Below are 121896 nucleotides of genomic sequence, written 5' to 3' on the forward strand. Positions count from 1 at the left end.
GTACAGAGCAGAACTAAACTTAACAGAGATGAAAGAAAAGAAAAGAAGGGAGGGCGCTCTCCATCGTACACCCATTTCCGGTAAAGCGCATACACTTGTCTCGGCAAAGCGCGTAGTTTAAACATGAATATATATATTCTAATTATACATAGCACTACCAACATGAACACTACAATATTAATAATAATAAAATATAAACAAAATATCGAACTCTAACTCAATAATTCCAATTATAATTTTTGTTTTATATTTCCCAGATAGCACAGGACGTCCTCAGGATCATCTTGAATATGTCCCGGGATGTCCTGGGATCTTGTCGGGATATAATAGTTGTATTATTGTAAATATTTTATGTATAAATTTGACTTCTAAAGTAAGTTTAGAATGTTAAATTCTGTAATAGTATTAATATAAATTGAAATTTTACTCATGTCTTGAGGACATCCTTGGGATGTCCTGAGGATATATGTATTCTAGCTGAAAACGTTATTCTTAAAATATTGTATAAAGAGTTTCATTAGCTACAAAATGTCTGAAGATAAACTTAAATATAATGACTGTATAAATACCAGACATTTTAGATAGCACAGAATGTTCTAAGAATGATATCCTGAAAGTCCTCAGGACATCCTAAGACAGTCCTCAGGACATTCTAAAACAATCCTCAGGACATCCCAAGACAGTCCTTAGGACGTCCTAAGAGAGTTCTCAGGACATCCTACGAAAGTCCTCAGGACATCCCAAAATAGTATTCAGGACATCCTGGACGTATAGTAATTTTTGAAAAAAACGTAAATTAATATAGCAAGTGAGAAATCTTTGAATATCGTACGTATTTCTAGAATGTATTGCAAAATCAAATGTGTAAAAATGTTGACTTTAAAGTCAGATTGAATGTCTACACTTATTGAAACAATATGGCATATTAACAATACTAAAAAATTATAAAAGATGACATTAAATAATTTTTTAATTTTATTTTATACAAACGGCGCAAAAACAGTTTTTTAATAAGTTATTCCACATGCTATTTCGTGCGCATATGTAAAAATGACTTTAAAAAACTGTAAAACTTTATATTTATTTATAAAAATATAAGTTAACTATATATGTTTCATCCTTCTGACAACATCTATTGTAATGATCTATAACAAATATGTATGCATAAACAAGAAGTACTCATGGATCATCACGAAGCGTTAGGATGCGTATGGTCTTCGAAGTCAAGCATTATCGGCGATGGTTGATACTTGGATGGGTGACCGTTTTCTCGGGTACAGAGATTAAACATGCTTTAACAAGTACAACTGTCGCTAAAACATGTATAGTCTTCTTCCTTTTACAAAATTATCGTAGAAATAATTAGAACTTTTAATTTTTTGTTAAAGTTTTTTTTCAATTCTCAAAAACTGTTAAAAATACTTAGAAATATTTAAAAAATTTTCTAAATTAATCAAAATTTTTTATTTTTTAAATTTTTCTGAGAAACGTTTCAAAAAATTTCTTATAAGTTTCTTATAAAAAATCGATACATTTATCAAAAATCCTAAAAAAAAAATCTAAAAAATCTGATAAAAAGTGGTCATTGTTTGCTATTCCTGAGGATGTCCTGAGGAAATCCTATGGTATCCTCAGGACGTCCGATGGACTGTCCTCAGGATGTCCTGAGGACTAAAAAGTGGCGCTTGTTTGCTATTCCTCAGGATGTCCTGAGGACGTCCCGGGATAAAATCAGGACGTCCTCAGGATATCCACGAAGTCCGTCCTGGACGTCCTAAGGACGTCCGTGTGCTATCTGGGTTATTTATCAGTTTTTGTTAATTTTATATTTATACAATTCTTAACATTTTACATTGTGTTATCTAGCGTTTTATATAATTTCTTTGTTCAATAATTGTTTTTTATTTTTGTATTATAAGTGACTGAGGATGACTTTGCAAAGTTGAAACGTTTCGCTATTCTAAACATTTTTACGTATTTTAATGAACTTGTTTTTAATGAAACTGCTTATTTTTTTGCTACATTTTTTACAGCTCGTCTTTCTGACGCTTCTTTATATTTTGTTTTTATAACTTAAATATGTATGTAACTGAGCGTTACATACATATTTATTTACTTTTTTATTAATTAACCATGCTTATGGTGCCATGATGCCATGAAGCGGATGAAGTTTATGAATAGTACTTGCGGTTCCGAAATGATTAAAGAACGTTAGAAGATGATCCAAAATCAAGAAGGCCGACAACGGTAGTACCATTGATGCAAATGTGGATCGAGTGATCAAGAATAACAGTGGAGAATATTGTATTAAACTGCAGCTTAACGTGTTAGGTAACTGGTTCATGTTGCACCACAATGCGCCGAACCACACTGCGAGAGTTCTAAGTTTTTTAGTTAAAAATTCTACTAAAATAATCATACATCCGCCAGCTATTTACTTGATTTGACTTCAGCTGATGTTTTTTAAATAACGCCACTTAAACTGAGAAACGCGCTAAAAGGAGACCACTTTGAAGACATTGCAGCAATTCAAAATTGTGTGACAGTGGTTTTAAATGGAATGTTTCCTGTTAATGAGTTTTCTATGACTTTTCAGCGACTATATGAATGCTGTAAAAATGTGTAGAAAAAGGAGCGTACGTTGAAAACTGAATAAAAACATTTTTTTTACATATTTGTTTTATTTTATAGCAGTAATCTGATTTCTTTTTTAATCGACTGTGTAAGAAATATTATATTAAAAAATCAATTTTATTTAGATACAAAAATAACTGTGCTTTTTATATAACCTCGAAAAATTTTTGGTTTTCCGAAAATTTATTTTATTTTACTCTTCCTAGTTATACAATTTTTGTCTGAAATGTATTTCTCTATCTCTTACGTTTTCCGAGAAAGCTTGTTGAAAATGAACGGAGAAAATAAGTCCTGTGTATTACATACACTTACTAATATTATTATTATTAATATTATATTTATTAATAGTTTCAGAATGCAGTGGGTTTCACGCTTAGTATAGCTCAACTATCTCTGTTTGTGATATTTCCGTCTAAAAAGTCACAAGATAAAGTACAGAATAAGCAGAAAAAAAAGATTAATTAAAAATTTTTATGTTAAAAAAATTTAAATATGTATGCATATGCTTTATATTTGAAATTCTGTATATTTACACATTAACAGCGTTTCATTTAAAAGTATTTAAAGTTTTTAAGAACATTCCACACAATATTGTAAAAGATAATATGTAAAGTATTTTTATTGTTATATAGTAAATAAGAAGATGGTAATACAACTACCAATTCTATTTTGTACAATAAAACCATTGTTAAAAATTATTAAGGTGATCCTGAGGTAAGATTTTTGGGTAATTATTCACCTATACGGAGCCACCCCCGATTTCAATGTCCTTCACATATGTTATCAAGGACATGACTTTGAATAACTTTTCCTTATAACTTAATCGTCGGTCATTGTTCGTTAAAGAGTTATTAACAAAAGAAGTTTGAAAAATATCCATGTAAAATAGAACAACATACACACACGGATGGGTGCGGAAGGGGAAGACCGCAAGTCCTGTTATCAAGGTCATTATTCTGAGTAATGTTGTAAAGATTTTAGGCAGCGCTCGGCATTTATTAAAAAGTTATTAACACGGAAAGTTTTCACAATTATATGTAATATTTGACGTTGAAATTTTGATTATAATATTTAGACAAAAAATGAATATAAGAACAATACTGAATTTATTAATTTATATTTATATTTTTATTTTTCCTAACTCTAACCCACCAATTTTATGTCGCTATTTGATTAATGTGAAAGCATTAGGAAAGAACAGCATGGAAAGTTGCAACCCATGTGGTACAGTATAAACGTGGACATAGTTTAATCAAATACAATTGAAAAATTGAATATTCGAGCTCAGCGTTTTTCTTGGTTTTTGCCCTTTTATTAACTTTCTACACGAAGCAAACCCATTCGGCACTTTTATTGCAGTATTAATAAACTTGAACGTAAACGACGTCCACACTGTTCGTTTCCAATGTTTTCACATTAACCAAATAGTGACATAAAATTGGTGGGTTAGAGTTAGAAAAAATTACGAGGAGGGGGTGCAGGGGGAGGGGCGAAATTCCTCCCCCGTCCACGTGTTTTCTGAGAATACATTCTCTTTCTACACCAAATTTTGTGTGGAAAGTTTGTGTGACATAGTTATTTCTCAACGAAGTATCATACTTTTGCGTATTTTTGTATAAGGCACCCTTTCCAACGGAGTAGATGCAAGAGGAGAAGGTCGAAGGTCCCTCACTTGCACTCCCCTTGTGTGTGTGTGTGTGTGCGTGCGTGCGTGCGTGTGTGTGTTTTATTTTACATGGATATTTTTCAAACTTCTTTTGTTAATAACTTTTTAACGAACAATGACCGACGATTAAGTTATAAGGAAAAGTTACTCAGGGTCATGTCTCTGATAACATATGTGAAGGACATTGAAATCGGGGGTGGCTCCGTATAGGTGAATAATTACCGATTTTTGTTGGCATAGTTTTGGTTTTAAGTATAAATTACTATTATCATTAAAAATTTAGTTTCTCCGTCCGGCTATAAATCGGTTATGTTGACGGAACTTGGCTTTGGATCACAATCAGTATTGAATTTTGTTACATCCCAACAAACTCTTCTCCCAGATATTTTCCTTTTGTTCTATAAAAGGGCTTATTCAAAACATTTATCTTAATTGTTCCACTGTCACAGACTACGCAACGTATTCCTACGCGATAAACACAGATGTTTCAAGCCCTTAGGTCGCACCAGGCGACCATTATTAAGATAATAAACGCTGCCTGTGACTTAGTCATTTCGAGCATTCTCGAATAAAGAAAAATCAAATTTCTTTTAACCCTACTGCAGAACTAACTAATACGTATTTATAATAATTAAGCAATAAGACCGAAACCTTTCTAATCGCGAAGTTAAATATTCTTTTAAATAAGTTGAAGACAAATTTTATTAAATTTTTATGTTTTATATTCGTTTATAACTCGAGATCTAATTAAGATGGAACAACGATTCAAAAACGCAACAAATTCGCCTTGCATAAGAATAAACATAGATTAACCAAATTAAGCAAATTTTTATGGCAAAGTATATATTTAAGTATTTTAATTAAGATTTTATAGAGCCGGAAGTAGGGTTTACGCGGAGCCCTGCTGCTTATCTAATCTGATATAAACAAGTACGAGTATTGGTCCTTCAAATTTTAAGAAACATTGGTTGGTCCTGGAGACACTCCCTCACTTACAAGGGAACGGACAGAACTGTCCCTCACCGATTTTAATGAGCTTCGGATATGTTATAGAACATAAGAAAATATTAGACCCATATTTTTTTTATCTGCGTATCTCGACATTTAGGGGTTGAAACCACCCCTCGAAAATAACGCATTTTTTCGTTTTTTGCGAATATCTTTGAAAATATAAGGTTTATGAAAAAATGTTCTATACGAAAGTTTTATGGCATTTTATACTCTTTACAACAGTATATTTATATTTTTTAAAAATTTCAAATTTTTTAATTTAACCCACCCCCCATCCCTTTTTTTCAACATTTTAAAAATTTTGTAAGGACAAAAATTAAAGAGCATTAAAAGCCGAATCCACCCATATATAATAACATATGGGTTCCATCATTCTCAATTATTAGCAAAACGAGATAGTAATCTCGCGCTATAGGTGCTGCGCTAGAAGTAGTGTCGCGTTATTTCTTTAGTCGCGTCACACTCAATAACTGCCTCTTCTGCGTATATTTTTATATTAAAACAAAAATGGATTAATCTTAATTATATAATACGCAACGTATTACACGATATAAAGCATAAATGCATATATATAACAAAAGTAGCATATATATACGTATGTGCCTACGTACATTTTCATTGTTACAAATGCGAATATAAATTAATATGAAGCAAAATATTTTTTAACATTTAAAACTGCAAATACAATATAACAAAATATATAATATCAAGAGAAAAATATAAAACATAAACTGCAATAACTATTTGCATAATTATATTATTTACACTATATGCACGTAGCACGCTCTGAGAATAAAGATAATGTAAGTATATAAGTATATAATTTAATTTAATTTGAAGTTTGAAAATACATTTATACGGATGTATATATACATTTTGCATACGACACGGACAAATAACTTTAATATCAGTATTGATAGAGGGACCGGTTGTTTTCGCGCAAGCACATCACGTGAGGCTTCAATAAAATATCTATTAGTAATAGGAAGGAGATCTTTGATCGTACATCTTGCACACGACGTATAAATATAGTAACAGTGATAGACGGATCGGTTGTTCTCGCGCAGGCGAGAGGCTTCAATAAAGTATCTATTAGTAATAGGAAGGAGATGATGCTTTATTGAAGCCTCACGCCTGCGCGAGAACAACCGATCCGTCTATCACTGTTACTATATTTATACGTTGTCGTGTGCAAGATGTACGATCAAAGATCTCCTTCCTATTACTAATGGATATTTTTTTGAAGCCTCACGTGATGCACTTGCGCGAAAACAACCGGTCCCTCTATCAACACTGATATTAAAGTTATTTGTCCGTGTCGTATGCAAAATGTATATATACATCCGTATAAATGTATTTTCAAACTTCAAATTAAATTAAATTATATACTTATATACTTACATTATCTTTATTATCAAAGCGTGCTACGTGCATATAGTGTAAATAATATAATTATGCAAATAGTTATTGCAGTTTATGTTTTATATTTTTCTCTTGATATTATATATTTTGTTATATTGTATTTGCAGTTTTAAATGTTAAAAAATATTTTGCTTCATATTAATTTATATTCGCATTTGTAACAATGAAAATGTACGTAGGCACATACGTATATATATGCTACTTTTGTTATATATATGCATTTATGCTTTATATCGTGTAATACGTTGCGTATTATATAATTAAGATTAATCCATTTTTATGTTTTAATATAAAAATATACGCAGAAGAGGCAGTTATTGAGTGTGACGCGACTAAAGAAATAACGCGACACTACTTCTAGCGCAGCACCTATAGCGCGAGATTACTATCTCGTTTTGCTAATAATTGAGAATGATGGAACCCATATGTTATTATATATGGGTGGATTCGGCTTTTAATGCTCTTTAATTTTTGTCGTTACAAAATTTTTAAAATGTTGAAAAAAAGAGGTGGGGGGTGGGATAAATTAAAAAATTTGAAATTTTAAAAAAATATAAATATACTGTTGTAAAGAGTATAAAATGCCATAAAACTTTCGTATAGAACATTTTTTCATAAACCTTATAGTTTCAAAGATATTCGCAAAAAACGAAAAAATGCGTTATTTTCGAGGGGTGGTTTCAACCCCTAAATGTCGAGATACGCAGATAAAAAAAAATATGGGTCTAATATTTTCTTATGTTCTACAACATATCCGAAGCTCATTAAAATCGGTGAGGGACAGTTCTCTCCGTTCCCTTGTTAGTAGAGGAATATAAAAAGAGTTGTCAAAGCAGTAGTCAGTTATAGTTCCAGTAATAGTAATGGTCGGTCAGCAGCAATAATATTAGGTGTACAACTTTGCTTCTGCCGTTTTTTTTTCGAAATTCAAGGCTTTATTGTGAAAAACTGGTTATACATTTACGATTCAAAGTATTGTCCATAGCTGGCCACTACTTTCTCCCATCTTTCTGGCAGCATACGAATCCCGCGTCATAAAAACTGGTCATTTTTTGAGACGATCCACGAATCGATCCAATTTTTCACTTCTTTAGAAAAACGGAAGTGCTGGTCAGCCAGGCCGTGTGTCATTGATCGAAACAAGTGATAGTCAGAGGGAGCAATGTCCGAAGAATACGGCAGGTGGGATAGGACTTCCCGTTTCAACGTTTCAAAGTATGTTTTGACGGCTTTGCGACATGGGGTCGAGCATTGTCATGCTGCAAAAATCACTTTATCGTATCTATCGTATTTATCGCGGCCGTTTGTCTTTCAGTGCTCGGCTCAAACGCATTAATTGCTTTCGATACTGATCGCCTGTGATTGATTCAATCGATTTTAGTAGCTTATAATACACTACGCCGATCTGGTCTCACCAAATACAGAACATGATCTTGGAGCCGTGAATATTCGGTTTAACCGTCGACGTGGAAGCATGGCCGGAAAGTCCTTATGATTTTTTGCGCTTAAGGTTATCATAATGAACCCATTTTTTGTCCCCAGTCACAATACGATGCAGAAATCCCTTCCGTTTTTGCCTTGCAAGCAGCTATTCACAAGCAAACAAACGCCGTTTAACATTTCTCGGTTTCAACTCGTACGGCACCCAATTTCCTTGCTTCTGAATTATTCCCATGACTTTTAGGCGTTTTGAAATGGCTTGTTGAGTCACTCCCAACGATCCTGCATATTCTTCTTGCGTTTGACACGAATCTTGATCAAGTAATGCCTCGAATTCTGCATCTTTGAAAACCTCTCTTCCACCGCCATGCTGGTCTTCAACGTCAAAATCACCATTTTTGAAGCGTTGAAACAATTCTCGGCACGTTCTTTCACTAATAGCGGCTTCACCATACGTATTTGAGAGCATGCGATAAGCTTCAACCGCAGATTTCTTAATATTGAAGCAAAAAATTAAAATCTCCCGCAAATAACGAGAATTTGGCTCGTAAGCTGACATTTTCAATCGAGAATAACTTTATGATGCAATCACAAATCGACTAATATTTCGATGGCGTTATGTTTACAAATGTCTAAGCTTATTGCATTATGTCTACGATCTATTTATTTCGACCACTACTTACCGCTACAGCCATTTATTGGAAAACGGCGGAAGCAAAGTTGTACACCTAATAGTAATACTCTTAGTCATAGTAGTAGTCGAGTGTACATTCTTTAATTCCCAAATTAAAGCGGTGTTTCTGCGAACCTAAGGACCATATTCCCACTTCTATTTTTTCTCTCTTTCCCAATTTAAAATTACGTTTTACTTGTAGTTTTTTTCCTTCTTCCTTATGGTTTGAAATATACAAAATATAAAAGAATTACTTTTGTGTTTGAGATTCGACCGTTAACATAATGTTTTCTGATAAACATAAATATTTTCTGTTTCCCGTCGTGAGATGTTGTCGGGAAATCATCATCTCATCTCGTCGAGCCGGAGCGTGGACCCGTGGATTTCACACATACACGCCGTGATTGCGTGAAGTACCGAGCCGATCGGCTGCTTGCTCTTCCCCGATATTCTCCTCCTAACAACGAATATCGGGGGAGAGTAAAGCGCGTTACCAATTTTTGGCGCGAATTTGAGTCAGTCTTGCGCTCGCTCTCGCCCGCCAAGTTCTTCGACACCGATCAAGGCGGGAGTGCTCAGAGTGCCGACTCATTAAACTCTCAATTTCTGAGAAAAGCTCTAATCCGGTCTTCGATTTATGTTAAGTACATCTCGTGTTATATCGAGTCACGAATTCTCCTCCGCGCTGTGCTAATCTTGCGGGAAGCGAAATCGAGCAGCGCGCTCGTGATCGAACGCTTGCCTCGCGAGCCATCGTCCGTTTCACCCGCGTGCAAGATTTCCGCTACGGTGGGGCGTTGGGAAACACGCTCGGCAAGATATCCGTCGCGAAAGTTAAAGGCAGGAAGGAAAACCGTTCGACTCGAAGATTTCCGCTCGTTAGGATTAGCTCGTCGCTCCCGTTCACTTGGTCCTTCGAGCCGGATCGCGAGTGCGTGTGGAGAGTTGTATTGTTACGTGTTAAAAAATAAACGGTGCTTATGAATGTGAAAAAAAATCCTGCCTTCTTTCATTTGTGCTTGTGCATCCTCCAGCGAGTCCGCGGATTCGCGCAACACGTTCTCCGCGCTCAATTCTGAGCGGTTCCGGCCTCTAGCGCACACGGTGGCCGTCGGCAATCGACGTCGCGCGCACACTTTGACTGAAATTTGGATCTCTTCTCTGCTGTATATAACTCTGCAATATAACTTAACGGTTGTATCCGAAGTGTTGCTCGGTTGTCGCTGCCAATAGCGTGGCCTCAATTTCTAAGACTTGCTGACAATGGTGTGGCTTTCGTTTCGACAATTCTTTAGCATACGTTTATAATTTTCTAATGCCACGAAAAGCGGACGACGTTAGCGAGAGAAGAGATTAAAGTTTCGAATTAAATTAGGCTTTTTGTACTTGACACTTAAAGCAATTTTATTATGTAATAATTCTTTATTGTTTTCCCCTCAGGGTTTACAATATCAATACAAATTAAACATTTCATACTAACTTATCACTAACTTACGACTAATTCTAACTACCAGCGTGGGTGCTTCGGCAGTCGCTACTGCCTCCACACCCCGCCTCGCCACACACACACACACGCACGCACCGCCACTGTGGACTTCCGTTTCTTCTGTCTCCTATTCCATTATCGTATCTACTCTCCCACCCTTCCTCGTCCCTCTCTCTCATTCCCTCTCTCCCCTATCCCTCTCTCTTCTAATGCCCTTAACCAACTCTCTCTTTTTGCCCCTAAAATCTTATTTACGACCTCCTGTCAACTATTATTATTCTTCCCCAATCTCTACACTCCTTCTATACATACGCCCAGGTCTCTACCTTCCCCCCCACATCTTACACATTTTTTTCTTCGTTCTCCCAGTATCTATTTCCTCTCATCCCATTACCTTGCAGCCGCCAGCTATATCCGGCGCTCCTTGTCGTTAACATCACTAGAATGGATACGGCACGGCAAGCCGGCCGAGGTGGTAAGCGAGCAGAACGACCAACCGAGAGAAAAGCCATCGCCGACATTCCGAGCCTTGACACTCACAGCATAATCGCCGACGCCGACTACAAGGAATCCGATACTTGCCACGCCAGCGCAGCCGGAGGACGGAAGCATCTTCAAGGTTACAATGCGCGAATTTCCTGTCATCCACGACAACGTCGACGGAGAAACTACCCACCGCATCGCAGCAAGCGATATAATAAAAAAATCAAAGACATTAAGTGTGCACATAAGTGTAAGTGGCAGGATTGCATAAGGCAGATTTATTTTTGTTATGTACTAAGCGGAATACCGCGACGGCAATTTTATTTATTTTATGTCATTTTACTAATAAAAGCATTATCATTTTGTTTTATGAAACGTGAATGGGCGTGCGAAGAATGAGTGAATGCGAGAAAGCGAATCCGATGCGTTGTAAATATATATTATTGTCACTTCGATTAAGTAGAGTAAAGATATTGCATGGTGCGACGCTGAGCGTACTACTATTAAAAGTAATAAGTTATTTTTTATATATGGGGCATTTTCTGTCAACCGGACCCCTTCTTCCATTACAAAAAAAATCTTAAAAATTTCTGCTAGTGATCAAAATGTAGCTTATAACTTTAACTTTCGAAAGCACTGTAGCGTTTTGAAAAATTTAATATGGCGGCTCTAGTACGGCGGCTGGAAGCTGTGTACAAACCAGAAAATTTCACTTATATGTGAATTTATCATTCGAATCATGATGAACTCCTACAGGAAAAGCATTTTCAAGGGTATTCAAGGTTGCTCTTTCGAAATCTGGCGTCAATTTTTCATTTCATAGATCCCTAAGGGTTGGAAATAAGGGTGGAAGGCGTGATTTCACGATTTTTCAAGTTTTCTGTTATTAATCAGTGAAACAAAAAGTTTCTATTACATATTTTAACTAGTTCTCGTCCATACGTACTCTATTTTCTCAGAGTGAGAATTAGGGGTAGGGGGTAGATTTTTTCAAAAATGATGTGGTAATACAGGTACAGAGCGTTTGATATATCATTCTCGACGTTTCTCTGCGTGCTTATATCGAATTTGGATATAAAATGACCATATCTTGTTACCTCCCATTCAGTTTTGTAGATTTAAAAAATGGCGGATCCAAGATGGCGGACAAAAAAGTGAAAGAGGCTTCAATTTTTATAAAACTTAAAATGTGGGGGTTTCCGGAATCGCTGATTACGAATTTGATATTACTTTTCCAAAATTCAAAATGGCGGATTCAAGATAGCAGATAAGAAAGTGATAGCGGAAAACTTGAAAAATCGTAAAATCACGCTTTCCATCCTTATTTCCAATCCTTAGGGACCTATAAAATCAAAAATTGACGCCAGATTCCGAAAAAGCACCCTCGAATACTCTTAAATATACTATTGAAGGGTTGAAAATAGGAGTCAAAATTGCATTAACTAAAATTTTTGTATAGTTTGCGAATATAACTTTCAGTTAAATGCTATTACTATATTTTAGCGGAATCAATGTAGATAAATGTATCACGGAACAAAATTAAAGATTTACATTGGTATAAATCTTTAATTTTGTTCCGTCATACATTGATGTAAATCTTTAATTTTGTTCCGTCATACATTTATCTACATTGATTCCGCTGAAATATAGTAATAGAGGAGAAGGTGGTAATATGGCCAGTGCGGATAATATGGCCACCCATATTATCTCCGTTACTAGCTGACAAATTCTAATAATTATTTATGATATTATTTGTTTAGTAGCCTACTGTTATATAATGATGCTAATATGGCAAAACACAACAGTCAACATTTGTTATAAGGCATTTTTACTTTTAAGAATTTCGAAAATTTTTTAAGGTACATTTTAACATTTAATTGCACATACATCCTCATTCTTTTTAAACTTAACCGCATTATTACCCAAATGTATGTACACTTGAGTACTTTCTTATTATTTAACTCTTTATTCGGCTGTATACATTTCGAGTTATACAAAATTAAACGATGACATAGGATGTTGTCAATATGGCCATCTAAATGTGCTAGTAATATGGTCACTTTTGAGATCTCCATATCGACACAATTCCTCGATAAATCGATTAAAGGCTTAATTTAAGGCTATTATTTTTTTTTAATCCTTTATATGAATAAGGTTGTTTAGATTTAAGGTTATTTTTATTTAACTTCCTTTAAATGTGAATAAAAATTACCTGTTTCGATATAACAACTTATTTTATATAAATATATATGTTTCTAACAAAATACTGTGACCTTTTTAAACAAAACCAATTTTTTTACTTTTATTTTTGTGGTGGCCATATTAACTTTCCTATTTCTCTTTGGCCCGTTATGCAGTATTGTTACATATTTCTAAATAATATATAATATAATAAATATTTCATAACTTTGAATCGAAAATCTAATGAGCAACACTTTGATAAATATAATCATAAAATTTCAACTTAAAACATTGATTATTAACGAAGTTATTAAATAAAATATAAATGGGTGGCCATATTACCACTTTCTCTTCTAGCACTTAACTGAAATGTTATATTCACGAACTATGTAAGGATATTCGTCAGGAAAGGCAGGATGAAAGTCAGGACATAACACGTAATTTGTAATATATTTCAAGTAAACGATGGTCACGGGTGAACAATAGCCGCGGAATGACCCCGCTGGGCCGGGCGGACGCTGCTTATATATGATTTTCCGATCACTTGGTCCGGCCAATCGGCTCAAGACGGCTTTTTCCCAATTCGTTCGGGATTCGCGGGGGCGGGCGTTTCGTCGCATGAGTTTCTCGACCTTTCGCGCCTGACATGACGCGGTCTGACATGTCCTAACACGTCGCAGCGTGCCGGACATCGGTCTACGCAATTCCGACGTTACAATTCGGCCAGCCTGACGACTAATCGTCCCGATTAGTTTCTAACGCATAACAAAATACAAAAACATAAAAGGAAATACACATTTCTTATAATCTAAAGGTAAAAATGAAAAAAAGGAAAATATGTACACTCTATTCGCTAAGGGCTTATTCTAGCCTGGAATCCAGGGTCGCATATTCGCTGCCTCCCATGTGCCTTTATACGGTACTTGCGACAACTGAAATCCTTCAACATCTTTTAATACATAACGATCATTTCGGAGTACGCGATCGACTTGATACGGCCCCTTGAAGCGGAGTATCAATTTCTGCGAAGCGCCTGGTGTGCTGTCGTAATTTCTTATCATAACTTTGTCTCCGGGTTGATATTTTCTCGCCGCTTTATGACGATGATCGTAAATTCGCTTGTTCGCACATTGATTTTTCTGAATTTGTTTAGCGGCCTGCTCCCGTATACGCGGTAATTCACGAGGCGCATTGGTTCGTCCACTAATCTCTAAAGAATCGCGCAACTCGTCTGTTACAGTTCCGCGTTGCCGTACACCAAAGAGCAGCACACTCGGACACTCGCTAGTAGCTTTCGACACAACATTATTAATCGTAAATTCTACAGTCTTAAGTACATTACTCCAATGAGTATTTCGTTCGTCCGCTAATTTGGCAATCATGGGAAGTATCGTGCGATTAAGTCTCTCAACTTGACCATTCGATTGAGGCGAAGCGGTTGCTATCTTAATGTGCTGTATGTTTTGCTCTTTCATAAAATCCTCGAATTCGCGGGAGGTGAAGCAACTACCACGATCTGAAATGATGCGTAACGGGCGGCTATAATATTCAAAGTACGTGCGGAGATTTCTTATAACTTCTAACGTATTTGTGGTTTTAGTTGCATATAATTTTACGTACTTAGTAAACGCGTCAATAACCGCGAAAATGTAACGTTTCGAGGACACGTTCGATCTTGACGCTGGGGCTAAATGATCAACGTGTAAAGTGATAAACGGCGTGTCACCTTTCGGTATGCTGTGCAGTGACCCTTCGGATTTTCCTGAGTCGGGCGTAAACGCGATACATTTCAAGCAGCTTTTAATGTGAGCACTAACCTTTTCTCTCATTTCTGGGAACCAGTAGCTATTTAATATACCGCGCATAGTTTTTTCAGTGCCGACGTGGCTCATATCGTTGTGATATTTATGTATAACGCTGCTTTCTAATGCGCTCGGAACATAAAATAAAAGCTGTCTTTGATGCTTCCTATATATTAATCCATTTCTCATCTCGAATAACTTGTGTTCGGACTGTTCTAATTTTTTACGTATTTCGGCAATCGAGGGATCGTCACTTTGGCATAACGCGAGATTTCGGTCAAAAGTGTTATCCTCGACTACAAATATCTGGCGACTAAGAGCGTCTACGTGTAACATACGGGAACCCGGTCTATGCTCTAGAACATAATCATAATTTTGCATCTCTAAGACCCATCGTGCAATGCGGGGGTTCGTTTCTTTTTTATTTAACGTAAGGCTTAAGGCTTGACAATCGGTTATAATTTTGAATTTTAATCCGAGTAAGTATGTTCGGAAACGGCGGAGAGCGTATATAATTGCCAAAGTCTCGAGTTCATAACTATGATATCGCGATTCAACTTCCGTCGTTCTTTTCGAAAAATAAAAAACGGGATGCAATTTTCGATCGGCCTTCTTTTGTAACAAAATCGCGCCGAAACCCGCCGCGCTCGCGTCGCAGTGTAATTCGGTCTCGTCTTGTGGGGAATATATACTTAATATAGGCGCGTTTATTAGTCGATCTTTCAGCGTCTCAAAAACTCGTTGCTCCTCTTCCCTAAACTTAAATTCTACGTCCTTTTTCGTTAGTTCATAAAGTGGCTTAGCAATGACCGAAAAACTTTCTACAAATTTTCGAAAGTAAGAGCATAGCCCTAAGAAGCTCTGCACGTCTCGAACATTTCGCGGGACCGGAAACGCTTTTATAGCTTCGATACCTTGGGTCGTTGGCCGAATGCCTTCGCCGGTTACTGTATACCCCAGATAGTTTAATTTCGTTTGGAAAAACTGGCACTTGTCTAACCGCAATTCTAAACAGTTCGCCACGAGGAGCTTAAAAGTCTTCTTTAATATGGAAAAATGATGTTCCACCGTTTCAGTCGCGATAAGAAAATCGTCTAAGTATATTGATATCTCACCGGCGTCAATTTGTTCTTTAAAAATCCGAGTAACGTAGCGCTGAAACGTAAGAGGGGCACCTTTCAACCCGAAAGGCATTCTTGTATATTCATACTGCCCGAGGGGCGTGACGAACGACGTATATTTAACTGAGTCCTCGTGCATTCGTATATGAAAAAATCCGTCTTTGAGATCAAGCGTCGTAAAATATTTTTTCCCCGCTAGCAAGCTTAATTGATCTTCGATCAGTGGCAAGGGAAAATTATCGCGGGCCGTAATTTTATTCAATGTCCGGAAATCAACACACATTCTCGTTTCCCCGTTTTTCTTCTTTGTCAAAACAATGGGCGATGCGTATTCCGACATACTTTCCCTAATAATACCTTTCGACGTAAGTTCATCTAAAATAGATCGTAACACTGTTTTTTCATGATAGGAAAGTCTGCGCGGCGTGCAAGAGAACGGTTTCTCGTTCGTAAGAATGAGTTTCAGGGTGTTTTCTGTCGCGGGCGTCGGGGGTCTTTCGGCATAAACATAACATCTGTCGAACATTTCGCGTGCTCGCGCTTTCACCTCAATCGAAAGATCCTCGTTGATACGCATATCTCGCGACGTTAAGCGTAATTCGTCTTCGGCTATTTCAATACTCATAATTTCGTCAACCTCGGTCTTAATCTCGCTTCTTAATAAAAGTTTCGCCATGCTCATAAAATCGCGGCCTAAAACCATAGGACTTTGCATCGTCCTGTTCGGTACTACGCGCAACGTGACATTATATTTCTTGCACTCGAAAACAAGTTCCGCCTCTACACAACCGATTACTTCTAAACCGCTTCCGTTTAGTCCGCAAAATCGATCGCGACTTACTTCGGTCATAACATAATCACGCGGGACATAACACTCTTTTACAAAACAGATCGGGCTACCGGAATCAATAAGCGCGCTTAAATTCATCTTAAAATTATCGCTCCCTTTACTTATCTGTAAGTCTACAGTTCGTCGGAAATCGTCGTCTGCTGGTCGCTCGTGGTCCACGTAATTGACATCCGTCGGAGGGTTGCACTGGGTCGCTCGGTGGCCGAATTTCCCGCACTTGGAGCACGATCCCCGCTCTCTCTTAGGCTTCGGGCAATCTGCTGCAATGTGGCCGCCTTCGTTGCAGTTATAGCACTTCCGCACGTCCGTCTCCTTCGATGCTCGTTGTTTCTTGCTCTGCGACTTATTTTTCTCCGCCGGTTGCTGACGGGACGCTTCCTTCGGTGACGGCACGTTTGCAAACGCAGTGAGCATCGCGTCTATTGTTTCGTATTGCTGCACCTTCGCCTGCGTACGTAACTCTTGACTAGGGATGCCCTCGATAACGTAACTGATAAGCTCGTAGTCCGCAACTGGTATACGGTTGGCGAGCGTCGCCTTATCGTGGAGATAATCCGCGAAGGTTTCACCCGCGTTCCACTTCCTGGCCTCTAATTCGCGTCGTAAGGCTAAGGGATCCGATCTTTGGCCGTACATCCTTCTCACTTCCCGTAAAAGGTCTTCGCAGCTTAACTCGACACAGTCGGCTCTAGAATGATACCACTTTAAGGCCTTGCCCGTTAGCCTGCTGCATACGAGCGCCTTCGCCTGGTGGTCGTCTAGAGTATATGAAGCGAGTAAGTTTCGTATCTGCCTCTCCCATCTATCAAGGTCGAGGCCGTTTCCGTCAAACGTTCCAACCAAATTCTCGAGCTCCTTCCATTTTCTCACGCCGGATCTAAAAGGCGTGTCTCTTTCCGGTTGCGGCGTCATCCTCAGGAGCGCTAGCTCTCTTCGTAGCAGCTCAGCCTCTCGTTCCGCCAGGTCTTTTTCTCTTCGTAAAAACTCGATTTCTCGGTGAGGTGACTCGGCGGTCGTAGCGCTTGTTTCCACGTGCGATCCATCGTTTTGTCTCTCGCATGCTTCGCTTAATTCGTTGGGTCCGGCTATGCATAATTCTTCCGGCAGTACCCTATCATCTAATAATCGTCGAACTAGCTCATTCTTCGCGCCGGCCGTCGATAGATTCCTTCTCTTAAGTTTCTCTTTAAATTCCACCACTGTGAGAGCGCTCATCTTGGCAAGAATTGAATGTTCACCCGCTGCTTAATGGACTCGTCTTCATAAACTCAACGCTTGCCGCACTCCGTACGTAACTCGCGAGACTTAACACGAGATTCTTTCGTAACGTAACAGTTTCGTAATTGCGGAATCTTAAACACGCGTCACCGCGATCACTAACTTGGCACTGAGGATAGATCTTGGGATAGATCTCACTTCTGAGATTGTAAGGATATTCGTCAGGAAAGGCAGGATGAAAGTCAGGACATAACACGTAATTCGTAATATATTTCAAGTAAACGATGGTCACGGGTGAACAATAGCCGCGGAATGACCCCGCTGGCGGACGCTGCTTATATATGATTTTCCGATCACTTGGTCCGGCCAATCGGCTCAAGACGGCTTTTTCCCAATTCGTTCGGAATTCGCGGGGGCGGGCGTTTCGTCGCATGAGTTTCTCGACCTTTCGCGCCTGACATGACGCGGTCTGACATGTCCTAACACGTCGCAGCGTGCCGGACATCGGTCTACGCAATTCCGACGTTACAACTATACAGAAATTTTAGTTAATGCAACTTTGATTCGTATTTTCAACCCTTCAATAGTATTTTTAAAAGTATTCAAGGGTGCTCTTTCGGAATCTGGCGTCAATTTTTGATTTCATAGGTCCTTAAGGATTGGAAATAAGGATGGAAAGCGTGATTTTACGATTTTTCGTTTTCTGCTATCACTTTCTTATCTGCTATCTTGAATCCGTAATTTTAAATTTTGGAAAAGTAATACCAGATTTATAATCAGCGATCCCGGAAACCCCCATATTTTAAGTTTACGAAAATTGAAGCCTCTTTCACTTTTTTGTCTGCTATCTTTGATCCGCCATTTTTTAATTTTACAAAACTAAATGGGAGGTAACAAGATATAGTCATTTTATATCCAAATTCGATATAAGCATGCAGAGAAACGTCGAGAATGATATATCACACGCTCTGTACCTGTATTACCACATCATTTTTGAAAAAATCTACCCCCTACCCCTAATTCTCACTCTGAGAAAATAGAGTACGTATGGACGAGAACTAGTTAAAATATGTAATAGAAACTTTTTGTTTCACTGATTAATAACAGAAAACTTGAAAAATCGTGAAATCACGCCTTCCACCCTTATTTCCAACCCTTAGGGATCTATGAAATAAAAAATTGACGCCAGATTTCGAAAGAGCACCCTTGGACATCTTTAAAAATGCTTTTCCTGTAAGAGTTCATTTTGATTCGAACGATAAATTCACATATAAATGAAATTTTCGGGTGTGTACACAGTTTTCACCTGCCGTACTGGAGCTGCCATATTGGATTTTTCAAAACGCCATAGTGCTTTCGAAAGTTAAAGTTATCTACATTTGGTCACTAGCAGAAATTTTTAAAATTTTTTTTATAATGGAAGAAGAGAGTGGATATAATTTGCCCACGTTCGAAACGGCCATGTCCGAAACAGCCACGTCCGAAATGGCCACGTTCGGAATGGCCATTCGAACGTGGGCAAATTGAACTCCGTGCAATATTTCCCGTGACCATTTTGAACGTGGTCAAATTTACGCGTCGCCATTTCGAACGTGGCCATTTCGGACGCTCCCGGAAGGAGAGGGGGTCAGTTGACAGAATGCCCCATATATATACGATTATGTATTAATGTCATTTCATATATTTTATCCTCTATGTTGTTTATGATAAATCCAAACTATGTATAACCGTAAAACCAGAATATTAATATAAAAATAAAAGTACCCCTTAGCAAAGCGCAGTCGAAAAAACAACCAGAGAGATACGAAAAACAGCCTGGAAGAAAGATAGATCCGACGCTATCGCGATGGCCGAACGATGGTCAAGCGCTCTTGGCCACGATCGCCATCAATATCCTTATTCTGAGCTCACCAGCCGAGGGTAGAGTGTTCTCCGCCTTCGCCGAGGCAGTTTCGACCGCAGCTCACTCCGATCCATCTCACGGCCCGGTCACACGAGATCGAGAGTTTTCTGTCCCATCCGAGCGTTCTCGGGACCGCTGCCGTTCCTCGAAAACCGTCTAGCCGAAAACGTCAAAATCAGCTGCAATACGGGAAGGCCTTGCACCACACTGCGCACGCCGCCGACCACCCTACCGCGTAAACAAGGCTTACCGCCTACCATACCGCGCGCTCCCGCGCCACGGAACCCGAGCGTTTCACAGCGGGATACCGCCCGGCAGCGCACCCCGCCGGCACCATCGAGCACCGCACGCGAGACAGCGAAACAGCTGACTCCCCAGAGTCACGCGCTACCTGTAAATTTCTCTGTAAATACATATCTGTAAATAGTTATCGTTCAAATATAATTGTTATACTTTAATATCAAAAAGCTACACTCCGTTGTCTTTGGACCCTTCCTCTACCCTAGGCCCTGGCGAGCTACGTCCGCGTAGGGAAACGGTCGTTACAAGCTAAGGTTAGGATCCCCAGAGGCACGAGGCGAAACATCATGTATCGTGAACGAAACTACACGAGGCGCATTAATCACCGCGTGACAATTAAAACTCCGAGCGCGATTACTTTTTATTTCAAAATACAATGGGGATATATTACGTATTCATTTATTATAACACTGACTCTAACGGAGCGAATGCTTGGATTCGTGATAGTCGCATCCGAAGTATTCGAGGCAACGATCGAAGCATAGAAACACAGAACGTGAGTTAGTATATATACAGGGTGTTTGGTAAAGATTTATGCAATTTTTATAAGCAGGTAGAGCGCATTAAGCTGAACAGAAAAGTCCTTATCGTTTTTCCATTTTCGCAATAGTTAACGAGTTATAGACTTGTAAAATTTTCTGTATTAGCCCGGCCTACCGCAAATGCAAGCGCGCCGAGCACCCGGCCACGGCGACCACCCCTCTCTAGCGCTTGAACCTTGAGATTGCTAGCCGCGCGGGGGGAGTTGTTACAACAAGCGGCAATGGCTACGCACAATGTGTACGTGTACATACATGTGTACAAAAAATATTAGTTCTAATGCTTAAAGAAGCAATTACTAAATTTTTTTTAAATAAATGATTATTTTTAATAAAAAAATTTTTTTGGTGATAGTTTTAAACGTCGTAAACTGTCAAATTTTAAAAGAACTATTATCATGTGCTCAAAAAAAATTTATACTTTAAACAACATTAGAAAATTTTATCGATTAAAATGGAAATAACCAAATAAAATGTTTGTTTCAACTTTATATTCTTAATTAAAAATTAAATAACAAGGATATTCATATTTTTAATAAAATTAATCCTTGTGATAGACTTATAATACACGGAAAAAACTTTGTGGTAAAAATTACTATGGTAAGTAGTAAACGCGTAACAAGGAGAAATTATGAAAATTTTTATTATGTTTTTCATCAAATTACGATAATATTTACATTATATGATATAATTCTCTGAAATTTTTTCTTACAGTTCGTGGTTACTATCATAAATAATAAATTATACATAATTTTACTATAAAATTTGTTCCGTGTAGATTTATGAATATATAAATTTATTAAATGTTTGAAAACTTATAAACAATATTTATTTAATTCAAGAAAATTTTAGTATGTAATCTGTGTGTGTGTGTGTGCGTGCGTGCGTGTGGGGGGTGTGTACGTACATACGCGAGAAAAGAATAATCACTTTGTGACAGGAAAATGAATAATCATTCCTTAGTTCGCGATTTTATATCACTCTTATTCTAATGTTGTTTAAAAAAGGATAAATTTGTTTTTGAGCACATGATAATAACTTTTTTTAAAATTTATGACAGTTTACGACATTTAAGACTATCATCAAAAAAATACTTTTTATTAAAAATAATCATTATTTATTAAAAAAATAAATTTAGTAATTTCTTCTTTAAACATTAGAACTGATATTTTTTTGTAAACATGTATGTACACGTACACATTATGCGTAGCCATTGCCGCTTGTTGTAACAACTCCCCCCGCGCGCCTAGCAATCTCAAGGTTCAAGCGCTAGGGAGGGGCGACCGCCGCGGCCGGGCGCTCGGCGCGCTTGCATTTGCCGATAGGCCGGGCTAATACAGAAAATTTTACAAGTCTATAACTCGTTAACCATTGCGACAATGGAAAAACGATAAAGACTTTTCTGTTCAGTTTAATACGTTCTACCTGCTTATAAAAATTTGCATAAATCTTTACCAAACAGCTTGTATACACATACATAACGTTATTTAAACTGATATTATTTTGTAACCATTTATAATTTAGCGATGAGTAATAACTGATAATCCTGGAAACATAAATCGCTACGCGAGTAAGCAAGCATAAAATTACAATTAATGATTACATCTGAAGGTTCAGGGGGCAAATTATATTTATATGAACTATTATAGTGACCAATCGGACAATATTTATTTATATTGTTGTGAGCGAAACACTCACAACCAATAAATTTATATTATAGAATAAAGGAAATAAAATATTAAAATTATAAGATAGCTCGCCGAGGAAAACTCGCTATCACAAGGTGTCAGGTGACACATGCCTCGTGCGCTGCCGGCCGGTCATCGCACTGGGCAACGCACCAGCCACCTTAAAGAAGTAGCGAAGCCAGCTTAGCAACAATCATGCCACCGGAAATGCATACCTGCATTTTGGCAATTGTTGCTAAACTCGCAAATATTTCCCGCGCGCCGGATGCACGCGGGAATGATCATATATGGTCATGCGGAGGGCCCGATGCCCCCACTAACAATTAAACCCGCGACATTATTTAAGCCGCTGCCGAACAGCGGCCAGCGGGATCAGTAATTGGAAATCAAGCCGATACGTACGGCCCGTACAAGTGTATTAAGAGTTCGGGACTTAGCCGCTAGCAAGCCTCAAGCGAGCAACGAGACGACGCGTTAACTCCGAGTCGCGCGTCGTATCTAATCTATTGTAACACGACGCGGCACCTTCGCCGACCGCAACCAGTGTACAACAACAGAAATAAATCTTATATCAGTTTAAATTAAAATCAGTGAGTGAGTGATTTGAGGACCCTGCCTACAAAACCGCCTCTTTCCGCGAGTTCTAACTCCTTGGGCAGCAACGAATCCCAAAAAATCTTTTGTCGCACCGCAAGGTACGGCAAAAATATTTTGTTGTACCGCAAGGCGCAACAATATAATTAATACCACAACGTTTCGGCCAGACGATTTATGGCCATTATCAAGTGTATCTAAAATTACATAAAAACCACAAGAGTAACTCGATTGCTGCATGACGCTTGGATCTAGTTTAACATTATTAAATTATTTGTAAAATTGAATACCCTGTTAAATTATACCAAATACATGAGTGTTTCTGGATATTAATCCACGAAAGAAAAGAAACCGTTGAGTGTTGTTATCGGAGACGTGTTAGACAGCACGTCTGTATTCCACAACCTTTGTCAACAGAATGAAGAGATCTCCGAAATTTGTAAGTCAAGTTTAAAAAACATTGAATAAGTTAGTTCGAAAGTAACTAGTCAAAAGAATTAAACTATATTAATAATCCTGTCGTATAATCCATTAAGTAAGGTTGTCCATGTCTTTTTGTAAATTAATATTGTTCTTAGTGTCTTTTTTATAAAAAACATTTTGGCAATTTCTCACTTTTTTCTGTATTTTTCTTTATATAAAATCTTAGGTTTCGACCAATCAAATTCGTGGCGTGATGATATCCGGTGGTCAGAAACCACATTATGGTGTGCGGATGAATTTTTTGTTTTGTTGATGTTCTTTAATTCGCGTTTTCAAATGACGTTTAGTTTGGCTTATATAAGATGCGTCGCAATCGCAACAATTAATCTTGTAGACGAGTTCAGTTGAATTGGCATCACTAATAACATCCTTGCCTCTCTTAATTATGCGGTCTAATTTTTTTGGCACTGTGTACCGTACATTTTCAAATTTTTTCATTATGCGGCTCAAATCATTACTCACATGTTCAACATACGGTATAACAATCGTTTTCGCATTGTTTAGTTTATTGTTAAGGCCACCCACATTCTCACGACTTTCAAACAATTTATGTAACCGTATGCCAATGTGTTTATTAATGAACTTTATTGAGTAACAATTATTTAATAAAAGTTTCTTAAGAATTTCAATGTTAGATTTGTGAAAACGTTCATTGGATAATAAAATGGCCTGGTCTACTGAATTAGTGATTGTAATTATTTTATAACTTTTAGGATGTGAAGAGAAATAATTGATGTATCGGCCGGAAAATGTGGGTTTCCTATACCAGTTACTTATTAATTTGTGTCCATCTCTAATTACCGATACGTTAAGAAAGTTCAACGAGTTGTTTAGTTCAATTTCTTATGTAAATTTTAGTCTCGGATGGTAGCTGTTGAACGTGTCTAACATGTGATCTAATTCATTGATTGGAATTATCGCGAATATATTATCAACGTATTGGTAATATGCGCTAGGTTTAAATTTTAATTTTTGGATACACAGTATTCTTCCAGATCGTCCATAACGATATCCGCCAATATAGGAGAGAGAGGGGAGCCCATTGGACTGTCGAAGATCTGTTCATAAAACTTTCCGTTAAATGAAAAACTAGTGGAGCTCAACACCGTGTTAATCGCTTATAAAAATTGTTCTAAATTAAAGTTTGTATTTTTAAATATGCTGTTCCATCTTTTATTAATGCCAGACATGACAAGCTCTCTAGGGATGTTAGTGAATAACGCACACACATCCAAAGAAATAAGTCTCTCATGTGGTTCGATAGTTTTGCCATTTATTAATTTTACAAAGGACCAACTGTCCTTGACATATGACTTAGGTGTCTCCAAGTCTTCCCTAAGGATATCATGAACAAATCTTGTCACATTGTACATCGGGCTGCCTATTGACGAAACAATGACACGTAGAGAAAAGCCCGGTTTATGGATTTTCGGCAATCCGTAACATCTTGGTAGGTTACCGTTGGTGCAATTCAAGGATCAATATGTGCTGTCATCGATAATGCCATTTGATCGCCACGCTTTAATTAAATTGTGGGCTTTAGAAGTGAGATTATTAATAGGATCTTTTTTTAATTATTTGTACGTGTTTTGGTCGTCCAATATTTCAGTCATTTGATTCTTGTAATGGTTGGCATCCATAATGACCGTTACGTGTCCTTTGTCCGCTTTCGTAATAAACATGCTGTCGTTATGTTTTAAGAACTTTTTACATTTGATAAATACTTTGAGTATACGATTATCAAGGAAGTTAAGATGTGTGCTCGTATCTAGGAATTTATTTAGAGAGTTAACTATCAGTGAGCGTATGTTATCTACAGTTTTCTCAAGAAATTTGTAACAACCAGCCTCAAAATTCTTGATTACACCAACAGTAAACTCCAATCTGTCATTTTTATTATTTTGGTTCATTGGCAACCCGAACTTATCGCCAAGACACAATGTTTTTGTGACAAAATTAGGTATTGTTTTGCCACTAATATTGATGATCCATTTGGTCGTATCATTGTTAAAGAACATCTTATATTTCTTATTTTGGTAGTCAAATAAGTTGTTAAACTTGTTAATGAGTTTGGTCTTAATTTTTGCATTAAACTTGTTGAATTTGTTGATATTGCAAATAAAAAATTTATCCAATAAAGCTTCGGGAAAATTATTGCAAAGGTAGTTTTCTAAATCTTTAATCTGTGTTTTTAAATATTTAACTTGACAATGCGCATCACTAATTTCTAAATTTAATAAGATTTTTTGATAACGTTTCTTTAAATTGATAAATTTGTTGTTTACACGGTAATTTTTTAACGTAATACTAGATCTTTGATAGAAAATGTGTGACGGAAGAATGTCACTACGTCTGCACCTGAGGAGGAACTTCAGTTGTTGAATTGTCGAATGCAGTTTATACTTGCTTTTAATCCAGGTCTTAAGTAATTTTGTATATTTATCTCCGAAAGTCATGGAAAGTTTCTTGAAAAATCCAATGTCTTGGTGGTACACAATTATTCCAGTCAAGGTGAATAAAAATCCAATAGAAATAGTTGAGTTGTCAGCAATTAAAGTAAATTGATAAACTATTATAGTGACCAATCTGACAATATTTATTTATATAATTATTACCACAACCACCGGATATCATTACGCCACGAATTTGATTGGTCGAAACCTAAGATTTTATATAAAGAAAAATACAGAAAAAAGTGAGAAATTGCCAAAATGTTTTTTATAAAAAAGACACTAAGAACAATATTAATTTACAAAAAGACATGGACAACCTTACTTAATGGATTATACGACAGGATTATTAATATAGTTTAATTCTTTTGACTAGTTACTTTCGAACTAACTTATTCAATGTTTTTTAAACTTGACTTACAAATTTCGGAGATCTCTTCATTCTGTTGACAAAGGTTGTGGAATACAGACGTGCTGTCTAACACGTCTCCGATAACAACACTCAACGGTTTCTTTTCTTTCGTGGATTAATATCCAGAAACACTCATGTATTTGGTATAATTTAACAGGGTATTCAATTTTACAAATAATTTAATAATGTTAAACTAGATCTAAGCGTCATGTAGCAATCGAGTTGCTCTTGTGGTTTTTATGTAATTTTAGATACACTTGATAATGGCCAAAAATTTGTCTGACCGAAACGTGGTATTAATTATACAAATAAATATTGTCAGATTGGTCACTATAATAGTTTATCAATTTTTTTGCTAACAACTAAACTATTTCCATTGGATTAATATTTATATCATACAAAAACAATTATCGTTTATTTAATAAATCCTGTTAAAATTACAGGAGCAAGCATGAACACACCAGGATTATCAACTCGAACAGGATATACCTGCTCGAGATCACTGGCGCCATTGGCAACATTGCGAACCGCGCTTGCGATCCAGTGAACTCTAACAAAAATGACTTTAGAGTGAGTGCGAGACAACCACTCGAAATTTGCCGATTGGCCGGAAACATCGCATGAGAATGAATACGCCAATCGGAGGGTGTCGAGTGGAGAGTGAAAGGGAAACGGCTTATCGCCGGCAATCAAAAAAAGTCTGCGTTTGATCCTTGATGAGGATGAACATGTTACCGCCGCGTTTCGCGTATATGAGATCGCCCAATGACCCATCGGAACGAGAAGCAGTATTGGGCACGACGATTAATTCGATATGTAAATATAACCCGCGAGCTCTCGTAAGCAGACATTTCCGGGTTACAATTAATTTCGCGAGCGCGTTAAATAATCGCAAACGCGAGGTTGTGCGAGAGGTGTGTCCGAGCGTAACAATATACGCCATACGTGAAATAATTGCGCCTGCCCAGTCGTGCGTAAGTGCATGAATGTATTGTGACGCTGCAGTTTTGCTGTGGCTTCGCAGCGCCCCTCCGCCGTCACAAGGCCCAAGCTAGCGAGAACGGCCGGGAGGTGCGAGGAGCGTATCGCGATCCTCGGCGGGTTTCATTAGCAATATTTGCGAATTCTAATTATATTTTTTTTTATTTTGCGTATCGGGCGCTTCATTTGGCGAAAACACCGAGAAACACCGCACAGGATTAGAAATTCAACCTTGGCGGAGCAGCGGAAAATAGAGGACAGGTCCGAGGCATAAGACAATTACCGCGGGGACATGGGACCCCAGCGGGAGCCGCGAAGCAAGCGACGCGGCAGAATACGACGAGGCGTCACAGCGGAAAGGCCGACGAAGCCAACAGCGGAGGATCCTTCAGCTATAATCAGCCTCCCGTATCGGCCCCGGGGAGATGAGACTAACCGGAAGGCCGCCTGCAAGGGAGGAGGATCAAGGGCCCCGCGATAGAAGGACGCCTCGCGAAATTGGGTCGCGTAGTCATTGAGAGCGAGCTGTTGCAAAGCGTAACGCATAACCCTTATTGGCTGACGTCACACGCAGCCGAGTAGCGCACCGCCTGCGTGGAAAACACATCGGCTTGCGATCGAGCACCTCGCGTCTCGATCGCTCTCTTCAAAAACCAGCTGTTCCGTACAGCGTATCGGCAACCCGGCCGTCCTCGAATTCTTGTCGTGACGAACGAAGGACGAGCGTCCCGTGTGGAGCAAGGGCCTTGGAGAGGGACAAGGAAGCCGGTGAGATTGCCCGTAACGCGTGTGTAGTTTTGTAAAGCCACTCGCAAGTCGGCGAATCGCGCTAGCGTTCTGGGATCGAGCTCTTTAGTGTAGTAAAGTGCGCGAGGGCGTACTTATTAGTATTAGAACGAGCGATCGATTCCCATGCGCAGCGGGCCGTCAAAGACTCGTGGAGGCTAAGATTCGCTTATCGTAGAGTTACGTGTGAAACGCGCTTGCCGAAGATCGTGGCCCCGGTTAGTAGCGAGAAGAGTAGCCGTTTGCGGGAGAAGTCCGGTAGCGCGACCACCATGCCATTGCACGCGCGAGGCGCGTGCTCGCCAAATCATTGCATGCGTCGAGTATTCGCGCCGCGGTTCATAGAATTCTGTGTGAGGCTCCGGCTCCTCCACTATCTTCACGTTATCGCAAATTCTGTCAATTCCGTTTCGTGAATGTCGCGTCGTCGTCTCATTGTAATTTCGTTTGCGTTGTGATCGCGGTATTCGCGCCCTAGCGTTACGTGCCGCCTCGTCTTCATCTGGCTTACTGTCGGTTTCGCGCCTTTTTCTATTGTATTTTATTTCGTTTGTTCTTTCTAGCTAATTCGGTTATTTTCATGTTAATTTCTGCTTTCAAGCATTTCAATTGTTCTTTCGCGAGTTCCATCACTTGCGCGCTAAGCGAAATTTCTGTTATATTTTAATTTCTTTTCATTATCACTTATTTTTGTTAATTTCTCTCTTTGTAATAAACGTGCTGTTACTTTGTTTTAAAAGAAAACGGAACGTACATTTATTTTGTGTCGTTTCGTGTAATCAAACGTTTACCTGCGGCACACCGCCCCGCCCCTCTACCGAAATCGGAGAGTGGCACCCGTTTGGCCATGTCAATATTGGCCACGTCAATATTGGCCACGTCAATATTGGCCACGGGGTGGATTGGCCACGCGTGATATTGCCCACGTCAATAATGGCCACGTCAATATTGGCCACGCGTCATTATTGCCCACGCGTCATAGCCCACGTTATTATTGCCTACGCGTCATTATTGGCCACGCGTCATTATTGGCCACGCGTGATATTGCCCACGTCAATATTGGCCACGCGTGATATTGCCCACGTCAATATTGACCACGGCATTATTGTCCACGTCACTATTGACCACGTGTCATTATTGCCCACGTCACTATTGACCACGCGTCATTATTGCCCGCGCGTTATTATTGCCCACGCGTCATTATTGCTCACGTCAATATTAATCAATTTTTTTGCTTAGCGTGGGAAGTTGCAAACCCATGTGGTGCAGAAAAATGCTTTGCACACACACACACACAAGCACACACACACACACACCGGGGGGGGGGTGCAAGGGAGGCCTTCGGCCCCCCTCCCGCACCCACCCCGTCCAAGTCGCAAACCCATATATAGTAATGACGTGGGCAATAGTGACGCGTGGGCAATAATGACGTGGTCAATATTGACGCGTGGCCAATATTGACGTGGGCAATATCACGCGTGGCCAATATTGACGTGGCTAATATTGACGTGGTCAATAATGACGTGGCCAATCCACACCGTGGTCAATCGGAATCGTGGTCAATAATGACGTGGCCAATATTGACGTGGTCAATATTAACGTGGCCAATATTGACGTAGCCAATATTGACGTGGGCAAATGAGACGTTCCCAAATCAGAGCGGCCGGCTAACTATTCCGCGTAAAGAAAGATTTTAGTGCTACTCTCGTATTTGGATTTGACGCGACGGAAGTGCGCGTCTGGCGATCAACTTTCGTAATAAATCTTGCAGATTGCTCAGTGACAACTTGAGAAACACCGAAGGGGACATCCATCCCTCCTTCCTCTTTCGTACCGTTTTTGATCCGCGTCGCGATTCCGCACGGCGAAACGTAAAAAAAACGCGTGACAATATGTGCGTTAATAAACAAAAGCAGAGCATTGTGAAAATACAAACTGTGTCGTGATTACGCGAGAAAATCCTATCCCGGGCGAGTCCATTCCAAGGCGGTCATATTGCATCATCTTGCGAACAACGAATGTTTGAGGACATTCCCCGAGGACAAAGGACGCATAGCGACCACCCGTGCGATAACAGAGGACAGCGTGAGGTCACATATTAGCGAGAATTCCGGAAATATTATTCCTGGCCAAGCAGCGACTTAGCTGAGGCCACACCCTAGCGGCGGGGCAAATCACCGACCTGGCGACCGTCTTATAAAGATATTGTAAGTTATTTCCAAATATTTCGGAATTTTATTAATTTTGACATTGAATGCGAGCAAACGCGCCGATGTAAAATGTCTCGACACGCGAAACGCCGGAACCGCCCAGTGTTGAGCGCGGAGCATGCGTAACGTGAATCCGAAGATTCAATGGAAGAACAGGCAGGAAAGAGGAGGCCGAAAAAAATGCATAGCACAAAATTATCACGTCAAATTTATTGTTTAGAACAATGGACAGTCTTGAGGGTGGTGGCGATCACGAGTGAGCGCGAACCGATAACGCGAGCGATCGGAAATCTGTTCTGCACTCTTGATGTCTGCCAGGATGGTCCGCGACAGAAATCTTGCCTCACACCGAAATGCGCGTGATATCGATGTATATCTTGAACCCGCGAACGACGGAGATCTTGTCGCGAAGCAGGAGTGCAGGTGCGATCACGCGAATCGTCGGTAATGCCGAAGAATCACTCACAGGACGCTTTCGCCTCTATCACCCGCGAGAATAGTGCATTAAATTTTACAACACAAAAAAACTTATGCTAGGAAGATCGACTCACTCGAAGAACAAAATTGAACGAGGTCGCGACCCGATTACAGACTGTGATTTACAGACTCTCGTGGTACGAAGAGAGGCACAAGAACAAAGAACGTTCAGTAAGACGCAGCTTTTTGCAAAGCGAGAAATGAGTGCTTGGCGGGCAGTAGTAGCCGCAAGACTGGTGGAGGATCGTTGCTCCGGGAAATCGAGCACCTCATCACCATCCGATCAATCGCGTACAAGGCGTGGCGATCACCCGTCACGCAGCTGATCAGTGGAGGATCACGCAGTCCTCCACTGAGGTGCGTGAAACTCCGAGATCTAGACTCAAGACGGCCGGCGTGATGCTATTGTTTTCCCGTTCGCCCACTGTCAAATCTGTTGACACAACGGAGAGTCAGTAACGGCGATTAATTGATCCGGGAAATTTGGAAGGGAGGTTGAATTCCGAATAGACATCAAGTTCGGTCACAACCTTTTTTTTGGTTTTGCGAGGTGAGAATGCATTTACGCATACCCTTGCTACCGATCACCCGACGGCCCGCGCTGCAACTCGCAGCGGAGAAAAGAAGAGGGGAGGCTTCGGGCCCGTGTTTTTCTCGGTCGAGCCCCCCCCCCCCTCCCGCGGGCGAATATTTACGAGGGAGGGCCCGGAAGGAGGGGGGGCCGCGTTATACGAGCGACCCCAATCGTCCTCCTGGGCTAGGCTCCCCCCTCGCGCTTTCTGGTCGCGTCGTCATCGATGACGACGACGACGACACGCCCGCGCCTCTTCCTCCCCCGTTGCCCGGGGAACGCCCCCGTTTTTCCTCCACCGCCGCCCGCTATCGGCCCGAACGAGACCGCGGCGGCGGCGGCCGGGGGGACGGGGGCATGAGAGCCCGATCGCGGCCCTTGCCCCCCTGATCCGGCGGGCGACCGCAACGCTGGCGAGGGGGTGCACCCCTCGCACCGGCGGCACTTATGTCCGAAAAGGGGACCCGCAGGTGCCCCCCTCACCTCTCCACACTCTCTCGACCTCCTCCTTCCGCGACATAACGGTCTCGCAGAAGGAGAAGGCTACCTCCCAAGTGGACTCGTCCTTCAGCATCGCCTCCACGAGCGTGCCGAAGGACAAGTCCTCACCGAGCCTGAGCTTTGCCCTTAGGACACCGCGCTCATGATCCCACGCCGGGCATATTGCCAGCGTGTGAAACGCTTCTCTCCCGTTTCCACCGAGCAATGGTGGTAGCGAGTCGTATTTTCCTTCCGGATTCGGCACAAGAACTCCCTGAAACATCCGTGTCCGGTGAAGACCTGCGCCATCCGGAAGGACACTCTGCCCCAGCCCCGGTCCAGTCAATTCGCCAGCACCGGGGCCAAAGCCCCGACGGTCCATTGACCCGCGCAGCCCAGACTGCTCAAGCACGCGCGCCACACCTCGATCAATGATCGCCGGGCCTAGAGCCTCAGTAGGCGATGGACCCTGTTTGTTACCGTCCCGCTACCCTCCCGGATTTGCCACGTTCGCTCAAAAACGCGGGCTTGGGCCCGTGCGAGAAGATCCAGGGGGGGGGGGGCATGCCCGACAGGGCCGTCGCCGCCGCGTGGGAGGTCGTACGGTACGCCCTCGACGCAATTATGGCCATGTGCCGCTGCACTCTGTGCACACACTTCGATTCTTTTTGCCCACCAAGGCGCCGGCCAAGACCGGCGCACCGTACAATGCCATGGCTTGCACGACGGGAGAGGTTCAATGGCGCACAGTACAATTGGACACGTTGCAATTACCCACCGTGCTATTAGACACGAAACGTTGCGCACCGTTCAATTGGACACAGTTCGATTGGACACCGTTCGATTGGACACCGTTCGATTGGACACCGTTCGATTGGACACCGTTCGATTGGACACAGTTCGATTGGACACCTTTCGATTGGACACAGTTCGATTGGACACAGTTCGATTGCGCATCGTTCAATTGCGCACCATTAAATGGCACACTGTTCAATTGCACATTGTTCAATTGTACACCGTTCAATTGCGCACAGTTCAATTGCACACCGTTCAATCAAACGCATATTAAATATTCATACATTGACCCCACCCAGGCGCGGACCCTCGGATCGCATGGCGCCGATCCGTGGGATGCCGATGGGGTAGCGTCCCCCCCCCCCTCTCGCTCGCGGTGTCGTACTGGGCGGGGTCCCTCAACAACACACTGCCCGCCCGAGCCTTCGAGCACTTTGGGCCCGGCCTCCGTGGTATCTCTGGGGTGGAGGGAAAACTGTTTCCCTCTTTCCCGTTTCCACCTAACAACGACCTCTAACCCGTTTCCAGGGCCTAACAACGACCCTGGCCAGTGAGATCGTCGGCAGGCTGACCCCACGCGGCTCCCGCTGGGGTTTGCGAACCCCGCGAGCCGAGCGCCACCGTCCACCGGCGCACCGCTCTCCCCGCTTAGGGGGTTTCCCGCCTTGCTCCTCGTGTTGTGGGTTTTATTATTTGTAATATTCATTTTTTGGTTTATCCCACTACTTATTGCGGCTTCGCCGACCGGGCGTACCCTCACCTGCCCCGAAAACATGACCCGGGTGCAAAGTCCGAGTTCCTCCAGGGGGTCGACATATGTCGCTGGCCGGAGGGATGTGACATCTCCGGCACAGGACTCCAGCCCCCTACTCACCCGCAAACTGGAACATCAAGGCCCATGATCCGCGGGTTTTCAAGGTTCCCCAACTTTTGACCTCTGGGGTACCGCGATAGGTGCCGCTACGCGGGGGGCCCCGCGGACGGATGGGGCGAAAAGGAGGTCGCGATCCCTTCATCACCTTGCCCACCGCGGCGACCGGCACGCCCACGCCTGGGGGAGACAATCCCCCCCGAGACGCGGGCAACGCCTACCGCGCGTCCCGGCTTCGGAACGGACGCGGTCGCCGGGAACGCGCGATTAACCGTACCGCGGCGACCGCCGGATTCCGACCTGGAATGTCCGAAAAGCCCCGACGGTCGCACCCGCGGCCCCGACGCCGGAATACGTCCGGGCGGCCTGCGAATTTCCCAGGCCAAAGCTTGGCCCAAGGGGTCACCGAGCCCCGACCTCAGAAACGTTCGAGCGGCTCCGCGACCAGCCCTCTCTCTAAAACAACGCGGACTGGGACCCGGCGCACGACCAAGCGCGGCCGCGCACCGGGGTCCCAATCAGGCGATGTCCTGGTGCCCATCACATGGGTCCGTCGGAGAGGAAAAAGGCGACGCAGGGAGAGACACTGCTCCCGCACAGCGCGCCGTTGGCCGTTTCCCCGATCCTGCCGGAGCACCGGCGTGCAATGCATCGACGAAACCCAACAACCCCGGCGGGAATCGTCTCAACCCGCGCCGGCTGGGACCCTTCTCCGCCATTGGCCTCCAACGTGGGGAAGGTCTCCGGCGAGAGCTCAGGGCCCCCCCAGCACGAGCGGGCTTTAGCCCGCCATATCCCGGACGAGCCGGGCACCCCACCCCCAGGAACCCCAGGTACCAACATTTTCCCCATCTAGTTTTCAGACCAATGTCGTGTAACCAAATAATAAATGAATCTACAATATAATGTCAAATAACCTGCTAATACACAAAAATTAAAATTTAGTGTTTAGGGACTTTCGTTAATACCAACATCACTCCTCCATTTTTTGAGGAAATTTTCTGGTTACCACCGGTGCCCGTGCAGCGAATTAGAGACGATGATAACTTAGACAGATAATATGTCGGAGACAAGTGTGACATGTGCGCGATGCGCGTTATTAACTGTATTTTGTTTGATTATTTATGTATTCGGGAATATCCCGTTTGGACACGTAATGATTGGACACCGCATTATTGGACACCGCACGATTGGACACCGCACGATTGGACACCGCATTATTGGACACCGCATTATTGGACACTGCACGATTGGATACCGCACGATTGGACACCGCATTATTGGACACCGCACGATTGGACACCGCACGATTGGACACCGCATTATTGGACACCGTACAATTGGACACACACACACATTCACGTGTGTGTATGCAGATTTCTAATACAGTTTACATGGGTTAGCGACTTGGACGGGGTGGGTGCGGGAGGGGGGGGGGTCGAAGGCCCTTCTTGCACCGTTTGTGTGTGTGTGTGTGTGTGTGTGTGTGTGTGTGTGTGTGTGTGTGTGTGTGCGTGCGTGCGTGCGTGCGTGCGTGTGTGTGTGCGTCCGAGCATTTTCTGCACTACATAGGTTTGAAACTTTTCACGCAAAACGAAATGCTCTTAAAAATAAGTATATAGACATTTAAAATTTAATTTTTTTTTCTGGCAAATCGAAGCTTTTTTTGCCAGATGTTTCTAAGGTTAGATAATCTGTCATGATATATAAATGTTATTCACTAGAAGACTGCGGTGTCCAATAATGCGGTGTCCAATCGTGCAGTGTCCAATCGTGCAGTGTCCAAAAGAAGGTCACCCTATGTATCCTCATTTATTGTGTTATATACTTGTTCAATATTTGTATTCTTAACTTACTTATAAACATGGTGCTGTTACCAAATCGCAAAGAGACGCTAAAGTGTAACGAGATCTTTATGATGTTCTGTTCACCAATTTCGTTATTATTATTTGTTTGCTATATATTTTAGCATGTAAAGATGCGACGGAGAACGCGGCATAATTAATAGGTCGAGCGTAAAAGAGAATGGCACATCGAATAAATAAAGCCGGGAGAATAATGAGTTAAATAGCATTTGATCTAACCGCGCGCGCATATGCATGTATTAGTTAATAAGAAATTATGTATCTTGATCTAAAACATATATAAGATTATATAACCTCAAACATAACCTCCAATATTATAATCATAAGCATGTAAGTTGTTTTGTAACTTTGCAAATTCCAGAAAGACGACATAACCTACAATAAGTAACATAACCTGTAAAACAAGCCACAGAGAGAGGAATCATATAGGTAGAAACATGTTCCGGATACCTGACATACATCTAATATCTTCACAGCAAATAACGGTATTAATTCCGGATAGCTTGACCATGTTGGTGCGAATACAGCTTGAGGACGGCGTATTAATCGCAATCATAACCTTAAACATTGCGGAAAGACGCGAAAACCTCGTGATAGACTGCGACATTTACGAGCTCAGGTGGCCGCCATAAGCGAGCCCATCCAATCAAAAAACAGCTCGAGCCTGTGATTGGCCGAGAAGCCTTAAGCCGCCAGCGAACGCACCAATGGCGCGACAATTGACACAATCTCTTCCTTTGGCTTGTTCCGCGTGCAGCGTATATTAAATGGCGCTGCCAGAAATTAGTATGTGTGAATGGTCACATGACGCCACCCGTAAACAAGGCGCGCACGCAATAATCGCGAGCGTATGAGTTAGCGTCGTTTGAAGGGCGCATACGCAAGTAATGTGGCACAGAGCATGGCAACCCATCTCCTGATTAGCGGAAGCTAACGACATACCCGAGACAGCCAATCAGGGAATGTCGAGTGGTGAGAAGAACAGGATCGTGCAAGAATAAGCAACGTTTATCGAGGAGTCCTCTTCGAGTTAGCAAGCGGTACGGACATGTCAAGATCATTTCCCGTCGACGCTTCTAGAAGGTTCCATGAGCCTTTCGCGTGTCGCGACGCGAGTCAATGTGCTAGTACCATTCTCGTGCAATACTCGAGGAGAATATTCCTCCCGCGTTATCGTTACGATGCGTTAAACATCGTACGAATTCCGTTCGTCGCGAATGCGGGATACACGGTGAACCAAGACATTAATACGCAATTGATGTAGACCCGACGCAGAGACAACAGCCGAGTAACCGATACCAAGGCAATCAGCCGAGGCACCGATGAACGCGTCACCAACCCCGAAGGACCAGCCGACAGCTGGCCGCAACGAGGAAAGCGACGACGAGTGCGCGATTCCATCCGCGTCGCAGTTCGTGACAGTGTGAACGATAAATCGTCACGATAAACTAAAAGTGTGTGTTAGCGGCATAACCGCATAAGTTTATTATTTAGTGTGATATATATATATAAATTAGGCTATACTATTATATTAATATTCGCGATTAGAGTGCGATAACAAACAGAATATTATTCGTTTTATTTTTGTAAACAATAAAATCGCGTAGTAGCATAAACGTAAACGCGAGAGAGAATATTATGTTAAATACCGTGCTAGCGACAGAATCGCATAAAGCATTATATGTTATATGTTTAATACATTACTTTTGTCAAGTCATATATCGTGCGAAGCGACCTTGTTTATATGTATATTCGCAGTAAAGTTGCGTAAAGTTAATTATTTATGTTTTACGGAAAATTCGCTCAATATCCGAAACGCAAAAGCCAACCCTGCGTGCGAACAGAGCCAGCATGAATGTGAGGATGAATGGCAAAATGTGCGAGCGAGAAAATATTAATTTTGCATGTTTGAAAAAAATGCAGTAACTATGTTATTAATAAAAGCTATATTCAATGTATTGTTGTACCCCTCGTTGTGAGTATGATTTGGGATCGCTGCCAGAGATCTCGCGAGAAAGGTATTTGGTCACTTACACCGTTATTTGTATTGAACACTTTTATTCTTGTATTCGTTTACAGTGAATAGATCGCGACCCCGCAAGGTAGAGTGTCGCGTCTATGAGCTCGTTGTCCACGACCCCGCAAAGCAGAGTGTCGTAGTTGTGTATTTACAATGAGTTATATCGGCGATACACGACCCCGCGAAGCAGAGTGTCGTGTGTTGTTTTAGTTTGTCTACTTCGGATTGACCCGTTCCTCACCTTCTTTCGCCGGTTTATATATCCGATAATTCGGTAGTTGGATCGAAAGAAGGGGAGGATTGCTTGAGGGCGTAAATTAGAGATGGGCGATGTTAAAAAAAATAATCGATTGCTAAATAATCGACTCTTTAAATGATCGATCGTAAACAATCGATTAATTTGCAATAGTATAAAATAACAATCGATTATTTTCCATAAACATCGAGAAAAAATCGATTATTACTAATTAATTTAAAAGTTACTATGTGTAAACATTTAAAGAAATCTAATTTATATAAAATAATTTTAATTTATTACGTTGACTTTATTATTGAAGAATCTTTACTCTGGATATGCATTATTGTTATGCCCGAAATATCTCTGAAATATAAAACCATTTAAATTATATATAAATTAGAAAATCTATATCATAATTATGTAATAAAAATACTTATAATTATATGAATAATGAAAATAGCTCACTGTAAATAAGTATAATTATTGCATATTAGTAACACATGGCAGTAAGGAGAAAAAATAAGAGAGGTATATATTAATGACCAATTTTTAATATATATTTTTTATTATATTTAATATGACAAACGCTATATAAAAGTTTTATTAAAAAACATTTTTTAAACATTATATATAAATAATATATAAACAACAGAAATTGCACAAAATGCGAACACAGGAAAAGATAAGACATAGTTAATATTTTCTTAGTCTAATCCCCAAATCTCTTCACTAAGTGAACCTAGAAAAAGTAGACTATTTAGTCGTTTTCCGCTCAGTCTGCTTCGCAAGTCTGATTTAATAATACCAGCTTTAGAAAACATACGTTCAGAGGGTACCGAAGTCGCAACAATAGATAAGTAACTTATTGCCATTACAAAAAGTGTCGGATACGCAGGTCTAAGAGTTTGCCAAAACTTAAATACATCTTGCTCACGTGGAATTATAGGCTGATTCAAATATTGCCGCAATTCAAGATTCATGCCACCAGGCTCATCAACAGATGATGCACATGACTCTACTAAACTTTGGTGAATATTCCAAACGTTAAATTCATTTAATTTGCTGTTAGTTCGTGGTTCTACATGTTCGATTACATTAGACTCTGTGTTATTATTAGTAGAAATAGTTTTTAATTTGCGATTAATATGTGATATAGCAACGGAAGCTGCTCTTATAGATTTAAAATGCATTTTTTTATATCGCGGGTCTAGAATAGTTAATACTGCGAATATCTGATACGATTCAATTTCTTTGAAACGTCGTTGAATTTCAAATAAAATGCTGTCTTTGAATGCATTGCCTTCAAGAGTTTTAGTAATACAGTTTTTTATGGTGGCTTCCATGCAGTGAATTAACGGAATTACTAAACTGCTTGTTGGATATGAATCACCGCTTATTTCATTTGTAACAAATTCAATCGGGCCTAAAACTTGTACGATATCTTCTAAAATCTTGATTTCATCGCGCGTAAGTGCTGTCGAAGCTGTTGGGCATGTCATGAGTACGGAATAAACATAATTTTTCAATTCTAGAAACCGTTTAATCATATGATACGTTGAATTCCAACGCGTTGGCACATCCTGTTTAAATTTTAATGCCGTATTCTCAGTTTTTCCATCACGTATTTGCAAACGTTTTAATTCGTCAGATGCCACAACGCTCCGCTTTGTTACGGTTACAATAGATTTTACTCTGGTAATAATTTTATCGATTGGAGGGTTCAATTTGATAGCATCTGGAACTAAGTGGGATAAAAGATGGGCGATACAAGGTAGATGTTTTGAAAGACCAAATCCATCTATGATTGCCTTCGTCATATTGGCAGTGCTATCAGTTACAATGGCAGCTATACTTGTTACATCTATATTAAATGACTCTAATATAGATATCATTGTGTCTTTAATATAGTTGGCAGTGTGATTTTGCGTCAGAGGGAAAACACCTATCATTGCGTTTGATAGAACCAATTCGTGTCGTAAATAGTGTATTGTTACACCAATGTAACTTTGGTTACTCACGTCCGTCCAAATGTCGCACGTTAACGTAAATGTAGACCCGAGTTTTAGATGTTTTTTAAAACTTTCTTTTAAAATATCATACTTAGCATCTATGAGGCGAGTTATGGTCCTTCTGCTAGGAATCTTATACATTGGTGCCGCTGTATTTATAAGACGCCTAAAGCTTTTACTATCCACAAGAGATAAGGGTAGATTTTCGGTTGTAATCATGAACAAAATACAATTAGTGAGTTTATTTGCTGAAGAACCTCCCTCTATAAAAACATAAACAAAAAATATAACATGTGTGACTTAAATTTTACTTATTTTATATATAATACCTTACTAACCCATAAAAGAATTTATGCGTGAAAAAGAGTCCGTAATTTTAGTCTCTTTCTGTAAAAAAAATAGCCTTCTGAATCACATACAAGTACTAAGAAATAATATTCTAAATCACAATAGAGTGCTATGAAGTGTTGACTCTACAATTGTGTTATTGTTCAAAAATTCTTTAATTTTTTCTAATTTTTTAAAATTACTTTATAATAAAATTTAAAAAAAACAAGAAATATAATCTATGCTAATAAGAATATGTGTTCGAGACAATATGTATATATGAAATTATTTTACCTGGTTTATACCTGGTGTAAATTTTAAGCTGTTTTCTGAAGACATTTTTGATTGTTTCGGTGACGTTGGCCCTGTTCCTACATGCATTTTGTGTACCTTCTTGTAGTGGTTGTGTAAATTTGTAGTATTACCTCCATGCTTCAATACTTTCATACAAAGTATACACCGAGCAGAGGTTGAGCTTTCTTTTTTGAAGTGTTTCCACACATCGCTCTTCTCCTTTGCATTCTTCATTATTGCAGTAATATTGCTTATCAAACTTACAATTAAAATTTATGTACGTTTATTATTTAAATCCTTAGTTTAATAAAATTTTATAAATTGTAAATATATCCAAAGAAAAACTTACTTTTGGTATCCAACACTTGCTCGATAAAAAATAGATTACGATCTAAATATAAAAGTAACGTTATAAATTTAGACCCGTATTCAAAACGCGCTAACAAAAATGTTATATACGGATAATGTTTTATTTTTTAACAATGGAAGCCGAACTTTGTTGACCGACTGCACAATAATATCACAGTATAACCTTAGTATATTTTCTTTGAGAGAGAAACTTTTCTGGTATAACGTAAAGGTACCTTTTCACTCTGACGCTTGACGCTCATTTACAGCGTCAAAAGATCACACGTGACTAAAAATGACGAATGGGTCCCATTCACCATTTTTAGTCATGTGATGTCTTTTGACGCTGAAAATGAGCGTCAAGCATCAGAGTGAAAAGGTACCTTAAAGGCTATCTAGTTTACATATGGCCTGTTCCTTTTTATGCCCGATTTCTTCACGTCTAGTTATCTTGCAGTTAAAATTATCCAGGAGATAAACTACCAGATCTATGAACGTGATTGGTTAAACATGAGATTTATCAATTACGATTGGTCAATTCTAACGGAATAATCGGCCAGTTAATTTAACCGTAAGTTGTGGAACCGGGCCTTACATTTGCAGTAATTTCTAGTAGTTTTTATATGGTGTCCAACTTGGACCAAGTTCTCGGATCGTGGACACAAGGCTTTTAAAATCGATTATGTGACTCTTGACATCGATAAAACAATTAATCGAAATACATAACATCGATATAACAATTAATCGAAATACATAACATCGATTAAAAAATCGATTAATTGTAAAGAAAAACGTCGATTACCGATTAATCGAAGAAACATCGCCCATCACTAGCGTAAATCAGTCAGTGTTCCAAATTATTGCTTAGACAGCAAGTGCTGTCTAAGGAGCATTGCGCTAATTGTCGAGCGGATTGCGCGAAACCTCACGCGATGCACTCGATGCTGACTGCTGCAGCTGACCGACTTACGTCATCGTGCTACTGACACCTTTTTATTGTTATGAGTGTGTCACAACAATATATATTCATATTCTATAAAGGCATATACCCCGTGGTAACGAAAAATGTAATCCCGATAGAAAGGAAAATACCTGAACGACCAATAGTCGACCGTACGGTACGAACGACCGATAGCCACCACACGGACGGCCCCTGGCATACGGGCAACCCGGCCGACAGCCAATTTGACAGGTAAAGGTTAGGGCGCCCAGGGATGAGAATCCGTGACATAATAATGTATAATAGACGCATTTCTGAGCGGATGGCTATTGAGATACCGAGTTCTGTATCGCTATATTTTCGATTAGAGTGGTTGCACGTGATATATCATGTTTTAATTACAATAACAATTTCGGAATATCCGAGCGGTATCGCAGTAGTCATCTGGGAAGTGTACGAGGCTACAGAGCATAGTGCGGAATAAATAGAGTTAATTTTGCCTAATTTCATTAAATATTTATTGTTTTCGGTCCAAGGGCTAAGCCCATTCATACGGACTCAGGTCTGATGCAAACTTATTATTGTTTCGCGTACTAGCGATAGAAAATTCGTTTTATTACAAGCTAATTGCTTGATTTTGATTTATTATTAATTGATTATCTCTGTCGGAATAATGCAGCGGGGCCCGAGTAATCTTAACGTTATTCGGGTAATATAAAACAGATCTGAGGCTTTATGCGAAAATGCGTATAACGCATAAGACGCGCAACACCATGGACGCAGAATGCGCATGCGACCCCATGGTGTGCGAGCGAGAGACGTAGAGAGTGAGTGAGACAACCTCTCGACGTTCGCCGATTGGCGGAGATACCTAACTTAGTAACAAATTTGCCAATCGGGAAACGCCGTGGAGGGGAGTGAATGAGAAGAGAACGGCTCTGCGTCCGATCGTAAAAAAGTCTGCCAGGGGCTGTAATCTCCCATGCTTTTTTCGTGAACAGAGTTTGTGGCGCCGCCGCTGCAAGCGAACCAGCCGAACCGAAATGCAATATGGCCGCTCTTTCCCTTTTCACCTCACTCCCCTTCCCTATCATTGACCCGCACATACACACATGCACACACGTACACGTCCAAATTAATATTTAATAAAATTTTTGAACTTATTTATTTCACATGTTTTATGGAACCATTACATGATTAGTACAAACAAATAAAATGTTATAATTTGCATATGCAATGACATTTGCAAATAAAAAATATTTTATATACGCTTACAGTATTATAAATATATGCATATACTTTTTTGGGAGAGTGAAAAGAGATAGTCGTTTTCTCGTGCCTACGTATCACAATCAGTTCAAGTAAGAACTTTTGGTTTAATACGTGGAAAATCCAAGTTTAATCGCTATTAATTCATCAGACGAAAGCTGGGACTAAGTAAAATATGCTACAATTTGTCACGATTAAGTAATTCAAATATCGAATGTAAGAATCTAATCTTTGACTAATACTGCATAAACATTTAACATTATTTAAAGAAGAGAAATATATTCTTGTTTCTTTCAGAAATTGTTTTTAAAAATAAATTAAATTTAGAATCTGTTAAGAAAGCTAATTATTACAATCTACACCAATCATCATTTCACAATCTCTTCACTCTTCCAATATAAACAAAGTAAATAGGTAATTGTCATGATTAATGATTCGATATAACTCTCTATCATAGAATGATACCCGAGAGCACTCAGGTGATGTTTCCAAACGCAGCCACAGCAACTTTATTTTATATGGTGTCGAAGGCTGGTGTACAGTCGAAAGCTGGAACAGCTACTGGTGTCTAAAAAAAAAAACAGTCTCTTTATACACCACAAATTAAATCACAGCGAGAAAAAAGCTGTTTCTGTAAGCGGAATTGCGATTACATACCATCAGTTTCAAATTATTCCGTTCGTAAGAAATAACCTCCTTCTTCGCTCGTAAGCTTTGCTTCACTTCACTCTGCTTGTTGAACGGAACTCATTACTACGGCCATGTTGATTTTAGACAGCCATATTGCATTTTAGTTCGGTTCGGCTGGTTCGCTTGCAGCGGCGGCGCTACAAACGCTGATCACGAAAAATACATAAGAGATTATATGCCCTGAAGTCTGCTTGTGAACTTGGTAGCGTGCGGACGTGAGATATCCAAGTTCCCGCGATATCACAAGATACGACTAAGTACGGTAGCAGCAACTGGCGCGTATTTCCAAGTGAATTCGCGATACAACCCGCGAGCTATCGTCGCAGGCATTTTTCCGCGTATATAATCGCGTGCGCGTAAAAGACTCGCGAAAATCCGTGCTCACGCTATACGAGAGGCGTGGCCGGACATAAGTGATAATATTACGCAATAATGAGCGCAGCCGAATACGAGTGTGTGCGAGCGAAAATATAACATGTGAATAAATAAAAAGCAGAGTAAAGTGCATTGTGAAAGCCTTGTAATTAATCGTGCGACCTAAACACATATCCTGGGCAAGTCCATTTTTTGGCTGGAGATTACATCATCCCATACCAGCTAGAAAGGAAGACTTTCCGAAGGATCCTGTGATACCAGAAGTTTCCGCAGAGGCTCTGGATTACTAAACGGGCGAGGGACATCCCGAATTAACAGCTGAATAAGCAGATATTTACTTCCGGCCGAACCACGTACAAGGCCGAGTCCACACCCTGGTGGTGGGGCAAATCACCGACCTGGCGACCGTACAAATAAGAAATTCTAATATATCGTTAAGTATCCTGGGATTTTCTTAATCCCCAAGCTAAGTTTGGTCACAACCTCATAATCCCCTCTTTTATCGAGGGGAATGCTGGGATTTTCTTAATCCCCAAGCTAAGTTCGGTCACAACCTCATAACCTCCTTTTTTTAACGAGGGGAATGCTTTTTACGCATTCCCCCACCCTGGGGATCGGTTGGGGGGTATGTGGGACTCCCCATCCCTTTTCGGGATGGGCCTATCCATTAAACCCCTCGATGCTTGCTTACCACTGGCGTTACGGCGGGTCCCGGGGTCGGACAGGCATGCATCGCGGCCCGTCGCGCCTATTGCCCCCCCCTCCCCCCGAGGAGGGGGCGTCCCTAAGAAGCAGCCAGACAAATCCGGCCATTTCTCTGCCCTACACTATTTGTGGCGTCGAGACGCAACCACGCCGCCGCGACGCCCCTTTTCCAAGGGGTCGGTGTGCTCACGTCTCCACGTAGGGCGGTCCAATCGCCCCTGAGGGACGGGTAAAAAAGAGACCTACGGATTTTTCACGTAAGCCCTTTTCCTCCGCCCGCTCTTTACTCGGCGGGCGAGATCGGCAGCCCTGTCAGACTCCCTCTCCCGCTTCGCTTCCTCCTTCTGCTAGATAACAACCTCGCAGAAGGCAGTATCGCAGGCCACTATCGCAACCCATGCGTCCTCGCTGCCAACCATGGCTTGAACCACGGCCGGCAGCGAGAGGTCCTGCCCTATTGTATTGCTCAGGGCACGGCGTCGTGTCGCCCACGCCGGACACACTTCCAGCGTGTGCTGCGTCGTGTCCCGAGCCACCCCGCAGTGGTGACCCAGTGACGCAGCCGCCACCCAGTTCTTGAGGACCGGGCGGATCGCCACCACGGTCCTCAGGCCAAGCGCTCGCGCCACAGGCCCAGGGACTTTTCTCTGGCCTGGAGCCCCCAAGCCACCGCCATCCGGGGTGTCGGGGTGATTCCCTCCCGTCAAAGAGCCGACTGCCAGCGGAAGCGATCGGCGAATTCCTCCGCCAGGATCTCCCAGGGCAGTTGCTCCGACACCATGCATGCCGCCTCCCACGGGGTGGTACGGTACGCCCGTGCCAACCGCAGGGCCAGCCTGCGCTTCTCTCTTCTAAGAGCGGTGGTGCAAGGCAGGCTGACCGCCAAGTCGCCGCTCCACACGGGCACATCGTAAAGCGCGACCGAGGCCACCACCCCGGCATAGAGGCGGCGCGGCCCATCCCCAGACCCCTCGAGGTTAGACATCAGCCTCCCTAAGGAGGTGGTGACCGCTCTCATCCGAGGAGCCAGTCTCTCAAAGTGGGCCCGGAAGCTCCATCTGCTGTCGAGGACGAGACTCAGGTATTTTAACCTGTTCCCCGACCTCCGGGGTTTGCCCCCCTCCCTTACGATGATGTAGGGCCGAGGAGGGCCCCGCGATCGAAGTCTGGCGAACCAGTTTGCCTCAATTTTGTGCAAGGCCACTCTCAGCTCCGCCGCGCGCCGGCTGGCCTCCCCCCAGTCATCCCCGGGAGCGAATACCAAGGTGTCATCCGCGTAGCAGATGGTCTTGGCGCCCCCGGGGAGAAGGCCGCAGTACCCAGTTGTACCCGAGATTCCACAGGATTTGCCTCAGTATCGACCTTTGTGAAACCTCGCAGCTCGTCCCCCTCATGTGGTGCCGTCGCGCCCGACCCACCCGATGGACCGGCGACAGAGGTAGTTCCCGATCACCCACTCTAGATAGGGAGGCACCTCGTGATACCAAAGCGCCTCCCCAATCCTGTCCCAGGGCAGAGTGTTGAATGCGTTGCTTATGTCCAAAGACACAGCAATTGCCATCCCGCTCCGGGACACTACCCCCTTCGCGAGGGAGGACTGCATCCGCCATGAACCGGCCCACGCGGAAGCCGAATTGGCATTCTGACAGATCGAGGCCCACCTCAGCCAGATGCCGTTGGAGACGGGCAACCAGCACTCGCTCGAAGAGCTTGCCCGTCTCGTCCAATAGGCAGATGGGGCGATACGCTGAGGGGGAGTCAGCAAGGCAGTCCTCCTTAGAGAGGAGAACCAGCCGACCCGCTTTCCACTTGCGGGGAAACCGTCCCTGACGCAGGCAGCCTGTGAAGAGTTGCCTGAACCGGTCCCCGAGGACGCGTAGGGCGAATGCCAGCACCCTGCCAGGAACGCCATCCGGTCCCGGGGTCGTGTTCTTGGCCCGGAGCCGAGTGACTGCTCTAGCAAGCTCCTCCTCCGTGACCTCCCAGTCTTCGGACCACTCGATTCCTCGGTTCGAGGGCCCCACTGGAGGCTCGGCGACCCCATCTCCCCGTTGAGGAAACAGAGTCGATATTATGTCTCCCAGCAGTTGGGGGGGGGGAGGCTCTCGGTGACCGGGAGCGACCCGGTTCTCAGCTTGTTCCTGACAAGTCTGTAGGTTCACCCCCACGGATCACGCTTGAGAGCCTCCAGGAGCTCCTCCCAAGCGCTGGCCTTCGCCCGAGCGGGGTTCTGCAGGGCCCTTTTCGCCTCGCGATAAGGCTTGTACCGACTGGCCGCTTTCTCCTCCGTGTGCCGCTTCCTGCGGCGGCACTGGAGATACCGGCGGCGCAGAGCACTGCACTTGGAGCGAAGCTCCGCAATCCTTGGCGACCATCAATATACAGCCCTCTTGGGAGGGGCGGCCCGGCTCCGGGGCATCGACGCGTCGCATATCTGCGCCATCGCGCCCCGGGACCAGGCCACCTACCCCTCTACCGTCCAAGTTTCGTGGAGCTCCGACGTCTGCCAGAACTTGGTGGCAGCGGCCGCCATCGCTGCGTTTTCACTGAGCCGCTTAAGCGCCCAACGGGGGGTGGCAGCGGCCCCGAGGCGGTGACGACCGGCGCGCTGGCAGCCCATCGCGGAGTCGAAGACCGTCATGCGGATGTAGTTGTGGTCCGATCTGATCTCCGACTCCAGGACCCTCTAGTCCTTGACCGCCCGCACGGCGGCAAGCGATCCCATCGTCACGTTGACGATGAACCCCCCCCCCGTTGACCCACGCACATTGAGAATGCGGAGATCGAGGCTAGCCGCCCACTCGCCGAAGACCTCGCCTCTCGCGTCGGTTGCGGGGGGACCCCACTCGGTAGACTTCGCGTTAAAGTCTCCCGCGACCAATACCCTCCCGGTAACTCTCGAGCGACCGCCGTCCCTATACGGGCCAGCAGATCGCCGAAGAAGATGAGGTCCTTGCTTGGCGGAACGTAGACGCTTACCACCACGATTCCCCCCAGTCCACGGCAATGATGCCCCTTCCTTTCCCCAACAGCGAAAAAGGAAGATGCCTCGAGCCGCACTTTCTACCTACGATCGCTGCCGAACCCAACTCGTTCCCCAGCCAGTCCGGTCTGGCAGGGGGGACGACGTAGGGGTCGGAGACGATTGCCAGCTCTATGGACCACTCCGCCATCGCTCGGGACAGAAGATCCTGGGCTCTGGCGGAGTGGTTCAATTCGCCTAGAAGAGTTGATGGAGTACAAACGTTACTCCGTATCCATTGCCTCCTCCAGGCGGGTCTCACTGGGGGTCAAATTTGTGGCTCCCTCGGGAGGCAGTAGAGGGAGAGCCGGACTCCCCCCCACGCCGCATCTTGGCTTTCCAACGGTCGTCTGCCCCGGCGTCGCCAACAGTCGAGACAGCGGTTGCCGCCGCGCCTTCGGTGCCCCTTCTCTTGGCCTTGGCCTTGACCTTGACGAAAGGCAGGCCCTGCCGCTGTATTGGTGATTGGAGAGCCTCCCCAAGTCCCTGCACAGCGGGCAAGGTTCCGCCATGCAATCCGCGGACTTATGGCTAGCCCCTCCGTAGCGGTAACATAGTCCGCTGCGGTCGGCCCTCGCCGTGCACCGCCTCCCCAGGGGACCGTCCCCAGGCAGAGGAAGCACTGCAACGGCTTCGGGTCTAGCACATCCGACCGGGCCCGGACCCACGCCACTCTGACTGAGTGGCACCCGTTTGTCCACGTCAATATTGGCCACGTAAATATTGACCACGTCAATATTGGCCACGTCAATATTGGCCACGCGTCATTATTGCCCACGCGTCACTATTGGCCACGCGTCATGGCCAAGAGGATATATATACAACAGTATCATCTGCTTACACATCCAGTTGTGGATTATTAGACTTAGGAATGTCATTAATATATATTAAATAGAACTAGACCTAAGATAGAGCCCTGTGGAACACCAGTAGACTGTAAGACGAAGAAGATTATCCTTTTAGATTAACCACAAAAGTTCTGTGCTGCACGTAGTTGTAAATGAGTTTGTTGTGCCCCTTATTTAAGAGACCGGTATTTGGAGATTGCTGCCGTAACTCCTCAGGTCAGGTTGTAACCGAACTCGACATATAAATGGTGATAAATCCGGAATACTTGCAGATTTCTTACTTTTATGATGATTACGGTCGCTAGGTCGATTTATTTCCCCAATCGCCAGGGATGTGGCCTCGCCTTTGCGCGTCTGTTGGCCGGAGATGATTATTTCCATATTCTGTGTAAATATCTGTTTGCCCGTTGTCCTGGCTCGCTGCTGGTGCTTCTTCAGCTTCGCTCGCCCTTGAGGAAGGCCCTCGTCGTCACTCGTGGCGGGATGATGCAATCTAGCCCGCCTTAGAATAATGGACTCGCCCGGGATGGCGTTGTTGAAATGAACACGACACAAGTGAATTTTCACAATGCTCTGCTTTATTATACGCAATCACACGTACACAGGCCTCGCACGATCGGCAGGCGCGTTTTATTCGCGTACGGCGATCGTCTATTTCCGGGTCACGCCCTTGCTGCTACGTGCCCGGGATCTCGCGATGTTTAACGCGCTCGCGAATTTCACACGCAGAAAATATCTGCATTCGAGTGACGTCGAGTGGTAATTCGCGATTCTATTAATTCTCGCGCTCGATATACGCACTCGCCTTATATTAATAGGACGATTCCACTTTTGCGCGGGACGCGGTCTCGCATCCACGTCCGCCCGCTATGGATGCCTCACGCAGACTTTTTTTGGATCTCTACGATCCGTTACGACGCCTGCATGCACCCCCATCCGACGCCCTCCGATTGGCGTTTCCGGTGTAACACGCTTCCTTTCACCAATCGGGGGACCTCGGGTGGTTCCTTCTCATTCACACTCGGTCCGTCCTCTTTGGCGTCAACGGCCCGCATGCGCATACGCAACCTTCGACCCCGAACAAGTGCATAATCTGTTCGAGCTAGTGATTCTGGTACGTTCCCTCTGTCGCCTGTCTGGCGGTAGCCAATAAAACATCAAAAGAACAAAATATAATTAATTCACGCAAATGTGCGTTCATACGCCCCTCTTGGGGTTCGATCTAATATATCGAAATAATTTTATCGGGATTAAGCCGGAATCACAGTATCGTCGCGACTTATTAGTTGCGATATATGTTTTGTTGTGAGCGAAACACTCACAACCAATAAAATCATATTATAAAATAAAGAATATAAAATATTAAAATTATCAGATAGCTCGCCGAGGAAGGCTCGCTATCACAAGGTGTCAGGTGACACATGCCTCGGCCGGTCATCGCACTGCAACGGACCAGCCACCTTAAAGAATTAGCGAAGCCAGCTTAGCAACAATCATGCCACCGCAAATGCATACCTGCATTTTGGCAATTGTTGCTAAACTCGCAAATATTTCCCGCGCGCCGGATACGCGCGGGAATGACCATATATGGTCATGCGGAGGGCCGATGCCCCCACTAATAACCAAATCCGCGACACTATATAAGCTGCTGCCGACCAGCGGCCAGCGGGATCAATGATTAGCAATCAAGCCGATACGTACAGCCCGCACGAGTGAATTACGAGTTCGGGACTTAGCCGCAAGCAAATCTCAAGCGAGACGACGCGTTAACTCCGAGTCACGCGCCGTATCTAATCAAGTGTAACACGACGCGGCACTTTCGCCGATCGCAACCAATGTACAACCACAGTGAAATAAATCTTTTATATCAAATTAACTTAGAATCAGTGAGTGAGTGATTTGAGGACCCTGCCAACAAAAGCCGCCTCTTTCCGCGAGTTCCTACTCCTTGGGCAGTAACGAATCCCGAAAGATCTTTTGTCGCACCGCAAGGTACGGCACAAATCATTTGTTGTACCGCAAGGCGCAACAGTTTAAACATAAAACAATAAATGAAATTATTCACGCGTATTTTCGCGTTGATTCACGCGCGGGTTTGTTAATCGTCGCGTCGTAGATTTTCATATAATACGATCGCGTAGCCCGGCGTATGTTCTTCAATAGTCACCGTAATTAATATATAATAATACATACTTCCCCATTGTATGCATAAGTAAAGAGTTATGCCGCTTGGCGTGCGCATGATAATGCGTTGGCTATCCCTTCGCTGGTATCGCTGTCCGCTATTCATCGCGTTTAACGACTCGCGATACTGGGGAACATAACTCCACCTGTCACTTTGACGAGGGTGAGCTCGCCGGTCAGGTAGGCGTCTCACTCGGCCGGATATCGTCGGGAGACAATTTGTCGGGTGATCCCTTGGTCTCGCACCTGCTGTCGAGTTAACGAACGGACGGGATAAGTTAGCCGGATTTTATCGGGCAAATTACAAACAAATTAATTAAATCCTTTTTTATTATAATAAATGAATCGTTTTCGCGTTTACAGACGCTAAATAACTAAATATATTCTTTCGTACAATACGATGGGTCTTACGCACTTTGACGCTGGTATAACAACATAATATTCCTTGAATATAGTTTTAATGGATTAATACGATATGTGTATATTTCTTATTCTAGGTGTAGTTTCGCGGCTTTCATACACGCATTCACACACACACCTTATTCTATATTGCTCGCGGTTTGACGCGGCTGCGGTTAATGACTAAACGAACTAAAACTTATATAAAATATAATATGCGCGGATCGCGGTCCTGCCGGTCGCGTAACATAACTCTCGCGCTTTTTATTGTCTTTATTGCACTTCCTCGAAGTGCGCGATGTTCTGAGACACCTGTAGCATCTCCTCGTTCTCTCCGTTGCTGTCGGCGATCGGCGGCGGCTCGTATACTGTGATTCGAACGGTTCCTGGGTCCGTCGGCTGCGTCGGCGTCGGAAATGGTGTCTCAGTTGGCGTTGGTGGTCGGCCGATCGGCCTCTGGACGCTCCTTGGTGTTGGCTTCGGTGGATCGATTCTGCCGGTCATCGCGCTGGCGGTCTCGGCCTCTCGCGTTGTCTGTTTGCATTCTTCCATCCTCGCGATGGAGACAGCGAGGCTGCGGATCGGCGCAGCGCCGGATACTGCTGGCGGCTGCAAGGTCCCGTCAGAGATAAGCCGATAGTGGTTTTAACACTATACAGGGTCATTCAGAATAACATTAGGTCCGTAAAATGACGTATTCCTGGCGCAATTCTAAAACAATTTTTCCTTTACCAAAATTTTATTTAAAGCGTAGTTTTTGAGTTATAAGCCAAAATAGTTAACGAATCGCGCGTCGAGTACAGAAGGCAGGCAGGGGCGGCGCGTCACGAGCGTAACGCGGGCGCGGCTGACTATCCGCGTCAACTGACGGGTGATTACCATTGCGTAAGTTGCTAACTATTTTATTTTATAACATAAAATTATGTTTTAAATAAAATTTTGGTAAAGAAAAGATTGTTTTGGAATTATGTTAGGAATACGTGTTTCTTAAAATCATTGTAATAATCCAAAGTTGTTCCGGATCGCCGGCCGTCGGACGCTGCAACCAGCTGATTGCTACACGCGATATGTGTGTATGCCGTGTTTCTATAAGAGAGAACGAGAGAGCTCTCTCTCTCTCTCTCTCTCTCTCTCTCTCTCTCTCTCTCGCTCTCTCTTACAGAAACACGGCGGACACACACATCACGTGTAGCAATCAGCTAGTTGCAGCGTCCGACGGCCGGCGATCCGGAACAACTTTGGATTATTACAATGATTTTAAGAAACACGTATTCTTAACATAATTCCAAGACAATCTTTTCTTTACCAAAATTTTATTTAAAGCATAATTTTATGTTATAAGATAATATAGTTAGCAACTTACGCAATGGTAATCACCCGTCAGCTGACGCGGATAGTCAGCCGCGCCCGCGTTACGCTCGTGACGCGCCGTCCCTGCCTGCCTTCTGTACTCGACGCGTGATTCGTTAACTATTTTGGCTTATAACTCAAAAACTACGTTTCAAATAAAATTTTGGTAAAGGAAAAATTGTTTTAGAATTGCGTCAGGAATACGTCATTTTACGGACCTAATGTTATTCTGAATGACCCTGTATATACATATATATTCTTTCAACTTATTGTTAGTTACAAGACTTGATTAGTCACTTAATAAATCCGTGACAAATATGTAATGTCGAGCGACATACGTTCGTCGCTGTACGCTATTCGATTGAGCCCGCTCATTATCTTTACATCTGTGTTTATATACACCGATTTTGGCGTATAAACGGGGAGGTTACTTCCGCAGTCACTGGCCTTCAGTTAGTGCACTTGCTTAGCCAGCAATTGCTGGCTATGCAGATTCCACCGCAAAATCAGGATATTTTGGGTGTTATTTATTAAGCAACTAGATGCATTTCCCGGTGCGACGCACGGTATGGGGAGCGTCCGAAATGGCCTCGTTCGGATTGGCCACGGGAAATATTACACGTGGTTCAATTTGCCCACGTTTGAAACGGCCACGCCTAAAATGGCAACGTTCGGAATGACCACGCGAATTATTGCACGGAGTTCAATTTGCCCACGTTCGAAACGACTACGTTCGGAATGGCCACGGGAAATATTGCACATGGTTCAATTGAGTGAGTTCCAGATGCGCACAGTAATAAACGGACACACCAGGCTGAATGAAACGGACACAGACAAATGCACACAGACCAAATGCGTACAGACCAAATGCGCACAGACCAGATGCACACGGACCAAATGCGCACAGTCGCAAACCTATGTGGTGCAGAGAATGCTTTGCACGCACACACACCCACACACACGGGGGGTGTAAGAGGGGACTTCGCCCCCCTCCCGCACCCATCCCATCGGTAGAGGTGCCCAAAAAGTCGCAACCTATGTGGTAAGTTTGTTGGTTACTGTGTCCGTTTGGTCTGTGCGCATTTGGTCCGGGAGCGTTACGTTTGCCTACGTCAATATTAGCCACGGTCCCGATTGACCACGGGTTGGATTGGCTACGTCAATATTGGCCACGCGTCAATATTGGCCACGTCAATATTGCCCACGTCAATAATGGCCACGCGTCAATATTGGCCACATCAATAATGGCCACGTCATTATTGGCCATGTCAATATTGGCCACGTCATTATTGGTCACGCGTCAATATTGACCACGTCAATATTGACCACGTCAATATTGGCCACGTCAATATTGGCCACGCGTGATATTGCTTACGTCAATATTGGCCACGCGTCAATATTGACCACGTTATTATTGCCCACGCGTCAATATTGACCACGTTATTATTGCCCACGCGTCAATATTGGCTACGCGTCAATATTGACCACGTCAATAATGGCCACGTCAATATTGGCCACAAGTGGGAGTATCCCGTTTGGACACGTAACGATTGGACACCGCTTGATTGGACACGCACGATTGGACACGCACGATTGGACACCACACGATTGGACACCGCACGATTGGACACCGCATTATTGGACACCGCACGATTGGACACCGCATTATTGGACACTGCACGATTGGACACCGCACGATTAGACACCGCATTATTGGACACCGCATTATTGGACACCGCACGATTGGACACTGCATTATTGGACACCGCATTATTGGACAGCGCATTATTGGACACCGTACAATTGGACACACACACATTTACGTGTGTGTATGCAGATTTCTAATACAGTTTGCATGGGTTAGCGACTTGAACGGGGTGGGTGCGGGAGGGGGGGCCGAAGGCCCCCCTTGCACTCCCCCGTGTGTGTGTGTGTGTGTGTGTGTGTGTGCATGCGAGCATTTTCTGCACCACATAGGTTTGAAACTTTCCACGCAAAACGAGATGCTCCTAAAAATACGTATATAGATATTTAAAATTCAATTTTTTTTCTGGCAAATCGAAGCTTTTTTCTGCCAAATATTTCTAAGGTTAGATAATCTGTCATATGATATATAAATGTTATTCACTAGAAGACTGCGGTGTCCAATAATGCGGTGTCCAATCGTGCGGTGTCCAATCGTGCGGTGTCCAATAATGCGGTGTCCAATCGTGCGGTGTCCAATAATGCGGTGTCCAATCGTGCGGTGTCCAATCGTGCGGTGTCCAATCGTGTGGTGTCCAATCGTGCGGTGTCCAATCGAGCCGTGTCCAATCGTGCGTGTCCAATCGAGCGGTGTCCAATCGTTACGTGTCCAAAAGGAGGTCACCCGCCACACGTCAATATTGACCACGTCATTATTGCCCACGCGTCAAATTGCTTACGCGTCATTATTGTCCACGCGTCATTATTGGCCACACGTCATTATTGCCCACGCGTCACTATTAGCCACGTCATTGCTGTATATGGGTTTGCGACTTTGACGGGGTGGGTGCGGGAGGGAGGCCCGCTAAACAAAAAAAATTTGATTAATAATGACGTGGGCAATAATGACGCGTGGGCAATAATGATGCGTGGGCAATAATGACGCATGGGCAATAATGACGCGTGGCCATTATTGACGTAGGCAATATTGACGTGGCCAATTGGGACCGTGGCCAATATTGACGTGGCCAAACGGGTGCCACTCTGAGCATCTGGTCCGTGCGCATTTGGTTTGTGCGAATTTGGTTTTTATCCGTTTCACTCAGCATGCTGTGTCCGTTTATTACTGTGTGCATCTGGGACGCTTCCGTTCAATTTACCCACGTTCAAAACGGCCACGTCCAAAATGGCCATGTTCGGAATGGCTACGTTTGGAATGGCTATGAAAAATATTGCAAGGAGTTTAATTTACTCACGTTTGGGACGACCACGTTTGGAACGACCACGTTCGAAACGGCCACGTTCGAAATGGCCACATATGTTTTACATAATTTCCAGTACAATGTACATGGGTTAGCGACTTAGACGGCGTGGGTGCAAAAGGGAGGCCGAAGGCCTCTCTTGCACTCCCCCCCCCGTGTGTGTGTGTGTGTGTGCGGGTGCGTGTATGCGCGCGCGTGCGCACGCAAAGCATTTTCTGCACGACATGGGTTTGCATCTTCCCACGCAAAACAAGAAAAAGAAATTCTAAACATGGCCGGTTCGAACGTGGCCATTACGAACGTGATAATTTTAAACGTGGCCATTCCGAACGTGGCTGTTCCGAACGTGGCCATTTCGGACGTGGCCGTTTCAAACGTGGCCATTTCGAACGTGGTCAAATTTACGCGTGGCCATTTTATATCTACTCGCTGAGAGAGTACTACTCACTAAAATCCCAGCAAGTGCTCGACCTTGTCCAAATTTAGAGAGGGTCCCGATAGGCCGGTGGTCATTTCATCAGTAACCCTTTCCCGGCTGGCCTTGAAGGGGCCGCGTCTCTGTTCAAGCATCCTGTAAGGATGGCCATCAAAATGTATGTAGGAGGGAATAACCGCATTACTTATTCCCTTCATTTCATCTCGGAGGGACTTTAAGGGTAGCTGAGAGCCCCCGCTCAGCCACCAAACCCCAGCCTGATGATTGGCTCATACGTACACGCGCGCGCACACCCATACATGCAAACTCACAGGCACACACAAACGACCAATCATCCCTCTACTGTATAATAATGATAAATGAGAAAAGAGAGGACCTGGGCTGGTTTATGGGTCTAACTCTATGACTGCATCTTTAGGTATGCTCGCCTCCAAATTAGTTGATGGCGTCATAACCTTGCCACTTTCCTCTTCTTGCAGAGGGGGAGGTATGACCCTGCTCATGTTTTATGTCTATAGACTTGTCCCTTTTGCCAGTCTGTGAGGGACTAAGACTTTTTGAGGCTTCTTTTTTCTTCTCTGCCCCCCCCCCTCCCGCTAAAGGCTCTGGACCAGCTGAGTCAGTCCTTTTTAGAGGGAGGCAGGGAAATTATCTCGCGGTAATTATAACCTTGGTTTTAGGCACTTGTCACTTGGTGAAGATGGTTTATCTCCTTTGCTCTTGAGGGCGGTTATCGTAACCGTCTCCGTCAATGTTCTCTCTTTTCCTATCACAGGAGAGTGAGACCTTGGTTGTTTCTGTCTTATTTCTTCGATCGCTAGTTCCTTGCGGTTTCTTGCGGTTAACTGCGCCTTACTTTCCGCGAAGGCTCTTCTCATCGCCTCCACTCTTTGAAGCCTTGAAGGAGTCTCATCTACTCCGGTTTCTTATCCACTTTCCTTTGGATTCTTTGCTCCTTTGGCAGACATTGCAGGGGAGTTTCTTCTTTATTCTTCGAAGTGTCCTTTATCGTCTCCTCATTGTTGTTCACTGTTTTCTCCTCCAATCCTTTCTACAGTGATCCCACTAACATGCGAGAAGTGGAGCGGGAGACGACAGGAGACTTAGTGCTTCCTCGTTCTTCAACTGGTTCTCCAGCACTCAAAATAGAGCTTGTCTGGAAAACCTCATGGTGGTCCAAGTCCATGTTGGTCTCGTCCTCAATTGGGATGGGTCTCCTCTGATCCAAACGCCTACTAATACCCATTAGGGCCTTACACACTTGACCGCCAACCCTATGGTTAGCTAGTCTACCAGCACATGCCCGACAGTGTGCCGCCTCGCGGCAATGCTTGGAAATGTGTCCCGGTCTTCTACACTTGTAGCACAAATCCTGCCTAAATTTGCCGTCGCAATAAACCGTTGCGTGTCCAGGTTCGAAACATCTGAAACACGTCCTTCTTCTTTCTGACAGGAGTTCGACTTTAGTTGAGAACCAACCTATCCTCAGCTTGCCCTCTTCTGCTATTTTATTCGCCGCCTCCAACGAGTATCTGGTCCAACACGACCACATGCCATTATGAGCCGGACGAATCGGACATTGTGACATCTTGAAGTTTGCAACCGCCTTTATCTACGATGGCTGAGGTAATCTCCTTCTTATTGGTACCTTCCATCGGGTCGCATATTCTAATATCCTTTTGATTGTTTTTCGCAGGTTGCCACAGTCGCCAGCCTCTTTCTACCCTCCAAGAGACAAGGGATCGCTTTCCAGGATTGTCGCTCTACTCAGGAACGCTGGAACGTTCGTCGAGTTTGCATCCGTCGGAAGGACCGCTACTACAATTCGGATCGTCTCCACTCGGATTCGCACAACACTCAACGGTTCTACTTAAATTAATTGCTAATCGTATGTTTCGTTTTGTTTCAGGTGCCGCCGTCGTCTCAGGATCGTCTCCAGGTTCTTCGTCGTCGTCTCACGGGAACTTCGCCAGGTAAGTATGTTTTTAATAGATGTGTATGCCCGCAGTCTCGTGTTTTGATAGGACTCTTTCTTTTCAGGTCACCCGGATTCCATCGAACTCAAGAACAGTCACCCAGGATACTGTTAAGGTAAGTGAGAAACATAACACTTTAGTTTCGGTTCAACAAATAACAAACAGGTAGGTTTATTCATCAACCTTTTACAAACAGCTCACATAATCCCGTCCGCGACGCTTCTTCACACTCGCGTAAACGTGGTTTGTTATTCGCTTTGCATTTAAACAGGCCTACTCGCGTTCGGCCAGTGCGCTTTAATTTATAACTCGGAAGATGATTATCGTCGCGTATCCGCGGAACTTTCGCTAGATCGCTCGCGCCTACTAGCATTCGGCGGGAATTATACAGTATCGACTGTCCGGGGTGTTCCCCTTGTGAAATCTTACGCGCAAAAGCTCTCGGGCGCTTGTAACGCGACTTTATATAGTCGCTCGCACGGGCTTCCCTTTCTCTTGCGTCTCCGCCAATCGCGGTGTTGACCAGTGGTGCAAGTTTTTGGGCCGCGAGCACCTCGGGTGCTCCGCCGAGCACTCAAGTCGGTCGCGTTTGTACTTCGAGTCTCGGGCCGGCTCGGTCGCTCTCGCTGCGCCTACCTTTACTCGGTTATTAAACAGAGAGAGACGTCCGTCTCTCTTCCTCCAAGGCTGCCACGAAAGCGTGCGTTCAGCGGCCAACGATTGACGCTTGACGAAAGGCACCTATGCTCCCCCCGTCCCCTCGCATGACTCCCGCTCATCTCAGCATCGCGATCGTCGAGCAAATCAATTGATATTAATCATTGATAGCATTGATAATATTATTTATAATTTTTATTAAATTTTTTACCATTAATTAATGTAATTTATTGTCCTATTAAAATTATAATAAATTAATTATAATAAAATAAATTATAATAAAAATGTACATTAAATAATAATAAACATTTTTAATAAATTATTAATTATACAACTAAAAATAGAAAGAGCTGATGAGTTAGCAGCAAAAGATCTTTCTATCCAAATTCTTTATTCTGTAATAGTTAATAGACATTTCGTTATTCGATCATTTTTAATATATAGTTTCCCCAAATGTACCATAAGTATCAAATAAATACGCCAACATGTCAAATAAAAAATAAATTAAAATCTTATTGGTGGTAACGATAACATTAATTATTAAATTTTAATTACATTGCAACTTTTTTAAATATTAATACTCAATAATTATAAATACATACATAAATTCGTGAAATATGTAAAATGAATGTAACGTGATCGTGTCATTCTTAAAATTAATTACAAAGTAAATTAAATAAAGAAATATGATAGTAGTCTGCAATTTAACAAAATAAGAAAATAATAAAAATACATATATAATAACAAGACCCGTGACAAACTCATCTTCGACAAAGTAATTAGTCACTGTTAAAACTCAACTAAGTCATATCCAATCGACATTTCAGGAATAAATGAGAGACAGAAAACTCTTGAATTTATCACGTATTCTATGATTATGTATGTAAACAAAAATAAATTAAAATCTTATCGGTGGTAACGATAGCATTAATTATTAAATAATCTTGATTACATTGCTACTTTTTTAAATATTAATACTCAGTAATTATAAATACATACATAAATTCATGAAATATGTAAAATTAATGTAACGTGATAGAATACGTGATAAATTGTCTCACATTTATTCCTGAAATGTCGATTGGATATGACTTAGTTGAGTTTTAACAGTGACTAATTACTTTGTCGGAGATGAGCTTGTCACGAGTCTTGTTATTATATATGTATTTTTATTATTTTCTTATTTTGTTAAATTGCAGACTACTATCATATTTCTTTATTTAATTTACTTTGTAATTAATTTTAAGAATGACACGATCACGTTACATTCATTTTACATATTTCACGAATTTATGTATGTATTTATAATTATTGAGTATTAATATTTAAAAAAGTTGCAATGTAATTAACATTTAATAATTAATGTTATTGTTACCACCAATAAGATTTTAATTTATTTTTTATTTGGCATGTTGGCGTATTTATTTGATATTTATGGTACATTTGGGGAAACTATATATTAAAAATGATCGAATAACGAAATGTCTATTAACTATTATAGAATAAAGAATTTGGATAGAAAGATCTTTTGCTGCTAACTCATCAGCTCTTTCTATTTTTAGTTGTATAATTAATAATTTATTAAAAATGTTTATTATTATTTAATGTACACTTTTATTATAATTAATTTTATTATAATTAATTTATTATAATTTTAATAAGACAATAAATTAAATCGGAGATGACGCGCTGGGGGCACCCATGGCGGTAGACAATCCTTCGGGTGACCTCGCGAGTCACGGCGGTCGCTGTGGCTTGGCGGAGGGGCACCAGCTCGATCCATTTGCTGAATCGGTCCTGAGCCGTCAGAAGCCAGGTGTGGCCGCGCCCGGACCGGGGCAGCGGACCCACTAGGTCTATTGACACCTGCTGCCACGGTGCGTTTACTGGGGTGGCGTGCAGATGGCCGGCCGGTTTCTGTTGGCGGACTTTGTGTGCCTGGCAGGTGGAGCACTGCCGAACGTAGCGGGCGATGTCGCGGAACATCCCGGGCCAATAATATAGCCGAGCCACCCGGGCGATGGTTTTTGCCACTCCCAAGTGTCCCGCGGTGGGCTCGTCGTGGAGTCGCCTTAATACCTCCTGTCGCCTTTCTCGCGGCAGGCACTCTTTCCACTAGTCTTCGGCCGGTGTTTCGGAGAAGTTTAGGTCGTGCAACAGGTGGCGGTACAGGCGGTCATCGCGGAGCGCGTAGTCGGGAAATTCCTCGGGGTGGTCGGTGACCCGGCGTTTCATCCGCGCGTACCACGGGCAGCCCGGCCGGTGGATGGCCCCCACTTGTGGCGTCCGGGAGAGAGCATCGGCCACGTGATTCTGGCTTCCCCGCCGATATCGGATTTCGAAGTCGTGCTGTTGTAACTCGAAGAGCCATCGCCCCAGTCGGCCGGTGGGAGCTTAAATCTGCTGCAGCCATTTTAGTGCTTGATGGTCGGTAAGCACCGTAAATCGATACCCTTCGAGGTAGTCGCGCATCCGGCGGATCCCCCAGACCACCGCCAGGCATTCCAGCTCCGTAGCGCTGTAATTCGCCTCCGCTTTATTTAGGGTCCGGCTGGCGTAGGCAATAACCCTTTCCCCCTGGCCGTGGTCCTGTGTTAACACGGCGCCCAGCCCGTGGGTGCTGGCGTCGGTCTGCAGGAGGAAAGACCTGGCGAAATCCGGACAGGCCAATACTGGGGCCGACGTGAGAGCGGCCTTCAGGCGCCTAAACGCATCCTCCTCGGCGTCTCCCCAGGACCATCGGGCGTGTTTCCTGGTAAGGGCGGTCAGCGGTGCCGCCCGGGTGGCGAAGTCGGGTATAAACCGCCGATACCAGGACGCCATGCCCAAGAACTGGCGCACCTTCCGGAGGGTGGTGGGTGCGGGCCACTTGGTGATGGCGCTGACCTTTTCCGGGTCGGTGTGAACGCCCTGCCGGTCTACGACGTGCCCCAGGTAGCGTAGGCTGTTGCGGCAGATATGGCACTTGTCCGGGTTCAGTCGGAGTCGAGCCGCTCGAAGGCGTCGGAAGACTTCCGCCAGGTGTCGGAGGTGATCCTCGAAGGTGTTGCTTGCCACTATAATGTCGTCGAGGTAAACTAGCACATGGGGCTCGAGGTCCGGCCCCAGGACAGAGTCGAGCAGTCTCTGAAACGTGGCCGGGGCGGAGTGGAGTCCGAACGGCATAACGGTGAACTGGTAGAGTCCTCGTCCAGGTACCGTAAATGCCGTAGCCGGGCGGCTGACTCGCGCCAACGGGACCTACCAGTACCCGCTCTTCAGGTCCAGCGTAGAGAGATAGGTCGCCCCCCGGAGCTTGTCTAGTGTGGCGGTGATGTGCGGGAGGGGGTATGCGTCCTTCTCCGAGACTTCGTTCAGGCGGCGGAAATCAATGCAGAACCGGTGTGCCCCGTCCTTCTTCTTGACCAGGACCACGGGTGAGCTCCACGGACTGCGCGAGGGTTCGATTACTCCCTCGGCCAGCCTTTTGTCGACCTCTCGGTCGATGACGGCCTGCATAGCCGGATTTCGTGGCCGGTATCGCTGTTTGATGGGCGGTCCGGGCTTGAGGCGGATGCGGTGTTCCGCGTGAGACGTGGTTCCCCGGATCCGCTCGAACTTGGGAAGTTCCGCCGCGAGGAACGCCTGGAGCTGGGCTGCCTCTCGTGGAGTTTGCCGGCTGAGTGCCCCAATAGTTGTGCGCTTGCTGCCGGGACCGAGCGGAGGGGGTCGGAGGGTTAAGCGTAGCTTTCGCCATAGGTCCACCCCGATTAAAACTTGGCTGCCTAGCCGTGGTAGAATGGCAAACCGGTGCCGGTACGTGCGTCCCTGCAGGCGTAGCGACAGGTGGAGTATCCCCAAGATGGCTACTTGGGTTCCATCGGCGAGGTGTGCGTACCCTTCCGTTGGCCCCGTGGCGACACGTTGACGGGGGAACAGCCTGGCCGTCTCGTCGCTGACATAAGACAGCTCGGATCCCGAGTCCACGAGCGCCAACAGAGAGTGGCCGCCAATACGGACAGGTAGGTGTGGCCGCGGATTATAAGTTATTCGGTCGCGGGCTCGGTGACGACCGCCACGTCGCCGGCCCGCTGGGCGTTTTCCGGCGGGTGGCAGTCGCGAGTTAGGACTCCATCCTTCCCGCAGCGAGAACAGAACTTCTTCGGTGGCCGTTTACAATCCTGTCGGGTATGTCCACGCTGTTTGCAGCGCCAGCAGCAGTCCTCTCGACTATAGGTCGTAACGGCGGCAGTGGTCTTTGAGACGGGCCTAGCTTTGGGCGAGCGGGTCTTCCGGCGTTGCTCGATCTCTTCATATCGAGCGGCCTGAGAGCTTAACTCGAACAGGGTGGTCTGTCCGGTTAAAGGGACGAACAGCTGGTAGTCGGGATCCATGTTTTCATAAATCTGCTCGACCCGGTCCCGCTCGGAGTACCCCCCGGCTCGGCGCATCATGGTGGTCAGTGCTGTGGCATAGGCCTGGAACGTCTCACCCCTGCGTTGGTGGCGACCTTGGATCTCTAGCTTCATTCGGCGTTGATAACCTGGAGGCAGGAATGCTTGTCGCACGCTCTCGGAGAACTCCTCCCAGGTGTTCCACTGGCCGGCGTTGTTTCGGTGCCAGAGGAGCGCGTCGCCTCTTAACAATTCCGGTAGTCCGAGGAGGAGGTGTTCTCCCTCCAGGCCGTAGCTCACTCTTAATTCCTCGGTTCGCTCAAGGAAGAAGAGTGGATCTTTCCCGTCGAAGTGATGCCCCCACTTCCGGATCTGATTGATTAGTTTGATTCTTTCCACCGGTCCGGGTGTCGTCCGTCGAGGCTCCTGGAGGGCGTCCCTCTCTGGCTCCATTGTATGGCTCCCTGGTATTGGTTCTGGCTGGTGGGGCATGTTGTCGTCGGCTGGCTCGATGAAAATTGCTGGTATGTCCGGAATCTGGAGAACGCCGGGATATGCGGTGTGAAACTGGCGGAGCCGTCTTCGAAGAGCGTCCAATGGAGCGGCGGCGTCAATTCCGTGCTGCTGGGCAAGCTGTAATGCCTGCTCTTTGGAAAGGGTATTGATCCAAGAACTCATTCGGTTTTTACGCAAGCTGGATTCCCACTAGTCGAGTCCCTGTTCGGGCGCCATGTAACGGTTCACCTTTCCCGATCGCCTCGGACAGGCTCGCCGGATTCCAGGATTCGGGAGAAGGGGGGAAACCAACTTGCGTAGACCGATATCAGATTAACAGTCCTTTATTACAATGCTTATCCTATCTTACATAGTCCTTAGGCTACCTTATGTGCTACTTATTCTATGCGTGTATATACAGTAATGTACAGCTTAACCTAATGTCGTCGGCTCGGACGGGAGCGCGCTAGTGCGCAGCACCTTGAACGCGGTCGCGAACCGTGTTCGCCGGCAAGAACCGGGCGGGCAGGGCGGCCAAGTAACCGGCCCCGTGGAGGATGCTAGGGATGGCCGAATGCCGGCAAGAACCGGGCAGCAGAACGGCCAGGTGGCCTGCTCCGTCGGCGGATACAAGGAGAGCCGAATGCCGGCAAGAACCGGGCGGCAGAACGGCCAGGTGGCCTGCTCCGTCGGCGGATACAAGGATGGCCAAATGCCGGCAAGAACCAGGCGGCAGAACGGCCAGGTGGCCTGTTCTGTTGGCACAACGAGGATAGCCGAATGCCGGCAAGAACCGGGCGGCAGAACGGCCAAGTGGCCTGCTCCGTCGGGGGACACAAGGATAGTCGAATGCCGGCGAGAACCGGGCGTCAGAGTGGTCCGGAGACCTACTCAGTCGACAGGACGGGACTGGTGCTCGATCCCGATCGAGCTCGGCTTTTATACCCGTCGGGGCGATCCCCACTCGCTCCCAGCAGCGTGGTGGGATCGGTTCCCGACGGGGGATACTAGACTTTCGGGAGGGGCGTCCGTAGACGCCGAGTCCCGTGGTGGGGCGGATGGTCGGCCCGGGACTTAGTGACGAATTGTCACAATAGTAAATAATAAAATGATAAAAGAAAACATGTTATACATAAAGTGAACTTAATAAAATTTGACCAAGTCATTGTAGGTGTGAAAAACTTGGGCTAATTACACTCTTGCTCGCGCGCTAACTTTATTTCTTTACTTATGCCGACTTGCGACTTACGCACATTGTGAATGGAGCTTTAAACTAAAATTAAAGATTTAATAAAGAATAAACTCAGATAGTTGCTTATTTAAATGAAATTGCGCGCGCTATTATTCCGCCCGCTGTTAGACAAATTAAAAGTTTTTTTAAATAACCGCGTGGGACTAGGTAATCTTACGTTTTTCGTGCGCTACGTGGGTCGGGTCTCCTCTTGGCCCCGAGCCTCCGTGTCCGGCTGTTCTTGTGCACGCTGCAAGATCACGCTTACCACGCTCTTGCCCCCTCGATTGTCTTTCTCTCGGTTTTTTCGGCTATAAAAATCTTGGTTACGCTCGGTACTTGCCCCTCCGTAGACGTTGTCGCCGTCGTTAGCCTAGGCTGCTGGGCGCTTCAGTAGCATCCGAAACCATGGAGTTCAAATTTTTTTGTCGATCCTCCATTTGTCTTGAATTCGGTTTTTTATCGGAGTTTTCTTTCTCCTATCCCAGTGGGGATAAAACCTGGGGGTCTTTCGGGTCTGGGCAACCAAGACGGGATGAGCTTAGGCGAGGCGGCCCATATTCGCCTCGTTGTGGAAGTCCGTCCTTAGAGAGGCATTTTATAGATCGTCCCCCTACCAACAGGGGACGTTTACCAATCCTCGAGATCCTCTATTTCTTATACATCTTAAGCCAAGATTAAAGCTAATAGCAAGGTTAATAGTTCGATTTGTCTTAAGACGTATTACATGTTCTTGGTCGCCCCATCAGCGATAATCATAAAGATATCGACGATACGACTTAAGCGCAACGCCCATTGCCACTCCGCCCCGCTCCACCGTCTCTCCCGCGAGGGCACGGACGCGCAGAATCGCGTCTATCGTCGATCTGCTTTCGCGAAGGCCAAACTGCTCCCGGTGGAGCTGCGGACCATCCCCGTTGAGATGCTGGTTGACGCGGCCGACAACCACGCACTCAAACAATTTGCCGGCCTCGTCCAGCAGGCATATTGGCCTATACGCGGAGGGCGTCCCGTCTCCTTGCCCTCTTTGGGAAGGAGCACTAGCTTGGCCTCCTTCCAGACTGAGGGGAAACGGCCGACCCGCAGACACGCGGTGTACAGCCGCGCCACCCGACGGCCCCACCCGGACCAAATGGCCAAGGCCAGGGGACCCCGTCCGGGCCAGGCGTCTTACGATCATTTTTCTCACTGCTCGGAAGAGCTCCCCGGCGTCGACGTCTCCAACCTCCCCGCCGTCGTCCTCGGCATCGCTCTCGCGGTCATCGGGGCGCAGCGGAGGGGAGCCGGTCGAGGGGGGCATCCCTTCCCCATCCGGGAAGAGGGAGCCCACTACCCAGTTGACAAATCCCGGCTCCAGGGTCTCCGTCAACGGGGGGGCCCGCGGCCTGAGCTTTCTCATGGCCGCTCTGTATGGGCGCCTCCACGAATCCGCCTCGAGGGAGGCTATCAGCTTCTCCCAGGCCCTGGCTTTCGCCGTCCAAATGGCCACCCCAAGGGCGGCGCGGGCGCGGCGGTATTCCATCTGCGCGGCGGCCTCTCCCAGTATTGCATCGGGTCCGCGACGGCGGCGGACCTGTTGCAACGCGCGGCGACCGCGGCCGGCACCACCAATAGGCCGCTCGGCGGCACCCGCGGCCAGCAGGAGGCTCCAGCGCGCGGAGCATCGCACAGTCGCAAACCCGCTGGAGATCCTCCCGCAGGGATCGCGCCTCCTCATCTACCCATTCGGTCGTATTCCCCGTCCTCGTCCCCGTTGGTCCACTCGGAGGTGATGATCGCGGCCGCTAGGACGTCCGCGTTGAGCCGTGAGAACGCCCACCCCGGAAAGCCCCGGTCTTTCACCGGAGCGGAGGGGGGGCGCAGGGCTGCGTCGCTGTGTGCCGGCAGGGAGATTAAAATCTAATCTAACCTTGAGACCGTCCACAAGGAGCTCCCATTATCCTGAGGCGTCCACACCAGCGGAGAGATCCAGGGAAGTCCCGAGGAAGATCTTCACGTCCACTGAAACAGAAAGAAAGAAAATTAATGGTAAGACCGTTCTTAGCGTCACACTAAAAAGAGCGCAAGTATCATCTGACGCGGAATCTACACCTAAAACGGCATAGAGATAACCAAGTATCGCAGCAATGCGATACAGCACACTGCCAAGCATGTAAATCATCAAAATTTATTTGTTTCGTTTAAACTTTAAAAGTAAACTTTTATTTCTTTATTTATTTTGACGTACATTTGCGTTACATCACCTTTAAAATATTGACTATTATAGACTTTACTTCAAATAATGTTTTCTGTCTGTTTTAGGATTATTAAATTCACTTAGTCATTAATCTTATATATAGTACAAATATTGTATTATCTTTTATAAAATTTACTCGTTTATTAATTATAAGTTTAATCAAGTTAAAACTATGCGAGATTTGGAGCAAAAGCTCGTAGATCATTTCTTTCTTTTAGTTTGTATCATTATTTTACGTTTATTGATTTCTTTTACAGTATCATACGCGTATGTATGTAAGTTATCTAGTTTAAAATGTGCAAAAAGTAAATATAAGTAAGTTTAGAGATTTCGTAAGCCTATTGCACTTTGGGTGTAATGCCATTGCACTTTGAGTGCAAACGCGAAAACCTGTGATATACGACATAAGCATCGAAATTCCAACTCAGTGCACTCTGAACGACCGTACATTACACTCGATTCCGATTGGCCGAGACGACCGTAGAAGGGGAAAAGCAGCTCCCGCACGTAAAGAGACGCGCAATGGCGCGCATTGGCCGACGAGCATGGAGTGGGGGAAGCGCGGCTGCCCGAGGAGCGTCCAACCAATGCCGGACGCGGATTGGCGGAGGAACCGAGAGAGGGGAGACAGGACGGCGTCCCCGTATATAATCAGAGGGAAAGAGCTCTCGCGAGCTTTCCCGCTCGAGTCTTTACGACGCAAACACCGCGATCGATCAAAATACGTTTTTGCGCGTAAAATCTTTGTCACCAAATACGAGTAGGTGTCAGCGAGCGGAAGTTCCGCGATTCGAATGACATTATCATTTCGCGTAAAATTATATTAACAAGGAAACCTTGCGAACTCGAAAATTCAGATTTTAATGAAACTTGGCATAAATGTAGAGGGGGTGAATACATGAATTTAGAAATTTTTAATTGGTGCCCAAAAACGGTTTGAAGGGGTAAAACCACCTTTGAAAGTTGAGACGATTTTTGCGGTTTTTTGATATATCTCGTAAATTAAACAAAATATAAAAAAATGTTTTTTACGAAAGTTTTACAGTATAAATACCTTTATTTAACTATGCTATTTATTTAAAAAAAATGACTAGCGTAGTTAAATGGAGGTATTTATGCTGTAAAACTTTTGCATGAAACATTTTTTAATATTTTGTTAAGTTTACGAGATATATCAAAAAACCGCAAAAATGTCTCAACTTTGAAAAGTGGTTTTACCCCTTCAAACTGTTTTTGGGCACCAACTGAAAATTTCTAAATTCATGTATTCACCCCCTCTACATTTATGCCAAGTTTCATTAAAATCAGAATTTACGAGTTCGCGAGGTTCTCTTGTAAGTTACCTGAATGCGAGTAAGTGTAACAAATTTGTTAATCACACAAAAGGACATAACCGTTCACTCGTTTGTGATAAAGCGTCGCGTACGGGACTCTGTACATTCCGAACACCTGAATACATATCACGTTTACTCGTATGTGAATAAAGCGACGTACGGGAAGTGTCTGTGATAAAAGGAAACGCATCAATATTTTAATAAATTTAATTTTTTTTTTAACAAAAGAAAAGTGAACTGATTACTCACCTTATGTTGTGCGACGATCCAAATCCTGGGCAACGATCCCTGATTAACCTGAAAAAAAAAACTTTTTGAATTAGAGAACGCGGGTAGACATTTATTGTTAGATACTTACCTGAGGCAGTTCCTGGAGACAGCGTTGATCCTGGTCCGTCCTGGGGTGAAGCAGCAGCACCCTGAAAATAAAAAGGAAAATTAGTTCTATAATATTAAGTGCAGATCCCGAGCGTGAGTGACCACGAGTGCTCATGGATTACGACTGAACCAGTATTCAACCGCGACGTCGGGAATCGTACGAGAGATCAAGACCGTAGCAGAGACGGCGAGGTCATCGAGACAACCTTGCTTCTGGGAAGGTGAAAGAAGCTGGCGACCGTGTAGGGGATCTGTAAACAGAGCGACAAAAGGTTCGTGAGTTTCCAAATATCCGAAAGTTTTCAGTTCCGTGTATCGAATCTCCGGTCACAACCTAACCTAATCTACAATTAGAAACCTGTCTAAAAACACTTGCTAAAAAGATGACTTAAGGTGATTAATTTTAGACATCTTTTAGTAGTCTTAAAGATGACTAAAAGATGTCTAAAATTAGTCACCTTAAAGTCATCTTTTAGACAAAGCTTAAAAGTCGACTTAAAGCGGGTCATGAGCCGACTTTTAGTCGTCTTTTCGTTGATTATACGCTCTCACTAAAAGATGTCTTGGCCTAAAATATGACCAGTTTTAATGATCCTTTTAGACTTGGTGCTGTTTGGGATATTACGACTGAAATATTTTTCTGAATTATTGCACAATTTATTTCTAAATTTAATTTTGCAAATGTGCTGTTAAGATGATTCGCCATATCGCTATTGTTATGCCAACATGTAATTTCAAAATTTGATTGCGCAAACATTTATTAATGTTTTATAAAAGGTTAATGTTTCTACATTTATTTACTCAATTATGCCCTCATAATGGATTATAAAATCTTTTATAATATTTTGTCATACAATTTTATAAATCTTTTCCTATCGGGATAGTGGGAAAGCATCTTGGAACTATAAACAAGACTACTGAATCATTAAAAAAAACTCGATCAAGGCAAACCAAAAATAGTTTACTCCAAAAAATTGAGAGAGCACACATAAAATTTTTATCGATGATCCTGGAATAATCTATATATGCAATTGTAAAAAATTTTTCAGTATTTCTAAAATAATAATTATTAAACATATATGATATATTAAATTAACATATATAACGTATTAAAATAATATTATAATAACGTTAAAATAACATATATAATATGTTAATGTAACACGTTATATACGTTACATTAACAATATTATAATGTTAAAGTAACATATATGTTATATGTGTTACAATGACATAATATTCTCATTGTTACATAAAAATTATGTCAAATTATAAAATTTACATTTATTTTTGTGTTAAAATATAAAATAATATTTATGTTGCTATTTAACATATGCTAATATGTTAAATTAACACAAAAATATGAGTGGATGGGTTGGCACATGTGAAATGTGTTAAATTTAACACAAAATTTTTTACTGTGCATCCTGAAAAATTTCATGCTATATGCGCTGTAATGCTATCTTCAACACCACACACACGCACGCACGCACGCACGCACGCACGCACGCACGCACGCACACACACACACAATGCAAAATCTGACCAGCAACCTTCTCATGGTGCGTATCGGGTAATGCTAATGCTGGCGGTAAGAGGCATAAATAGCCTAAAATGTATAGTTAACACTAATGTCATAATTCCGCCAAAAAAATCGTACAAACTTCAATTTTTTTTCAATTGTAGGGAAAAGAATTATATTTTACAATAATTCTTATAAAGTTTACGAGAAAATTGGATTGCACCCCGTAGAGCGCATCACAGTATAAAAATTTTTGAATACAAATCACCATGGTGGAAGTAACAAGGTGTGCTATTGCGCTGGCATTTCTATTGACCAATAAGAGAGCGTGCCAAGATTCCGCCATCTTGTATAATTTGAATGGACATTAAACGAAGATTCGAGCAAGAAAGAGTTATTATTATAATAAAAAATTTTTGTATGTAATTATAATTATAGTAAATATATTAAAGACAAAAATACAAACACATAAATACAAATATAACACTGATAAACACAGAGAAACAATATATAATATAATAACATATATATCTTTTAAACGAAACAGAAAATATTTATCTTCGCCTTTATCTATCACATTTATGTTAATTAAAAAACACACATAAATACAAATATAACACAGATAAACAAAGAAAAACAATATGTAATATAATTAATTATATTTTTAAACGAAACAGAAAATATTTATCTTTGCCTTTTTCTATCGCATTTATGTTATATAATAAAATATAAAATTATTTTTTATTAGTAAATTCTTTCATTTTTCTTTTTTGTTTTATTTTATTATTTTCCGCCGAATTTTTTTTATTTATTATGCGAAGTCTTATATATGTTTGTGTTCTAATTACATGTTTTAAATGAACACGATGGCATTTTAAACGGCAACCTATCAATTTAACGGCAATCTGTGAATCAGTTGCTATGGTAATTATGCAAGATGGCGGAAACTTGGTGCTGCGCAGAACGTGAAAATTCGTTCGAGGTAATAACACCTTATTATTTCCACCATGACAAAACACCCATATAGAAATTGATATCCAATGGACGTCCACTAAACCTCCATAGATCCATGGGACGTCAATGTCCATGATGGAAGTCAGATGGACGTCAATTGGAAATCCAGTCAACTTCCATGGCTTCATTGAATGTTTACTTCCGTGATGGAAGTTAGATAGACGTCCATTAAAAATCCACTAAACTTCCATAGCTCTATGCCATAGAGTCTATGGGATATTTACTTCCATGGTGGCAGTCAGATAAATTGTTCATCCTACCCATAATAATAAATTTCTGTCAAACATCTTAAACGACATCAAGAGGCATGGCAGTGCCTCGCGCCAAGTGTAGCGCGAGGCACCACCGTGCTTCTTTTATGCGAGACGTCGTTTGCGAAAATTCGTAGTTATCGCATTCTCAATAATGACTGAACCGATGAATTTCTCAATAGGCTTAATGGATAACTCGCATCCGATTTATATAATAAAAGTGTTTTTATTTTTCCGCTACGTGACTAACGAGCAGAGATATCACGATTAAAATTTTTCGCTCAAGAACAAATTTGATTAAGAACCGTCGTAGTCATCGTCGTCGCCCGGCCAAGTGATGCGGATTTGTACTTTTACTTTTTTGCCATCAGATGGCTGTATGATCAGATGTTTAAACCTTGTATCATATATATCTTGAGAACGGTTAGAGATAAGATCTTAAGATAAGCATAGGATTATCAGAGGTCTTCGAATTAATTAATTAATTATTTATTTATTTAATTAATTAGTTAATTAAACCTTGTATTATGTATATCTCGAGAATGGTTAGAGATATGAACTTGAGATAAGCACTAGTATTATCAGATGTCTTCGAATTAATTAATTAAATAATTAATTAATTAATTACTTAATTAAATCTGTAACGTGTATATCTCGTGAACGTTTGGAGATACAAACTTGGGATAAGTACTAGTATTATTAGATGTCTTCGAATTAATTAATTAATTGAATAATTATTAATTAAATGTTAATTAAATAATTAATTAATTAATTAACCTTGTATTATGTATATCTCGAGAACGGTTGGAGATACGAACTTGGGATAACCATTAGTATTATTAGATGTCTTTGAATTAATTAATTAATTAAATAATTAATTAAACCTTGTATCATCCCACATAGAAATAAAATCTCCAGTAGACGTCTAATGGACGTCTGCCATGGAAGTATAAACTTCCAGTGGACGTCCATTAGACGTCCAATATAGAGCCATTAGAAATCCACAGTTCCGCATTGTGGACGTCCATTAGACCTTCATTAGAGGTCGTCAAAGAGATCTATTAGACGTTGTGTGGATCATTAATAGAGGCTTCACGGAGCCTCGATGGATGACTGACGGACGTTTCATGGATCATTAGTAGAAGCTTCATGGAGCCTCGATAGATGATTGACAAAATAAAAATTTAAAATAAAAATTTTATTTCTTTTAAATTATTTTTATCAACAGTACATACTAAATTTAGGACAAATTTTTATTAATTAATTAAATTTAAATTATATTATTTTATTTTATCCTTACTTGCCTCTGGTTTTGAACCCGGGACCTTAGGATTACGAACCTTGTACTCTATCTGCTATGCCAATTTGACTCATCGATATGGGTACTTGTTATTGTCTACATATACATATATATATGTTATAAACTGACGCAATTATATTATTTTTTATAAAAGCAATTAAATTTTGCAAAACATATTAAAAATAAATAGCATTAATTTATTTACTTATTAATTTTATTGTTAAATTTATCTTTTTCCATAACCTATAATAATTTGATGGAAATTGCGATCTATTTAGCATTAATACTTTGAAGCGTTCAAATGGTTAATTAGATAATTTTAACTATATAGATCATATATTCTAAGAAAAATTGAATAGTACACTTATTATTCTATTTTTGTATTCAGTACATGATAAATTTAGATTTTGTGCATTTTTTGTGCGCAGTAATTGTAGACAAACCGTTATTTTTGAAAACATCTTTATGATAATTTTTTTTTAATATCAAATGGATTTCTCATTCAGGATGTTATAGTGTTGTCTGATTTCTGAGTCAACTACGACGCGCATGGACGGCTAAAAAATCGGACAGCATTGTGATATCTTTTATGAGATATTAAGCTGATATCATTTAGCTGATATCATAAGGATAACATTTTCAAGAAACTTAAATGAAATTCTTGCATGAGATATCTCAAAGACCTCTCTTAGCAGACGTCTCTGATAAATGTTACCATTTGGACATCATTTCCAAGATATCTAAATGTTTTCTTAAAAAAGTTCTCTTAAAGTTTTCATTCTGACAAGCGTGTTGTCTGGGTTAACTTCTACCATAAAAATAAATGTTCCATACAGCTATGGAAGTTTAATGGATCCTTAATGGACGTCTGTCTAACTTCCATCATGGAAATAATGTTCCATAGAGCTATGGAAGTTTAGTGGATCCTTAATAGACGTCCATCTAACTTCCACCATGGAAGAAAACGTCCAATGGAGCTATGGATGTTTAATAGATCCCTAATGGATGTCTATCTAACTTCCGCCATGGAGGTAAACTTTCAATGGAGCCATGGAAGTTTACTGGATCCCTAATGGACGTCTATCTAACTTCCGCCATAGAGATAAACCTCCAAGGAGCTAAGGAAGTTTACTAGACCTCTAATGGACGTCCATCTGACTTCCACCATGGACATAGACGTCCCATGGATCTATGGAGGTTTAATGGACGTCCATTGGACATCCACTGGATGCCAATTTCTATGTGGGGCAATATTTAATAAAGTATTAATTTTGAGAAATAACCGAATTTGCTCAGCCTACTGCCAAAAACAGACGCGCGGCAAGACAATATTACCGCCAAGCGAGGCAAGCGACTGCTATCGGTAGACACGCGGCGACTTGTTTACGAATGGGAATGTTTACACCCAATTTTCCGCGACGTTTAGAAGACTTTTTTGTTCAATTTAATAATTGTACTGCGTTACGAGAATCGTATCTGTTTTTATTTGTTTTCAATTGTCCATAATTAATGAAAAATTTCTTTTGAATAATCACTCTAGTTTTGTGTTCACCCATTCTCTCCCCCCTCCCCCCTCTCCCTCTCTCTCTCTCTCTCTCTCTCTCTCTCTCTCTCTCTCTCTCTCTCTCTATTTCGCTGTCGCTCTTCTTATTCTTATTAGTATTATCAGATGTTTTCGGATTAGTTAAAATTTAATTAATTAATTAATTAAATTAAAAAAATGCAAATTTCGAGAACGGTTGAGGATACGAACTTGGGATTAGCACTAGTATTATTAGATGTCTTCGGATTAATTAATTAATTAAAATTTAATTTATTAATGCCTTGTTTAAATATGTCGTAATAACCCAGCTAGCAAAATGATGCAAACTTTGCGCGAAGTTTGCCGCAAACTCGAGCAAACTTTTGCAGCAAAATTACGACAAGGTGTGTCCGCATTAAGCTTAGCTTTTGCTGGCAAGGCTTGTTGTAAATAGTATGACGCATATTTTAAGCAAATAACAGGGTAAAATTTCCTAGTAAAGCATAACAACAAATTTGCAGCAAGAACAAGGCAAACCTTGCTGTACACAGTATGATAGCAAATTTGTGGCAAGAATAGAGCAAACCTTGCTGTACACAGCATGATAGCAAATTTGTGGCAAAAACAGGACAAATCTTGTCGAAATTAAGATCAACAAAAATGAAATATTGGACTGATTAGTTCAATATCATATGTGAATGGTATAATCGTACTTGGTTCCCTGTTCTCGACGAACCCCTTTTATTAATTCAGTAGGTAAATCTTTTTCACGAGAAATACGCCATCCCGAGATAGATAGTAAAGTCACTCAGAAATAAAGTTTAAAATTCGATAATGCAACCCTGTTATTTCCATAAAATGTGCGTCATACTATTTGCGACAAGCCTTGCCAGCAAAAACTAAGCTGTTTACAGACACACTTTGTCGCAATTTTGTTGCAAAAGTGTACTCGGTAAGTTTTATTTTGTTCTTACTACTAATTTACCGTTATTCTGTGTTTAACAAGATTTCCTGTTCCTGTCATAAAATTTATTGTCATGTCGTGTGGCAAGGTTTGCTCTATTATTTGCTTAAATTTTGCATTTTATCGTGTCGAAGCAAATCTTGTAATTTCTCTACGTAATATTTATGTACAAGTCTTTCTCTGTTATTTGCAGTATCGTGTGATGAAAATTTTTGCCATAAATTTGTTCGAAACTTTTAGAAGACAAAGCAACAGACAATTACTTGTCATAAAATTGTTGTCAAAATTGAAACAATCCTTGCCGTAAAGCTTTCACGATATGTGATTTTAACAGGCCTGGCTAGTTGGGAAATTAATCATAGTTTCATAGATTTAAGATGCCTAACACCACAAAATATATGATATTTACACAGGATTATCTTTCTTTAAAAGAAGGTAAAAAAAAGACGCCAAATATATGTGCGTGCGTGCGTGCATGTGTGTTTTTAAAGTTTTACTATGCTTAGGTTTGGATACATGAGACAGTACAACCAATATGTCGGGGCAATTTTTATGTGACAGGATATTAGACTTCAATTGCATCGCATTATTTGATGTTTGAAAAAAAATGTTTATTAGGTTATTTATAATAAAAATGTGAGTAAATGTTAGGTCGTATATTCCGCGTGTCGCAACAAAAAAACCAATGATACGCTTACATACAAGCAGACATTTTCAATATGGAAGAGAAAGATAATATACATAATTTTAAATCTGCTTTATATATATATATATATATATATATATATATATATACATATATATATATATATATCATACAAACTACATGTAATATCAAAAATTATAATATATTTTATAACTAATAATACTAACATGTAAATATTGGACTCCACGTTGTCGCAACAAAAAAGCAATGTTATTATGCATATCAAGAGACACGGTAGTGGCTCGCGCCAAGTGAAAGCGCAGCGCGAGCCCGACCGTGCTCTTTACGCGAGTACGCGACTTGCGAGCACTCGAGATTATTGAATCTCAGAAACGGTTAAATCGATCGAGTTTCTAAGTAAGCTCAATCGAAAGCTTGGGGTCGATTTATATTAGAAAACTATTTTTATTTTTTCTCTACATGTCCTATGAATGGAGATATCGCGACGCAAAGTCCAAAAAGCCAAAATTTCATTTAAGATACGTCGTCGTCATCGTCAACCTTGTTGGTATCTCTGCGGGTAGTGCGGGTGCCGAAAATGAGGGACGAAAATCCATTTCGCTCATCTACTACCGTGTGGCGTTCGCATCGTCACTATAGCACCGTATATGGCAATGTATAAGTCACGTGGTCACCAGTGGCTCGCTCGCGCCGTGAATTAGTTGTGTGAAGATGATAGGTTATATATGAGGTTTTATTATTATTAATCATTGACACCAATATAAATTAATTAATCAGAGAGTAACATAGCTCAGTTTATCGATGAGGTAGATGAGATGTTGCGTGATGTAAAATGTGTATTATTGTTGTAATTGTCAATGATAATGTTGTAAGGATAAAGTAAAGAATAAAAATAGTATAATATTGATTGACAATTACAGCAACATTTTTTATCCAATACACAATTCTTCTACATCATACAATATTTAATCTCTCATCGACACTAATATAAAATTACAGAGCTATTTTATTTTAACAGGTCACATAAGTTGCTTCGGCCACAGGTCAGCTCCTGTCAAGTGACATGTGTAGTGGAGGTTAAATTATTTATTTAATGATTTTAATCATTGACACCAATATAAATTAATTAATTTCAGAGAGTAACATAGCTCAGATTTATCGATGAGGTAGATGAGATGTTGCGTGATGTAAAATGTGTAATTATTGTTGTAATTTCAATGATAATGTTGTAAGGATAATAAAGTAAAGAATAAAAATAGTATATTGATTGATTGACAATTACAGCAACATTTATCCAATACACAATTCTTCTACATCATACAATATTTCATCTCTCATCGACACTAATATAAAATTACAGAGCTATTTTATTTTTAATTTTAACCGGTCACATAAGTTGCTCTGGCCACAGGTCAGCTCCTGTTAAGTGACATGTGTAGTGGAGGTTAAATCATTTATTTAATGATTTTTAACATCTCATCTATTTAATCATCGTTCATTAAGATTTTCCACTTGTGTCGATGAAATAAATGAGATTGACACAAATGTAAAATTAAATAATCAGAGAATAACATAGCTCAGATTTTATACTGGTGTTGATGAGGTAGATGAGATGTTGCATGATGTAGAAAATGTGTATTATTGCTGTAATTGTCAATCATGTTATAAGGATAAGAACTATCATCATCACCAAGGTATTACTTTTGTCACCAAGATACAATTATATGTTACTAGTAAAGAATAAAATAGTATTGTTAAAACCATTTATTTGATTTGAAATTTTGTTAGATAATTAATATTGATTGACAATTACAGCAACATTTAACCAATACACAAATCTTCTACATCATACATCTCATTTCTCATCGATACTAATGTAAAATCAGAGAGCTATTTTATTTTAATAATCGGTTACGTAGGTTGCCCGGGCCACGGGTCAGCCCGTGTCAAGTGACATATGTAGTATTGGTTAAATCATTTATTTAATGATTTTTCAGGAAATATATTATTTAAATTAAATTAGTGACCAAACATAATTACCTTTTTAAATAAAAATGTAAAAAGGGCTCCAAGTGTGTGGGCTTCTTTAAGGGAAGACAGAAATTCAAGATAATCGTTTTCATCAAATTCAACTTAGGCATGGTTCCAAAACATGCTCTAAAGAAAAATTTTATTTAAAAATTTATAGTATTATATCCGTTATATAAACTTTAACTTCTTAGTAAAATTTTTCTCAAAGAGAAAGTTTTAGAGTGTAACCTTAAGTGGTCTATAAAACTAAGTAGTTTATAAAAAAATATAAAATGCGTGATATCCAAACAAAATTACCTTTTTAAAAAGGGTAAAAAAAGCGCCAAGTGTGTGATTTTCCTTTAACAAAAAATTTACAAAATTCAAGATATTCAATCTAAGTGATAGATACATTAAATTCAATCTAAGTGGTCTATAAACATTACAAAATGCGTGATATCCCAACAAAATTACCTTTTTAAAAAAGGTAAAAAAAGGCGCCAAGTGTTTGGTTTTTCCCTTAAGCAAAAAAATTATTGGATGTTTTAACCTAAGTAATATAAGAAAGAAATCACAAATTCAAGATAAAATTTTTTATCAAATTCAACCTAAGTGGTATATACTTTTGGATGGTTCAACCTACCCAGAGAACATTATGACGTCTTAAAGACGTCTAAAAGACGTCTTATATTTCTATAAGACGTCTTATAAAACTATCAGAAAGACGTCTTTTAGACGACTTTAAGACGTCTTATGACCCGATTTAAGACGTTCTTGGCGCCTTTTTTTACCTTTTTAAAAAAGGTAAAAAAAGGCGCCAAGTGTTTGGTTTTTCCCTTAAGCAAAAAAATTATTGGATGTTTTAACCTAAGTAATATAAGAAAGAAATCACAAATTCAAGATAAAATTTTTTATCAAATTCAACCTAAGTGGTATATACTTTTGGATGGTTCAACCTACCCAGAGAACATTATGACGTCTTAAAGACGTCTAAAAGACGTCTTATATTTCTATAAGACGTCTTATAAAACTATCAGAAGGACGTCTTTTAGACGACTTTAAGACGTCTTATGACCCGATTTAAGACGTCTAAAAGACGTCTAATTGTTTTTATTTATGACGTTTTTGAGACGTCTTATATAAAAATTATTTTAGACATCCCTGGCAAAAAAATTTCTACAAAATTCTAAAAAACTACAAAAATTTACAAAAGTATTCCAATTCTGGCATTTTTTTGTAGTTTTTTACAGAAAAATGCTAAATTTGAAACACACTTTTGTAAATTTTTATAGTTTTTTAGAATTTTGTAGAAAATTTTTCCACCAAGGATTCCAAAAGCTAGGTTTATTATTTTTTATTTTTTATTATTTTAAACAAAATACTTTATATTTATATTTCATTATTTTTATTTTATTATTAAGATAAGTTTTTTTATAAATAAAAAATTTTATATTATACATTTGAATTTTATTTCATGTTTTCGTGATTGGAAATTACAGAATTTTACAGAGATACTGGATTCAGTCACATATTTTACAGCAACTTAAGCGCAACACTATTATCGTCCGGTTTATTAATTGTCAAAAACTGTTGTCAGAAATGTTGTCAGAATTAAAGGTTAATTATTTCCAATAACAGCCTACACACGCGATACGTACGAGAGTTAAAAAGTTGTGTTGTATTAACGTATCCACACTCGGCTGCGTTACACAGCAAACCGGGACAAAACGTCCCAACACACACGCGATACGTGCAAGAGTTCAAAAATTGATACGGGATAAGCACGTCGATCGACTTGATCGCATCACACGGCAGATTTGGTTATGTGCGTCATTCGACGTCTTAAAAACGTCTTTCTCAGACGTCGTAAAGACGTCTAAATGGCGTCTCAAAGAATATGTCTTAAAAAGACGTATTTTAGACGTCTTAAGAGAGACGTCTAAAATAAGACGATTTTAAGACGTCATAAAGACGTCTTTTAATAAAGTCTCAAAGACGTCTCTTTTAAGACGTCTTAAAGATGTCTTTTAGACATGCATGTTGTCTGGGTAAGTATTATATATCAAGTGTGTCAAATTCAACCTAAGTAATATATACTAAGCGCGTCAAATTTAACTTAAGTAATATATATCAAATTCAACCTATTCCTGAAATTAAAGTTTATACTCACACACACACAAAATAACTTCTCTACAAAAATAGTAATTTCTGAATTTAAATTCAACTTAAGTGATATTTTCTTTTAAGGAAAAAATTACAAATTCAAAATAAAACTTTTAATCAAATTCAACCTAAGTGGTATATACTTTTGGATGGTTCAACCTAAATATTATACTCACACATAAATTAACTTCTCTACAATAATAATGATATCTAAATATTTTGCGCCAATTATAAGAACAAATATTTTTATAAAAACTAAAACATTATTACTATTCTTTAGCCAGTTTTTATAATACAAAATTTTTTAGATTTGACACTATAAAATTAAAGTATTACGTTTTTTTTTTCTACAAAAGTAATGATATATATAGAAAATGCGCCAACTATAAAGTAGATGTTTATACAAGCTAGAACATCTACTTTATTATGCTTTGGCTGACATTATAGTTTAATTTTTTATTAAGCCCGTATCAGACTAGAGATTGATATTGAGATTGAAATGAAATATAACCAATTAGTTAGTCAAATTCTAATTCAATCTCAATCTCAATCTCTAGTCTGATATAGCTTTGATTGTCTTAAGTTTGTCTTTAGATACAATTTCGTTAATTACGAAGTATTTTAACGATAAACTTAAGAAGATTCTTAAATATAAGATTAAACTATAAATATTAGCCTTTTGTATTAAATATTGGCTGCTGTGCGCCGATACGAGGCTGCTGTGCGCCTGCAAAAAACAATTGTCAGGAAGTATATTGGCAAAGAGTAAAGAAAATAATATTGAGCTGGTAAATAAGTTTTAATACAAACAAATTATAAATATTACAAATAAATATTTTAATACAAATAAATATTTTACTACAAAAACTTGGCGCTGCTAAACCGAATAATTTGCTTTAATACAAAATCATTTTCTTACAATCTCACTTACATATTAAAACAATACATATAACATACACGCATGCATGAGAGAGAGAGAAAGAAAAAGAGAGAGACAGGTATTCGAACGTATGCACGCATAAAAGACAGATACTACTTTCTTAAAAGTAAATCGCTTCCTTATAAACTAATAAGTTATATTATACTAAACTTAAGTAAATCGCTTCTCTATAAACAAAGTTATATACTAAACACACACACACACACACACACACACACACACACACACATTCAGATGCACATACAAGAGAAAAAGGAAGAGCTGGCAAATTATTCGGTTTAGCAGCGCCAAGTTTTTGTAGTAAAATATTTATTTGTATTAAAATATTTATTTGTAATATTTATAATTTGTTTGTATTAAAACTTATTTACCAGCTCAATATTATTTTCTTTACTCTTTGCCAATATACTTCCTGACAATTGTTTTTTGCAGGCGCATAGCAGCCTCGTATCGGCGCACAGCAGCCAATATTTAATACAAAAGGCTAATATTTATAGTTTAATCTTATATTTAAGAATCTTCTTAAGTTTATCGTTAAAATACTTCGTAATTAACGAAATTGTATCTAAAGACAAACTTAAGACAATCAAAGCTATATCAGACTAGAGATTGAGATTGAGATTGAATTAGAATTTGACTAACTAATTGGTTATATTTCATTTCAATCTCAATATCAATCTCTAGTCTGATACGGGCTTAATAAAAAATTAAACTATAATGTCAGCCAAAGCATAATAAAGTAGATGTTCTAGCTTGTATAAACATCTACTTTATAGTTGGCGCATTTTCTATATATATCATTACTTTTGTAGAAAAAAAAAACGTAATACTTTAATTTTATAGTGTCAAATCTAAAAAATTTTGTATTATAAAAACTGGCTAAAGAATAGTAATAATGTTTTAGTTTTTATAAAAATATTTGTTCTTATAATTGGCGCAAAATATTTAGATATCATTATTATTGTAGAGAAGTTAATTTATGTGTGAGTATAATATTTAGGTTGAACCATCCAAAAGTATATACCACTTAGGTTGAATTTGATTAAAAGTTTTATTTTGAATTTGTAATTTTTTCCTTAAAAGAAAATATCACTTAGGTTGAATTTAAATTCAGAAATTACTATTTTTGTAGAGAAGTTATTTTGTGTGTGTGTGAGTATAAACTTTAATTTCAGGAATAGGTTGAATTTGATATATATTACTTAAGTTAAATTTGACGCGCTTAGTATATATTACTTAGGTTGAATTTGACACACTTGATATATAATACTTAGGTTGAACCATCCAAAAGTATATACCACTTAGGTTGAATTTGATAAAAAATTTTATCTTGAATTTGTGATTTCTTTCTTATATTACTTAGGTTAAAACATCCAATAATTTTTTTGCTTAAGGGAAAAACCAAACACTTGGCGCCTTTTTTTACCTTTTTTAAAAAGTACATATATACAAGCGGATAGAAATGATACACATATTAACTGTACTAATTCGGATACGTAATTTTTTTCAATGTGGAAGCATGTGAAAAAGGAAAGATCAGTCTGAATTATTGCAGTTAATATATCTAGGCATTTTTATTTGCTTGAGTATGTAAGAAAATATTAGGCTTTTTGTCGCGTAATTTAATTTGTTAAAAACCTAATATTATAAGCAATAAAGTAAACTTGAGAAAATGTTAATTTTTGTATTGTCGCAACAAAAAAAACAAAGTTATATACATACACATAAGCGGATAAAAATATTTAGACATACTAACTATATATATTGCAAAATATCTTTTTCAATATGGAAACATGTGAAAAACAGATATACCCCGAATGATATAGTTAGTAAGCTTATGCTCCGTTTATATATGTGTATTAGACTTTATACGCATCGCATTATTTATAAAAATAATTGATAATCAATGAAACATGTGAATATTATGTCGTAGACTCCGCATTGTCGCAACAAAGAGCAATGTTATTGAGCACATATACATATACACAAGCGGAAAGAAATAATAGACATATGAACTGTATAAATTCGGATACGTTTTTTTCAATGTGAAAGCATGAAAAGGGAAAGATAAGTCTGAATTAATGCAGTTAGTATACCTACGCATTTCTATTCGCTTGTGTATGTGAGAGAATATTAGACTTTCGCATTGCATAATATAGTTTGTTAAAAACCCAATATTATAAGCAATAAAGTAAACTTGAAAAAAATGTTAATTTTCGTATTGTCGCAACAAAAAAAACAAAGTTATATACATACACACATATAATGCTAGCGCCACACTATGCGCGTATTCGTACGATTCGTAATTCGTAATTGGCGATTTATCTGACGTTCATGAATAGTGTGGAGAGAAAATTTCGTTGATTCATCATGCGCGATTCGTCATTCGCACTGATTCGCTGATCGAGTGGTCAGATAAATCGCGATTTATGAATTACGAATCGCGAATTCGCGCATAGTGTAGCGCTAGCATAAGCGGATAAAAATATTTAGACATACTGACTACATACTATTGCAGAATATCTTTTTCAATGTGGAAGCATGTGAAAAACAGATATCTCTGATTGTCTTAAGAATATCTACATATTGCAAAAAGAAATGAGATACCTGTCACTACAAAATAAGTAAAATCCCCACAAAAATTATCTTTTTAAAAAAAGGTAAAAAAAGCGCCAAGTATACGCGCGCAAAAAACCTCCTCAAAAATGTATTTTTATACAAAACGTCCTCAAAAATGTATTCTTGTAAAAGAACAAAAAAAATTTTTTTTCTACAAAAGTAATGACGTGAAGAAAATGCGCCAACTACGAAAATGGATGTTTATACGAATTACCCAGGTAGCAAGGTGTCGTCTAATTAACGTCATTTTTTGGTCATTTTATGACGAAGCAGACGTCACTAATTGACGTCTTAATGACATTAAAATGACGGTTTAATGTCACAGACCGTTGACGTCACAATAAAGACGACATTTTAACGTCATTTTTATGACTATCCCAGGTAGTAAAAGTCGCCGTTATTTTGACGTTTTAGAAAATATTTCGGGTATATGTTCTATATATGCAGTACTTGCATTGTGAAAATATTGAAATAACATAATTAATTCAGTGTTGGGTAAGATACTTTTAAAATGTATCTCGATACAGATACAGATATTTATAAAAAAATGTATCTAGATACAGATACTCAGATACGTATCAGATACTCTTAAATTATTTAAATAAAAAAATCTGAAAAATTTAAATGTTGTGTGCGCAACACGAAAAGCGCATTATAAAATAAATAATTACATTTTTGTGTTGCGCATAAATACCTGTCACTGAACTCTTACTGTCTTTTCCGAATTTTTTATTTGTTTGTTGTTGTTGAGTAAACTTGCGTTTCTCGTCTTTTAAGTTATATTTTATTGTAATAATAATAATAATATTAATAATGTATGTAATATGCACAAAATCTAATGATTCTATAGACTAGATAGCAAAGTTATTTCATACATAAGTACTATTTGCGCAAATCTAAATGACGCTATCGACAGTAATAGCAAATAAAAAATGACCTTAAAAAAACATTTTTTTCCCAATAAAGACAAAAAGTACGTGAAAATGTATTTGAAAATGTATCTGAAAATGTATCTGAAAAGCAGTTCAGATACTGTGTTTTGTATCTAGATACAGATACAAATACTCTAATTCAAATGTATCTCAGATACAGGTTCAGATACACAAAATGTATCTCTATACATGTATCTAGATACATGTATAGAGATACTACCCAACACTGATAATTATAATGTAAAAAAAAAAAATTTACGTTGTTTCTCAACAAGCATCGTTACCCACCACACCATAGCCACATCTGGGATTGCCTAACTTCCGCGGTCACCCATCCAACTCTGAACCGCCGTCGACGTTGCTTGACTTCGAAGATCGTACGCAACCTGGCACCTCGTGATGATCCATGAACACTTGATGCTCATGAATACATATTTGTTATAAATCAGTTCAATAGTCAAAAACATGAAACTTGTAGTTAACTAATATTTTTATAAATAAATATAAATTTAGTTTTTTTTCTGATTTTTACATATGCGAAATAACATGTGGAAAAACTTATAAAAATTTTTGCTCTGTTCTTTTAATAAAGCTAAATTATACTCTAGACAGCACGCAATATTTATAAAATATTTATAAAATATCAATTAACTGACGTTATTAATTAGTCAAGAATATGACTAGATACAGTCGAAAATACGTTGTAGGATGGATAAATGACTGACGTAATTAATAGGTCAAAAAATGACGTTATTATTACGTCTTAATTTGGTAACATGACGTCCGCGACCTTAAATGACGAATTATTGAAAAGTAGATGTTCTAACTCAGGCAGCAAGGTCACGTCCAGTGGACGTGACCTTGCTGCCTGGGTTAGAACATCTACTTTTACAAATACTTATTTGTACAAATATTACAAATAAATATTTTAATACAAATTTTACTACAAAACTTAGCGTCGCTAAACCGAATAAGTTGCCAGCTCTCTTTCTTCTTCCTTTGTGCGTGCATCTGAATGTGTGAGTGTGTGCCTGCGTGCGTGCGTACGTGCGCCCGTGTGCATGTATGTGTATATTTGTGTTAGTACATAATTTTGTTTATAAGGAAGCGATTATTAATATCTCATGGCGAATTCGGTTGGGTGCTCTAGTGCGCACTAAGTGCGCCCTCGTTTAATGTTTCGCATTCTGTTGACTTGCACTTCACTAGTTTAGAATCTACACATGTTCGATTGATGTGCACTAAAAGCGCGTGCTAGGGAAATCATGTTCGGTTGAACTGCACTGCACTAAAGCAGTATAGTTTTACGTTCGTTTGAAGCACACTGCACTTATTCGCACTGAACCACACTGAGATTTTCGTCGGTGCAGTCCAATGCAAACAGACAAAATGGCAGTTCATATTAAATGAATTATTAACTAGTTCCAGTTCCTCAAGTGATAAGGAAGTTATAGAGGTGCTAATAAAGAAAAAACAAATTCCAAAAGTTTCAAATATGTTACATATTATTAATAGATATAGTGATGAAGAAGTAGAGGTATTATACTTAAATAAAAATAAATCTCAAAAAAATAAATCTTAAAAAAAATAAATCTTATTTATAAAAAAATACACGATGCAAGAATATTCAAACTGTTATTTTTAAGTAACGAATTACATAACATATGCGGAGAATATCATTTATTAGGCGATGCGGCTTATCCTTTGACAAATTATTTATTAACACCATATAGAAATTACGGTAATCTTACTGTTGCTCAACAAAATTATTATAATAAATTGTCTATGACAAGAGTAAAGATAGAAAATGCTTTTGCTTTATTAAAACAACGGTTTAGAGTTTAGATAATTAATGCAATTGGAATTTTTGACAGTTCCATGGTGTGCTAATTTTATTATTTCTTGTTGCGTGTTGCATAACATATGTATAATGAATAAAGATTACATTGACGTTAATTATGAATATAATAAGGAAATTATACATAATGAGCAAAATAATAATGAGAGAGAAGGTGAAATAAAAAGAGACATAATTTGTAATCTGTTAGCTGCAAATAATTTGTAATTACAAAAAAATTAATTAAAGTAAATAAAAAGTTAATATTAAAGTTTAGTTTAATGTACATATATGTAAACCCATTACATTAAATTTTTTAATTTTACAAGTGTACTTATAATACTAATTGTAAATAAAGCTATAACTTTATATTTTATGTATCGTTTATTAAACGTAAAAATAAATATTTATGTAAACATAAACATAAACATTCATAAACATTCTTTTTATGTAAATTGACAGTTTTTAAATTCACAATAACAGAAACACTCTACAACTATGAACACAAAATCATGTCAGACTACATCGTTTTATATCACGTTGTATTAATCCTAATCCTAATCACTATGTAAATGAATATTATTTATTTATAAATAACATAAACGTTCTTTTTGTGTAATTATATGATTAAGTTTGTGTAATAATGTAAGTCTTTAAACTCATATACTTAGTATTTAATTACGAATTAAATGATTTCTTATGTAGGTAAGGTTTCTTCCCATACAGCACAATATCTTTCAGAAAGGTTTCTGAAAGATATCTGACAGAAGATATCTTTCCGATATCTTTCAGAAAGCTTTCTGAAAGATGTGTGCTGTGTGGGTTATCACACAGATAGTTTTATCTTAATCGCTATCTACATCGTTATTATTATTGGTAAAAATCTTCAGAAAATTTTGCATTTCTAATTTCTTCTTATGTCTTTTCTCCCGTTTTTCTTCTTTATCCTTCTGAATTTCTAATAATGTCTCACTTATGGATAACGTCTTGTTCTTTTTATTTATTTTGCTTTCTTTTATAACGTTTTCTTTATTGTTCTCAATAATTTTTCCAGCACTTTGTAGCACTTCAGATTCCAAACTGTCATCGATAGCTTTTATCTTATTTACCTCCTTTTCATATTCCACTCTTATTCGTTTTGCATCAGATTGTTGATTATGTCTTGTACATTCATTTTTACGTTTTAGAATAGTTTTAAAACGATTTTCGCATTGTATAGCAGTTCGAGAAATGTTCATTTTTATGGAAATGTCATTCGCAATTTGTTGCCACATACCTTTTATACATTTAAATTGCTTCATAGGTCCTACTAATGGAAGATAATGTTCATATTTGTCCAAAATCAATCGTGTACTTTCGTAACACCAAAAATTTTTTGTTTCTTCCGTGTTTTTAGAATTTATATTTTATTTCTATAATAAAAAATAAGAAATATATTTTAATTTGTAAGTATAAATATAAAATACATTATATAGCAATATGTACAATAAAAAATATAAAATGTTACAAGATATTGTAATAATTTACCTATAAATTACAAATAAAAATATATGTTTCCGCTATGTTTATATATTATGCTGTATAAAATGTCTTGGTTCTTTCAATCGCTTTGGCCAGTTATTTGGTTATAGTATTCGGACAATCGCTGCTGACAATTTTAATCATAACTTCAGATGCTGGAAGAATTTGCAAAAAGAATTTTAAGAAACAAAAATTTGTAGAAAACCGATATTTCTGTTAATTTACAAACTAGGTTGTTTGACTATAAGAAATTGTATTAGTATATTTTTTTTGTAACGCAACACAATGTCGCACGTAGTCGCACGCACTCAATTCAATCAAGTGGGACTCAAGCCCAAATAGCACTGGATGTTTCAAGGACGTTCATTTTAAGTCCGATTCAGGTCCGCATGTCCAGGGACATAAAATGGACATTCATTGGATGTCCATTATTGGAATTTAAACGGATGTTCTATTCAGAACGTCCTGTGCTGGATATTTGATTTATGTCCGCACTTGTATCTTACTTTTATATAATTTATCTTTATTATTTTTATTATATATATACATATATATATATTATTTACAATATTTATAATTAACATTAATTTATAAATAATAATAAATATTATTTTTAATTTTTAAAAGGTTTATTTTAATTGTTCTATTTTTAGATATAATATGAAATAATATGAAATAATACGTATTATTTTTTTATTTATTATTAACATTATTAATTATTGGTATTTTTTTAAATGTTTGTTGTAATATATTATTGTTTCTTTTTCGTTTTTTATCGTTTTGGTTTTTTTTGTTTCTTTTTTTTCTTTTTTTGTTTTTTTTTCGTTTTTTTGTTTCTTTTTCTGACCAAAAAAAGGGACACAGCAATTGGTCCGGGTCAAGAGCTGTCTCTGTCTAACCAGTAGCATAATGGTCGCTAGACAGAGAAAGAAATTGACCCGGACCACATCTCCTCTTTGTCTTTACGCCGGACACTTTTCAAGAGCTTTTTGCAGGAAATGCGCAGTCCATGCTTTATGTCGATGATTTTTACAAAATGTAGATTAATCCACTATTGCAGCAAGCCCTTTTATTGAAAAAGGCCCAAAAGAAATAATCAAACCATAATAGGTCCAAAATTTGGTTTATTTCGAACTTTCTATGAATGTCCGAAATTGTGACAAACGTATATCCCATGGACGTCCATTATAGGACTTTCTATGTATGTACAAAGTTGTGCCAAACGTATATCCTATGGACGTCCATCGAATGTCCGATGGACCTTATTTGAACTCTTAATGGACGTCCGAATGTCCAAAAGCGGATATCCATTGGACATACAATGGATGTCTTTGTGCTATCTGGGAGGGAATCAAGGGAAACTGCACTCGGGCAAATAGCGCTAGCACGGCACTCGAGTGCACTGCGGTCAGTACAAAAATACTGGCTTCAAGTGCGAGCATCCAGTAATAAAAAGTTACTAGAACTGGGACGGAGCGAGTGCATGCCAACCGAATTCGCCATCAGTTTCTTATGCGTGCGTACATTCGAATATGTCTCTCTCTCTCTCTCTCTCTCTCTCTCTCTGTTTTAGCTACTCACTGTTATTCTTTATATTATCTTATTCTTAAATTATCTTTATTTGTATTCTTATTCATATTTCTTCCTTTTTTTCTCCTCGTCTTATTTAGTTTTAAGTATCTGTAAGCCTCTCGAATTACTCACCTCTTGCACTAAGATACTGTACTCCCATATCGGCTATTGTTAACTTTGTACGCTAATCTTATCGTTCTTAGAGGGCTTGCCCTAGAACGAAAATAAAAGCTTTGTCTGTCTGTCTGTCTCTCTCTCTCTCACGCATACGTGTATAATGTTACACGTATATTATGCCATTACAATTTCTATTGTAAAAAATTGTAATCTTAAGTAATTATTATTTTATTATGCAAGTTAAATTATGAGAAAGCAATTTTGTATTAAAGCAAATTATTTGGTTTAGCGGCGCCAAGTTTTTGTAGTATTAAAATATTTATTTGTAATATTTGTACAAATAAGTATTTGTAAAAGTAGATATTCTAATTCGTATGAACATCCATTTTCATAGTTGGCGCATTTTCTTCATATCATATTTTTTGTAAAGAAAAAACATTTTTTGTTTGTTTACAAGAATACATTTTTGAGACCGTTTTGTATAAAAATACACTTTTGAGGGGGTTTTTTGCGCGCGTATACTTAGCACTTCTTTTACCTTTTTTTAAAAAGGTAATTTTTGTGGGGATCCATTATACATTAGGCGGATAATTAATAGAGGTTTTACAGAGTCTCGATGGACGACTGATGAATGTTTCATGAGTCATTGGTAGAGGCTTCACAGAACCTCGATGAACGACTGACAGAAGTTTCGTGGAATCGAGGCTCCTCTACTAATGATCCACAAAACGTCCGTCAATCATCCACCGAGGCTCTGTCAAACCTTTACTACCCACCGCTACGTGACGTGTGTTTCTTTTGAATAAAATGCACTTTTTAGGTGAATAAAAGGGGCTCGTTAAGAGCGCAGAAAGAAGTAAGATTTCGCCATCGACATATAGCATAAGACTGATGAACTATATCAGTCTGTAAAAAAGATTAATAAAAATGAGAAGGATAAAATAAAAACTTTTATTTAAGAACAATGATATATTTAAAAAAATATTTATAAGAAATATAATAATACATTTAATCAAGAAATATTTGTACTTAACGCTATTTTAAGTATAAAACATTCTTCAATAAAGGCACTTTTGCATTTTGTTAAGAATACATTTTTTCATACGTAATGATCCACGAAACATCCGTCAGATGTCCATCGAGGCTCCATGAAGCCCCCATTAACGATCTACACAATGTCCAGTAGACATCCTTGACGACGTCCAATGGAAGTCCAATGAACGTATACAATGCGGAACTATGGATTTCCAATGGCTCTGTATTGGATATCCAATGGACGTCCACTGGAAGTTTCAAACAGACGTCTAATGGACGTCCATTGGAGGTTTCGTTTCTATGTGGGCATGTTCTTACTTTTGAAGAGACACCAAAAAGGGAAAAGGATATGTATATAATTTAAATGTTGAAATTAATATTTACTTTATGTTTTGTACATCATAAACGTTTTTCTCCAAAAAAAAAGAAAAAAAAAGATTTCAATAATTTTTTTACTTTAAAATATGTCTGTTCCCAGACAACACGCTTGTCAGAATGAAAACTTTAAGAGAACTTTTTTAAGAAAACATTTAGATATCTTGGAAATGATGTCAAAATTCTAACATTTACCAGAGACGTCTACTAAGAGAGGTCTTTGAGATATCTCATTAAAGAGTTTCTATCTATATGTTAACAAACTTTGACTATTTAGAGATATCCGATTTAAGAAATCTTTTAGATATCAGTTTCATGTTATCTTTCTGTTCTCAAAAAACGGCGCATTGGTTAACATTCTGACATCATTATATTATCTCTTAGAAGTCTCTTTATGTTATCATTTTCAGAAATAGGATATCTTTTAGAGATCTTTTTGACAACATATTGTTCACTGGGTACTATTCAATTTTTCTTAGAATTAATATATGATCTATATAGTTAACCATTTAATTAACCATTTGAACGCTTCAAAGTATTAGTGCTAAATAGATCGCAATTTCCATCAAATTATTAAGGTTATGGAAAATGATAAATTTAACAATGAAATTAATAAGTAAATAAATTAATGCTACTTATTTTTAATGTTTTGTAAAATTTAATTGCTTTTATAAAAAATAATATAATTGCGTCAGTTTATAACATATAGGTATATGTATGACAATAACAAGTACCTATATCGATGAGTCAAATTGGCGTAGCAAATAGAGTACAAGGTTCGTCATCCTAAGGTGCCAAAACCTACCAGCGACAAGTAAGAATAAAATAAAATAAAACAATTTAAATTTAATTAATCAATAAAAATTTGTCCTATATTTAGTATGTACTGTTGATAAAAATAATTTAAAAAAAAATAAAATTTTTATTTTATTTTTGATCTTTAGTTGCAGTTTAAAGATATCCGATTTAAGAAACCTTTTAGATATCCGATTTAAGAAATCTTTTAGATATCAGTTTCATGATATCTTTCTGTTCTCACAAAACAGCGTATTAGTTAACATTCTGACGTCGTTATGTTATTTTTTAGAAGTCTCTTTATGTTATCATTTTCAGAAACAGGATATCTTTTAGAGATCTTTTTGACAACATATTATTCACTGAGTTGTAACGCATGCGATCCTACAAATAATAAAAGTACTCTAAACCTCAATCTATAAATTATTAAACTTTTTCTATAAAATTAAATTTTTAATAATATTCCCAGATAGCCAAGCGAGATTAAGCATATCGGGCAAATTAATGCACTGCATGTATGTTGTGAATTTGCCCACTATTTGCTGTCATTGTAATTTAACGTGGAACAAAGTTAACATCGGGAGAGCAAATAACCTTCATGAATTTATAAAATTATAAGTGCATGCATTGAGGAATAATAAACTTGTCACATTGACAGCAATTGTGCATGCATGTTGACAACTTGCCGTCAGTTCGTTGAATTCTAATATAGAATTTTATATGATGTCAGAACAACAGACAGTTTGCGGAAACACCTTGGCTTTAGTTTGATAAAATTAATAGGGAATAAGTGACAGCAAAATAACAACACGTTGCCTTTATTTGGCTATCTGGGTTATTAAATAAAATGTATTAAAATTATTTTTAATAAAAATTACAGTTTATCCCATAATTTTTAACCCCAAACCATAAATAATTATATAAAATTAATTATATTTATAAATCTAAGAATAAATTAAATTTAAATTTAAAAAACTAGATATCCTTTAAATTGACTAAAATATATTCTCTAATAAAATATTTATAATAATATTTTTACATTAACTATCATAAATTATTAGCTCCTAAAAGTTGCGCGACGATATACTGTGAATATAACATTAACAAGTTTGAGGTTATGATATATATAAAGTCTTATGCACAAGTCTTGTGCGTTGCGTTATGTACTATGCCTTATGCATTATATGTTATACAAAAGTCTGTACGGCAGTTCTTTGCCATGATCCGTCTCTGGTTATTACCTTATTACTAGTTTGTTGTCATAGCAACACGTATGTCAATATTGAAATCCGTCATCAGTCAGCAACGCTACAAGTTGTAAATAAGGTTTAAACATTCTTTAGAAATCATATTTTATTCTAACAAATTTTAAGTAAACATTTTTGTTAAATTAAAAGTATTTTTAATATATTTTGTGCAAAGTATAATATGTTATTGTATATTATCACGCTCACGAATAAAACATCAAAGTAAGTAATTTTAATGTCTTTCAATGAATTTCTGGATGTAATTTTATTCAAGAAATAAGAATGTACATTGATCGTTTTAAGTTACTACTTGCCTATTTTTTAGTAGTAAAAATTAAAATAAATAGAAAGGAAATCTGTTACTAAATATAATTTACAAAAAAAGATATTCCATTCTGACTAAATTATTATCTTGAAATAGATTTTAAATATTTAAATAATATATAAATAATCTAGTCAAGATTTATTTAAATCTCTTGAACCTTTTTTATGAGACTAATTTTGATTACAGTAAACAGCAGTGTTATAAAAATTAAAAACGATTGTTCATATAAAATTTTATACATAACTTCGATATCCCATACAGCACCGCGCGAAAGATTACAAAAACATTGCAGAAACCTTACATTGAAATACTGTAATATTGCATGAACGTTGCGAAATGTTTCTGCAATGTTACTGCAAACTTGTGGCAATACTGAAATGTCCGCCCTGAGAAATATTACAATGTAAGACTACTGCAATGTTACGGCGTAATGTATTTTATGCACTGAAACGCGTTGCTATAAATATGCATAACGCTTCAAATTTAGCAGATAAACTTTGTTCATATATAAAGACAAGAGAGATAAAAAGAAATTAGTTGTAATTTGTGTAACTTTACCATATAATATTTTACCATATATATTTTTTCATCCAAAATTCAGATAAAAAATTGTGAATTTACGCAATTGCAATAAATTTTTTTCTTATTTCTTTTAAATATTTTTATATATTCTCAAAGTTTATCTATTAAAATCTAAAATATATTAGACGCATAGTAGAAAATTAGAAAATTATTATTACATTTTATATAGGAATAAAAACTTATACAATATTCTATTATCTAAGTAGCATTATTTTACTTATTGGCAAAAGCAATAATATTAATGAATACATACGAATTTCTTAGCATTAATATTTATAGCCGATTAACTGCACTTTTTAAGATTTATAATAGAATAGTAAATTAAACAATTTTTCAAATAAAAAAAATTATATATAATAATTTTATTTTTTTATCTAAAAAATTATTTAATTTACCGTTCTATTATAAATCTCAAAAAGATTATAATCTTTGATATAAATATTGCACACAAATCCTAATATTTAAATCTCACAAAACTATTTAAAAATGTCATAAATGTATTCTTACACGAAGTTGCACATATATTGGAACACTTGATGCATATTTTTTAATATGTATGTTTTCGGAATTTTATAATATCTCTGCAACATTACTGGAACATTTCGGCGTTATATTGATATTGCATGTTTTTGAAGCGTCTCTGCAATATTACATTGCAACTCATAATATTGTAACGTTGCAGCAATGTTGCTGAAAGCTTCTGTGCTCTATGGGATATAACTTGTACAATAACTTTTATTATAACTTTATATATAATTTAATGTATAACTTTAACATTGTAAGAGTATAGATGTTGTATAATCTATAGATGTTGTATAATATATCTTTGTCTTTAAAGTGTCTGACAATGTAATGACTTTTTTAATTTTGAAACAAATGATCATAATAATGGAAACACAGCTAGAAGATTGACTTTGTTGGGACAGAATCATGAACTTATTGTGTTTTCCGGAATTTATATTATTGAATCCGTCCGCCTCACTTGAAAAAGACCTAAAATTGAGATCAAAATGTGTTTTTTATTGTTACCAATAAAAATTGGTTTATTGATTAAATAAAGGAATTTTTATTGTTTTTAATCATTACTGATGACTACAAGACTTCCGTTATTTTGGTTTAAAATTTTATATATTAAAAGTGATAGATATTAGATTAAGAGAGAGAGAGAGAGAGAGAGAGAGAGAGAGAGAGAGAGAGAGAGAGATTTTATTCTTATAATATTTTATTTGACAACATTAGATCACAAAATTTTTTTATGTCTGGATATACATAATGTAATCATTCATATTTTTGCAGAAATTTTCTTTATTCAACAATATTTATATAAAAACAAGTTTATGAAAATAAAAATGTCTGTCCTGTATGTGTCTAAACTAGATCTTAGTGTATATAATATTTTTGTACAAACACTGTAAAAAGTGTTGTATAAATTTATAACAATTTTGGTAATATTGATACTCATTATAAATAAATTTCTACGCGTTTATAATTTTGCAAGATAAAAGTAAAAGTTCATATGTAAACAAATTGCAAAAGTAAATTTATAACAGCCTGAAAAAATGTAGAAACGGTAATATAATAATACTTTTTGTAATAAATAATAATTAATAAACCAAACAAGAATAATAATCGGCACAACTGGCAATTCTTTATTGAATAATTTCACAACGTTTCGGTCATGGTTTTTGACCCTTATCAAGTGTAACAATTAACTCGGTGGACTCGCAAAAACTTCAAATTTAATGTGTCCAAACTATATATAATCTGAAAGTTTGCGCGTCACATAAAAATTATAATGATTGTTAACGTGATGTATGAGTTGATAAATTACGCTAACAATCATGATTTTTTTCTTGTGACGCGAAAATTTCTTTCAAATTATACATAGTCTGGGCACATTATCGTAAATTTGAAGTTTTTGCGAGTCCACTGAGTTAATTATTATACTTGATAAAGGCCAAAAACCATGGTCGAAACGTCGTGAAATTATCCAATAAAGAACTGCCAGTTATGTCGACTATTATACTTGTTTGGTTTATTTATTAATTCACTGGTGAATTTGAAATTCTTTTGGAGTTTAACTAATAAATAAATTTAGAACTTTACCGGCGTAGTTTTGTGACTTAACATTTTATTTTATCTCCTAATTTAACAAATTCGAAGGGATCGACTCGGGATACTGACCATAATTCAATTTAAAGTCTTGAGAATTGAGAAAGACATTAGCTGGCGTCAGAACGTCATTAGTTTCCGAGGAATACATACATAAAGTAAAAATAAGGAACATTTATACCCCAATCTGACATTTGAGTATACATTTTGTTCAAATATCGCCACGAAATACTATTTTTTCGTGTTTACATTTTGTTCAGACGGGCACTCGCTATACAAAAAGGGAAATACTATGGCTGCGAGCTGTAACGTTCCTTTGTGTAAAAACCATAGGACAAGTGTAGCGAGAGTGTCATGAAAATATTTTAATAATTTTTTTCATTTTAATAATGTTTTTTTTATATTTAAAAAATAAACATTCTTTAAAATTTTATAGCAAATTAAAAGATTGATAGTATCTTCATTCATTTTTTCTTTTTTTAAAGCTATTGTTTTTTTCAACTTTTATTTGTCAAAATAATTATACATTATTTTAAACAAATCAAAATCTATTTTGTCTCGATTCTAGATCTATCTTTTACCTTTCTAAAATCATTCGATTTTTTTCAAATTTGTTAAAAATTGACGAAAATATGACACATTTTTTAATAAGAACTCATTTCTGCGATTTTTTCAAACTTTATATTTCAAACTTTATTTTAAATTAATTTTTAACATGTTTAATGTTAATTAATGTTATTGTGGATTACACAATCGTTTTCGTCATAAAGACGAAGAGATTCATAAAGCATAATATTGATTTCAGCCCATTCAATGTAGAACACTTGGAAAAGAACATTTTTGACCCAGTATAATGTTTGAGGGGGGAAAAATAAGCATATTGTTCCAAGAGGTTAAACAATACTTTATATCACCCACTATAATAGATATAAATTTACACAATTTTTTTACGATAGCACGAGAAATACTTGACCATCTGAAGTTGCCCGATCAAATCATCAAAGTGCATCTCAAACGCATGCAATGTTTTAATTATTAAGGTTGTTCTTCGCTTACAATAATGTCCAAAAGTATAGTGCACTTCAGCATGCGTTTTGCGCAAGCCTTTCTCTCTCCTTGCAAAGAAATTTTTGTAATTGTTGACATAACATCAGTATGATATACGAACACTAACATGTCCATCAACGGGTCACGTTGCTCCGCAATATACCTGTTTCTCGCGTTCGCGAGCGCGAGAATTTCATTATATTACAAACTTCACTTTTATCTACTGTAATTCGAAAACGGCACCATTAGGGGGGGAGGAGTCCCTATTTTTTATATAAAGCTCCTATTATAACTTTCTACGTTATATTAGTATTTTTAAAAAATTTGAAGAAGCGTTAAAACATATTGATAAAAATATCAGTCTCGCGGTGGTTTGACATAAGGATTACATGTTAAAAGTCACAATTTTGACGTCAATGGAGAGACTGGAGTCCCTAAAAATTTATGTGTACATGCATCATAGTCTCATTAAGATATAGTTTAATTTTTAGGTAACTTCTAAAAAAATTATTTTTTTCGGAGAACTACCTTAATGTACTATGACTCGACAAATGACGATGCTGGTTAATCGTTTCAACAGTCATATTATAAATAGGTCCACGCGTTTTAAATTTGTTCTAATTATACGTGGCCAACTTAAATGATTACGCATTTCTGTCTCCATATGTTTTACGTATAATGACATATATAATTCTGGATATGCCGCATGATTGGAAAAACAAATATTTATCCTATTTTAAAATAATTCAATTACGTTTTATTAATAAAATTGTAGCATATATATACAGGGTATCCCAAAACATACTGGTCAACGTTCGTAAAAAGGTAGAAGGGTTCGAGATGAACATAAAAGTCCAATATTGTCTTGAGTTAGGTCCACGAATAATCGAGATATTAACGTATGGAATCGGCAAATAATTTAATTAATTTCTACCGTAATTGTGAACAGTAAATTAATGAAAGCTTATCATACATTCACGATAGATTTTTTCTTCCGTGTTATGGCTCGAGCGGATCGAGCTCTTCTCTCGGCGCGCTCTCATTGCGTATAGTTTGAAAAATTAATACCTCGATTATTGGTGGACCTAACCCAAGACCTAACTCAAGACTTAACCCAAGACAATATTGGACTTTTATGTTCATCTCGATCTCTTTTACCTTTTTACGAGCGTTGACTAGTATGTTTTAGAAAAACAATGTTGAAACATGAATACAAATTAGAAACTATTTTCTATCAAGTAGTATAGTAATCTTTATAATATTGATTTGTATTTTTTTAATAATAAATAACAGTATATCCTAAAGCATGTCTTCTTTTGGGCAACGTATAATAACAATATTAGTACATTATTTCGACCATAATATATTAAAGATATCAATGAGTTTTAATCGCTTAACGGTCTACATCGGATCTTAGTGATGAATATAATTCTTTTTTATTAAATTTAATTTTCTTAGCTTTATTTTTCCGAGAGATCCGGGTTCGAACCCCGGCTGAGGTATTATTTTGCGCAATAAATTAATTTACAGTTTTTCGGGGAAGATAGGAAAGGGGGGATTGTAAGATGCGTTTGAGCATCGAAATTTAGCTTAGTTACTGTGTCTTAAGTCTGACGAATCCTGTCGACGCACAGTTAAAAATAAAGCTAAGAAAATTAAATTTAATAAAAAAGAATTATATCCATCACTAAAATGCAATATAGACCGTTAAGCGATTTAAAACTCATTGAGATGTTTAATATATTACGGTCAAAATAATGTACTAATATTTATTAATATGTTTTTTAAATGTTATTAAACGTTATGGCATAACGTCTGTAAAGTATTTTTAAAATATTAATTAATAGAGGAGAAGGTGTTAATATGGCCAGTGCGGATAATATGGCTACCCATATTATCTCCATTATTAGCTGATAAATTCTAGTAATTATTTATGATATCATTTGTTTAGTAGCCTACTGTTATATAATGATTCTAATATGACAAAACACAACAGTCAACATTTGTTATAAGGCATTTTTACTTTTAAGAATTTTGAAAAATTTTTAAGGTACATTGTAACATTTAATTACACATACTTTCTCATTCTTTTTAAACTTAACCGCATTATCATCCAAATGTATGTACACTTGAGTACTTTCTTATTATTTAACTCTTTATTCGGCCGTATATATTTCAAGTTATACAAACCTAACCCTCTGACTGCACACTATCAAAAAGTTACGTTCACCGCACATATGGGTGTACGACATTCGGGAAACTGACGATTTGTATTTCGGGCAAAAATCGACAAATTTTAATCCATTTTTTATTCCTAAGGAAAATTTCTCAGAATTGTGATAAAATAGGTTAGAAAGTCGAATGTATAAAGTGGAAAGAAATATATTCGATAGACAAACAATAAATTAAAAAATTTTGCATAAAAATGTTTTTTTTTTTTCAAACGGCTGCATTGTGTAGAAAAAAAGAAAAAATACTTCAAAATATAATAATTGAAAAGTTGAAGAGTTATATTTTAAGAATCTATTATCAATTTTTTGATTTGTATCAAAAAGTATATATATTTTTAAAGATATAAATATTTTTCGGTCTAACGGTACTACCATAAAATCGAAATCATCGAAATATTTGTGAATAAAACGGCAACAATTATTGTTTTTATGATTACTTATTGTTTACTTAATTCAAATATAAAGAAATAAAAGTTCAACTATCCACTTTTCCGTGTATTCACTTTTTTGGAAACATACACAGAAAAAAAGAATATTCTTGTTAAATCAAAAAGATTTATTATACTTGAATAAAGATATATTTCAAAATTTTATATAGTTTAACCAAGAAAATAATACTAGTAGGAAAGCTAGACCGGTTCTAACTTGGGAGCTCCGAGGGGGGTGCGGGGGATTTCTTGCTGGTAAAGGGGAGGGGGAGACGTCATTTTCTCCCCACCAACGTGACGCCCCCTCCTCCTTTAACAGCAAGAGACCCCCGCACCCCCACACTTCCCTCGGAGCTCAGGAGTTTTAGAACCAATATCCCCCCCCCCTCCCAAGATATTAGGAACGTCACACAAAAATTTTGTGTTTTCTTTTGGAATCAACCTTTTAATAAAAATTATATGTCATCATATACTATGTTGTACTGGGAATGAAGAGATCTTTTGGAATCAACCCATCATTAGATTTTTTAATTTTTCCAACGATGCACCGATTCCAAAAGATTTTCCCTTTCTTCTTTTAATAAAAATTATATTCTTTATTAGTGACAAAGTTTTTAGACTTACGTTGCGACTTTCGTCGCGTTGGAAGATACTTTTCACGCGCGTAATCCATATGTCACTTGCACAGTTGATAAGGCGATGGGCCATGTGATGAATAAAAGTACCTCGCCTTCGGAGTCAGAATCATTCATGTCGTAACTGTTTTCCCGCAATCGATATATTGTTATATTTGTGAAAAAATTTTTTCAAGATCTAACGCAAGACCTCGATATTTACCAGTTTTTTACAAATATAACAATATATCGATTGGGAGGAAAACAGTTACGACATGAATGATTCGGACTCCGAAGGCGAAGTGCAGTTGCCCATCATGCGACCGATCGCATGTATAATTTTCACAAGCGTAAAAAACTGAATTCGCGGAAACGCCCGTCCCGACGCGGAAATGCCCACCCCAACGCGGAAACATCCGTCTCGACGGGTGGACGACTCGAGACTGACTGACTGACAATGAATAAGTACGCCTTTCTTATGTGCGAGATGATGCGTACGTAGCGGAATCTTTCATCACCCGGAAGTTATTATTTAGACGTTGGATAAGATAGCGCCAACGCTTCGATCGATACGATTTATAAATAAGGGATGCGGTCTAGCGTTCTCGCGCGCGCTCTCACTCTCACTCAACACATGTATATTTTTTGCACGTTTTTACTTACATCAAGCTCATGATATTAATAAGGGAAGACGTAGGGAGGGGAAGTCATGGGAATAATCACACTCTTTGCTATCAGTGATAGACAAAATATGTCGCCACAACAGTTAAAATTTCGTGGAAGAGATGCGATTCGTGGTTTAATACCGATACCTGATAGTTGCTTGTAAAAACAGCGGCTCGCTGTGAAATTGTATAGTTAAAAACAAAAATGACGAATGCTTCGATTGGCGTCGTTGGAAAAAAGATCTTTGAAATTCTCCGCTATCAGCGATAGACGAAATGTATTGTTCAAACGACTAAAATTTGTAAACAACAATGTTATAATTTTTTGTCGGCTGCTAACTTATGAGACGCGTAGTCATGGGAGAAGATACTCTTGAAATTCATCGAAGGCAAAATAATGTGAAAACTTGAGAAGTGGTATAGGATGGAGAAATAAAAGACGTTTGTCGCACCGACACCTCAATCGCTACGAGGGATGCGATTCGCGGTTTAGCACCGATATCCAGCTGTTCGCAGAATTAGGAGCTTTTCTTTGAAATTATATATATAAACAAAAATGGCGATGCCTATGTTCTGGTTGAGACAAAGGAAGACAAAGGGTTATAGGAAGTATATAAATGGTCAGAAAATGCACGATCGCACAGTCGACTTGAAGTTCAAGATGTGAGAAGTTCATGTGAGCGAATCAGTGTGAAAAAATGACTTCGAATAAAGTGATGGTGGAACTTGTAGACATCATAGATGTCGAAGTGATAGACATTGCGGACGATGATGTCGAAGTGATAGACATTGCGGACGATGATGTCGAAGTGATAGACATTGCGGACGATGATGATGTCGAAATGATAGACATTGCAGACGATGAAAACGAAGTGATAGATATTGTGGATGGTGCAAAGAATGTGATAAACATTGCGGATAATTATCCGGAAAACTTTAATGTTGTGGACAATATACAACAAATGGACAATGCCCAGATAATAGACGTTGTGAATGACATTAATTTTGAGGATATAATGGATAAAGAGAGCGTAGCATCGGAAGATAGTAACTACATTAGTGATGATTGCAGCGAGGACAGCGAGGATTATATCGATGTCGTTGAGAAACATTTGACACCTGCGGAAGTGCGTGCCATAACCGCAAGATCGAAACATTGCGGTATATACTTTTATTACACCACGGGTGGTACATATTCAGTATGTGCTGAATGCATTATGCGAATAGCGGACACCGATTTCGGAATAATGCACGCTTTTAGTAAACATATTACTAATGCGTTCGGTAGGCTGGATGGAAAATATTGCTCAAATTGTAGACAGTCCATGTTTGTAATGATTCCCAGTAACTTGTGTCCGGTTTGCACAGTGTAAAGACTTATTAATAATTATTGAAAAAACAGTATTAAAAAAATGGAACATTTTGAGCGCGAGCTGTTGGACCAAATTGACAGGGTCGCTACCTTGGGCAAGTGTTTCGAGTGGTTGCAGCGGTGCGACGAGTGTATCGAACGACTCGAGGAACATAGCCGCGTCAAGCGCCCTCGACTCAACGTTGGACAAAGACAATCTTTGGTGGCGAGAATCGCGCGACTCGCAGGTGAAAAGACGCGACTGCAAAGACGTTTTGTGCACGTCGGTGGTAATTACGCGAGTGACTCGTGTGACAACGCGGACAGACTCGTGTGGCGAGAAATTGACACCGCGTTTGAGAATCGCGTTCTGACAGGAGCGGTTATCAATGGGAACTACATTGAACCGCGAAAGTTTTTAGAAGACGCTGGTGGTATAGTACTCGAGCGAGTGCGGGACGCTATCGAAAGACACAACTCTGTGAAAGTGAACACCGCATTCAATGGCGTATTTGTAACGGGCGACAAACGCGCCAATAAAAGTATTACCACGAAAAACAGTGATCTCTTTAGAACATCAGACTTGGATGAGTGGTACGAGCGGTGCGTTATCGAGCCCACGTTAGCATCGCTCGAGGAATTTCAAGAACGCGATAGTGGGTGGGCGTTGTCGCGTATACAGAATTTGACTGTAAATGTGAATAAGTACAATTCTATGCGCGCGGGATGTCACGTGACATTACCGCGGGAAATAATGACAAAGCGTGCGGTTGTTAACGTGAAATCGATGGACAATGCTTGCTTCGCGTGGTCTGTGATAGCCGCTCTATATCCCGCAGAAAGAAATTCAGAAAGGGAGTCATCGTACCCTCATTATACAAACGTTCTGAATTTCGATGACATTGAGTTTCCAATCGCGTTAAAAGACATTAAAAAATTCGAGAGACTAAATAATATTTCGGTCAACGTCTACGAGATCCAAAAGGATCAAACTGAAACCTATAAAATTCTCCCGCTAAGACTCTCCAACGACAAGAAGGAGAAGCATGTTAATCTGCTATACGTGCAAGATCCACGCGAAGACAACGTGGGGCACTTTGCATGCATCAAGGATTTGTCTCGTCTAGTGAGCTCACAACTCAGTAAAGAGGAACACAAAAAATATATTTGTGACCGGTGAGTAATAATTTTATAAATGTTGTATTAATTGCATAGTTGAAAAATAAAATTTACGCTATTTTTTTACAGATGTTTACATTACTTTAGTTCTGTGGAAAAGTTGGATGTCCACAGCCTAGATTGCCAGAAAATGAACGATTGCGCCATCCAACTATCTACTGAAGACGAGAAATGACTGAGCTTCCGCAACATCAACAATAAGGAGCGCGTGCCGTTTGTCGTCTATGCTGACCTGGAGTGTACATTGGAGAAGACGGAGAAGGAGGATATGGAAATATCGTACCAGCATCATCAAGTATTTAGTTTGGGATATTATGTACATTGTTCGTACGATGACACATTATCGGGGTATTGGTTTCATCGCGATAAGGATTGTATCGCGTGGTTCGCTAAACAACTAAAGAAATTAGCACATCGCGTAAAATCAATTTTATCTGCTAAGATCCCTATGGAAACTCTATCGAAAGAGCAATGGGAGGCATATCGTAACGCAAAGCAGTGTCATATTTGTGATAAGCCGTTCGCACCGGATGATACACGAGTGCGAGATCATTGTCATCTCACCGGTCGTTATCGCGGTCCCGCGCATTCGCTTTGTAACTTGTGTTATCAAAATGTGTTGTACATACCGGTAATTTTTCATAATTTATCCGGATACGATTCACACTTCATTATTAGAGAAATAGCCACAACATTCAAAGGGAATATCGATGTGCTTCCCGTTACAAAAGAAAAATATATTTCTTTTACGAAGCATGTCATAGGTACCGCCGATGAATTAGACCCACACAATCACATAAAATTACGATTCATAGATTCGTATAAATTTCTTAATTCTAGTCTTGAAAAATTGGCATCATTTCTCGGTAAAGAAAAACTAAAAATTGTACGTACACTGGAAAAAAAGTTTTGTTGTTTTATGAGAAATTCTGGTTGATTCAACCTGTCCGTTTGTTCGAAAATGGACGATACAAATTTTGTAGTTGGAATTACCAGAGGATTTTGGTTAATTCCATCCTGTTTGAATCTACCAGAATTTCTTGTTAATCTTACTACATCGTTTTGTTAGGTTTACAAAACTCTACAAAAATTTCTTGTTAATCTTATTATATTGTTTTATTAGGTTAACACAATTTTTTGGTTAAAAAACGAGTTCGGATAGAGTTTTTAAAATAACAAGAATATATCTTGGTTTAAAGTACACTGCATATATTTTACATATATTTTACTAACCTCTAAAAATCTCTATATAGCTGTCGAAATTCCATTCGCGCAGAAGAGAAGACGTTTTTTCGTCCGCCATGCCGTTGAACAGAATAATGTAAATACACGATTGTAAGATATACGAAACAAATATAAAAGCTACCTTATGGATACCGCGTGATATTAGTATCGCATCGATACCGCGTTGGTTTGCGCGAGATTGGCATGCACCAACTTGCGCTGCGAGAACGAAGGCGCCAGCAGCAGTGTAACAAATGAATGCGATGAACAGTTGATCTACCGTTTATCGCTATTTTTGTAAATATAACAAGAAGTTTTGTATTATTTTGTAGATTCAACAAGAAGTTTTGTAGATTCAACAAGAAAAACTTAATCAAATCCTTATAGTACAGTTAACCAAACGGTGTAGCTATAAGCTGTAAAATCTTGTTATGATAACCAGAAATTCTGTTTCGTTTAATAAGAATACGCTCAACCAGAACCGTTTTATTATTATAATAAAACCATTTTTCCAGTGTAAGGAATTTTCGAATTTATCTGACGAAGAATTCGATTTATTGACTCGTAAAGGCATATTCCCATACGTGTATGTTGACTGTGTTGCAAAATTGAAGGAAACGCGTTTGCCATCGCGCGAATTATTCTTTAGTTCGTTGACGGGCGATACCGTGTCCGAGAGCGATTACGCGCACGCCAAGAACGTATGGGATCGATTCTCTATTCGAACGCTGGGCGAATACAGCGATCTGTATTTGAAAACAGATGTATTGTTGTTAGCCGACGTTTTTGAAAATTTTCGTGACAAATGTGTCGAAAGTTATGGTCTCGACCCCGCACATTACTATACATTACCGGGATTCACGTGGGACGCTATGCTTAAATATACACGCGTCAATTTCGAGTTGCTCACCGACATCGATATGGTAATGTTTATTGAGCGCGGTATACGTGGAGGTCTGAGTCAATGTTCCGGCAGATACGCGCAGGCTAACAACAAGTACATGCAGACGTACGACCCATCGAAACCATCATCGTACCTCATGTATTTCGATGTGAATAATTTGTACGGATGGGCAATGTGCCAGCCGCTGCCCTATGGAGAATTTCGATGGGTCGAAGACGTCTCAAATTTTGACATAAACGCGATCGCTGTTGATTCGCCCACAGGGTACATTCTCGAAGTCGATCTGGAGTATCCACAACATCTGCACGATCGACACACTGACCTACCGTTCTGCCCAATGCGCGATAAGCCGCCTGGCAAGCGAGAACGTAAACTTTTAGCGACCTTGCATGATAAGAAGCGGTACGTCATACATTATCGCAACTTGCAGCAATGCACTCGTCATGGTCTCCGTATAACACAGATACACCGTGTATTACAATTTGTTCAATCCGCCTGGCTTCGCGATTATATCGAGTTAAACACACAATTTCGTACCCTCGCGAAAAACGATTTTGAGAAAAATTTATATAAATTGATGAATAACGCCGTATTCGGAAAAACTATGGAAAATGTGCGCAATCACGTAGATGTAAAACTTTTGACAAAATGGACAGGACGATACGGTGCGGAGGCAATGATCGCTAAACCAAATTTCCATAGTCGCAGTATTTTTGCAGAAAATTTAATTGCAGTCGAACTCCGAAAACTTGAAGTGAAATTCAACAAGCCGATTTATGTAGGTATGTGTATACTAGACATATCGAAAATTTGCTTGTACGAATTTCACCACGAGTACATGCTATCTTTGTACCATGACAAATCTAGAGTGATGTACACAGATACTGATAGTCTCGTGTATCACATCGAGTGCGACGACGTATATGAAAATATAAAACGTGATATCGCAAGGTTCGACACGAGCGATTATCCGACTGGTAACGCGTACGGTATGCCTCTTGCGAACAAGAAAGTTCCCGGGCTAATGAAGGACGAAAACAACGGTGCGATAATGACCGAGTTCGTTGGACTCAGAGCGAAAATGTACGCGTTAAAAGTGGATGGAAAGAATGACGCTAAAAAGGCAAAGGGTGTAAAGTGTAACGTTGTCGCAAGAATGATAACATTCAACGACTACATGCGGTGTCTGCGAGATGAGATAGAGATGACGCGTCATCAGACGTGTATACGATCTAAATTGCATGAGGTATACACGGTACGTGAAACAAAAATCGCTCTAAGTCCACACGACGACAAGCGGTATCTCGTACCTGATTCGGTAAAGACGTTGCCGTGGGGGCATTATCAAATACCTTTATAATACTTTTGTATTGTACAGCCATTTTTATATTTGCGTTTTTATGTATTTTATACTTTACATTTATATTTTAATGTTCACGTTTCGCATATTTTATAGTTTATATTTTATGTATTTTACGTTTTACATTTATTTTATAATTTTACATTTAACACTTCATATATTTTACGTGTTACACATATTGTGTATTTTATGTTATATGTATTTTTAAAAATTATTTGATAATTTATGTGTAACGTTAGAAATGGACGATGGAAGGATAATAAAGATGCTTCATATATGTCACAAAAAAATTATATTTTTTATATAATGTATGCACTTTTTATATGTTTATAATAAAAACAATTTTTTTATACTGATTAAATAACATTGTCTTTGTGTATCCACGAATTGTGTGATCCATCGAATCCCAACCACTTGACATAAACCTCGTTTCCTTTCCTGCGCAATACTTTCTCTACCAGAAATACGTCCGGGTGAGTCGCGCGATGCAACTCATGCTCGTAGAACGCTCCAGCGATAGATGTTCCGTGATAATCCTCGAGTAAATAAGTTACGGGGTTGGTACGCTGCACTTTAACGATCTTGAACACCTCGGTTGTCCAATTTGGTGTGTAACCTTTCTCGAAAATTGTCTTGTACTTGCTCACGCGTACAGAGTCGCCTACTTTGAATTTCGCTGGACTAGCAATCTTTATAGCGCTGTATATCGTATCCAAGAGTCTTTCAGCCATTGCGGGAGTTACGTCAACGGGTCGCACACCGATCGTTCGGTGCTTTCGAACGTTGTAATTCGACACGAGACGTGATAACAGGTCGATCCACTTGTAATTACCGTTGAGCGTAAACTGCTTCCACATATCGTTCTTCAGCGTGCGATTAAAGCGTTCGACGACCGACGCCTTCATTACCGAGTACGTGGAATAATGGTTAATGTCATGTTTTTGCAATAGTTTCTGCACGTCGGCGTTGTAAAACTCCTTCCCCATATCGGTTTGTAAATTTTTTGGACGTCTGCCGCTCTTTCGAATTATCTCAACGATAGCGTCAGCTGTCTCGCTTCCACCTTTGCTCTTGAGCGGTATAGCCCACGCGTACTTGCTCAACACATCGATGACGGTGAGTATGTAGTGGTAACCTTTGTTGAAACGTGAGTACGGAATCATCTCGACGATATCGGCCTGCCACAGATCATCGTATCCTCGAACTATGACATGTCTCCGTGGAAAATTTTTTCTAGCTGAAGCATGCAGTTCCTCGACGAGTCGCCGTTTTTCGGAACTAACATTAGATTTCGGTAATTTCATGTTTGGTGTATGGGATGACGTCGATCAACTGATTTGTTTTGACGATACGCAAGTTAATTTATAATAAGGCCTGCCTCGCGAAGTTCTTCGATGATGGACAGCATCTCGTTGACATGAGCGTTATGACCAGCCCGATGCGAGGCTTCGAGCAACCGTAGACGATCCACCAGTTCGTTAGGATCGTCCCAATGCTTGTAATCGATCACGTTGTCGTTTAGTGTCATAACGCGAGGTAATTCCTTTCCGATTGCATCATCGTTTGGCGTCATAGCGCGAGGTAATCCCATTCCGCCCGTAAAATCATATTTTAATAACGGTGCAATTATATATTTATACTTGTATCCCTTATTGGCTAATAATCGGCCGTGTGTAACGTAATTACGTTTATGCGCGTTTGTAGCCAACAATATATCTTTGTACTTTCGTTTATCGTTTTCCGTGTAGACTGAATCGTTGGGATATCGTTTAAAGATCAGTTCGTAAAGACCGTGTGTACCAACGTATTTTACATCACCGATAATTATGTGATCACTACTGTTGACGTCGAACGTTTTATTACCCAACATCATACCATCCTTGTCTAAACGAACGCCGTACACGGTATCCATAATTTTCTCTTTTTCACCACGGCCGCTGAGAAAATCTCCGATGTACTTTTGACCCAGCGGCCCCAAGTGCTGAGATAACGTTTCTAGACCTTCTGACGTTTGTAATCGATTTTGAACGGTTGTCGACGTTCATTCACGTACTTTCCACGTTCGTTTATGTACTTCTTATGTTCGTTTCACGTACTTCTCACGTTCGTTCACATACTTCTTACGTTCATTTCACGTTCGTTCACATACTTCACACGTTCGTTCCACATTCGTTCACGTACTTCTTACGTTCATTTCACGTTTTAAACATCCTTACGTATATGTATAACCGTTTTTCCACCGCGTACTGCCTCATCATACACGACCGCGTGGTTCAGTACAACCCGTTGACAAACGTTGTGCGCAAAATCACCTAACAACGTTGTACATTAAAGGAGAGGGAGATAAGACAATATATAAAATCTCATGTTTTCGGAATCTGAATATATAGTGGAATCGAACGATCTATTTATAGGCAAGTGAGTGCAGCGTATGCTGTATATGAATATGTGTGCGTGTGTGTGAATGCAGTGTACGGATAGAGAAAGCGTAAAGGAAGAAGATAAGCTCATCGCGGCGCGTATCAATGGTCGCGCGAAGAAGGAAGATAAGTTCGTCGCAGCGTGTATCAATGGCTGCGCGGGCGTGATGCTATACCCCGCAATGGCTGGGCGTGATCGCTGTGTTTATCAATAGTCGGGCGTGACACAACTTATCACCGTGCGTACTAATGGGCGATCCTGTTGAAGATGACTGCTAAATTAATATAGAATTAATATTTTTACGTTCGTTCACATACATCTCACATTCATTCACATACTTTTAACGTTTGTTCACGTACTTCTTACGTTCGTTTACGTACTTCTTACGTTCATTCACGTACTTCTTACGTTTGTTCACGTACTTCTTACGTTCGTTACGTACTTTCCACGTTCGTTTCACGTACTTTCCACGTTCGTTTCACGTTCGTTCATGTACTTTCCACGTTTGTTTACGTACTTCTTATGTTCGTTTCACGTTCGTTCACGTACTTTCCACATTCGTTCACGTACTTCTTACGTTCGTTTAACGAAGAGTAATTTTTTTCTGTGTACAAAAATTAATTTGTAATACACGAAAATACATTTCACTAATGTTCTTTTATTTGGTTTATTAAAAAAAAGTAATTTATAGTTGAATGCAATCACTTTTACTTACATTTCAAATTTCCCCACTGCACAATTTTGTAACGTTCGCTGCACATTGGGTGTATCACACCCAGAATCGAACTTCCGTTCACGCTGCTGCAGGCACTAAGCGACTAATGACCGGATCAAGCACGCATAAGATAAAAGGGACACTTAACTTTTTTCTCCCCCATGTTCCATCTCCCCACTACTGCTCGTTATAAAATGTCGCACGTTTGAAAATCAGCCTGGGTGTGGCTAACCCAGTGTGCGGTCAGAGGGTTAAACGATGATATAGAATGTTGTCAAGATATAGCCATTTAACAATAAGTGTGCCAGTGAGATTTCTTCGAATTAACGTTCTCAAAGTTCTCTGTTAATTTAATACTGTTAATTAAGACTGTTTAAAAGTTGTAAATTTAAAGCTGTTAATTTTTTTAAATCCTTTATATGAATAAGGTTCGTTAGATTTAAGGTTATTTTGATTTAACTTTCATTAAATGTGAATAAAAATCACCTGTTTTGATATAACAACTTATTTTATATAAATATATATGTTTCTAACAAAATACTGTGACCTTTTTAAACAAAACCAATTTTTTTACATTTATTTTTGTGTTGCCCTTATTACCTTCCTTATTTTTTTTCGGCCCATTATGCAGTATCGTTACATTTTAATAAATAATATATAATATAATAAATATTTTATAACTTTGAATTGAAAATCTAATGAGCACTTTAATGAATATAATCGTAAAATTTATCGTCAACTCAAAACATTGATTATTAATGAAGTTATTAAATAAATTATAAATGGGTGGCCATATTACCACCTTCTCCTCTAATATTACTGCCCTAATATTTAAAAAATATTATAAAAACATGAGGCACATGTATTTCAAATGTTATTAAATGTTAAAACATAATTTTATAAATATTCTTAAAATATATAATAACGTTTAAATATTTCTAAATAATTTTACAAACATATAAATTAAAATATTTTTCATGTGTTTATAGTACGAATTATATGTTATCATATAAACAGGATTGGAAAGTACGCGTTACTTGTAACGCCATTATCGTTACAGTTATTTTTTTTTTTTTTTTGGTAACGGACTGGTAACGGCGTTATTTTTTTTTGTAACTATAACGGTAACAGTTACATTTTTTTAGAAACGGTAACGAATTTAACAGTTACTTTTACCATTACTTTTTATAGTTTAAATTTTCTACTTATGACATATAATAATTTTTACATTTTTAATTTTTATTTAACCGATATTCACAATTAAAATTATCTTATAAAAACAGTTTTAAGATATCATGCACCAATGGGCGTTCAGCAGGCGGCGAGGATCAATGAGCGCTCAGTAATTCTTTACTATAATTGATTTCTGCTTTTAAATTCAACAAAGAGCTAAAGGCAAGAACCAATCATATTAGAGAATCACTGAGCGCTCATTGATCCGCTCCGTCTGCTAAACGTGCCCAATTACAGAGTCGTAGCTCTTGTGAACAAACTTTATCAATATCGGCCTTTAAATTTATTGCAACACTGCCCGAAACTAAAAAACTATTTATTCAAATTTGATACGACTTTACCAAGCAGTGCAGCTGTTGAGAGAATTTTATAGTATAGCTAGGTAATACTATTTTATCATCTTGTGAGGTAATCTCAGAGGTAATCTGAACGATGATATAATGGAATATCAACTTTTATTAAAAATTAATAAAAATTATCAATAAAATTTAACAAATTTATATTTTATACACGGAAAGAATTTTCTCTTAAAAATTACTCTGAAAATCGTGGTAATTGTAGGACAACGTAAATCTTGAAGAATTTTACTATACTTTTGACAAAATTTACTAAAATTTTAATAAAATTTGGCAAAATTTTGTAAATTTTACTATACTTCTAACAAAATTTACTAAAACTTTGCCAAATTTTATTAAAATTTTATTAAATTTTAGTAAATTTTAGTAAATTTTATTAAAAGTATGGTAAAATTCTTCAAGGTTTACGTTGTCTCACAATTACCACGATTTTCAGGGTAATTTTTAAGAGAAAATTCTCTCCGTATAGAATAATGAATAATCCTATATCATAATCCGTATATTCCTTGTAATTTTATACATTTTGACAAAACAATTGTAAGTTTAATAAAATTATATCAACAGTAAAAATATAAATTTGGCTATATTTACAAATTTAATTAACTAAAACTTTTTTATTTACATTTTAAGCATTTTGAAACTTTGTTTAAAAAATTTTTTTATTTGGCAAATTTAAAAAATATGTTGCTTACATTAATAGCATTATAGCAAACACAAAGTTACATGTAATGTGCTTGTTAGTTGTAATTTCCCACTCAATAATATAATTGTAATATGACATACGTGTTATATTACATTTAAAATTACATTGTTGAGTGGGAAACAACAGACACGTTACATGTAATTTGGTGTTTGGTGGGATTTTAAATAACAAAATGTTTGGTAATTATTTAAAATCGTGGCTTTTCCGAATTTTGAGGTTTTTTTTGCAGATTTTTTTGTAAAAATTTTGATGTTGTGACTCCGACAGTGATAATCAATTGGGGGAGCCCAACAAATATGTAACCTATTAATTTTTATAGACATTTTTTTCGAAGTGGTTTTTCGTATCTTTCGACGTAATAAATATAGTGGTCCTTAAAAACCTTGACATATGTTGTCAAAGTCACCTTCCTGAATAACCTGCAAAAGGTTTTAGCCGGCAGTTTTTTATTAAAAATTATAAGTAATTATAAGTAAGTATAAGGTTGGTAAATATGCATAATTAATGCAAATAATGTCCTGAATCCAAAACTGTTGATAGAATTAGGCGGTCGCTTGTATTTTCTAAGTACATCATGATGTAACGAAATAAATGTGATTCGTAAATTGTATACTTTTTAATGTATCAAATATACTCTACTTTACGGAAAAGCCATTGTTACGTCCGGCGCATAACATACGCCAAGTGTCACGGCATGCATCCTGCAAATTGTGACTTACTCATAAAGTATCTTTTTTTTTTCGTTATAATAAATATGTTCAAATCTAACGCTCACGATATACATCAATACAAGCAGGCACGGGTCCGTTCAACATAAACACGATCAACATGTATTGATCTCAGACAAAATCACGGCGATAAGTCAGATTCGTTAAATAGGAGAATAATAAGGAACCACCTTAAGAAACGACGCGATACCCCTGTCGTTGAGATTGCACCAAAAAATAATCATACCTAATTACCTTAAAACACCAGAAAGATCAAGTAAAAGGGTGAAATTCGGTAAAACAAACATTTTACAATATCCTTGGGGAGAAAATCTTCTTTTGCCCTGCGGGGTCATCCAATTCGACTATATAAGCCGTCGAATCCAAAAAGAATCGAGCAATCTTCTCAGATATATCGAGCAGTCTTACTAATTGCTCCTATCGGGTTGTCTTTTCTTAGCGTCGAAACCACCTGTTCTCTAGCATACGTATAATACTTAGTCTCTGCGCCACGCTGCGCCGCGAAATCTCGTCCGCGTTCAAATCTTATAATATAATTTTACACAAGCGAAATCGAGTTGAATTCTAGTAATACTTAAAGTATTCAAATTAATATTCCTTTTTCCGTTCTTTTTGTAATACGAAGTTTGAATAAATCTATTATAACGATATAAGTAAAAGCCAATCTTACAATATAATTTCACTTATCCATCCTTCTCTTTCCCTTATTATAGACGCGCTTGATCTGTCAGAGGCGCTCTGTCTCTCCACCTCCTGTTCTCCCTCGAGATTTATTCGAGTCACCAAATATAATATAATTATATAATTATATATGTTTATATAATTAATAACGTTACACTATAACATATATAATTAATATTACACTAACTTTGTTATTAATTTAATGTTATGAATAACACCATGGTGGAAAAAATTTCTATGAATATCTAAAAATATTTACGGAAGGTAAAAATTTGTAGAATTTTTTATTGTTTTACATAAATATTTTTTTGTAAAAATTTTCAAAAAAACCACAAATTACTATTTTCTATTAATATTTTATAATTATATGGTTTTAATTTTATCAAAAAAACAAAGCGAAAACATGTTTTTATAAGTTATTCCATATGCTATTTCACATATGTAAAAATTAGTAAAAAACCTGTAAATTTATATTTATTTATAAAAAAAATTTTTTAAGTAAAAAAATATAGCCAGAGAACTTTTTTCAAAAAATAAATAGCATAATTAAATAGAGGTATTTATGCTATAAAATTTTTGTATAAAATATTTTTTGATATTTTGTTTAGTTTATGAGATATATCAAGAAACATCTTTACCTTTGAACGGTTTAAAGGGTAGTTTCATCTCTTCAAACGTTTTTTAGTTCAAACGGAAAATTTCTAAATTTATTTATTTACTTTCTCTACATTTAAGCCAACCCAGCGAACACAGTAATATAGTAGCAATGTAACAGCAATGTAACCGAATATAACAGGTTACATTACTCTGATGTCACACGTAACTTACATGTAAGTTACAATTTCCGACTCAGCAATATAACATTATATAACATGTTATCTAACCGTCACACAACAGTTACATGCGTTCCGTTTCACGCATGATACGTATATCCTGTTTCTGAAAATGATAACATAAAGAGACTTCTAAAAGATAACATAATGATGTCAGAATGTTAACCAATGCGCCGTTTTTTGAGAACAGAAATTAGATATCGTGAAACTGATATCTAAAAGATTTCTTAAATCGGATATCTTTAAACTGCAACTAAAGAAAAATAAAATAAAATAAAAATTTCATTTTCTTTTAAATTGTTTTTATCAACAGTACACTAAATTTAGGACAAATTTTTATTAATTAATTAAATTTAAATTATATTATTTTATTTTACTTGCCGCTGGTAGGTTTTGAACCCAGGATCTTAGGATGACGAACCTTGTACTCTATCCGCTACACCAATTTGACTCATCAATATGGGTACTTGTTATTGTCTACATATACCCCCAGACAGCACATGGACGTCCATTAAACGTCCACTGGACGTCCGAGCTCGGACATCGGGACGTCTATTGAGTAACTAAATAAGGTTCGACGGACATCCAGTGGACGTCTTATGGACGCTCATTGTTCACAACTTCAGACGTCCATTGGACATCCAAAAAAGGACCTGAAATGGACCAGAAATGGATCTGAAAAGACCTCAAATGGACATATTTTTTAGTGCCCTAGTATTCGTAATTATTGCTAAAATAAATGTTTAAAAAATATAAAGGAGAAGTTTATGAGCAATAATAAATTTGAAATATAGAATCAAATTATATATTTATTATATGAAACAAAATACAACATAATAAATTAATATTTTTAATTATTGTAATTAAGAGATTTATGTATATATTATATAATATAATGTATATATATTGTTGTACCCCTCGTTGTGAGTACAATTGGGGATCGCTGCCAGAGATCTCGCGAGGAAGGTACTTGGTCACTTACACCGTTATTTGTCTTGAACACTTTTATTATAGTATTCGTTTACAGTGAATAGATCGCGACTCCGCAAGGCAGAGTGTCGCGTCTATGAGCTCGCTGTCCACGACCCCGCAAAACAAAGTGTCGTGGTTGTGTATTTACAATGAGTTATATCGGCGATACACGACCCCGCAAAGCAGAGTGTCGTGTGTTATCGTAGTTTGTCTACTTCGGATTGACCTGGCCCTCACTTTCTTTCGGCGGTTTATGTACCTGTAAATGCGGTAGTCGGATCGAAAGAAGGGGACGATTGCGTGAGGGCGTAAATCGGTCAGTATTCCAAATTATTGCTTAGACAGCAAATGCTGTCTAAGGAGCATTGCGCTAATTGTCAAGCGGATTGCGCGAAACCTCGTGCGATGCGCTCGATGCTGACTGCTGCAGCTGATCGACTTACGTCATCGTGCTACTGACACCTTTTTTATCGTTATGAGTGTGTCACTCATAACAATATATATATACATATTTATTTATTTATTAATAATACAGATCGATATTATAAATATATATATCTTGATGATACATACAAATCATTTAATAATTTCTATATATTTATAGAAATGATAAAAATTAAGAACGGACACGAACGACCACAGCAAACACAGAATATTGCAGCAACATTGCGGCAATTTTGTAATATTGCTGTAAAATTGCTACAATGTTATAACATTGCTGCAATGTTGCTATGTTCTATGTTTACTGGGACTCATTGTATAAGAGTCCGGAAAATATCGTGTGTATTGAGATAGTAATTAAGACTGTTTTAATAATTAAAAATCGACAATACGGGCCCAAGATCGAATATTCTATAGATGTCCAAATATTGGCCATTGATGAATGTCTGAAATCGGACATACGATGGACGTCCATTTCATGTCCATGGACATGTGGACTCAAAATGGACACAAAATGAACGTTCGTAAGATGTCCTGTGCTGTCTGGGCTTATGTTATAAACTGACGCAATTATATTATTTTTTATAAAAGCAATTAAATTTTGCAAAACATTAAAAATAAATAGCACTAATTAATTTACTTATTAATTTTATTGTTAAATTTATTTTTTTCCATAACCTTAATAATTTGATGGAAATTGCGATCTATTTAGCACTAATACTTTAAAGCGTTTAAATGGTTAATTAGATGGTTAACTATACAGATCATATATTCTAAGAAAAATTAAATAGTATATTTATTATCCTGTTTTTGTTCAGTACATGATAAATTTAGATTTTGTGCACTTTTTTGTGCGCAGTAATTGTAGACAAACCGTTATTTTTGAAAACATTATCTTTTATGATAATTTTTTTTAATATCAAATGGATTTCATTCAGTATGTTATAGTGTTGTCTGATTTCTGAGTCAACTACAACATACACATCGTTCCGTAATAATATTAATACGAGCGTGTTATGTTATGATTATACAATTTTTGTTACATAACTGTAACGCCAAAACGATGTATAACAGTTGTATTACTTGCGTACAACAAATGTTGCATAACAGGTTATTTCCATGTTATATAGCACATACATATTACAAGAAGAACAATGTTACATTACTTCCATGTTATATTGCCGTTATAAAACGTGTTCACTGGGAAGTTTTATTACAACAGAATTTTTGGGTTTGCGAGGTGTCCTCTTCTCAGTTTTATTCAGTTTTAAAACATAGTATGAGAGTGCTGTGCAAAATGTCAATGTTTTTTCAAAAAAAAAATTTTTTTTTAATTAAGGGGGCATAGCAGTTTGTCGGGTTCAAAAAATCGATTTTTTTTAATTGCATTTTTCGACAGTTTAAACCTTCAAGAATGTTGTCCTAAAACTGTTTTTTAAAATTCCAATAAGTAAAAAAGTTACACAATATATTTTATCGGGCAGTGCACAGGCGTGCGCTTGCCCTTTTTGACATCCGGGCACAGCACGCAACACGGAAGGCTCGTATAAGTCGCCGTCTCTCTAAAAATGAACAAATAAAGACAGATCTTGAACAGGAAGCTTTCCTGTATGGCCTAGGAATTGACGATAATAAGTTTAATGAATTCAGTTTTACAATACAGTAACGTCGTTCGAAAATTTTAAACGCGTTTTTCTCAAAACCATGTTTTTAAAATCGGTAACCATGATAACTTAAAAACGGATCAACCGATCTACCCTTTTTTTTTAACTAAAAGCTTATGAAATTTACTTGTCTTTGTCGTATCCGATTTTTAAAATTCAAATTTTTTCTATTTTTTTAACAAACAAAAATAAAATTTTTGGCCGAAAATCGGCATTCTAATTTTAAAGGTCCGCCATTTTGTTTAAAATTTGAATTTTAAAAATCGGATACGACAAGGACGAGGGAATTTACTCTTCTTTAAGATCCCGTTTGGTTTTTGTGTTTCGGATGAACGGGCAAGAAGATATTATGGTTACCGCAGAATCATGCGTGGCGCGCACGGGTAACTACACGACGGTGAAAGGGGGGATTTTTTAACTAAACTAGTACAATAAAATTTGTACGAGAATTACAAAAGGTGTACTTTATTATGCAAAAAGTCTCATTTTTATAGTTAATCTCTTGGCTGTGAAAAAAATTCATGAAGAATGCCTTTTTTTGGTACCGCCAAACTAAAAAACTTTTGAATATCAATTTTTATGCAAATCGACCTAGCCAATTAAAAAATAAACGATGTGCACCATATGACGCCATAAAAAATATGTTCAATAACTGTAAAAGAAAATGTCAATATATATATATATATATATATATATATATATATATATATATATATATACAAACATTGAAAATACAATGTGTAAAAATTGTATATATATATATATATATATATATATACAATTTTTACACATTGTATTTTCAATGTTTGTATATAGTATTCTTATTCCGCATTGTATTCTTATTCTTGCTGTCTTTCTGTTCTGTATTCTCATATCGAACGTTCTTAAAGAGCCTGCTCTAGGACGAAAATTAATGCTTTGTTTATCTGTTCGACTCTCTCTCTCTCCACTTCCGCCGGCTCCGTTCTTCCAAACTTCTCGCGGCCCTCGCGGTAAGGTGACCATTCGCAATAACAAAAAAAATGATTTACAAGGAAACATCGTAAACCCGAAAATTCTGATTTTAATGAAACTTAGTATAAATGTAGAGGGGGGTAAATACATGAATTTAGAAATTTTTAATTGGTGCTTATAAACGGTTTAAAGGATTGAAACCACCCTTCAAAAGTTGAGAAATTTTTGCCTTTTTTCGATATATCTCGTAAACTAAACAAAATATCAAAAAATGTTTTATACAAAAGTTTTACAGCATAAATACTTCTATTTAACTATGCTGTTTATTTTTTGAAAAAAAAAAATTTTTTTTATATTTTCCCTTTATACCTTACCTACGTTGAATATTTACTGCATCAAAATTTCAATTTCAGTGAAATTCCGCACAAATGTAGAGGGGGACGATATACGAATTTAGAAAATTTTAATTGGTGCTCAAAACGATTTAAAGGTTAAAACCACCTTTCAAAGGTTGAGAGATTTTTGCCTTTTTTTGATATATCTCGTAAACTTAACGAAACATCAAAAAATGTTTTATACAAAAGTATTTCAGTATAAATACCTCCATTTAACCACGCAGTTCATTCTTTGAAAAAAAATTTAATTAAAAACATTTTTTTATTAAAAGAAATTAAATAAAATTGACTCTTATGTATCTAGCATTTATAAAGTAGTTATATTATCGTATACTACGTATTATTTATATTATCTATGTGTGTATTATCTATGTTATAATACTATATATTTATATTAACTGCATTCCTGTATGTATTATTTTTTATGTGACAGTTGCGCAATATTAGAGTAGTCATGATGCTTTCACACAGTGTTTATTCTGTCTATGTCACATATTTTACATTCATGTTTTATATTCGTCATATCACGGCATCATATATGAGATAGAAATCACTTATTAATAAAAGTTTCGTATCTTTATTAATGATGTTAGGCGTCATTTTCACATCAGTATCAAGTGACATGTACTTGATTATTCTGTTAAATTGTTTAAATCAAACAAAGCATAATGTTACACATAAATGTTGCAAATGTTCTTAATATGTTAATTATTTTATTTCAAATTACACATATTTCCCCAACGCCTATAAATAGAAAAGAAATACAATTATATGAAGTGATACAAGATATTCTAACAAATAATGTAGAATTTCTTATACAAACCGATACTGCTTTGGAATTACAAAATTAATGGGAAATGGATTTAAGTAACATAGAATTTGTAACAGATAATGAAGAAGAATTTTTTTAAAATGATAATGATAATTATGAACCTGATAATGAGAATAATTGTGAACCAAAAAACGAAATTTTAAATAGTAACTATAAGAAAAGAAAAACCATGAAATATTGGAAAAGTGAGAAGAAAGGCCAATACGTAGTATAATTACTTTATAAATGCTAGATACATAAAAGTCAATTTTATTGAAGTTTTTTTTTAATTAGAAAAATAGTTTTTATTTAAAAAAATTTTTTTAATAAACAGCGTAATTAAATAGAGATATTTATACTGTACAACTTTTGTATAAAGCATTTTTTTTTATTTTCGTTACATTTTATGTTTCGTTAAGTTTACGAGATATATCGAAAAAAGGCAAAAATGTCTCAACCTTTGAAGGATGGTTTTAACCCGTTAAACCGTTTTTAAGTAGCAACTAAAATTTTCTAAATTATTGTATTGCCCTCCTCTACATTTGTGCCGAATTTCACTGAAATTGAAATTTTGATGCAATAAGTATTCAACATACGGAAGATATAAAAGGGTAAATTTGTGAAAAAAAATTTTTTCAAAAAATAAACAGCATAGTTTGCGACGTGAATTTCGATCGCGTCAACAACTTCGTCGTGCTCTAATTTTCTTTAACTTCTAGTTGGGCGCCAGACGCGGAGATCCGTGCCGCACAAAACTCACAAAGCACTCGTGACGACTAAATGCCTGCTAGCCCGTCTCTACACGAAGTGGCAGAGGGGCGAGATTTTTTCGTTTCGTGGAATAGGACAGGAGATGTCTTGGTATTAAATAGTCATTAATTTAATAAATATAGGAATAATATATTGAAGAGTCAAGATTAACAAATGAGAACGAAGAATACATAGCAGCCTCTAAACATTATTCTTTCATGTGGCTTTTGTGTTACTCGATATAATATTCATGATACAATGAAATTTCTACGCTTAATCGACGTCTAACTATTATTCGACGTTCTAACTATTAGTCTAACTATATATTGTATTAATAATACAACGCGTTGGGCTCTAACGGCATCCGGGATAGATTTTCGACTATTTACGCGTATTTTAGAAGTTCTCGTCTATGGGATTTCACCTCGGTACAATGCGTATGACTCGTGTACTCTCGGTATGCTCAAACGGCGAGTGAATCCCGGCAATACCGCCCTACGTATTATCCCATTGCTACACTCTATTTTCTACAATTAAACTGTCGGCTCGACATTTTCTCCGAGGGAGGAAACAATAGGCGAAAATGTTATCTCTATGAGACAGAGATCGACACGGTCCCGCTGTACGGTGACTCTAACTTCGGTAAATTTATCCCGATTACTCTCAATTCTCTCACCGAACGCTCGGTAGGGCAATTATTCAACAATTTCTCGCGAAATGCAGGGCCGGCCGTTTCCGTCCTTATCGCGTGGTCGAAGTGGTGGCCTTACAATGTTTGCAACGCCGTCGTGGAACCGCTCTCGATGTCGTCTCGCCGAACAGTGAGACGGTGTGAGCGAGCGGGGACACCGCGGGCATCGATCAAGATCTGCGCATTATCCTCGCGCATCGATCCACCCATTGACTCGCGCACAGGGATCTTCGTGTTGATAGGGCGTCGATTCTTTCTTTACGCTCCTGCGGGCCGAGGGCGCCTCCGGTCGCGACGTCGCGTAATTCGAAGGCCATTGATCTTACGGGGCCGATGGCCTGCTGCGAGATCTCCATCTTCTTGTACGGTTAGCTCGGGGTTGATCAGGCCCCGGCCTTCCCGATGTTAGCCTCGACTGCCGTTGACCGCTCCGGCGGGGGGTCCTCCACCCAGCTCCACGGAGTGCGAGGGCTCTAACTCCCCCGACGTCGACCTCCGGAACGCCCCACTCTTTTCGGTCCGCTTCTTCTGCCTTTTCGATTCCTGAAATAAGGCGACATACGGTAGCGACCGCCTCACGACTCTCCACTCTCCTGCTATAATAAACTTGACTATATACTTGCCCTGTGGCTATCCGATAGTCCGGGGTCTG

The 121896-nt window shown here is 38.9% G+C and overlaps 5 protein-coding genes and 2 long non-coding RNA genes across 10 annotated transcripts in view; 5 read left to right on the forward strand and 2 right to left on the reverse strand.

The window, feature by feature from the left end:
- LOC105838908 (sugar transporter SWEET1) overlaps positions 1–3332 on the forward strand; it is a 54128-nt gene extending 50796 nt beyond the window's left edge. For all 3 annotated transcript variants that reach the window (XM_036292623.1, XM_036292625.1, XM_036292624.1), the window contains one exon: positions 2983–3332. In XM_036292623.1, the coding sequence (XP_036148516.1) occupies positions 2983–3099 (117 nt within the window). In that variant the 3' untranslated portion in view covers positions 3100–3332. The remainder of the gene's footprint in view (positions 1–2982) is intronic.
- Positions 3333–7862: 4530 nt separating this feature from the next.
- LOC118647672 lies at positions 7863–13770 on the forward strand. The gene is made up of 2 exons (XM_036293005.1): positions 7863–7948; positions 10734–13770. Exons 1-2 carry the CDS (start codon positions 7896–7898, stop codon positions 11212–11214), a joined length of 534 nt encoding a protein of 177 aa, XP_036148898.1. The 5' UTR covers positions 7863–7895; the 3' UTR covers positions 11215–13770.
- Positions 13771–38209: 24439 nt separating this feature from the next.
- On the reverse strand, positions 38210–40907 carry LOC118647654 (zinc finger BED domain-containing protein 1-like). The gene is made up of 4 exons (XM_036292934.1): positions 40630–40907; positions 40281–40539; positions 39998–40046; positions 38210–39922 (listed from the first exon to the last, which is right to left on the reverse strand). Exons 2-4 carry the CDS (start codon positions 40512–40514, stop codon positions 38355–38357), a joined length of 1851 nt encoding a protein of 616 aa, XP_036148827.1. The 5' UTR covers positions 40515–40539; positions 40630–40907; the 3' UTR covers positions 38210–38354.
- Positions 40908–41589: 682 nt separating this feature from the next.
- On the forward strand, positions 41590–68525 carry LOC118647656. 2 transcript variants are annotated; one of them, XM_036292943.1, is made up of 4 exons: positions 41590–41820; positions 57701–57764; positions 57832–57882; positions 68322–68525. In XM_036292943.1, exons 1-4 carry the CDS (start codon positions 41630–41632, stop codon positions 68409–68411), a joined length of 396 nt encoding a protein of 131 aa, XP_036148836.1. In that variant the 5' UTR covers positions 41590–41629; the 3' UTR covers positions 68412–68525. The 2 variants fall into 2 exon arrangements, 1 of the variants encoding a protein (XP_036148836.1); XR_004964824.1 differs by lacking the exon at positions 68322–68525 and having other exon boundaries at positions 41734–41820; positions 57245–58917.
- LOC105831077 lies at positions 42720–93095 on the reverse strand. Its single transcript, XR_004964823.1, has 9 exons — positions 92667–93095; positions 89438–89518; positions 87740–87888; positions 87489–87624; positions 68633–68722; positions 68452–68512; positions 68343–68390; positions 66433–66524; positions 42720–51669 (listed from the first exon to the last, which is right to left on the reverse strand). It is a non-coding gene; the product is annotated as an uncharacterized LOC105831077 (long non-coding RNA).
- Positions 75912–78008, forward strand: LOC118647658. The gene is made up of 2 exons (XR_004964825.1): positions 75912–76441; positions 76730–78008. It is a non-coding gene; the product is annotated as an uncharacterized LOC118647658 (long non-coding RNA).
- An 8481-nt stretch (positions 93096–101576) lies between the features above and the next one.
- Positions 101577–102251, forward strand: LOC118647492 (coiled-coil domain-containing protein 1-like). Its single transcript, XM_036292533.1, has one exon. The coding sequence runs from the start codon at positions 101577–101579 to the stop codon at positions 102249–102251; it is 675 nt and encodes a 224-aa protein (XP_036148426.1).
- The last annotated feature ends 19645 nt before the right edge of the window (positions 102252–121896 follow it).

The sequence above is a fragment of the Monomorium pharaonis genome, chromosome 10 (assembly GCF_013373865.1).
Source record: "Monomorium pharaonis isolate MP-MQ-018 chromosome 10, ASM1337386v2, whole genome shotgun sequence".
Taxonomy (NCBI): domain Eukaryota; kingdom Metazoa; phylum Arthropoda; class Insecta; order Hymenoptera; family Formicidae; genus Monomorium; species Monomorium pharaonis.

Bases quoted from the DNA above. Each gene is read 5' to 3' on its own strand.
- LOC118647672 (XM_036293005.1), top strand. From the start codon at position 7,896: ATGTCCGAAGAATACGGCAGGTGGGATAGGACTTCCCGTTTCAACGTT. The intron at 7,949-10,733 runs GTATGTTTTGAC...ATTACCTTGCAG, and splicing joins TCCCGTTTCAACGTTTCAAA to CCGCCAGCTATATCCGGCGC.
- LOC118647492 (XM_036292533.1), top strand. From the start codon at position 101,577: ATGACTTCGAATAAAGTGATGGTGGAACTTGTAGACATCATAGATGTC.
- LOC118647654 (XM_036292934.1), bottom strand. From the start codon at position 40,514: ATGAAGAATGCAAAGGAGAAGAGCGATGTGTGGAAACACTTCAAAAAA. The intron at 40,047-40,280 runs GTAAAATAATTT...TTTTTTTTACAG, and splicing joins TTACACCAGGTATAAACCAG to AAAGAGACTAAAATTACGGA. The intron at 39,923-39,997 runs GTTAGTAAGGTA...ATGTTTTTATAG, and splicing joins ACGCATAAATTCTTTTATGG to AGGGAGGTTCTTCAGCAAAT.
- LOC118647656 (XM_036292943.1), top strand. From the start codon at position 41,630: ATGAGTGTGTCACAACAATATATATTCATATTCTATAAAGGCATATAC. The intron at 57,765-57,831 runs GTAAGTATGTTT...CTTTCTTTTCAG, and splicing joins TCTCACGGGAACTTCGCCAG to GTCACCCGGATTCCATCGAA. The intron at 57,883-68,321 runs GTAAGTGAGAAA...TTTTAACAAAAG, and splicing joins TCACCCAGGATACTGTTAAG to AAAAGTGAACTGATTACTCA.